General features: G+C 40.9%; 3 protein-coding genes and 1 long non-coding RNA gene across 4 annotated transcripts; 2 read left to right on the top strand and 2 right to left on the bottom strand.

Annotated features, from left to right (window-relative positions):
* Positions 1-13,239: 13,239 nt before the first annotated feature.
* tpbgb (trophoblast glycoprotein b) lies at positions 13,240-15,577 on the bottom strand. Its single transcript, XM_056762693.1, has one exon. The coding sequence runs from the start codon at positions 14,702-14,704 to the stop codon at positions 13,622-13,624; it is 1,083 nt and encodes a 360-aa protein (XP_056618671.1). The 5' UTR covers positions 14,705-15,577; the 3' UTR covers positions 13,240-13,621.
* Positions 15,578-16,660: 1,083 nt separating this feature from the next.
* Positions 16,661-86,108, top strand: ibtk (inhibitor of Bruton agammaglobulinemia tyrosine kinase). The gene is made up of 28 exons (XM_056762623.1): positions 16,661-16,813; positions 17,879-18,265; positions 18,449-18,545; positions 19,178-19,302; positions 21,063-21,173; positions 21,480-21,650; positions 21,733-21,850; positions 22,355-22,535; positions 22,730-22,853; positions 25,002-25,179; positions 25,252-25,402; positions 38,225-38,839; positions 39,033-39,119; positions 39,192-39,274; positions 45,768-45,805; positions 45,903-45,999; positions 46,101-46,202; positions 46,843-46,960; positions 47,217-47,277; positions 47,354-47,478; positions 48,354-48,490; positions 49,302-49,441; positions 51,349-51,461; positions 51,621-51,707; positions 51,965-52,117; positions 53,001-53,177; positions 80,114-80,246; positions 85,328-86,108. Exons 2-28 carry the CDS (start codon positions 17,942-17,944, stop codon positions 85,451-85,453), a joined length of 3,972 nt encoding a protein of 1,323 aa, XP_056618601.1. The 5' UTR covers positions 16,661-16,813; positions 17,879-17,941; the 3' UTR covers positions 85,454-86,108.
* LOC130432992 (uncharacterized) lies at positions 77,984-88,634 on the bottom strand. Its single transcript, XR_008908514.1, has 3 exons — positions 88,502-88,634; positions 79,363-79,535; positions 77,984-79,176 (listed from the first exon to the last, which is right to left on the bottom strand). It is a non-coding gene; the product is annotated as an uncharacterized LOC130432992 (long non-coding RNA).
* Positions 88,635-95,100: 6,466 nt separating this feature from the next.
* tent5aa (terminal nucleotidyltransferase 5Aa) lies at positions 95,101-97,096 on the top strand. Its single transcript, XM_056762219.1, is given in 2 exon segments — positions 95,101-95,511; positions 96,320-97,096. Coding segments are annotated over 2 exon segments (1,188 nt in total).
* Positions 97,097-103,321: the final 6,225 nt, after the last annotated feature.

The raw sequence follows: 103,321 nt of genomic DNA, 5'->3' as shown, positions 1-103,321 counted from the left end.
AAAGCCAGTGATGGTCATCTTTTGCCTGCAATAAGATATATATAGTTATCCAAGGGCAGCAATAGTGCTCTTTGTTAAAAATTGTGTTTTAGCATTTACTCTGAAGTTTCTTTTGAAGCGACTCAATCTCTAGTGCCAGTTTCTTCTTTAAGGTGTCAAGTTCAATTTCTCCCCTCAATTTTTGTTTTTGAATAGCAAAATACTCAATTTTATGTTGAATATTCTGTTTATATAGGGTACGGATATGCCCCTGTGCCATTAAAAAAAAAAACTCAACACAAGCCTCATGCAACAGAAAAAGGAAAAGTAGACTGCCCACCTCTGTATATCTTTGTGCTGTAGGCGTTTTCTCCTGCAACTCATATTGCAGTCAGAAATAATGTGTCCACACCTATAGATTACATAAAGTTATTTGTGCACTTACAAGTACTTCCTCCAAAGGACAGTCATCTGAGAGAAGAATGGATATTACAAAGTTTTGCACTTTCTTTCCTTTTGATGTAAAGTTAGAAATGTCCACTTACTGCACATATTTCAGACACCACTTTCTTGGGAACAGGTAAAAGTGTTGGTGTATTATGTAAAACTACACAAAAGAGGAGAACTCAATGGGATTACAATACACTAGGAAAAAATATGATCAATAACATATTGCAAAATATTTTTACATTTGTTATGCAGTTTTCACCTTCACAAGTCAAAGCAATTGACTAAATATGTATCTGTTGAAATGACTATACAAGCCATTTGGATTATATACATAATTTAATGCAGCAACAAATTATTTAGTGTAGCAAGATGATTTAAAACCTGTAATTAAGGTGTTTCTGTTACTGGTCACTGGCTTTAGGTCTAAGGAAGAGCTGCCCCCAGGGATGCCCTTTACAATGGGTCGGTTCTCATTTAGACCAAGGGCCTGCTCTTCTGCCGGGGTATAATGTGGGGGTGCAGAACCACCACCTGTTTTTTTCTGCTCCGCCTTTTTCTTGATTGCTGATTATAAACAGACAAACACATCATTTAAAATGTTTTTGAAAACAGATACTAAACAGTAGAAGTAGAAATGATTTGAAGAATATTCTTGTACTTCACTTTTACTTGTTCCCATGTTCTAGTGGGCCCTGAGCTGGATCTGACATTAAGCAATTATGAAATTATTAAAATAAGAATATATACTGTAATAATAAGTGATATAACCATAACATGGAACACTAACGCATTTAATTTGTGTGCTACTTTTGCCAGCCCTCTCTCCTGTCTTTTGCACACTTCGAAGTGTTCCCTGACGTTTTAATTATTTTGTTCAAACTCAGCAAACCCTTCCAGTAATAATTATTGCTCTGCTGCGTTGAAAAACTGAGCGCGCTCTTTTGCCATGGTGAGCGCCAATAGCAGCGTTGCTGATCAATGTTTCTACTATCGATACATATCCCCTTTTAAACAAGCGCATGAACGCGCAATTATCTCAGATAACTCAATCCAGCGATACTAATCATAAGCGGCAGGTGTGTTCGAAGAACCCAATTAGCCGGATCATGATTAGCACGATGATATCATCTTGGATGTGTCATTTGATCTCGGATGTAATAAGCGACGTACGAAGAAAGGGCCCCAGGACAGAGAATACAAGGGCATTAAATAGGGAGACAAACAAAGGATAATTACCAAAAGCAGGTGTGGGTAATGAAACACTGAAGGGAAGCTAACGAGGAAATGAGAGGGGCAGGGCCATAGACGAGACACGAGAAAGCACATGCCATGTCAATATATATACACAACCATGTCTTTCTCACACTAAACATGTGATAGTATCATGGTTCTACCCCAAGGCTGGAAAAGCCAGAACAGAAATGGCAGAACCATGACAATACCCTCCACTCAAAAGGACGCCTCTCGGCGTCCATTTAAGGGAACCCAACTAACAAGACACAACAGACTGAGATACAGACAAGAAACAACAGAACATTGAAAACAGGATTACGGGGCAGAAAGGCAATAATCACACTTGGGTTAGGGTGGCATAATAAAAATAACAGACAAGGGAGGGGGGGTGGGGCAGTCCAAAAGGGTAGGGATAGAGTGCGACAGTCTTAGGGGGAGTTATAGTCCGGGGTGGCGCTCGGGAGAGCGAAGCCCCGGGGGGATTGACAGGGGAAGTCCAGTGGGGAACAGGGGCAGGCTTGGCATCCGGCTGGAAGGCCGGCTGGGCGGGGCTTGACGCCGGCTGGAAGACCAGCAGGAACACGGACTAGATTGCCGGCTGGCAAATGGACTGGATTGCCGGCTGGGCAGCGCTCTCTGGCTTCTGGGCCGGACTCGGGACCACCAGACTTGGGACCCCCTGGGTCTGAGCCACATTCCGTTGCCTCTTCTTCTTCAGCCGAGCCACCCGTCTGGTGGTCGGCTGAAGGAACGAGGTGAATGGGGTGGGCGGCTCGGGTTTGGTGGTCTAGGACGAGGACCCTCAGGATTCCCGTCTCCCCCGCTTGCCAGTGAGACCGGCTGGTTGTGGAGAGGCTGCAGAGGCTGAGGGGGGGTTGTGGCGATGCCCACAACCTCGATCTGCAGAGGACCACCCTCGGGTATCGTGACCAGCGGAGATGAGCAGCTGGTGCTAGATGAGGTCGAGGACTCCGTTCGAGCTACGGCGGTTAGCCACACGGCGTCGAAATCCCAATGCCTCATCACTCTCATCACCGATCGGTAGAGTGGGTCATTGAGACCGGTGTTGAACAGCACCGCCAGCTCCTCCTCCCCGAAGATGCCTTGTCTCACTCCCTTGGCGAAGACTGCGGAGGTGACGGCAAGGCTAGACCGGCCCGTGTTCATGGCTGCTTGGTGGGTTCTGTTTTGGCTTGTATGTTCTGTCACGGGACGTGAAGTGAGAGAACCTAATTGCAAGCAGACACGGGGATGAAGGGGTTAACAAATGAATTTATTATACTAAAAACATAAAACAACAACCTACGAGGAGGTAAAACAATAATACAAGGGATAAAATAAGAGCAGGCAAACAGGATTGCAGACAAACTGACACTAAACTAGAACTGGGACAACTCACTGACAGAAAACACGACACAATATCTAAGGAATAGGATGAGAGTATTGGAACACAGCACTCCAACATGGAATCCACAACGAGACTTTAAACAGCCGGTACAGAATGAACAAGATACAAGAACAAACGAGCCCAGGACAGAGAATACAAGGGCATAGGGAGACAAACAAAGGATAATTGACAACAGGCAGGTGTGGGTAATGAAACATCGAAGGGAAGCTAACGAGGAAAGGAGAGAGGCAGGGCCATAGACGAGACACGAGAAAGCACATGCCATGTCAATATATATACACAGCCATGTCTTTCTCACACTTAACACGTGATACTATCATGGTTCTACCCCAAGGCTGGAAAACCCTGAACAGAAATAGCAGAACCATGACAGTGCCATTCAACTCGAGCAGTGGCCACTTCTTTGGCGGCATTGCGGTGCGTGCCCATTTCGAAAATATGTGCAGCAGCTACTTGGGCATCACCTTGCACATTCACAAGGTTTTGCAGACTTACTGTGACTTCTGTCCCTTCTATTGGCTTGGCAGGCTTGCCTGTTGACTTTCATGCTGCGGCATCCTCGTGACTTGGTTGTATTTGTCTTCCACTATGTTCTACTATCTCTGGCGGTCTGGAACTATGAAATAGAACGCTAGTTACTCCCGTAACCGTGGTTCTATGAATAATGGAAGACAGCCAGTCTTTTTTCACTCGGTTTGAGAATGACAAAGAGACCGACCGTGACGTAGTCGGGGGTTTATATTGCTTCCGACGCGTCATCGGTTTCACGCGTCAAGATTCTCGATGTATGCTCGAGACGCAATTCTTCCACTATGTTCTTCCGTCTCTGCCGGCCTTCCACTATTCATAAAACCATGGTTACAGGAGTAACCGGCATTTTTAATGCGTAAATGACTTACAATGAAGTTAAAATCAGCCTTGTTTGAACACGAAAGGAAAACATTTGTGGTTCTGACTTATCGGTCTCTTTCTGTCAACACTGTTAGTGTGCATGTGCATTCTTGTGTGTGTGTGTGTCTGTGTGCATTCTTTAAAGAAACGTATTCAGGATCAGCGTCGCCTAGGAAACAGCCCGGCAGCTAATGGTGATCGCCTACACCTGAGGCTGATTAGCTGCCGGGCATATAAACCCCGTGCACTCACCACTCTGGGTCTGGTATCTCACCCGATCTAACCCTTTTGTCTTTGTACCAGCAGATACGAGTGACCAGGAGAATTAGGACCAGATTTGCACGAGCACGGAGGACCAATATACAACACTAGCACCCCGGGATATCACTGTTTGGACACTTTTCACTGTGTGTGTGAATAAACTCCCCTCCGGGGTTTGTTATATCTGCCGTCTTGTGTCTGTCGTGTCTCTTACCCTGCGACGAGTGGTGGAGAATGCGGGCAGATTGGTGAGAGACCGGCTCAGTAATTGTTTTTTTTTTTCCCCCTCCTAACAATATCGTTCTGTCGATCATAGGGATGACGGACACCCTCTCTCTCTCCACGGTCAAGCAAATGGAGGAACTACTGCGCCGACTTACAGACGTCTCCGTCCGCCAGCAGCAGTGCTTTGACCAGACGAGGGATCGACAGGAAAGGGCCGATCAAGCGATCGATCAGCTGCAAACAAACATGGCGCGATCTGCACCTCAACATCCCGCGGCCTCGCTGCTGACCAAAATGACGGCACAGGACGACGTCGAAGCATATCTACATACCTTCGAAGTGATCGCTGGTAGAGAGGGTTTGAGAAACGACTTATGGGCGCGCACGCTAGCGCCCTTCTTAACGGGGGAAGCGCAGCGCGCCTATTTCGCCCTACCGACCGACCAGGTGGATAACTATCTCATGCTGAAGGCAGAAATTCTCGCACGGGAAGGATTATCGTCTCCGTGTGCTGCTCAACAATTTCAGAAATGGACTTACGATGAACGCGTTCCAGTACGACAGCAGGTAGCTCAACTGACGAGTCTGGTGCATCTATGGCTGCTGGCGGATGACCCCACAGCCTCACAAGTTGCCGAGAAAGTTATGATCGACCGGCTTCTTCGTACTCTACCCCGGCATCTTCGAAGGTCAGTTAGTATGAAGAATCCGAGGACGACGAAAGAATTGGTTGAGGCTGTGGAGCTGGCTGAAGCCTCGTCAGCCAGAGACACGGGAGAGAGAGAGAGGACGGCTACCCGGAGGGGAGGATTCGACAGGCCACGGCCGGAGGGTACTATGCGACCAGTGAGTAGGCCGGCGGCCCCTGAACCCGTGGACGAGCCCATGCCCACTGAACCCCCGTCACCCGGTGTCCGGGCCTGGATGGCAGGATGTGCAGTACATCGGACCCTTCCCCAGGGAGCACCTACTAGGATTGTCAATGTGGGAAAAGAATCGTACCGGGCCCTTCTCGATACAGGTAGTGCCATTACTCTGGTGCAACCGGCGGTGATCCGGCCACTTCCTGCAAGCAAAGCCATGGTTCCCATTACCTGCATTCACGGCGACACACAACATGTACCGACACGCCGGGTGACCATTACAGCAGAACCCGGGTCATGGCAGATCGAGGTGGGCATCGTTCAGGATCTCCCGGTACCGGTAATATTGGGTCGAGATTGGCCGGGATTTGACAGGCTGATGGCCGCCACGTTCCGGGGAAGACCCGCTAACGGGGGCCGCCAACGGCGACGGGCACCAAGGGCTAAAACCAACCAACCAGCCTTCCTGGCCACGGGCAGTGAAAGAGAGGGTGAGTGTAATAACCCGAATGTCTATATGGATGTCTTTCACCAGGTTACCAGGGGAGGGGCCTTCGGTCGCGAACAACGAGAGGATGAACGTTTGAAGCACTGTTGGAAGCAGATTCGGGTGCTGGAAGGACAAGATCGACTTCCCGCGCCTCACCCTCTCCCCCACTTTGTGGTCAGGAATGGTCTACTCTACTGCGTCGCATCACGGCGGGGGGAGATTAAACACCTCCTGGTGGTGCCGAGGACCAAGACGGAGGCGGTTTTGGAGTTGGCCCATTCGCACCCGATGGCAGGACATCTGGGAACACAGAACACCCTACAGAGGATTCGCGACCGGTTCCACTGGCCCGGGATTGATGCGGAAGTAAACCGGTTTTGCCAGAGCTGCCCTACTTGCCAGCGGAAATCCCCTCGGCACCCACCCCCCAGCCCGTTGATACCGATGCCCATCATCAAGGTACCCTTCGGCCGGATTGGCATGGATCTGATAGGGCCGTTGCCGAAGTCCGCCCGGGGCCATGAACACATCCTGGTCATCGTGGACTACGCAACCCGATACCCCGAAGCTATTCCCCTTCGCAAAGCTACCGCGAAGAACATTGCCAAGGAACTGTTCTTGATGTTCAGCCGAGTGGGTATCCCCAGCGCCGTTTTGACGGACCAGGGCACTCCCTTCATGTCCCGGCTGATGGCGGACCTCTGCCAACTCTTCAGGATTAAGCAACTACGAACATCAGTCTACCATCCCCAGACGGATGGATTGGTGGAGAGGTTTAATCAGACCCTAAAACGGATGCTACGAAGAGTGATTGCTGAAGATGGGCGTGACTGGGACCTCCTGCTGCCATATGTCCTGTTTGGGGTTCGGGAAGTTCCCCAGGCCTCCACCGGATTCACTCCGTTTGAGCTGTTGTTCGGACGCCAACCTAGAGGATTACTGGATATCGCCCGGGAAGCGTGGGAGCAACAGCCGGCGCCACATCGGACGGTGATCGAACACGTCAAAGAGATGCGGGAACGGATTGACCGGGTGATGCCTATTGTGAAACAACATCTGGCAGAGGCCCAGCGCGCCCAGCAGAGGGTATATGACCGGCCCACCCAGGCACGAGAATTCCAGCCTGGCGAGCGAGTGCTCGTCCTCGTGCCTACGGCAACTTCCAAGTTTCTGGCGTCCTGGCAGGGGCCGTATTCCATCGTCGAGAAGGTGGGGCCGGTCACGTATCGGATACGTCAGCCGGCTATTATCTGTTGGGTAGAAGCTTCACTTTGGTTACAGACCATGCCCCCCTACAATGGATGGCCCGAGCGAAGGACACTAACGCCCGTGTGACCCGCTGGTTCCTGGCACTCCAGGACTTCCACTTCACGGTACGACATCGGGCCGGGGTCGCGAACGGCAATGCGGACGGGTTGTCAAGGATGTGGTCCGGCTGGGCAGGTCTGTCAGGTGACACTACCCTTCCCCCCTTACTAGTTCCCCAAAGACCCAGGATACAGGGTCGACGCTTGGGGGGGGGAGTGTGGCGGGGCGGGTACAGATCCAGGATCAGCGTCGCCTAGGAAACAGCCCGGGCATATAAACCCCGTGCACTCACCACTCTGGGTCTGGTATCTCACCCGATCTAACCCTTTTGTCTTTGTACCAGCAGATACGAGTGACCAGGAGAATTAGGACCAGATTTGCACGAGCACGGAGGACCAATATACAACACTAGCACCCCGGGATATCACTGTTTGGACACTTTTCACTGTGCGTGTGAATAAACTCCCCTCCGGGGTTTGTTATATCTGCCATCTTGTGTCTGTCGTGTCTCTTACCCTGCCACAGTACATTGCATCTATTGTAATGTCTTTAGCATAATTATGCCGTTTCTGGGATTTTTGATATATTCATAATTGTTATAGAAGTTATATGAAATTCTCCTCAATTTAATGATTTAATAATAATTTACTCATAATAATATGGGTGGTTCCATACCAATATGATTTTCATTTTTCTTTTCTTAAACGACTGAATAGAGCATTCATTAGGCATCATATGCAAAACAACTGACACAAAAGTGTTGACAAAAGCAAGTTAGAGAGATGGGAAAAGGAAGACATGGAAGAATATGGCTTGTAATAGTTTATGAGCTTTACTTTGGGCAATGTCACAGAAGCTGACACAACTGGAAAAGTTTCTGTTAGGGAAGATGCTTAAAAAAGTGAAAGTGACCTACTAGTCAGATATGGTGAACCATTCCCGAAATGTGACCTCTGCTTTTAACCCATCCAGAGAGTAGTAAACACACGCACAAGCAAGTGGTGAACACACGTACACCCGGAGCAGTGGACAGCTTTCACTGCAGCGCCCAGGGAGCAGGTAGGGATAAGGTGCCTTGCTCAAGGGCACCTCAGTTGTTACCTGCCGGCCCTGAGAATCAAATCGGCAACCTTCTGGTCATGAGTCTGACTCTCTAACCATTAGGTCATGACTGCCCTTAAGTGCTGGTTTAGGCTATTTGTAGTCCAGGTTTAATAGGCACAAGGGGTTGTTAAAAGGTCTCAATGGTAAAGTTCCCTTTCTTTAAAATGTGCTCTTATACACCAGCATTTATTGATCCATTCAAATTACACATCTGTAATCAACACAACAACACAGCTCAGTCTCCCTAATAAAGGTCTGCTGAGAGCCACCCGCTGCACAGCAATCGCTTGAGATCGTCACCGTGGAAACGTAACCTGTTCCTCCCCCGGAGAGGGACGACCGAGACCTCTCCTCTAGGGAGGGTGGCATGTCCTTGGGGTGTCATCAGCGGCCAAATTACACAGAATACAGGGCCATAATTTCATTTAGCTATATGCCGAACTAATGGTTTTCAAAGAAAAGAAAAAATGACCTTCATTTTAAAAACTGTTGGGAAAACTTGATTGGTATGTCAATAACATACACAAATATTGAACCGAGCTTGACCAAACCACCAACCAAACTGCAAATGTACAAAACATAAATCTGTCTTCGATGTCAGAATGGTAACAATGTAACAGGAGTCAGAGTAAACCAGACAGTGATTACTTTAATAAGGAGTATTCTAACGTATAACACATTCCAATATCTTCGTCTCAACCTAACTTTATTAATGGATGATCTTAAAGGCATTTTCAATGACCAATTCTTCTTGATTAGCATGTTCAGTATTCAAGCTATCCTGGATGGTACAGATGTTTCCGCAAGGACTGATGATCTTTTTTCCCAGCATAGTGGGAGCAAAGAGATCCGACCTTTTGTGTTAAAGCGGGCATATGTACCTATAGAGAAGTATTTTATACTTCATATCTTCGAAGAGTATTTTGTTTGCTCACATTTATAAAAGATACATACAGCTTTTTGATTGTTTTTGAAAACATACGGCAAGTGGGGTAGGCTGAAGCAAAGCACGTGCGCACCCATTGTCAACAAAACAGAGTCATCAGTTTCACTCACCGCATGTGGTTCATGTCCGGCATCTTTTAGCGCGGGGACAGCTCCATTTATCAGTTTCAAACAATCTCCAAATCCAGTGTTATATCCACCGTTTATTTAACATTCATCACACAAATGCATTGAACAAACAAACACTTGAACTTCACGAACGTACGCTCTCTCTCTCCTGCTTACAAGTGAAAGTGACATCTGCGCATGCTTCTTCTTCTGCTCTCATGTGGCCGTGCCGCATGCTTTTCCGGGAGAATTGGCCATGAAGGGACTAAGAAAAGTTGTTGCGAAACAGTTTTATTTACATTTACATTTACATTTAGTCATTTAGCAGACGCTTTTATCCAAAGCGACTTACAAGTGGGGTAGATAATGGAAGCAATCGGGACAGCATAAGTACAACAAAAGCATAAGTGCAATCAAAAAGAAGACTAGTCTCATATAGCCTAACACAGTATACGGAACCATTCATTCATACATTTTTTTTTTTTTTTTTTTTTGAGTAGAGTAGAGTAGAGTAGAGTAGAGAAGAAAAGAGTCAGAACAGATCAGTCAGATGTTGGCGGAAGAGATGTGTTTTCAGGCATTTCTTAAAGATGGCTACAGAATCTGCAGATCTTGTAGCAGTGGGAAGATCATTCCACATAGGTGGAACAGATCCGGAGAAGGTGCGCGAGAGAGATTTTTTACCTTTATGGGATGGCACCACAAGACGTCGTTCGTTTGCAGAGCGTAGGGATCTGGCGGGTACATATGTCCGCATTAGCAATTTAAGATAAGGTGGTGCCGAACCAGTAGTGGTCTTGTAGGCCAGGAGCAGAGTCTTGAATTTGATGCGAGCGACTACGGGAAGCCAATGTAGCTTAATGAGTAGAGGAGTGACGTGTGCTCTCTTTGGTTCATTAAAGATAACTCTTGCCGCAGCATTCTGGATCATCTGTAGAGGTTTGGTTGTGCAAGCTGGAAGTCCTCCCAGTAGTGTATTGCAGTAGTCCAGTCTGGCCAGGACAAGAGCCTGGACAAGGATTTGTGTAGCATGCTCTGATAGGAAGGGTCTAATTTTCCTGATATTGTAGAGGATGAATCTACAGGAGCGGGCGGTGCTGGCAACTTGATCCGTGAAGTTGAGCTGATCATCGATCACCACTCCCAGGTTTCTTGCTTTTCTGGAAGGTGTGATGGTTGATGAGCCCAGTTGAATGGAAAGGTTGTGATGAGTCTTCGTGTCAGCCGGGATTACAAGCAGTTCTGTTTTTGGAAGGTTCAGCTGCAGGTGATGGGCGTTCATCCAGAGCGAGATGTCGGCTAGGCAAGCTGAGATGCGTGCAGAGACAGTCAGATCGTCAGGGCGAAAAGACATGTAGAGTTGAGTATCATCCGCATAGCAGTGATAGGAAAAGCCATGTTTCCTAATGACAGAGCCAAGGGATGTCATGTATACAGAGAATAGCAACGGACCAAGCACTGAGCCCTGAGGCACACCTGTGTCGAGATGATGGGACTCCGACACCTCACCTCTCCAAGATACTCTAAAGGACCTACCCGAGAGGTAAGACCTGAACCATTCCAAAGACCCCCATTGCCTTGAGGGTGGACAGGAGGATGTGATGGTTAAGGACAGGAGGATGTGATGGTTAAGTTTTATATGTTCGAAAAAATCTATCTGAAACTTGTACGATCGCTGGGGGAGTGTATCTAGCACAAAAAATACTACATAATACACTCAACCTGTTTTTTGACAAGTTGTTAAGCATGAGAAGACAGCACGTTTAACTTTGTAAAGAAGTCAGAATGCATGACACTTCGTTGTAGGACCACTTTAAGGAGTTAAAAGGATAGTTGATCCAAAAGTAAAATTTCTGTCATCATTTATTTATTCACGCTTACATCATTCAAGACCTGTACATGACTGACTTTCTGTAAAACAAAAAAGATATGCGAGATATGCCAATAAAAGGTTTTGTGTCTATACAAAAAAGTAAATGGGGTTCAATGTTGTTTGGTTACCAACGTTCTTCAAAATATTGTCTTTCATGTTCTGAAGAAAGTCATACAGGTTTGGAACGACATGAGGGTGAGTGAAAAACAAACAAATTTATCCCTTGAACACGGTCAACATTTTCAATTTGCTCAAATTTGATTAGTAAAATTGAAATGTAAATTTAATGTTTGAGGTAACATGTGAATAAAAATCCCAGATTTTCAATGTGACCAATTTGCATGAATGTTTTTCAATATTCATATTTTCAATTGTCTGCTGGAAACCGCAGAGCTTTATTTGGTAGATGTATCTGCATGTTATTCGAATACTTGCAGCTTCGGCACCTTGAGTATTCTATTCAAAGATTCTGCTTTGAATAGAATACATCTACATGATAAACAGTTTTGAAACGAGAGTGTAATGAGTGCTGATGTCTCCCCAAATTGTTCTCAGTGTCGTAAATAATGTACGTGTATAAGCTTCCCTGTAGGCAGCGCAATACACGTAAATGTATTTACTAAGCTGATGAAACCGGCGAATGCAGAAATGTCATTTGGAAAACATGTCTCACTCTTCTCACTCTTCTGCAATCCGAGTGCAGGGTGGTGGGGCTGTGTGTATCCGACCCGAAAAAAGGACTTACAGTGTTGTTGTTGCTGCTATGAGGCTTCTTTGGTAGCAGCTTCAGTAGAATTCGTCCAGTTAAGAGTTGTTCTACCAGTGAAATAATTTTAGAGACATTATTTTAAGGTCGAAAAACAACAAAATGTTGCTTTAAGGTCTGACTTTGGTTTATGGAGTGTCCAACAACAAGTTTACATACATACAAGGTGTAAAACACTTTCATTTTCAAATAATTGGCAATTATTACCTTCCTTCATGACTCTACAATGATTTGTTTGGCGAATCATCTGTCTAATCCCCTCCTTTCTGTCAGCCCACGCTGATCTGATTGGTCAGATGGTCCAGTCTGCTGCGATTGGTCTACCGCAGGGGTCTCCAACTTCTTTTCTTTGAGGGCCAGATTCCAAAAGTATAAATAGGATGTAGGAATTTATTTTGTATTTCCGTTATTTATTGCATTTTGTTCGGATGTACTGTTTTTGTTGCTGTTACTTACAGGTCATAGATTAAAGCATGTAGGCCTACTCAAATATTGCATCCAGTATATACCTATTCATAAACGGGATATTGTATTTTTAATTGTATTTTATATTCCCTACTAAGCTGAATGAAATTGCTGGAACGCGACCTATTGCGTGTGCAAACCGACTGCTTGTGTCTGTGGATTGCCGATTATAACATTACAGATAACATTAAGTTTCTTTGACACACCGATCGCATCGTTTTATATGACGTTAATCGAGCCACGGGAATTACTTTCGTATTGAATGGTGCAGCGTTCTGGAATTTCAAAGGCTTAGGACACGCATTTCTTAAAAGAACACCATTCTTAAAGTCTCTATACTTCATTTGAAATGTTAAGGTGGGCCAGGTAAAGATGATTGACTAGCCCTGGTCTACCATGTACAGCTTCACAGTCTAGCAAATGGAACAAAGGCAGGCATTATACCGAGTGACGTAAATCTAACCAAGAGATGAAATTAGAATGAAAGAACAGTTCGCGAAAAAACTATTTTTTCCACAAGCAAATAACTTTGTTAATTGTACACTTTCAGCTTTACAACTTGGCAGACTGCTTACATTCACAAATAGTAAAATAACACATTGCAGGAAATGTAGTTTTAAGGATTTTGTAGTATTAATTCTTTATACTATTAAATACTATACTATATTAAATAACAAAAAATTTACAGTGTGCCGTGTGCCCATCTGATTAGCTTCACGCTCCTCTCTGAAGTTTAAATCACTGGACCGATGATTCAGTTAAAACAAATCAGTGCCATACCTTTTATTTAACTAGGCATCTCGAGAGAAGAGTTGATCTATGTGCAGACAACAAATGTAAACCGTCAAACCAGAAACTGATTATAAAAACTAGCTTTACTATTTTATTATACATTGATGAAAAATACTAAACACATGCATGGCAGTTTGAATAGTAAAAAATTCAATTTAAGGAAAAAAAAAACGTAAAATGAATAATAGTTTGTGTTATGCATGCATTTTGTCAGATTATGAGATAACCTCCACAGTCCAATTCAGTCCTTTCCTTATAAAAATTGGTTCTCGATTCATGCACCACTGGACAACATTATGGCAACACATCAGCATGTATCAATTAGATTTAGCGAGCATAACAGGGTTGACCCTGCAAAATCCAGTTAAATCTGTCTGATGAGAAAGAATGCATGTCACAGCAAACTCTACACATATATGTGTATATTCATACAAAGCTACTTAAATAATTTCATGTCTCCTCACACATCTGAATTGAGGCTGAGGTTGGCTAGCCGTGTGTCTGAGTTGATGTCATATCTGTAATGGTACCCCTCCATATGGTCTCTGCAGGCATCCCGGATATTGTAGATCCACCGCTTGATGCCTTTTCTGTTGAGGTAAAGGACAAGCAGGAAGATGACTCCAATGAGGGCAAGAACCATCCCCAGGAAGACATAGGAGGTCTCCAGAACACCCTTTAAATCACCAGTGTAGGTGCATGGAAGTTGTGATTGTTTTAGCTGTAAAAGTGAGACATTTTTCAACCCTGCCGGAGCAGAACAGGTCATTTTTAATTTGTCAACTACAAAATCATATCTCTTCAACCAAATCAACATGTCCTCAATATTACAATCACAACGCCAGGGGTTTCCTGCAAGCCTCACTCTCAAATCAGGAATTAAACAGAGGTCTGCAAGAGTACCATTTGGCAGGTCTTTAAATGCATTGTCACGTAAGTCCAACTTTTTAAGTGCGCGGTTCTGAAACGTGCCATTAGTTATTGAAACAAGGGAGTTGTTCCTCAAATCTAAAACAGTGAGGTTCAACAAACCTATGAATGTGCCTTCTGGAAGGAGAACCAGTTTGTTGTTGGATAAATCAAGATTGGAAACTTTAGGTAAGCTCTGTTTGAAAAGATTTGCAAAAACACCTACATACGAATAATTGTATAAGGATCTGCTGAGGTTCAGAACCTCTACCTTATTGTCTTGAGAAAAAGCCTCAGCACTAAAATGTACAATTGAATTGTTGCTGAGGTCAAGGAAACGAAGACTTGGCAAGTTAGCAAACACCATAGTGTTGAACTGCTCCACTTGGCTTCCAGACACATTAAGGCTTGTTAAATGCTCTAGAGGGCTTGGGAATGATTCATTGTTTAGATTCCTTATATTGTTTCCATTGATGTTAAGTGTGGTGATGTCTTCAGGAAGAGGTTGTGGGATGGATCTCAAGCCTTGGTTTACACAGTTCACTATTGTGGTTTCACACACGCAATGGACAGGGCAGGAAGATGAGCTTGAAGCCGTGAGGAAGAGCAAAAGGCAGAGAGTCAAATTACACATGTTTATTTGCTTTATTTCCAGTTCAAGCAAATCAAACTAATCCGAGCTCGCGCGTTTTGCGGAGGTAGCAGGAATGTGTCTCTCCTTCTACGGCGGTGTAAGGAAAGTTAGCGCTCTTCAGACGATTCTCCCATATGAAGTAAGCTATCACATCTTTCGTTGTCTTTTGTTCTACATTCTTGTGTGGTATATCTTCCTGGACCTTGAAGTTTTTACTTAAAGTCGAAATCCAAAACGGCGAACAAGAGTTTTTCTCGTGTGCGTCAAAGCCGTACGTTTATCGTCGCTTAAATCTTAAACACAAATATTTCTTATTCACGAGTTTCGCCAAAAGTGTCCGATCCTGTTATTGACATCCACATGTTCAGTTCTTGGTATGCTGAAAAGATGAAGTAGATCCAGAAACACATAAGAGTGATAATGTCCGCGTTTTCTTTTGTCAATCCACAAGTCTCATCATGTCACTCACCATCCCGCTCCGTCTGCGCCGCTGCTCAGACGTGATTCTACCCCTGCCGCTCCCTGATCTTACAATGAGCGCTATTCACTGGAACGTACCATTCAGCTGTTAACAGGGGCGTCAGGACCACATGTTACAACAAGAACCATTTCTAAGTTGTTAAGTTTTACAGGTGGTACATTCTTGTACAGGATTTTAATTCGTAAAAAGAACGACTGGAAAATATTTACTCAAATACGCCTGAACACTTATTTCCCTCAAGATACTTGGGGTAGTAACTCAAATACACCTGAACACTTATAATTTCCCTCAAGGTATTTGGGGTAAAATAGTCAGACAAAATGTATAGCATCACAAAACAAATTTTGTACATACATACACTGCACTCTTATTTAGTTAGCCTACATAATAGAAGAAAGAGAGCATAGAGTAATGAAAGATATAAAACTAGTCTATGCAGACAGCGAGTTACCTTGCACAATTGCCAATACATTTTAGCAGTGATGAGTTATAACATTATAATAAAGATACATTATAAATTGTTCATTAAACAGAAAATTTTAAATAAAATAAATTGAGAAAATGTTACTATGGATGCATTTGCTTCAGTAAGAATATTATAGTTTTTTTGGTCAATAAAAATATACATAAGATAATGGTCTTAAAGTGACCTTATTAAAAATTGTAAAACTTAGTTGTTAGTGATTAAGGTGCCATGTAGTTATATTGTACATGAAACTCCAATCCATATAATATTAATAAATGCATAAAAATACACAGAAAAAATACAACGAGAAACATTTAAGTATTAAATGTTTGTTTCTCATTTATAAACCTACCCATTGTGGTAATTTACTAAGGCTATGGAAAATTAAATATTCAACATAAAAGAGTTATGTCAGTCATGTGACGTATGTGTAATGTATCAGAGCCATTGAGAGAGTCGCGTCTTCTTCGTTGTCTCAAATGGAACAGTTTTTTCACATTTTCAATAGTCGCGGCAGTTACAGTAACGTAACATAACGTACAGTGTTTTTACCCATTTAAAGACGAAAGCAATTTAATGAATAAAACATTTAAGAAATAAAGCATTTAAAGAGAAAACATAACTTCCTGGTACTATCTGAAGACTCCACGAATCAAGAGACGCTCCAGCGTTTCGGACTTCCGTTGGCAGAAATCTCTCTCAAAGGCTCTTTAAGGTATGCCCATTAGCCACGCCCCTACGTTTCTGACGCAAAAGCAGGGACTCTCTTGCCAGTTCAGGAATACCGCAAAAGGTGGGGATCTATTCTGTCCTAGAAGCCCTCTCTGCACATCACAAATACACCGAATGAATCCAATAAATAAAAAAGTTAAAAACTCACGAGACCTTTTAAATTGTTAAGAACACTAAGAGCAGAATCGTCCAACCAAAAGCAACTATGCAAGACCGTACGTTCAATCGCCCAATAAACTATAAGCATGCAGATCTGCCTGACCAATCACAAAATGTTTTACTGCTATACCGTCCATCTAAACTATTACTTAACCTAACTTTGCTGCAACATATCTACTAAAAAACATCGAGCTTTCATCTAAAGATGCCTTGCATGATCTGCTGCGTCAGGGAAAAGACGATATTGTATTTTTCTTTCATCTAGCGTCAGGTACGTCAAGAGAGGAAAATAGTCGCAGTGTATTTCAATGGTTGGTACATAGTTTAGCCCAATATTGTTCATTATTATAATGATAAATGATTATGTGTTTTTCACTCAGAGACTTACAAATCTGATTCTGTGTGATATAACAGACACGACCAACTTATTAATACATCGGCTATTTCCTTTCACTAGACACCAGAGCTCCTTTTAAAGCGATATAACGTTAAATGAATGTAGCCTGATGTACTGTAACTGATTGTGTGTAACATTACATTGCATTAGTGAGACATTGCACATATGTTTCAGATTCTGAGGGCAATAAGTAAAATAAGTATAAAACTGTAGCCGTATTTGGCAGAGGGGGGCATTCTCAAACTACCAAGTGAGCTGTTATGAAAATAACATTTGTTATGCCAGTGTTTTTATTTTGTTGAAGCAGGTTGAGCAACAAAGGTCACTTAAACTGCTTTACTATACATCCAGCTACTTTTAAATTATTCTATTTTATAAAATTATTTTATTTTATAAATTTGCTATGTGATTTAGGATGTCCCGGAAAAAGTAATTTCCATATAACACTTGTTGCATTTAGACAAATTTATGAAAACTTTTTTTTCAAGAGCCTTTTGCAATTATGGAAGATTAAATTGTGAAGTGTTTTGATGGACATTTTGGATGGACATTTCGGAGATTTGAAGAAGTTGCCTTTTACAAAAAAAGATAGACAGTTTAAGCACATTCGTCTTATTTTTTAGACGACTGGAATATATTTATATGCTTTTGTAAAGATTACTTTTTTATATTCTTCAATGCCTGTGATTTGTTTCAAAGGTTTTGTTGAATGTCTGTGTGACATGGTTGACTAAGATGAGGTAGATCCTCCCTCTAGGGTTGCTAGGGTGCAGTGGAACCTCAACACTTGCACAATTCTAGCACAGTAAATTAATCTGGCAAGAAGAAGAGAGAAGTTGAATGTGTTTTCTGCTTTGTTCTGTTTTTCATAGCTTAATTTCTTGCAGTCACTATTTTAAGCACAGTCTTATTAAGATTTCTTGTATATTTTGGGCAAAGGTTGGGCGTGTTTGGGATTGAAGAATAACTGGGGGGTTGTAGCTTAGCCTGTGAGAAGCTAAAATGAGTCTGGGAACCCCAGACTGCACACCAAAGTGCCGTTCTCTGGAGCATGCAGAGGAGGTCATCGCTGCTTTGACTAGTGGCTCGGAGGGCCGTCTGCGGACCTACCTGTCTGCACATTGTCACAACGCTGCTACTCTGCGGGATTCATATGGACGCACGGCTCTCCACCTCGCAGCTTCCCTGGGTAAGCGTGACTTGCTTCAGTGGCTCCTGGACAGCAAGCACGCCGACCTGTTGGTGAAGGACAGAGAGTCGGGGTGGACCGCCCTGCATCGCAGCGCCTTCTATGGGCAGATTCACTGCCTCATGACCCTCATCAAGGTGAGATCCAGTGGTTGGCCGATGTTTTTTAAATGCAGAGTGACCTATGTAATGGCAATACATATGTATGTATTCTTTACGTAATTATACATTTTTTTACCCTTCATTTTCCTACTATGAGAATAACGTGACGCTGTATATTTGTACTATTCATATGTCCTTCATTGTGTATTTGTGTTGAAGCATGGAGGGCAGCTGTCCATCCAGGACAAAGAAGGGCTTTCTGTTTTAGATCTTACCATGAAAGACCGCCCAACTCATGTTGTTTTCCGAAACACCGGTAATTTAATAGAGATTCCTTATTATCTTAAATTATCTCCGCTTTAATAATTTTATAAAGAAATAGTTTATATAACAAAATTAAAACTTTTTTCCTTACATCCTTTCGGACCTGTTTATTATATTCCTCTATATTGTACTCTAAATTTATCGACATCTTCTGTTCGGCACTTAAGACCAGACTGTGCTTTTACATGCAGTGGGAGCCTGCAGTTACCAATGGCTGCCCCTAGAAAACTAATTAAAAGCTCCATCAAAGTACAATGATTGCTGTTTAGTTTTCTAGAATACAATTGAATAAAACTTATTATTATATAACTCAATGAATTCTATATTTGGAGTAGACCTGCTTTAAACAATGATGTCACCACCTTGTTTTTAAACCTAACATGATGCATCTTAGTGACATAGTTCCCATATGTGAAGGTGTAAATTATATTTCAGAATCTTATGTTGCTTTATTTGTGTTTTTTGAAGCCTCACGGCCACTAGTTAAGAAATACTTTTGCTCCGTCGATAGGAGCAGCTTGAACATTTTCTTAAACAAATCCTGAAGGAAAGAAGATTGATTTGGATGGATTCAGTACAGTTATATATAAGTTTGTCATACGTTGTCATCTGACTGTCTTTCAGATCCTACTGAGGTGTACACTTGGGGAAGCAACACAAATTTCAGTCTTGGACATGGAAACCAGGAAAGTAGGCATCATCCTGAGATTGTCGACTTGTTTTCCAGGTCTGGTGTTTATGTGAAACAGGCAAGTGTGGTCACTCCTAAACTTCATTTCAATACAATGATAAGTTGTATTACTTTTAAGGTCAGGTTCTGTCTCGATTAAGTTCTGCTGATGAGATCTACTATGATATTTTCACCCCAGGGTTTGTGCAAGGTTGCATGGTCTAAAATTCCCAACGGGAGTGGCAACAAGAAAGGGTGATAAAGACAGGAGACTTACTAGTGTTGCCTTGATAACAGGCTCCTCGCAGGGGAACTCCTTCAAAACAAAGATCTCAAAGGACCTCCACAAATCAACTGAGGAAAATTGTCAGCATCTTTGCCTGTAAATTGTTCTTGAAAATGCCCTTGAGGATGAGGATGATGTTTTTGCAGATTCATTTTGGGCAACTCGCAAGGGTTATGCGTAGCAAAAGGCTGTGAGGCTTTACACTGAAAAATACAAATTATTTGTTTCTTTTTTACATTAAATTGGTGTGTGTACTTAAATAGAAAGCATACAAATCCCGGAAGTGCTGGGCAGTCTTTAAATTTTATGTTGTGGGGATCCGATTTCCTGACTCTTTCATCTTCCTTATGATGTCCTCTTACATGGAAAGAGAGTACATTGTGACCTGCTACGCTGTTCTGCAGATGCTCTCAGTTAAATATTAAAATGTTAATTCCGCGATAACGGGACCAGATTAAATACGCGCCGCGAAAGTGTGTGGCAGTCAGCTCTATTGCAGAATGGTTTGGATGCGTTGCAAAGCATCTCTTGTTTCTCTTTAGGACTTGAGAAGTGTATTAAATTAGTGATGATTTTCACCTTGTCTTCCCTCCCCTGCTGTACTCGACTCCAAGCCAGTCTGAAGAGAAAGGGCAATGTTGTCATGGCAAAAGTCAACACAGATGTTTTTTTATGCTCTGCTATTTTTCATTTACAGATCTCAGTTCCTAATTGGTCAATAATGTTGTTGCCATAAGGTATTTGCAGCAGTCTCAAAGGGGTAGTTCACACAAAAGTGAAAATTGACTCATTTTTTATTCATCTTGTCATTTCAAACATGCATGAATTTCTTACTTCTGCAGAACACCAAAGAAGATATTTTGAAGAATGTTGGAAACCAAACAACATTGCACCACATTGACTTGCATTGTAGTGGGGGAAGTCACTGAAACATTTCTCATGTGACAAAATTGTGAAGACAGAAGTTTTATTTTTGTATGAAATGTTCCTTTAAGCTCTGTTGTCATTTTTCCTTTTACTGTTTGACGGTCTTACTTCACAATTCAGGACTATGTGGTTCACGGTCCTTGTAAAGTGTTTCAGCAATACTTTTCTAATATTTAAATATGTGTTCTGAGTGTGTTGCTCCATAGCCCAACAAAATCTGAGTGATAAAAAGTAAGTTATCAAAATCTTGTAAAAAAAAAATTGTACTACTGTCTACCCGAAAATGCTGGGGGTGTGTCCGCTGTTGGCACTGAAACCATGCCAGTGATCCCCCTCTTTCTGTTCTGAGACTTGATTTTAGACATGCACAAAAAATCCTGAACATGAAAATAGTGAAAAACTGTTTAATGGCCTAACTTCTCAAGTACAGACTACATGGTTCACAGTCTTTGTTATTACATGAATACATTTCTAACATTTATAGTATGTTTAGAAACAATTATTGGAATTCTCTTTACTCTGACTTTAAGATAAATACAACCTGGTTTGATATTTTTGTCCAAAAACCATTTGAGGCAAAAAGTCAAATGGTTCTTGACGACAATGCCATTGTTTTGACCTTTCAGGTGGTGTTGTGCAAGTTCCACTCTGTCTTCCTGTCCCAGACGGGTCAGATCTACACATGTGGACATGGACAGGGGGGGCGACTGGGGCATGGTGATGAACAGACTTATCTGGTGAGACCCTTTGGTGTTCCTCATGTGGGGTTGAAATTCATTTCTACATATGCATTCTTTGTAAGACCTGGGGTGAGTTGCAGAAAAATAGCTGCAAAATATAGAACGTGTCTTTAAGTATTGTCACTGACTAGCAGTTAGTTAGGACTAATGAGTCGTACATTTAAGATTTCAATTAGACCACTCTACCTTTTATTTTACTGACTTTGCTACAGAAGTTATGACCAGTCTTGAGGAAAAATCGAGATGACATGTTAGACTAGTCTTTTTTGTTTATGCAACCAGCCCTTGATGTTTATGTCTCAGGTTCCACGGATAGTAGATGGCCTGCTGTCTCATCAGTGCTCTCAGATTGCTGCGGCCCGAGATCACACAGTGGTTCTGACAGAGGAAGGGTACGTCTACACGTTTGGGCTCAACACCCATCATCAGCTTGGTCTCTCAACTCCACTTGCCTCCAGCCAAATACCCAAACAGGTCAGCGTAATGTAGCTTGATCCTATGGACATTGTGTCCTTAACTCTGTTTATATTCAAGAATCATTTCCTGTTGATAACAGGTGTCATCTAAGGCTCTAAAAGGCAGAATAGTGATTGGTGTTGCAGCTGGCAGGTTCCACACGGTTCTTTGGACTCGAGATGCATTGTATACCATAGGATTAAATGGTGGCCAGCTAGGTAAGCGTCTTAAACTCATAGATTTATTTATCACGGACAACAAACAGACCTGCATATGACCCCTCCTTCGGTAAGACAGAAAATAAGATATTTTGGGAAATGTCTTTGTGGTTTTGTGTCCATACAAAGGAAGTCAATGGGTGTCAGTTTTGTGTTTACTAACATTCTTCAAAATATATTTTTTTGTGTTCTGCAGAAGAGAGTCATACAGGTTTGAAATGACATGGTCAAATGATCAAACATTTGTTTGGGTGAACTTATCTCCTTAAAGATAAAGTAGCTGACCTTACAAAAAGCATAAGAGTGTGATGAAAAATTAAGTAAATTCCTGTAACAAAATATACTTAAAAAAAAAAGACTTATTTTGCTGCTGCAAGAATGTCTTTTTTTTCAAAATTCATCATCTTCCAATTTCATTGTTTCATAGAACTTTGAAATAAAAGTGGTTGCTTAATTTACATTTTCCCATATGAAAAGTTGAGGTCCTACTATTGTTACATTCAGGTTACCTGCTGGAGCCCAATGGTGAGAAGTGTGTGACCGCCCCCCGGCAGGTGTCCGCTCTGCACCACAAGTATGTGAACATCGCTATGGCCGCAGCCAGTAATGGTGCCACCGTGTGCGTGACAGAAAAGGGAGATGTGTACCTGCTGGTGGATTATCAGTGCAAGAAACTGGCCTCCAAGTAAGTGATTTAGAAGTTTGGAGGCCGGCTTTCATTCGAGTTATTGAACTTAAGATGAGTTGCCTGTAATTGCTATGACATGCAATCTAATGGCCAAGGTTTCTATTGAGGTTATGTTGTTCAACAGACACATTGTTTATCCTGTTGCTTATAGTGTCACAATGTCCAGCTGGTTGTTCTTGTTTATTTTTCAGACAGCTGAATCTGAAAAAGGTTCTTGTGACTGGTGGTAGTTTGGACCATCGTGTTGACCCTCAGGTCCTGCATGATGGTGGAGGAGAGAAGCTGGTGATTTTGGGCCTAGATGAAGCTGGAAGGGTGAGAAAAAACTAGGTTTTTGGTCCCAAGGAAGTACATAGCTGTGTATTTGCGTAATGAATGCTATTGTCATGTTTCTTAATATTAGTCAAAGTCAACATGGACAGAAATAGCAAAGACTTGTGGCACCTTATTCTTTCCCACAATTAGGTCAGACAGGTCTAAAACAGTTTATTTTCTCTAGCATTGTAGTAATTTGTTACTGTTGTTAAGGTGATAGTTCACCCCCCCACAAAAAAATCTGTCACCGTTTACTCACTCCCTTGCATTTCAAACCTGAAACGACTTTCTTCCGCAAAACACAATTTTTTTTTTTTTGGAAGAATGTTGTTAACCTGCCCCCATTCACTTGCATTGGTTTTGTGTCCATACAAATAGAATTGAATGGTTGCCCATTCCTTAAGGTTACCAACTTCATTCAAAATCTCTTTTGTGTTCTGCAGAAGAAAGAAAGTTGTTCAGGTTTGATGACAGAATTTTTATTTTTGAACGATCACTTTAACACCAGAAACAAATGACTATAATACTAGAGAAATTAAACTGTTTCAGATATTTGCTGTTCAATAGGCATCTAATTTGGAGCTCCGCCTTTTATTTTGTGACATCAGGTTATCTTCTTTTAACGTCTGTTTTGCCAAGATGTTGAGTTTAGTGGGTAAGTAGTCTTCTGATAAAAACTATCAGCCATGGCAGACCTTTAAGCTAAAGCTCCTAGGTTTGATTGGGCATGTTTAATGATTTAGCATTTTTACTGTTTAAGAGAAGTATTAAAAACGATGTGAATTCTTGTTTTAGAAGAAAATTATACCTGTGTTACAAGCTTGTACAAGCTTCTGAAGATGATTGTTACTAACTGTGACAGGAATTGTGTCCTCTGTATCATTATATTTGTGAACTTCGCTTAAATTGAAAGCAGTTTCTATAACTTTGTAGTTATAGAGAATGTGAAGCTACATCACGGCATGCACCATCTTGGGAGGATCGCTGCTTGTGCGTTCAATGCAATGTTTTGTTTTTTTGTTTGATTAGGAAATATAACTATGGTAAGTCAATTTTGCTGTGTTAAAAACTGCAATGGCATTACGCAGTCGTTCAGGAATATCCCCTGGTTCTTTAACTTTCAATCTTTTTCGATATATCAAACAAAACAAGTAATGGTACGTAAGCTGTGGAGTATGGTCCTCCCAAGATCGTCGGGCCCACTGCAACAATCAATGTGTCAGCTCGCATTCTCTGTTCTTTGTGTAAACTGTCCTTAAATCTGGTAGGTATTCTGAATGAATTCTGCAACCTTTAATTGTGCAGCTTGAAATGTGGAAAAAAATTATTGTTGTCGTTAGTGATCGACCGATATTGTTTTTTTAAAACAGATACCGATTATTTGCATGTTTATGTACCCGGTATCCAGAACAGATATTTATTTACTGTTATACTTATAAGTATAACTTAGGTTTAAACAAGTAAATCTTGTTAAAAAGTTAGACAGTTACATGCGGAGGCCATGCTAAAACTTTCTGAGCATCTACCCGGTGAGTGAACAGCAATATGAATGATGAGCATAGACCACAAAAATAATAAAACTAAGCTCTTTTATTCCAACATGAATTAATTCATGGCTGTTTCATTTAATTCATGTAAAGTTACATCTTTATTGGGGGAGAAATTAATAGCTTAGGCAATGTGACTGTGAGTTTGTCTCTATCAGCGAAGATGCATAAACTACATATCAGGCATTAAATGTAACATCTCATTGTTGCATTATTTGTTATGTTAAATAGAAGTGAATTAATAAAGCAAGTGAGTATCATAACTTGTGCACACTTTCGTTTCCTTTCGCCTGTCCCCTCAGAGGCTCTGCTGCAGTGACAGTCCGGCACGCAATTCTCTAAACGGCCACAAGATGGCGGAGCTTATCGGTGAATACGATAAAAGAACACAGATTACATTTAGTCATTTAGCAGACGCTTTACATTTGCTGATTCCCGATGCTGGGAAATTGATTAAATATTTGGAAAATTATCTGGAAAACGATGTATCAGTCGATCTCTAGTTGTCATTACATGTCTTCGTGGTTTATGCGTTCTACGCAGTTGCAACAGTGTATCAATTTTTTGCCTTTCCTCCATCTCGGTTTTCTCGTTCTTATAGGTGTTTTGCTGGCGTTCTACGGGCATGGCAGCAAAGCAGTGTCGCTGGGCATATGGGCGACAAGTCTTCATGTCAGACATCGCCCTAAGTAAAACCAGCATGATGTTTGTCACTCAAGATGGGGAAGGCTTCAGTGGAGAGTGGCTGGGCCAATACAAGAAAGCTGGGGATAAGAAAGGTACATAAAATAACAATGTAATTGCTTTTGGATGCTGTTTGGCTTGTTTGTTTGACTAGTCTGTTGTTTCAGATGGTTTGGAGGTGTCTAGTCACTCAGAAAGCGGGGCTGTTTATGAACGGATTCGTCTGGAGAAGCTCCATTACGTCCACAGAGCTGTCTCCATCACCATGGATTCTAAGGGACGGAATTTTGGGCTCCTGCAGGCTGATCCCAAAACAAGGTACAGATGAATATTACGCAAAAAATTACAGCAAAAAAAAGAAAGATTTCCATACATTTTCATGGTGACCTTTTTGTGTCCAAACCATTTTTGGAAAATAGACGGCTACAATTAATGTTAGATGGGAAATTTAGAATAAAATATTATTAGAAAATTGAATAATGCAGATTTGATTTTTGACCGATATTGGTATTGTGATTTAATTAGCAATTTTAATGTAGTAAATTCAAGCTTTAGCTCAAAATTCTCAATAGTCTGCAGCACATTTGGGAAGAGTATCATTAAGATTTTAACATTATTCAGTGTTTCCCACAGGATTTTGACAGACTTGTGGCGTCACAGATGAAATTAGCATTCTTTTGTGACGTCATCACGTAGCGTTAGTGTTAGCACTGGTTCTTACTAGTAGGCATAGAGCTACCTCCACTGGGCATTCGCAATTCAATACCGCATAATTGTTGTCATGCTGAAAACTAGGGGTGTAATGGTACGTGTATTTGTGACGACCCGTCACAGGCAGCATTCCAAATATAGTCATCAATCCTGTTCCCTACTCCCTTCGAAGGTCAGAGCCCTCGGAGTGAAGACTTTGGAGTGAACAAGGCATTTGCATGCATTATATACAGTTGAAAGAAAAAGTATGTGAACCCTTTGGGCTTACTTGGATTTCTTCATAAATTGGTCATAAAATGTGTTCTGATCTTCATCTAAGTCACAACAATAGAGAAACACAGTCTGCTAACGTGCTTATCATGTTTTTATTGAACACAACATGTAAACATTCATAGTGCAGGGTGGAAAAAGTATGTGAACCTTTGGGTTTAATAACTGGTTGACCCTCCTTTGGCAGCAATAACCTCAACCAAACGTTTCCTATAGTTGCAGATCAGACCTGCACAACGGTCAGGAGAAATTTTGGACCATTCCTCTTTACAAAAGTGTTTCAGTTCAGCAATATCCTTGGGATGTCTGGTGTGAATCGCTCTCTTGAGGTCATGCCACAGCATCTCAATCGGGTTGAGGTCAGGACTCTGACTGGGCCACTCCAGAAGACGTATTTTCTTCTGTCGAAGCCATTCTGTTGTTGATTTACTTCTATGCTTTGGGTCGTTGTCCTGTTGCATCGTCCATCCTCTGTTAAGCTTCAGTTGGCGGACAGATGGTCTTAAGTTTTCCTGCAAAATGTCTTGATAAACTTTGGAATTCATTTTTCCATCGATGACAGTAATCCGTCCAGGGCCTGAGGCAGCAAAGCAGCCACAAACCATGATGCCCCCTCCACCATATTTCACAGTTGGGATGAGGTTTTGATGTTGGTGTGCTGTGCCTTTTGTTCTCCACACATAGCGTTGTGTGTTCTTTCCAAACAACTCAATTTTGGTTTCAAACGTGCTGCAATGTTTTTTTTGGACAGCAGTGGCTTACTCTGTGGTGTCCACCCATGAAGTCCATTCTTGTTTAATGTTTTCCTTATTGTAGATTTGTCAACAAAAATGTTAGCATGTGCCAGAGATTTCTGTAAGTGTTTAGCTGACACTCTAGGATTCTTCTTCACCTCATTGAGCATTCTGCGCTGTGCTCTTGCAGTCATCTTTACAGGACGACCACGCCTAGGGAGTGTAGCAACAGTGCTGAACTTTCTCCATTTGTAGACAATCTGTCTTACCGTGGACACATGGACATCAAGGCTTTTAGAAATACTTTTGTAGCCCTTTCCAGCTTTATGTAAGTCAACAATTCTTGATCGTAGGTCTTCTGAGAGCTCTTTTGTGCGATGCATGGTTCACATCAGACAACGCTTCTTCAGAACAGCAAACTCAAAACTGGTGTGTTTTTTATTGGACAGGCCAGCTTTAATCAACACATCCAATCTCTTCACATTGATTGGACCCCAGGTTGGCTAACTTCTGGCTCCAATTAGCTCTTGGAGAAGTCATTAGCCTAGAGTTTCACATACTTTTTTCACCCTGCACTATGAATGTTTAGATGTTGTGTTCAATAAAAACATGAAAACGTATAATGTTTGTGCGGTATTAGTTTAAGTAGACTGTGTTTCTCTATTGTTGTGACTTAGATGAAGATCAGAACACATTTTATGACCAATTTATGAAGAAATCAAAGTAAGCCCAAAGACATACTTTTTCTTTCAACTGTAGATGTTTGGAATGCACTTGGCAAAGGAAACAACGCAATTTTTTTAATAGTTTTATATATATTTTATATATATATAACATATATATGTATGTGTGTGTGTGTATATATATATATATGTGTGTGTGTATATGTATATATGTATATATATATATATATATATGTATATGTGTTTATATATTATATAGCATATATTTTAAAAAATAAAATGTATGTTTATTTGCAAACAGTTATGTTTTATTGCTTAAGTTATGCCAACAGCGACATATGCTTACAGACACAAGGCTTCATTGTCACAGGAACATGCCAGCTGAAGATAATGAGGAAATTACGTTGCTTCCTTTGCTAAGTGCATTCCAAACGTCTACATAATGGCACACAAATGCCTTGTTCACACCACAGTCTAAACTACAAGGGCTCTGCCCTTCGAAGGGAGTAGGCCACAGGAATGATAACTTCATTTGGGAATTTTCCCCTCGACAGCTTGTGACAGTTCGATACGAATACGCGTAAATTGGACAGTTCATCCAGATTCGATTCAATATTAATGTTTTTTTTTATTTACCAGCGATGAGATATTTGCCGATACACCTGAAATTTTTGAGATTCGATTAATTTAATCCATATTTTGACATTACTAGGCAAGTTTACATTTACATTTAGGCATTTGGCAGACGCTTTTATCCAAAGCTTTATCCTATACATTTTACATAGGTATTTGCAATCCCTGATGACACTCTGATTGGTTTATTTCACGTTACGCCCAAACCACATCTATGAATAATGAAGCTACTTCAGACCAACCCGTTTTAGATTTGAGCCGGGCGCAAGAGCCATTTATCCCACCTGGAAAATAGCAAGAGCGCCGAGACCCGCCCACAGAGTTACTTGCGCTTCGCGCTTTGACACTTGCGTTTCAGATCGTTAAAATAGGGCCCATTATCACGGATGGATAACAAATTACAAAATGTGACGCCAAATATACTTGGGCGGCCATTAATATACCTGGGCGGAAGTCTCAATTATTACAATATTAAATACAATGCTGACAGTTTTCTTTTTTAAAAACTGTTAGAAAATGTGTTGGATGCACCATGTCGTTCCTTTCGAAAGAAATTAACAAACTAGTTAAATCAAATGTATTTTGGCTTTAATGCAGAGCCAGGTGTGAGTAAAAAAGGTGTTTATGATTTTTGCCATTGATTTGTATTTTACTCTTAAACATCATAATTAATCACGTTGTTTGTTCTTTGTTTAGGACTAATCCAGTACAAATTAGGCCGGTTACTTCCGTAACTGTGGTACTATGAATGGTGGAAGACTGTCGGATACGGTCAGTACAGGGTGGAAGAATCAAGTCTTGCGCATCAAATCGAGAATCCCGAATTAACTCCGTCACACGACACCGATGATGCGTCGGAAGCTATAACAACCCCCGACTATGTCATAGTCGGTCTTAAAGTCATTCTCAATCCGAGTGACAAGAGACTCTGGCGGTCTTCCACAATTCATAGAACGAAAGGAATAGAAGCCACATTAAATCTATAAAACCTTGTGAATGTGCAAGGTGATGCCCAAGTAGCTGTTACAGTTATTTCTGATAGGGATACGCCACGCAACGCAGCCTAAGACGTGGCCACCGCTGAGTTGAATGACACCTTACAGATGCAGGCATTGTATAGCCTGTTGAACGATACACCTCAATTATAGTGTCCTATGCCCAATGAGTGAGCCTATTCTTCAATAAGGCCCTTCGTTGCGGGGCTAAAACAGACAAACAACTGGTCTGTGGTACGCCATGAAGCAGTCCTTGACACATGCAGGAATGGGAAGACCTCCTGAAAGGTCTTGCTTCCTGCCTAAATGCTGCTAACTAAATAGGCTGATTTGTACACCATTGTCAGGAAAGCTGGGTTTGGCCGGAGCGTAACCTGATTGCCATCTGGCCCCCACCTGAGACATTCTGGGCTCACTGACAGCACATGCAACTCGCCAACACTTCTAGTTGATGTTTAGGGGTGCTCCGATCAGGATTTGGAGCCGATCACCGATTCTCGATCACTGAAAGCTGTATCGGCCGATACCGATATCGATGACCTATTACAGGAGCTATTTGAAGCTTTCTCAGTACCAGAAGAGAAATTCTCATGAATTAACAAATGAATATTAGTAAGTAACATATTTGGTAACACTTTCCTTAAAGCATGTATGTATAATGCATTATAAAGAGTTATTAAAGGGTAAAATGCATTATTAATATTCATAATGTGTGTTGTAAAGAATTATAACCAATTTAAAATGTGTAGTGTAACAATGAATTGCTTAGTGTTATAATGTATGAACTGTAATAACAATTATCTACAGTCGTGTTCAAAATTATTCAACCCCCACTGAAATTGATTGTTTTGGTCGGTTTGACATTGATTATGATCATTCAGTCATCCTGCTTACAATTAAATCAAAGAGGCACTTGTAGGTCAGACAAATATAAATAGAACATTTATAATGAAATAACCACAAATGTCTTTTCTGAGCTCACATCATTATCAGTTTTATTCAACCCCCAAGTGACATTCAATCTTAGTACTTGGTACAACATCCTTTTACAGTTATAACAGCTTTTAAACGTGAAGCATAGCTTGACACAAGTGTCTTGCAGCGATCTACTGGTATCTTCGCCCATTCATCATGGGCAAAAGCCTCCAGTTCAGTCACATTCTTAGGCTTGCGCACTGCAACTGCTTTCTTTAAGTCCCACCAGAGGTTCTCAATCGGATTTAAGTCTGGTGACTGCGATGGCCACTTCAAAATGTTCCAGCCTTTAATCGGCAACCATGCTCTAGTGGACTTGGAGGTATGCTTGGGATCATTGTCCTGTTGAAAGGTCCAACGTCTTCCAAGCCTCAGGTTTGTGACGGACTGCATCACATTGTCATCCAATATCTCCTGGTACTGAAAAGAATTCATGGTACCTTGCACAGGCTGAAGCTTCCCTGTACCTGCAGAAGCAAAACAGCCCCAAAGCATGATTGACCCCCCGCCATGCTTCACAGTAGGCAAGGTGTTCTTTTCTTCATAGGCCTTGTTCTTCCTCCTCCAAACATAGCGTTGATCCATGGGCCCAAACAGTTCTAATTTTGTTTCATCAGTCCACAGAACACTATCCCAAAACTTCTGTGGTTTGTCCACATGACTTTTGGCATACTGCAGTCGACTCTTCTTATTCTTTGGGGACAGCAAGGGGGTGCGCCTGGGAGTACTGGCATGGAGGCCTTCATTACGCAGGGTGGGCCGTATTGTCTGAGCACAAACTTCAGTACCCACATCTGACAAATCTTTTCTCAGTTCCTCAGCAGTCACACAGGGACTTTTCTCCACTCTACGCTTCAGGTAGCGCACAGCAGTCGAAGTCAGCATCTTCTTTCTGCCACGACCAGGTAGCGTTTCAACAGTGCCCTTTGCCTTGAATTTGCGAATGATGCTTCCTATGGTGTCTCTTGGTATGTTCAACATCTTTGCAATCTTCTTATAGCCATTGCCCTTCCTGTGAAGAGTAATCACCTGTTCTCTTGTCTTCCTGGACCATTTTCTTGACCTCACCATGTTTGTAACCACACCAGTAAATGTCTAGAAGGAGCTGAGTATCACAGTCATTTTAAAGCTGCCTAATTGGTTGCCTTATTAGGCTTTATTGCTGCTCCCTGATATCCACAGGTGTTTTCAATACCTGATTGAAAACACTTCATTGAACCTCTGTTCTTCAGAGTGGTAGTCTTTAAGGGGTTGAATAATTATGTCAATGAAGAATTCACAAAAGAAACATTTACTACTGTATTACAAAACTAATTGATGTCATTTTAGTTGCATATGGTTCTCTAAGAAGTCCTTGTCGGATTTCATTCTGAATACAATTACAAATGTACACTAAATTCCCTAAAACCATTTACAGCATTGGGGGCTGAATAATTTTGAACACAACTGTATAAGACATTACAATGCATTAAAATGTGTATTACAATGCTTTAAAACCACTTTTATAATAAAATAAATTTAAAGAAAGTGTTACCACATATTTTCATAAAACATAGCAGCCTGTGACATGAGTCCCAGAAACCCTTTGTCTTCCACAATATAAAGTGGCCGTGATCAAAGCAAATTTATTACATTATTTTATCTGATAATCTGATATTTCTTTATGCTTCTTACTGTCCTTGCAGTAGGGTTGATGCTTTTAAAAATGTCTCTGTTACAGTGGAGATGATGGTTTAGAGGGTTAAATCACTCAACTGGTAAATCAAAAGGTTGCTGGTTCGATCCCAGCAGCCACCACCAGTGTGTCCTTGAGCAAGACACTTTACTCAATGTTGCTCCAGGGGGATTGTCCTTGTAATAAGTGCACTGTAAGTGGCTTTGGATAAAAGCGTCTGCCAAATGACTAAATGTAAATGTACTGACAACTGAGGATGTTGCGGGGTTGCGAGGTCTAGCTTTAGACTTTTCATTTATTATTCAATGTTTCTGTTGTCGGACATAAAATACTAATTTAATCACAAGCTGTAATAAGTTTCAGACATGGAAGGAAGGAGGCGGGAACCGGCAAACATTTAAACATTTAATAACAGAAATAATAAAAGCCGGCGGCTCCTCCTTTATCTGAGAGTCGGGGCAAGTTCCCCGTCCCCTGCTCCTCTCACTTGGGCGGACGGACACAGGCTCCGGCCTCTGGCAGGCGGTGGCCGCACTCGGCACTTCCGCCCCCTGCTCCTCCCCCTCGGGAGACGGACGCAGGCTCCGGCCTCTGGCGGACGGCGGCAACTCCCGCTTGGACGAAAGCCACCCCACCTCGACCCAGGGGCGCGGCAGCAAAGTTAGCCGTTCCACCGAAGCTTTGACGGTGGCCGCACTGTGCACTTCCGTTTCCCCAGAGCCACCGCTTCGGGCAGCCACTGGCGGACGCCCTTCGTCCGTGCTGCCCGAACTCTCCGGCACCACAAGGCCACTCGGCGGGCGAGGACTCTCCGACAGCATGTCTCTCCTTCCTCCCAGGTTTCGGCACCAATGTAATAAGATTCAGACATGGAAGGAAGGAGGCGAGAACCAGCAAACATTTAAACATTTAATAACAGAAATAATAAAAGCCGGCGGCCCCTCACGGACGACCGCCGGCGAACAAAACATAAATTCAAAACACAAGAACATAAATATAAACTTAACATAAGTTCGGGCCCGGTCCTCTCTCTTTGACAGTCCGGTCGCTCGTTCCTTTTATATGCTCCCTATCTCCTACGTGATTCGAGCCCGGTGTGCACCCAGCTGGCTCTCATTCACAATTACTCACCGGACTCGAACCACGGTCTCGCCCCGCCTACTCTACTACACAAGCAAATGTTTATGTTCATATGTCCATTCAGTAACAATGACATATACATGTAAAAGGTGTTTTGTACTCACAAGAAAGCTGTGATTTGGTCATATATGTGCTGCTTCACTGAACAGAGAAAACGCAGTGCGAGGCATTTGCCACTTACTGAAAGCTATTATTTATCCAAAAATACGCTATTTTATGAGGTAAAAACTCTGTAAAGACGGCACCACAGCACGCCTGTGTGTATTCGTGCATGGCACGCGGGGAGTGTTGGATGCTTATACACCTCGAGTCTCTGTTGACCACATGTGTGTTTAGCAAAACTGAGCAGGCATTTGAGAGTAAGCTAATGAATAGGCAACACACGTCCCTTTGCCATGGCCTACCTCCTTCCGCTCACAATCACGTTCAGTCCATTCACGATCACGTTCTAATGACACGAAAAGAGAAATAGGGAAATTACAAATCGCCTTTATTGTTGTCCATCAAAATGACAGATTGCCTTCAGATTTTTCCATCACTGGTAGAAGAAATGAATTTTCGGTTGACGCGATCTCTGAAGCTGAGTGGCGCTCGAGCTGCTGAACTGCCTGCTCACTCTGCGCTAGCTAGCTTTGAAAACTACTCGCACTCCTTTACGTGACTTACCCTCAAATGTCTAAAGAGGTTGCTGGTGTAAAAATATTTTGGGTGCTTCCCGCATCGTGGAATTCACATAGTACACGTTTCAGATTGATAATGCATTGTCTATTTCACACACCTTGTAGAACTGCCAGACCGGTGAAGCCATTTTCATAGCGGGTAAAATAAATGTCTCTCAATTTTGCGTCATCTGATCGGCTTTTCTGGATCGGCCTTTTAGAGACCGCCGATCATACTTCCCAAAGTGATTATCGGCCGATGATCGGCCACCGATCAATCGGAGCACCTATATTGATGTTATTGCCAAAACAAAGGCAGTCTTCATAGAAATATTCCTAATATCTGCTTGCTCCAGTGGTTTGTAGAGAGCTGGGCTGAGGCTGTCCAACACAACTCACAAATCCCTCTGGTTACATGTTACCTATGCTGGTGGCCCTTTAAGAAAAACGAAAACTAATCTATCTGCACCCACTGACACCTGCCCCACAGTATCCCAATGGGCTGGCAGGGTGCAACAAACACTCTTAAGAGTGAGAGCAACCTGAATCCAATAAGTGCTGCAGAAAATCCATTATCACGCTAATAGAACAATCTATTCGAATGATAACCTGCTGTTCGCAACAACAAACAAACAAGCAAGCCCTAGCACTCAAGACAATGTCCCTTACCCCAGCTGAACACTGAGGAGCCACGCGTAGTTTCAACCTGCTTGGGAAAGGATGCCATAGCGACCCGCCCATCTGCGACAGCAATTCTCTCCGAACGGGCAGTTTCTGAAGTGGGCCGGGCCGAGTCATCAGGAGACTGAACCAAGGCATCCCCAGCCAGCAGGTGGCCACTAGAATTGAATAAACACTGAATAAAGGGATGGGGGGGGAAAGCGTAGAGAAGGAGGTTCGGCCATTCGTGGACTAAAGCATCCTGGCCTAACGAGCCCTGTGCTGAGAGCCACAGCAGTCAATGTGTTGTTGCCCTGCTGGCAAAGAGGTCTACGGCCGCCGTTCCATAGATTTTCCATAATGACTTAACAACCACCTTGTGCAGACACCACTCCCTGAGTATTAACTTTAGGACTGAGTATTAACTGGACGCCGCATGAGGTTCAAGGGGCCAAGCGCAGGTATGGTGGGTCCAAATTTAACCTACCAAGAGCCAACTTACAAATTCCTGGTGTATTTAATAAATGTAAAGATTTACACTGGCAGCTAACAGAAGTTTTTGGTTTACTGTTCATCAACATACAAGTAAAATAAGCTTCTTGAAGAGGTTTTTCAAATCAGAGTAATTAAAATGACGTAATGCAAAACTTGAGATTGCTGTAATCAAAGTTAACATGCGCTCTATGGGAAAGGCCAAAGATAATATATTAACATGGTGCGCCACTACCATTGCAATAAATTGTAAGAAATGCAATGCTTAAATAGCTGCTTGGGGGCGCTCTTGCTATGATGTCCGAGTTGCATGACTTTCGTTTAACAGATTACACATTAGTCAAGCAGTGTTGGGTAAGTTACTCTGAAAAAGTAATTAATTACTAGTTACTCATTACATATTCAATAGTGTCATTAGATTACTGTCCAAATTACTCTGTCCAAAAAGTATTTAGTTACTCATTACTAATTACTTTTTATATCCTACATCAACCTTGATTAGTTAAGTGATTCAAGGATAGACATGAAACGGCTTATTTAATTCATTCAAATAAATAATATTATTAACTGACCAAAGTATTACATATGTTAGAATTATACATTAAAGCACAGATTTTAAAGTAAGACTTTGAATTATGATGTCAATTACACTATTGCACACGCATATATTTAACAAAGTATTTAGTTTAATTACATCAAAAGTAACTGTAATTAAATTACAGAAAACACATGAGTAATCCCTCACTTTACTTTTTCAAGGGAAAAGTAATTAAATTACAGTAACTAATTACTTAGTAACTAGTTAAACCCAACACTGTAGTCAAGTCAGGTATGAGGCTCAGTTCGTCAGTGGTTGTTGAACTACTGTAAGAAGGTTTTTTTATTCAGTTTAAATGAAGTGATTCTCTTTAATGTAGTTAATGATGATTCGTTAATAAATTAGTTCAGTCAAAAATGCTGATTATCGATGTATTTTTTCTTGAATCTGCTATGTTATCGATTAAAACGTTACTTGGCTAGTTAACGTTAGTTTGTTGACGTCACGCACTGCAACTAACATGCCGAAGCCGTTTCCCATGCATTGTTTTATATGTGGCGACCTGGCATGATGTTAACATTAACGGCCACAATTAGCTAGCGATCCCTGCCATTCAGGTCCCGTGTCACACACAGTCGCTAGCATACCGGTGACAATTTTGTGACGTTGGCACTATATTTAGCGAATTTCAGACCCCTTTGGTCCACAAACGGTGCACAGCTTTCATTCAGTTGGGAAAAGGCTGTTTTCTCTGCATCTATTTTTTGCAGTTTGTGAATGAGGTATAAGGTAAACATTCAGTTGACTGAAACTCAGGCGATTCATCAACGAGTACAACACAGAATTTAAGCATCTGACAATGCATGGGAAACGAGTCCTGTGCAACAAGCTGTCTGTTTGGGTCCTTGAACATGAACAATGTTTGTTGGCTTAGGCAGTGCACTTTATTGGAAAATAGCCACCACTCTTAAATGGAGATGTATGGTGACTTTGTCAGACGATGTCGAAGTATACATCAGGATATAATTTTAAGTGTTTAAAAAGTGACTCATTGTTAACATGTAGGATAATCATGGGTAGTGTGTTTTTAAATTTGTTTCCTATATTGACAACTGAGACAAAAAAGATATTTAAATGGAAACGTCTATGAGGTGTTCACTTGTATTACAGTATGTGACAGTTCAGTTCTGCATGATAAACCTATGAACCTAATGCATATTGTCGCTTTGTGTCGTAGTTAGTACAATTAGGACTGTATTATTTGTGTCCCCTTTAAAAATTGCTCTTGAGAATTTTTTTTAAATTTATTTACCCCCCTACTGGTACATGAGATTGACGCCCATGGATTGATGTTCCAAATTTGGACATGTATGGGATTCAATGAGGAACAAAATTATTTAAACACTATTCTTCACCAAATGTGTAAGAATTATCATGAGTTTTGATCATGATTATAAGTAATATAATCTCCGCCACCCTTTGTAAAGGAAACCAATATAAACCCAAATTGGGATTAACTCAATTCATTATGATCAATTATACTTATCTGGATCAAAATTCATGATTTGGGGAAATCAATTAGTATTAAGAGCGGGTAGCAAGAATCTGCATGTTAAGGGACTCCGGATTATGAGCATGAACTATAAACAACGTCACGTGTGAATTAAAAACAGGTCTTTATTACCTAGACTAGAAACAAAATAATCCAACATACATATACATACAGTTTAACATTATAAGAAGGTTGAAGTTGAAGAAGAGAGATGAACAGGACATGAATTTATGGCAGTATTTAATATTCAGAAGATCAATAGCCTGATCAAACATCAGTTTCTTACTTTAAACGCACCTTTGTTAAAGCGGCTCTGCAACAATGTTTCATGCATCCTGACTTCTTTACAATGTAAAACGTGCTGTCTTCTCATGCTTAACATGGTCAACTTGTCAAAAAACAAGTTGGGTGTATTGCATAGTATTTCTGTGTTCAATACACTGCCCCAGCGATCGTACAGGTTCCGGAAAGTTTTCTTCGAACATATAAAACTGTTTCGTAACAGCTTTTCTTAGTCCCTTATTGAACAATTCTCTAACCACTGAGTTCCAATGCAGTACTCGCCTAATTCAAAATAATCCAATGTATCCAATATATGTTGCAAATGCAGTTTAAATGAAAGAGACACAATTATACCGGGGGCAAACGACCACCAATAGAGCTGTGCACACTTGAACGAGATCCTATGCGAGAATTACAAAAGAGACCGACCGTGACGTAGTCGGGGGTTGATGTAGCTTCCAACACGTCAAGGTCACGTGTGACTGAATTAATACGGGATTGTCAATGTGATGCGCGAGATGCGATTCTTCTACCATGAACTGACCGAATGAAATGGAATATAGCTTCCTAATCAAAATACTTTTCCCCGTACTTATTGTTATCGTAATGGGTATTGTGTCCTTTGTATCGTTATAGTTCACTCCTCAACTGTCACTGCTAAACTGTAATTATTTTGTTATGTAAATGCTGTATTCAATTCATACAAATTTGCCTTATGGTTGCTCTGACACTGGAGACACTATAATCCCACTCCACCACACTTCCCTGTTTGTTTTTAAATGATGGCCGTTTTATGTATTTGGCTAGGGCAGTGGTGATTGAGAACAGAGGTGCGTTCACAGGATTGGTTAGTGAGACTGCCGCACAGAGAGGACAGTTATGCTTTGCTCTGGGACAGACTGGCTGCATGATATAAATATTGCATCTACGTCGCAGTCTTTTATAAAGAGCTAATCACAACTTTTTAAATGGTCGTATAAATAGCCTCTTAGAGAAAAATTTATGTGGTCTCAGCGTTGGTCATAGTGTTGTCACGATACCAAACTTCGGTACCAGTTTGGTATCGTGACAAACATGACCGAAGTTTGGTATCTTGACTACACTTAGTCATGTATTCTGACTGTTTGTTAACTTTCTCCAGCCTGTTCGAAGTGCCTAGTGTCTCCCGGTCCATGTTCTCCCAGGACTTCCAGCATCTCCTGGCTGAAGCCGATGAGACTGACAGTATCCATGATGTGACGCTGCAGGCTGGAGAACGCACTTTCCCAGCACACAAATACATCCTCTCCTTGAGATCCGACTTCTTCCAAAGAGCCTTCCTGCCGGAGGGCTGTAAAGAATATTCTGGAGATGGTGAGGTGAAGAAAGGAGAAGATGCAGTGGGCTGTGACCTGCTGGTGATGGAGAAGGTTCCACCTGAAATCTTGGAGCATGCGCTGTACTTCATCTACACAGACTCCTGTGAAATGCTAGTGCATGGTGCTAGGCCCAGCATCCCTCGCTCCGATCAGAGCACCGACCCTGAACCCCAGCCTCATCTAATCCATAGTTTGCAAGCATTAGGGCTGGAGAAGCGCTCTGCTCTGGACGTCTGCTGTTCCATTACTGCTAAGGCCTGTGAGGAAGCAGATAAGCCTAAAAGCAGGAAAGCAAAGTCTGGAAAAAAGGGCAAGAATGGTGTGGAAGTTGGACAAAACCCTGTCAAGATGCTGCAGGTTGTTGCCAAAAAACTGGGCTTGTGGAGTCTCTCAGCACGGTAAGATCTCAAGAAGGTTCATTTAACAAACTTTTATTTTAGGTGATAAAGTCAGATGCTTAATCATCCCTCACTTTATACAATCAGCATTTCTCTTGCTTTGTCTACTATCTCGTTTATGCTTTTATGGAGCTTGTCACATTGCACAGTGTGGTTGTTGCTGCCTATGAATTTACATTTTCTAAATATTTAGGCTTGATGGAGTCAAATATGAAAATGGGCAGATCATTTTGGTGCAGAAGGCGGCAGGCAACAAGCCAAGATTCAACTGGAAGAAGAGGTTTGTGTTATTTTATTGTGAATCATCAGTCAACTCGTTTTGTACTCCTTTGATTAAAATCTCTGTCATCAGCTCCTACCTCTGTAACGTCACGCTGAGGTCTGAGGATGGGAAAGAGTTTCCTTGTCACAAATGTGTTCTCTGTGCTCGGCTGGGTGAGATGAACTGTTTTTTTAATCATGCTTGTCTATTGTCCAGTAGAATAAAAGTAGTCTTATTCAGTGTTATCTTTTTATGTGCCTGCCTCATTCAGACACTTTATTAAAAACAATAATAGCAAAAATTGACACAGTAATTGAATACAAGAATAATTTCCCACAATACCAATACAAACACTGCACTAAAACATGGGTCAGTTGCATAAGCTTCTTCTACAAGTTTGTCATCGAAATTGCTGGTCATTACCTTATAAATTCTGTTACATAAAAAGGTAGAATGGTGTAATTGAAATCAAAAAATGGAAACGTATTATTCCTAACTAATTGCTAGTAAGTAACCATGTTTCCATCCATTACTTTTTTGCGAAAAAATTTTTAATCTTTAAAATGCCTTTTGTCGATTACAACGATCAACGTATTTTGCGTCCCATTAAGCACCCTGTTCACGCAGACACCGTTCATCATCAGCCTGGTCACACACGCAGTGCAGACACAGCGGGAGAATGGCCGTTAAACAGCTGGAACCTAACTTTCCCCTTGTTAAATGTTTGCAAGTGCTGTCAAATCAGCAAAGAGGTGAAAGCAGAATTCCATTCGCGAATGCAATCCGGTCTGTTTTTCGATTTTGTTCCGGAGGTCTCAATAGGAGATGGGTGTGAAAAACCCTGTCCAAAACGGGAGTGTTGACTGGTATGATTATAATCAGCGTTGATATTCCACGCTGGGAGCAACTACGGCGGGCAAGGGTTTCAAAGATGATGCCATGGTACCTTCTGGACAGGTAGGTACATGTTTTGATTCGATTTTGATGGGTTTTGATTATGTTGCTCATGTAGTTTGTGGACCTTTATGTATAACATCGTTACCCAGGGTCTATGCTGCATCTAATCCCGTTTTAAAGCTGTTTTTTACGTTAGCCGTTTTTGCTATTGTAGGAACCTTATTACATTTACATTTATTCAATTCAATTCAAGTTTATTTATATAGCGCTTTTCACAATGTGTATTGTTTCAAAGCAGCTTTACAGGGGCAAACAGGAAAAACAGAAAAGTTAAAACACAGCACAGTGCATGGTATTTATACAACGAGTAAGATCATTCTAATAAATAATATCTAATTTCTAATTAAATAAATAAATGAATGAATGCAGTCTCCCGGTGAGCAGGCCAACACTGCCCTGCTGTGGTGAGGAACCCAAACTCCAATGATTAATTTGAACATTTATGCATTTGGCAGACGCTTTTATCAAAAGCGACTTTCATTTTATTATCCTATACATTTTTACATAGGTATGAACAATCCCCTGGGATTGAACCCAATGAACCCTTGTTAACGCAATGCTCTTACCACTGATCTACAGGAAAGCTCAGTGGTATTATTAACTTTGATCCAAGAGCTTCTGGTTTGTGCAAGTTCATGTGTTTTTTTGAGGAGGCATGGGTTTGTAGATCACTTCGCATGGATGGTGGGATCATGATTTCAGTGCTAACTGGCTAAATTTTACCAAATAATCTGTTCCGCCTTTAATGGGACTGAAATTCCAACGCTGACAAGAAGAAAGGTGAAATAAAATACATATGTTAATAATTAAGAGCATTGTCATAAAATCGTGAGTCTACTTAGATTTCATGATCAGAGGTGGTTAGGCTGCATTATCCATTAAAATTACAAACATGACACCTGTAAATGAAATTTTTAAAAGTGCAGTTTATTAATATAGAATTTTATATCAAACAATTTAGTTAAATGAAGTGGTTGCATGTTCAATCGTTTATAGACTGCAGTATGCAAAGAATATTTCAATGTACCAGTCTTTTTATGGTATCTAAAAAATGGTTGCATAAAGGACATATGAGCTACTCTTTGTCTAAACCTGCGTTCATCAAATAAAGACAGTTAAAAGACAGTTAAAGTGGTAATATTTGAAATGCAAAAGATTTTTATCATTGAAAGGACTATTAGAGGCAAAACATCTGGAGACAGCAAAATCTGCATATTTGCTTTGTCGATTAGAAAACGGTGCCAATACTGGATGGAAACATGGCTAGTGAGAATCAACAAACAACAATACGAAAGTAAAATGCCGGCAGCTCCCACACGGTCGACTGCCGGCCACACAAACATAAAACATCTAGGCCTGGTCCTCTCTCGTCGTACACTCCGGTCACTCGTCCTTTTATGCTTCCGATCTCCTCCAAAGAGATGTAAGTAGAAGTAAGGTAAGAATAATTACCTATTATTACGACATACTAGTGTTTTTACACCTTCTATGTACATAAACTTGTTGTTGGACACTCCATAAACCAAAGTAGGACCTTAAAAATCATATGCTACTTAGTCTTTAAAGTAATCCTCAATGATGAAATATTTAGGGGAAAAAGTCATTTATACACCTTAAAAACACAAAAAGCAAAACAATTAGGCGTTATAAAGTAATCTTGATCTTTATGAGATAAATTAAACTTATATTTTAATTAATTATATTATGCAGGAATAAACAAAAAATCCATCACAAACTCAAATGACAGCCAGTACAAATATTGCACGAATTTTATGCTTTGTTTTCTTAACAGGCGCAGCTTTTAGTAAAGAGCTGTGGTTGTTTTCTCTATTTGCTTTTGCATAGTGCTCGAGTTAGCAATGGTGGTGATCATATCACACTGTCAATCATTCATCCTCCACTGACTGAACCCTCATATCCTTCAGATAAACAGTAAACACTTGTGGTTAATGTTCTGAAACCTATACGTCTAGCGTCTGTTTACTGTACATAGAGAAACTGTGGGGAGTCACTGTAGCTCACAGCAGCATGCACATATTTTTATGCAGTTATTAGAGTGTTCTGTACAGTAATGAAAACAGGTTGCACCACAACAAAATGTGCACTCACACAATTGCACATGTTAAACTTAGGGAGCATATGAGACTAAAACCAGCCCAGCACTCCATCATGCCAATTAGGTGACAGATATTGTGTTCTCGCGAGACTAATCGGGTATCACAACACCAATGGGGTATCGCAAGATCTCATTCTACATTCAAGTTTTTCAATTCAAGTTTGTTTATATAGCGCTTTTCACAATGTGTATTGTTTCAAAGCAGCTTTACAGGGGCAAACAGGAAAAACAGAAAAGTTAAAACACAGCACAGTGCATGGTATTTATACAACGAGTAAGATCATTCTAATAAATAATATCTAATTTCTAATTAAATAAATAAATGAATGAATGCATTCTCCCGGTGAGCAGACCAACACTGCCCTACTGTGGCGGGGAACCCAAACTCCAATGATTGATTAATAGAGAAAAAAACCTCGGGAGAAACCAGGCTCAACCGGGAGGGCCAGACCCCCTCTGATGTGTCATAGCTGCACTCAAACTGGTGACATGTGATTTAAGTTTAGCATTTAATACCAAATATTGTAACTTCAGCATTAATAAGACAAATAGTCTGTCTTTGCTCTTGGTTGGGGATGTAGTGGTTTGGGCTTGGATGGTCCGATGGTCATATTTCTCTTGGCTGGTGGTGGAATTGCCTTAGATGGAGCTGGGATGGTCAGTCAGTCTGAGAATAAAGAGAATACTTAGCGTACCTGCTGTTTATTAACTATGCATTAAGTGAAAGCTTGGCTGAAAAGATGTGTCTTTAATCTAGATTTAAATTGGGAGAGTGTGTCTGACCCTCGAATAGTATCAGGAAGGCTATTCCAGAGTTTAGGTGCTACGTATGAGAAAGCTCGTCCCCCTTTGGTGGATTTTGAGATCTTAGAGAGCGTGATGGGTTGTAACGTGATAAAAGCTCGGTTAAGTAAGTAGTTGCTAAACCGTTCAGGGCTTTGTAAGTAATTAAAAGAATTTTAAAATCAATACGATACTTAATGGGTAGCCAGTGAAGCGATGATAAAACTGGGGTTATGTGATCGTATTTTCTTGACCTAGTAAGAACTCTGGCAGCTGCATTCTGAACTAACTGTAGTTTGTTTATCGATGATACAGGACAACCACTAAGTAGAGCATTACAATAGTCAAGCCGTGAGGTCACTATTGCATGAATAAGCTTTTCTGCGTCTGCAACACACAAACTATTTCGTAATTTGGCAACATTTCTAAGGTGGAAGAAGGCTGTTTTTGTGATATTGGAGATGTGATTTTTAAATGACAGGTTGCCGTCTAATATAACGCCTAGGTCTTTAACTGTATTTGTTGGAGTAACAGTGCAGCTTTCAATTTGCAGGCTGTAATCGGAGATATTTCTGTTTACTTGATTTTGATTTTTTACTTGAATTGATTTTGGTGCTTTAAGTAATATTTCTGTTAAAAAGGAGGAAATTACTAGTCATCCAATGTTTTATGTCCTCGATGCACTCTGCCAGTTTGGATAGCTTAAAGGAATCATCTGGTCTTGATGAGATATATAGCTGAGTATCATCTGCATAACAGTGGAAGCTAATTCCATGTTTTCTAATAATGTTGCCGAGGGGCAGCATGTATATGGAGAAAAGCAGGGTCCTAAAACCGATCCCTGAGCTAATCCATAATTTACTTGCGTAAGATTTGACGATTTCCCATTTAAATGGACGTATTGATATCTATCTGTTAAGTAAGATCTGAACCATTGCAGTGCCTGTCCCTGAATACAGATATAATTGTGTAAACCATCTAGTAGTATTTTATGGTCTACAGTATCGAAAGCAGCACTAAGGTCAAGCAGGACTAAGAGTGAGATGTTACCTTTACCTGATGCAATAAGGAGGTCATTTGTAATTCTAACGAGCACAGTTTCAGTGCTGTCATGCGGTCTAAAGCCAGACTGAAACTTTTCGTTCATGTCATTATTTTGTAGGAAGGTACACAGTTGAGTTGACACTACTTTTTCTAGTATTTTAGACAAGTACGGGAGATTTGAAATCGGTCTATAGCTTCCAAGTTCATTGGGGTCTAAGTTTGTTTTTTTGATAAGAGGCATAATTACAGCCATCTTAAAGGGCCCTGGGACATGTCCTAGATTAATTGACGAGTTGATTATGTTACAAATGGGCTCAATTACAGCAGGTAGTAACTCTTTTAATAAAGTAGTCGGAATGGGGTCCAATAAGCATGTCGTCGGTTTGGATGTTGCAATAATTTTAATTAAATCTTCCTGATTTATAGGAGAAAAACACTCTAGCTTTTCTTTTTGGGTGACGGTTGAAACTAATTCTTCCGACACACTTGGAGGTTTGGTTTTAGCTATGTTATTTCGTATTATTTCGATTTTCTCATTTCATGAATTCATTGCTACCAAGGTGCGGCGGAATACCCAGGTCAGGTGGAGTCTGTTTGTTTGTTAGTTTAGCAATTGTACTAAATAAAAACCTTGGATTGTTTTTGTTATTTTCTATGAGGTTACGGAAGTGCTCGGCTTTTGCTGCTTTTAGTGCCTTTTTGTAACAGCTTGCACTCTCTTTCCATACATGATCTCGTCACACCCCTAAAAAGCAACTATTATTATAATTTAATTTATAATTTACACAAAGTAATATTTTACACATGCTGTTTCGAACCAGTTTTCTTAGTGAAAACAAAAGAGTATATTTTGCAGAATGGCATATTTTTTTCGATGCATTTTTGGGGACTGGAGCTAAGTTCCTAAGTGACAAAAATAGATTATGAAAGTAGTTTGAAACCTTTTATTATACTTAGTGAGAAACATAACAAAAGTTATGTTGTAAGTCACTCGAATCCTATTTTTTATATTTACTGTTTAGTTTTAGGAGTTTTCTGCCGATCTCATACTAATCTTGAGTACCCATACAGTGGTATTGCATACATAACATCTTTAAAGAGTATTTAATTTGATCAAATTTATATAAGAGATACAGCTGTACGATTATTTCCAGAAAAAGATGAGCTGTTGGAGGCAGGCGGGGGGACGGAACTGCGAGCTGAGCACACAATACATCATCGCATTATCTCTTCATGTTGTTTACATAATGCACTTACGTGCTGATTGCCAACAAAACACAGACATATGACTTCGTTTGACTTACCGTGTGCAGTTCATGTCCTGCATGTTTTAACACTGGGACTGTGCCATCTATCAGTTTCAAACGATTTCCAAAACCAGAATAATAACCACCGTTTATATACCATCCATCACTGAAATGCCGTGAACCAACAAACACACCTCAACTTCTCTCACTATCACAAGAGTAACGAGCTGGAGCTGCAGGCCTACAGCGCAGCAAATTTTGGTTGGCGCGTGGTTGGGCTATTTTTTACTCCTTGCCATGGAGAATTGCCCAATAAAAGGAACAGGATCCCATTTACGAAACAGAGATCCAGACTTATAAAAACTTTCTGAAACAAGTTGAGGTGGTGGGGGAGTTATCTCGCCTTTAAAAACATAAGTCACATGGGATTTTAATTGACATTCCTAACTGATCAATACATCAATCAGTGTTATCATATATACCGTATGGTGTTTCAAAAATGAATGTCTTTTTTTGCAGAGTACTTTAACAGTATGCTGGGCAATCCCTGGATAGAGGTATCAAGGCAAATATGAGAATTGATCTCCCTGAACCATTTTGTTTTTGTCAGTTATGTTATTTGTGATGTAATTTATGTGTGGATGCCCCCTTCAGGCCACCAGCTGCACTGCACTAGACATGCAAATCCCCTCCGAGATCCTACAGGTTATTCTGGAGTACATCTACACTGATGAGTCCACAACTGTCAAAGGTTTTTATCTTTGTGAAAGTTTTCAACCTTATTGATGCATTAACATAATGTCCTGTGTATTCAACACAACTGTGTCATCAATGTCTCTGTCTCTTTCCCAGAGTCTTTAAGTGTGGAGTTTGTCTGTAATGTCCTTGTGGTGGCTGATCAGTTGTTGATCACTAGACTAAAGGAGATCTGTGAGGTCACCATTACTGAGAACTGTAAGTTTACTTTATCTCCCTGCCTTAGATAAACTGCCTCTACTGGCGTAAAAAATAAATTTACCCATATGGAAAATTATGTGGTCATGTGATCACCTTTCCAAATATGCATGCACGTTTTCAAGGAACCTAAAATGAAGGCAGAATATTTACAGGGCTCTCTATATAGCAAAGAAGCTGTCATGTTCCAAAAAAAACACAACACACCATTACATTGCTGTTCATGTGAAGGAGTTGTTCACCATAAATTTTTATTTTTCATGATAATTCAATCACCCATGTCATCCAGTACGTTTGTTTATTTCATTTTTGAGGAAAGGTTTCCAGAATTCTCAGCCATATAATTCACTTAAATGGGGGGCTGTTTGTTAAGGTCCAAATTTCTGTTTCTTTGCAGCTTCAAATGGCTCTAAACGACAGCCGATAAATAAGGGTGTTGTCTAGCAAAACGAATGGTAATTTTCCAAGAAAAACTAAAAAATTATATACTTTTTAAACTTAAATATATAACTTGAAATAAACGCATGAACGGCTTATATGGCAGGTGGGTGAGTGAACTATCAAGAAATTAAAATTTTATATTGAACCACTCATTTAATGGTGCGTATGAAATGTTTATTGGATGGTGTTTTGTGTGCAGTGACACTGAAAAATGCATCTGAATTGCTGGAGTTTGCCACAGTGTACAATGCCCAGCAGCTCAAACTGTCCTGCCTGCAGTTCATTGTCCTTAACATGGCAGCACTACTGGAATCCAAGTGAGATCAAACCCATCTTGCACAAATGCTTCACACCTTACATCTAAGTATCCTATGTGTTTATCATGTAAAATATGTAATATGTTTATTGTAAATCTTATCATTGCTAAAAATGTCAGGCACGACATACAGCAGCAGCAAACCACCCAGTTTTATTAAATATTTTATTACGTTAAATTTAGCCTGTTACTAAGTTCTGATCCGAAATGATCAGTCTGTCCAGTGTCTCATTCATCTGTCTGTCTGTCCTTTTTAGAGCTTTGGAGATTTTGAGCGATTATGTTTTGCTTGGGCTGACCGCAGCTTACAGGAAAATGGTGAGTAGAAATAATTGCTCTCTGGTTCTGTATAGCACTGAAGCTCAGTGTATCTGACAGCGGCATCTTCCGACAGATCCCAGCTATGCAGAGACGTGTCATCACACCATACTCCAACGCCCCCGATCTCAGCACCTTTGAGGACAGAGAGTGGGACTCAGCTGTGGACTGTAAAAGCGGCTCTAATATGGATCACTCCAGGTGTAAATTCAGTGATGATGAACCGAAATGAAATTGTTAGCCGAAAATAGATATTGAAAATTCAGGTTGGACTTGGCTAAAAATTTAACCTGAAAATTAATTTTATAAATACTTATTAAAACAATTATGCAAAAAAAATATTTTAAATACTACCCCTTTAACACACTTAAAGGTCCAGTGTGTAATTTTTTTGAAAGGAAAGATTTTACAGTCAGTTGTGTGCAACAGAATGAAATTAAACTTTTTTTACCAGTTATTCAAATGTAACGCTTTAGAAACCTATTATATGCATTGGAATAGTAAGGTGACTCACAAAAAACTCAGCACCTCTTGGTTTAAAGTTTATTTTTTGCTACAAAATCATTTTGATGAAAACCACACAAAATGGAAATGGATCTCTATTCTGTTTATTTACTGAAAACTACATAATAATTTACTGTCAGAGTCACTGATCATTCACAATGACATTCAAAACAACTATATGTGAAGAGTTAAAAACATGCGTGAGTTGATGCATGTGAAAAAGAAACATTAAGCTGTGATCACGCGTTACACAAGGCTTGCGAACCATTTTTTGACTGATGGTTTTGACCTTTTCTGCTGTTTTATTTATTCGTTTATTCATTGGCATGCATGATCGTCCTTTGACAATGGCTAGTGTGAGAGGGAAATAATGAGATATCATGAGTGGAGAGTTGGGGCGCCAGAATTGTTCAGCCCTTTTCTCTTTTGGCAAAAAAGGGTAATGTCAATTTTGATTGAAAAATGTTGGTACATCCCTAGAATTCAGTGCCACGCTGAATATATAAATATCTGAAATGTGGATAAGTAAAGATTGTCTAGCTGAAGTAGAGTTCTCACTGTCTTTACTATAGTGATAATCTGCTGAAGAAGGCCAAAATGAGGGCAAAGAGGAAACCACGGCGACGCTCTGACAGTACCGGTGGATACAACTTGTCTGATGTTATACAGAGCTCACCTGTTGATGTCACCCAGAGCCCGCCTATTCCAGGTTAATCTGCTAACCTTACGACCCTGCTATGGCAACATCACCGTCACTATTAAATTATGATTTTATTTATTCAATTATTATTTTTATTGTTTGAGCTTAAGTATTAAAGTTCGACATTGAACTAATTCATCTGTGTATTATTTTTAGAATTTACTTATAATGGGGTATATTCACACGGGACGATGATGTACTTCTGCTCAAATCTCAGCCAGTTAGGTCACTTCTGCTCTCATAGCATTAAGGGGATTTTTCACCAAGTGATAAAGATGTATTTCGTTAGAAAACGTAACATTTCGGTGAACAAACTACACTACGGTTTAACATTGTAAAGTGCCTCTATGATCATGCTTCGAGTGAGTGCAAAAGTTCACTTTAGTTTTTTTTCATATTTGTTGATATATCTTGTAACGGATAACGTGAAGTGCTTCTCCTTTTCGGTATGTATGGCGAAGTGTTTGAATAATTTGACTCATGTTATTGACCGTAATCCTGTGTGCATCCTGAAGCGAAACTCATTGGTCCCTATGGACTCTACGTCCACCGGATGTAACGGCCTGACTGAGATCAACCTGTATGCATGTACCCCATTTCCAACTAACGGAAATTAAAATGGGTAAAAATCCCTTGAACTAACCTTAAAGGAAGGACCTGAGCTATATGTAGGAACTGGATTCTTATAAAGTATTTGACCGGGCAATATGCCCTACAACCACTCCATACACCTTAGAAACAGACAGAACATGGCTCAGCCTTTAAGAGAAAAGCAACAGTACGTTTGAAATGGCTGTTATTAAATTAACATATCTAACAGGTTTGAGATATTCAGTGAAGGCAAGTTCAGTGGAGTCTCTGCAGGAGCTCATCACATCTGACTCAGAGGGCAGTTATATGGGAGTTGGTAGCCCTAGAGACCTGCAGTCCCCCATCTTCCTGGATAGACCTGACACACAGGTAACACCTGGATACTCTTATAGAATAGACGTGGATTTGATACAGTTAGTGATGTACACTAATGGTCAAAGGTTTTTGAACATTTGAGTGAAATGTTTCTCGTTATTTAAAAAACGTTTGATCCGAAAGTGTATGCTTAAATGTCTGAACTTAGTTTAGTAGACTTAAATATAATTTTGCAAACAAACATTCTTTATCATGACAAAATTAACATTTTATTTAATACATTTATTTTGAAATGGATGACTTTGACTGAACCAATGAAGAAAGAGCAGCCAATAAGAGCACAGAATAGATATGAACTCCTTTATTATTGTTTAAAAAGCATCTCAGGGTAAGACCTCAAGAAGCTGCTTGATGAAATGACAAGAAAACATTTCTGCAAATTCTAGTCAAAAGGTGAAGATGATAAAATATTAAATACAAGTGTAATTGTTTTTTTTTAGTTACAACTAGTGGTGGGCCGTTAACGGCGTTAACACCGTTAACGCAGTGAGACTCTTATCGCGCGATAAAAAAAATGTCGCCGTTAATCTATTCTCAAAGTTGGGTTTGGAGCTGGGTCTATACTACGCAAGCTATGATGACTTTCACCTTGATATTTTAGCGCGGATGTATACCAGCTTAACTGCACTGTACGGGGCGAGAACGAGATTTTTCAACTCGCGTGATTCACGTCATTCGCGGAAGCAGAAGCCGCCTCATCATCTCATAACCAGGGCTTCATTCGCGCGATTCGCGCAGCAAGTAGGTCTATTGGCTCTTTGCATTAACATATAAATCACTCGCGCTTGACACGCCATTCGCGTTTGGTCTGAACACAACATAACGTTACTGTGAAATTACCGCATCAAACGTGACGTGCTAACGTGGATGCAGCTATGAAGCCGCCGGGTTTGCTTCAGGGAAAATTTATTTTTAAGAAGCTTCCCAATAGAAACATCGACAAGACTAAGGTTGTTTGCACCTTGTGCAATGCGGAATTGGTTTAAAAAAAACACTGTCTCTCAACAGGTAGTTGTCTAGCTTTAGTTGAAACCAGTAACTTTGTGTTGAGATCTAATGTATTATGGCTCCTGTATGACATATCGCTTGTTGCTCCCTCACTCTTTGTAAGTCGCTTTGGATAAAAGCGTCTGCTAAATGACTAAATGTAAATGTACTGTAGGAGCTCTTCCAGTCTCAAGTACCACCTAAACGCAAATCATCCCTTAGCTAATGCGGAAGTAAACACAAGTTCATCTTATTGAACATAATTTAATTTTCATCACCAATTATCATAGTAGAACAGCTTTCTCAAGCAGTTTGTGATGCATTTTGGAAACAGGAGATGAGCCCCTGGTCTAATGCGCCACCTGGCTTGAGAAACCCGTTCTCAAAGACTTACTTTTAGTCATTATTTGGGTAGCACACATATTCTGAATCCCTTCGGCAGAATTCAAATCAGCCATTTTAATCTAGATTAATCTAGATTAATCTTGGAATTAATCTAGATTAATTTAGATTAAAAAAAATTAATCTATGCCCACCACTAGTTACAGCATAATTCCCGTAATTCCCTTTTTATTGTATAATTTTGATGAGCTCATTATTATTCTAAAATATGAAAAACAAAGACAGTATGTGAGTAAGACCGTGTCTACAAAGGACAACCTGCTTGTTCTTAATGGGTTTGCGGCATCTCGCCGCTCTGCATGTGGACAATATTTGAAATTATAATGAATTCTAATGTGTTTCTAATCTCTTTTGTCGTGACGTGTCACGCCTCTCGCGTCTGGTGTAGAGATGTTGTAAGTGTCCAAAAACTTTTGACCGGTAGTGTAAAATACTGGTTTAAATGGGTTCTGGTTAAATTATTGGTTAAGATTAATTTATAGTTGATGTATACATTCAATTGGTGCATGCAGGATAATCGACATGGACCAATAGGATTAAAATCACCGCCTGGGATTCCTGTTTTGGAAAATGGCCAAATGCCTCAAGTTTCCACCCCTGAATCCCTCCATACGGTCATAGCAAGGTAACTGAATTTATTCTTAGAGGGTAAAGTAATTTATCCATTCTCAGCACATGAAATTCACGTAGTTGTTCACTTGGAGATGCTTTGGATAATTTAGATTGATTAAGGCTTAAAATCTGAAAGGATTTATTGTTACTGAATTGTGTTTAATCTGTTTAGACCAGCTCCGATACTAGACCTAAGGGCCATCATGGAGATGGAAGCCAATTCATTAAATCGAGGCGCCACACCCAAAAGTCCTGGCTCGTAAGTTTTCCAGTTTTGTACTCCACTTATGAAACATACATTTTCAATCAGTATGCCTTATTTCATCTCGGTTTACAACCGGTTTGTTGACCCAAAGAGTGTTGGTCTTGGGTTGCAGCAGGGAGGGGTTCAAGCAGACCAATTAAAGTTCATGTGGTCTGTGTCGATTTGACACATTGTTAAAAATTTTTTAGAGGTGTGCATCTGGCTACGCAGAGCTACCAATCCATTTAATATTTATTATGTGTGTATTATAGATTGGGTGGCAGCAGTAAACTCCCAGTCACCTCCAGTAAGCTGTCTCAGAAGCAGAGAAAGATGATGGCTTTGGCCTCCAGAGAAGGCAGCACAGAGAACATCTCTCCTAAATCGCCCCCATCTGTTACCCCAGTCAAACCTGTGAAGACCTGGTGAGAGCCATGGACTTGAAAACTAATATGAAAATGGTGGTATTAGAAATGTGTCACCATTGTGGGACCATTGGGGTATACAAGTTGATACGAATGCTCTTTTTAAGTTTTATTTGACGTTATTTTTATATGTGTTGTGAACATTATGAAAGTGTCCATAGTACACAATAAAATCATCGTAAGAACGTAATAACACAAGATCTTTTATTTTGCTTTGATGTGTAACACTGTAAACAATTAAATAAATCATTTTTGACAACCACAATTTCTGTTGGTTCAAATGAAGTCCGATTACAGTGCCTATATTTAGCACAAATCAATCACAAAGCTTCTCTGATGGCTCTTTTTAAATAAACAGAACCAAATCTGCTGTCATCATGTAGCTTATTTGTCAGCATCAGTAAAACAGTTATTTTGGGGGAAAATGTGTATAATTACATTGCAGGCTAATTTAAGGTTAGCCCCTAATTTTTTTTCCGTCAGGGGCTATAGTGCTGCCAGTAAAAGAATTGTCTGGAGCCCTGTAGGAATTTGTTTTATTGTGATATGAATGATAAAGCCTAGTTGATTATGTATTTCTGTGCAAGACCCATTCACAGCCACAACATTTAGTTTGCTTCAGTCTTTATTCAGACATTCGGTAGATGTTATGTGCGGGCATGCTTTCAATTAATTGTTTAATATGGTTTATTGCCTATTTCTTACTTTATGCTAGCGCACACAGCACTGCTGCCTTTACATTTGCTGGAATACACATTTTTGTACTGGATGTAGTTATATTTATATGGTCATTGCTATCACGCCACAGATATATTGTCATATAGTTTTTAGACCACGTTGCCCACCCCTAAATGCAGCAATTTTTTTTTCTTGCTGTTTTCAGGTCGACAGCAGTACAGTCTTTTTCCTCTTCCTTTTCCTTCCGGGATCTTTTGGTCGATGAGGAGCGGCGTGGTAAACCCTCTTCAGTTTCCCAAGTGGCTGCTGCTGGACCTACCATCTGTGCCAAAAGAGTGACTTTTAAATGTGCAGAGACTAGCGACCAAGAGAAATCATCAGGGTGAGAAACACATTGTTTTCTATGAAGTTGTAGGCACATAATTTCATAATTCCATGAGTGTTTATATTGGAGTGGTATTATCGTCTAAAATAAATGTGGTTACTTCATAGTTTATTCTTATTGACTATTTGCACGGGTACTTTCAGATTTTCGATATGCCAGCTAAGGCGTTCTGGTGAACTGACAGCTATAAATTTGAAGTGATTGTTGATTTGAGAATTCTCGAATAAAAAACACTGAAAAATTAGTTCTATTGTTCTCTCCTCATGATAAATGTCTTTTCATTTCGTTTTACGTTTAAACAGAGTTGGGTAGAAACGTGCAACATTTACTTGGTTGCGTTTACTTGAGTTAATTTTTGGTTGGGAAAGTTGGTACTTTTACTCTTTCTTTATTATATTTCTAATAATACTGTACTTTCACTTCATTACACTGCGTGTTGTTCCTTGTTTTTAAAAGAATGTAGTCTCTTTTTATGGGAATTCCTGAGTGATTGATTATTTTGAGTCGGTCCTTTTGAAAGCTTTAATTGAACAATGGGCAAAACCGTCTGAATATGTCTGAAATCAGTTCAAATGATTTGTTCAATTCGCAGCTAGATCTGAATCGTCTAAAGTGGCGAGTTACCCAACCTTCGTTGCGGGAAACTTAAAAGTGCCATAGAATGGAAACTGTATTTACCTCGGCTTAGATGAATAATAAGAGGTCTTCACATGGAAGTGATGTATCGTGAGCCTCAAACACTATTGTTTTCTCCTTCGTGTGTAAATCGTATGCATGCAGGAGACCACAGAAAATTGGCCAATCCCCACATAACAGTTACTGTGAGGTTACAGTCGGGATGTAAACCCCCAACGTTGCATATACCCGCCCATGTTCTAGTCCAGAGAAGGGTTGCGCGATTTCTACCAAGTTGGCATCAGACGATGTCTACAGGGAAACCTTGCAATGGAGAATGACATTGCTTTCTTCTTTAAACAAGCCGCAACGTTATGAAATAAGGCGTGTCTAGGCACGAGCTGCGCAGAGACACGTCTTCTTTATACAGCCGGGGCTGGGCAGTAATCAAGTCAGGCGTGTGTCATCTGTACAGTGCAAGCTTCTCAATTGTAAACTCATGCTCGTCATCTCTATACAATTCAAGCTGCGCAGACACGCATCTTCTTTATACAGTTATAAAGTCAGGGGGGTCTGCACAAGCTTAGAGTCGTCTTTAAACGGAGCAAGCTGCACAGTTATTAGGTTAGACGCATCTGAACTGTACCGTGCAAGTTTATATGCCCCTTAACTCTTTCCCCGCCAAAGACAAGTTTTTACGGCAATCAGTGTTTGTACTGTTGTTCAGCAGATAGCGCTGTTACACACCTTTGGGGAAAAGTACAGAATCTCTGAACCTTGAACATATATCTTATCTGATTTAATCATTGTTCGGAGTGTAATTTGGGCGGAAAAAAATTATTATCTCCGCTTTTTAGTCAAAGTGATGTATTTTTGAAGAAACCTACCCACATCTAAGGAGTGAAAAAAAAGAACAAAGGAAGATAGAAGAAAACAGTATCTTTAGTTTAAAATCAGAGACTCTTCTTTCATTGGACATATTGTTTGTCCATATATTCGTTACAGAAAATGTATTTCAAGCCATAAAAATTTGGTGAAAATGTAAAAAAATGCTGGAGCTGGCTGGCAGGCAACCATTAAAAAAAAGGCTGGCGGAGAAAGAGTTAAGCCTTGTTTATATTTGTTTACAAATGCAAGTTGCAGCACAGAACAGCGAGAGTCACGTGATGAAAGTGAAAGGGACAGTTTTTAGAACCTCATCTTTTAATACTGATTTAAGAACGGGGCCATTCCGACTATATTGCGATTAGAACTCCTGCTGCAAGCAGTAAGCAGTGATCGTATCCACTTCTTTCATTTCACGCCTGACAGTAGCGATCTGGTTGCTGCGTGAGCTAGTGGCATGAGTCGGTGCAGCGAAACAGCCAATCAGAGCAGAGCTTAACATTAATATTTATGACCCTTCCAAATTAGGTAATAACAGACCTTTTCATTTCATCCTTTTCTCTGGAGTAAATGGCCATGTAAAACTGTTTCTTGGTCATTTTGGCACTTAATAAAGCCACATACTTTGTAGATATCAGTGAACACTTAACATATTGTATCAATGAATTCTTTGGAACCTTTAAGAACATAGAACACAAAGAGTCTATATCTATCAAACCAAAATTGCAAATACGTCATATTGTTTGCCAGCAAAGATAAATGCCCGCCACATGTACCTGTTCGTCGGACATAGCAACATGCGCGCGACCTTTTAGACATAGAGACTTGGGCTTGCAGAAATATACATTTGAAGAACAGAAGGAATGAATCTTGTAGTAATTTTCTAAATAGTAACTTAAGGATTCTGGATACTCACCCACCTCTGAGTTTAAACAACTAAATTAATGTTAGGCATAACTATTTATGTGACAAGGTTATACTATTGAAGCTGTTAAAGCTACGTTCAGCAGAAAATTGACAGTTTCCCTACACCAATGAGTGATATTTCACTGGAGGTTTTCCAGCTGATTTATATTATTGCAGAAGTTTTGTGCAAAGTGAATGGTCAATTGCTATTTGAAAACGTAAAAATGATTCTTGGCAGTTTAAAAAAAGGAGGAAAGAGAAAGTTCAGTTTTATTTCTGGTTCATTTAACTAAAAATGGAAGGGTGAGTCAAGACTCAAGTGCATTGCATTATGGGATATAACGGTTCAATAATTATGATGTTTTGGGGGATTTGTCTACTTAACCGGTCAATGGCGGAGAAAGAGTTATCTCTTCATTTAAAATCCAACAGTTCCCCGCCAAAGACCAGTTATTATGGCAATGGTGTTTGTACTGTTGTACAGCAGGTGGCGCTGTTACACATCTTTGGAAAGAACAAATATTTATTATATGTTTTTGGGGTAAATATTTTATGTTTTTAATAATATTTTTTATCTAATCTGGGCAGAGTCTTTGAAAAAACCTCATTATCTCAGCTGTATAATCAAAATTATGCATTTTTGAAGAAACTAGGGCTGGGCAATGAGACGATGTTATCATATATCGCTGATGTCTCGCAAATATCCTGATGTCGATTACAACAGACAGATACGAGAGGATAATTTATAGTAATGGAAAAAATGCGTTATAACATTATCATGCAATGTAGGCTTTAGCGTGAACGTTAATGTTCATATATCCAGGCAGTCAGTAACAGTGACAGAATTTTGGAAACACTGTTTTGTTCGGTCAGTTGAATGTGCTGCTGTTTTCTGCCGATCGCTGTGCAGATAGACCAAGAGAAAGACGAGCTGCGTCGGCAAAGCAAAACCTCACGCTTGCTGGGCTGTACCGCTGTTCGAATTGTCCTACCCTATCAGATGTCCTATTGCAAGGCAAAATGTAATATAATCTAACTCGCATCGATAAAATAGGAATTTTACAATGCAAAATAACCTGTCAGATAGTCCTACCGTCTTAAAATAAACACACAAAATAAATGGACACTGTAAATACCTTGTCAGATTATCCTACAGCATAAAAAAACAATTGGGATTAATTTTCAGTGCAACACCCAATCCAATTGTAGTATAGGTGTTAAATAATATGTAGAATGATTTAACAATGAAAATACACTATCATATTAAATAAAAATTACATAACATTGTTGTGTGCATGCCTGGTAAAATAATCTGACGTGTAGGTTAAAATTTCAGGACACCTGCAACAATTTTCTACTGCATAAAAGCTATGGTTTGTCTACTGCAACAAAGTTTGTGTTCTGTGTATGTGATTGAGTGCATGCGTACCTAGGTGCGTGTTGTTTGGCACTTGACGGGTTCGGAACAAATTTCCCGGTCAGCATCTCCAGATTGATCCCGGTCAGTATCTCCAGATCAACGACTTCAATGTTGCATGAAGTCAAACACACCTGATATTATCCGATATCGGGATGATTTTAAACTCGATTATCGCTTTTTTTTTTTAAACGCATCACTCAGCCCTTGAAGAAACCTACCCACATATGAGAGGCGATTAAAAAAAGAACAAATGAAGATACGAAAATATTGTTTCTATTGTTTAAAAGCAGACACTCTGTTCTTTCATTTGATATATTATTTGTCCATACATTCTTTACACAAATGTACTGTGAGCATCACCTTTAAGTGAATATGTTCAAAAATGCTATCACTGACTGGCAACATAAAAAAAAAAGGCTGTCGAGGAAAGAGACTGACCCCCTGATCTGTTGTATTGTCCACTAGATGGCGTTTTAAGACTTCTATCATAAGTAAAGGTTATTTTTTATCATATAAAACACTGATCTTAAAGGAGTCTGCATCTTCATCTTTCTCTGTCTGCGTGTGTACAGAAAGTAATTTGGCCGCATGTATCAAGTGATCCAATTCTGATTTGTCCTCCAATGTGGCACAGATCGGATATGACACATGACCGTGTAAGCAGGAAAAAAAACTCATGGACTCCGATATTTTCAGATCGATTTCCGGCCTCAATCATATGTGGAAATAAATTGGATATGAATCGGATACGTGCTGTTGCGTCTGCCATGTAAGCAGAGAGATCGGATATTCACACGTCATTGTGAGTTGTTAATTCCTTTCAAACAGAGCGATGATCCCAGAAAATTGTTATACAATTGCCAGAGTTAAGCCCGTTTGTCAATTAAGCGAAAACAAAAAAAAACTAGGCTAGGTAGGCTAAATCATGTAGGCTATATCCTAATCATCAAACTGAATCTCAAGGCGAGAGAATAGTGTTACCTGCTTAAATTCATAAATGCTAAATTAATCCAATTAAAATTGATCACAATTTCAAAAAATTATTAACACAAATATACAAATCGCTTTAATAAAATGAATCGCTCCACAACCTTTATACAAATTATCTGTTCCACGCAACGTAGAAGCTCAAGTTTCTCTGCAGACACCCGCTTCACTTGACCTAGCATTTACTGATTTTTTCCCTCAACAAAACTATTATAAACAACATGAACATTATGATGATACACAGACAGTGTCTATGTATTGTCTTAGTTATGTTATATGCAGTCTGCTTTATTAAGTGTTTTTTTGTTCGGTCTGCGTGAGCCTGTTACAAAAAATCTACAAAAAAACGGATTCATTTATTTGAGCTCACTCCTTTTGCACGTGATATAAATGAAAAAATGCGCTGCTGCAATACCCTGGGCCTTTTATATTGCAGTTGCAAAAATACCATCCATCCATCAATTTTCTTCCTCTTATCCGGGGCCGGGTCCTGGGGGCAGCAGTCTAAGCAGGGATGCCCAGACTTCCCTCTCCATAGACACTTCCTCCAGCTCTTCCGGGGGACACCGAGGCGTTCCCAGGCCAGCCGGGAGACATAGTCCTAGGTCTTCCCCGGGGTCTTCTCCCGGTGGGACATGCCCGGAACACCTTCCCGGGAAGGCGTCCAGGTGGCATCCGGAAAAGATGCCCGAGCCACCTCAGCTGGCCCCTCTCGATGTGGAGGAGCAGCGGATCTACTCTGAGCTCCTCCCGAGTGACCGAGCTTCTCACCTTATCTCTAAGGGATCGCCCGGCAACCCTGCGGTGAAAGCTCATTTCGGCCACCTGTATCCGGGATCTTGTCCTTTCGGTCATGACCCACAGCTCATGACCATAGGTGAGAGTAGGAACGTAGATTGACCGGTAAATCGAGAGCTTCGCCTTGCGGCTCAGCTCCTTCTTCACCATGACAGACCGGTACAGCGACCACATTACTTCAGAAGCTGCAGCAATACGTTTGTCAATCTCCCGTTCCATTCTTCCCTCACTCTTGAACAAGACCCCCAGATACTTGAACTCCTCCACTTGAGGCAGGAACTATCCCCCTACCTGAAGTGAGCAAGCCACCCTTTTCTGACTGAGAACCATGGCCTCAGATTTGGAGGTGCTAATTCTCATCCCAGCCGCTTCACACTCGGCTGCAAACCGTCCCAGTGCATGCTGAAGGTCCTGGTCTGATGGGGCCAGCACGATGACATCATCCGCAAAGAGCAGAGATGAAATCGTTTGGTCCCCAAACCCGACGCCCTCCGGCCCCAGGCTGCCCCTAGAAATTCTGTCCATAAAAATTATGAACAGAACCGGCGACAAAGGGCAGCCCTGCCGGAGTCCAACATGCACCGGGAACAAGTCTGACTTACTGCCGGCAATGCGAACCAAGCTCCTGCTCCGGTCGTACAGGGACCGGATAGCCCTTAGCAAAGGGTCCCGAATCCCATGCTCCCGGAGCACCCTCCACAAGATGCCACGAGGGACACAGTCGAATGCCTTCTCCAAATCCACAAAACACATGTGGACTGGTTGGGCAAACTCCCATGAACCCTCCAGCACCCTGGAGAGGGTATAGAGCTGGTCCAGTGTTCCACGACCGGGACGGAAACCACACTGTTCCTCCTGAATCCGAGGTTCTACCATCGGCCGGATTCTCCTCTCCAGTACCCTGGCATAGACTTTCCCGTTCATTTTTACTTTAAGACTCATACTGCTTTCTTTTATAATCGGTAGTGAGACTCTGTAAAAATGCTTTTCAGACTCCACACCTGAGTTTGCTGTTATTTTCATTTGACAGTTCATATAATATCATCATAAAGTGGCTAAGCTTAATCCTTCACTCGGAACCTTTCATTCTTTTCGTTCTTAATGTCATTGTTCTGCATTTTCCAATACATATATAAGTAAAGGGTATTTAACTTAAATAAAAAAAATATATATATATATGATAAATAATAATATCCCAAACAATATAGCTTATTGACAGCCCTACATTCACATTTCAAAAATATGCACATGACATTACATTATCTTTATGTGTGAAGGTACACTGGGGGACAAATCCTGGTACACTTTACACATTCATTTTCCGAGATCTCTGTATGAAAAGGCTATTAAATAAATGGCGGTGGCAAAAGACTTTTTAACTTTTTTTGGTCCGTACGTCTACCTCTGGTTGTTTCGCCATGTGCAGTAAAAATGCAGATATCGGATATATATGTCACTTTTAAAAGATGTAAGCAGGTCGTCAAAAAATCGGATGTAGTCAAAAGAACAGAATTGAGCATCAAGAACTGCAGTGTAAATGCGACATTTGTCTCTCCCTGTCTTTGTGTCTCTCTCTCTCGGTCACATTAGCTGCCTGCTGTTCTTTGTGTTTATTAGTGCAGTTTTTTTATTAGAGGACTGATTATTAATAAACTGCCACTTTGCTGCCTGCCTGTCTTACTATATAATCTATACTATATAATCTATATTGATATGGGCAATCTTCACTGTGCTTTATGTCATTTGTGTTTATGAGTGCATGCTGAGAGCACCATGTATTGCGGCTCTCAGATCCGAATGCTGTCAGAGTTGATAGCAGAGTAATTTTTTGTATGTACTTTATTGCGTCGCTTAATGAAAAGTTACACACCATCTTCTCTAGTATGGGAGAACATAAAATTTGAAGTTACAGATAGGGCTGCAACTAACGATTATTTTAATAATCGATTAATCTGTAAATATTTTTTTTCGATTAATCGATGAATCGGATAAAAAAAAAAAAAGCATTCATTTCCAACCCTTTATTCAAAAACAGAACTAAAATCGTTAGAAAGTGCACAAGCATGTTGCTCCTTGAACATCCCTGAGCTGTTATAAAAATAATAAAATCAAATAAAAATGGACTAACACAAAAAACATACACATGTATGCTTTACATCTGCCAAATATATAGACTTTTTTTTTAAATAAGTGCCACCTGAGCTGCCAGAACAATAAATAATTTATAAAAACTAAAGAACAATACAAATCAGAAAACTTAACAGGATTTGTTTGAATGTAAGAACTTGTTCTCTACCCTACACTGCAGACAGACACTCGCAGATGCACACACTCGCAAACGCACACACTTTTGCAGACGCACACACTGACAAACACTGACACACACACACACTCTCTCTCAATTTCACTTGAAGCTTATTCATTCAATTACTACCATCATTGTAGTAAGTGGAAGCTTCATTTATACACCACATTTTAACAAAGCTTAAGATGACCAAGAGCTATAAAAGAAGTTTAAAATTAAATTAAAAAGTACAACAGACACAAATATATTTGTCAATAATAACCTATATGGGAGAAAGCACAGAATATACACTGCAAAAATTGCTTTTCTAACTTAGTAGTTTTGTCCCGTTGTCAGTCCAAATTTAAAAAAAAATCTTATGTCAAGAAACATGTACTAGACACATGAAAAAGCATAAGAAATTATGTCTTGTTTTCTGAAAAAACACCTCAAATTAAGTGATTGTTTGCTTAAAGCAAGAAAAATTATCTGCCAATGGGGTACAAAAATAATCTTAATGAGATATAATTTCAAACAGAAGTTTTAAGCATCAATTAATTTTCTTGTCTAGTAATCTTGATTTAAGATTTTTTAGATATTTGGACTGGAAATTAGACAAAATTACTAAGGAAGTTTTGCAGTGTAGCTATACATGACAACAGATTGATAAATGAATGGTCCAAAAAAGGCGAGTGAATAAAAACGTGTCTTTAGTCTTACAATGCAAAGTGCAAAGTAACTATACCAGCCCTGATTATACTGTTATTAACGAGCTAATGCTAACTTGTGATGCTTGTCAATCTGGATAACGAGTAAACATCCGCACCAGGGACATTACGTTCTTCACTTCGAAACGGAACAAAAGTAGGATTCTGTAGTGACTTAACCTGCTGTTGAACTCCCTTCCTCCTCATCACAGACTCAAACATGTTTGCGTTTCAGGTGCTGGATCATTGCCGCGTTGCTCCCGCCATGTCGCGTTTGCATATTTTGTAGTTAACACAGTTTTTCTGTTTATTTAGTGTGAAATGCTCCCGCACCTATGATGACTTGGGTCGTGGGGATTTCTCTGCCTCCGTCATGTATCTTTCCTCCGCTCGTTTTTTTATTTTTGCTCCGCCCTGTATATGAGGCGCCGAACTCTGCTAGCATCAGTGCGCGAGAGAGACCGAGTGTGTTCACTTCGCTCCGCGCTCAAATAAAGTTTTTTTTTAATAACCAAACGTCTCCGCGTCGCGCGACACAACGAATCGATAATGAAATTCGTTGACAACTTTTTTACTAATCGATTTTTATCGATTTTATCGATTCGTTGTTGCAGCCCTAGTTACAGACCTGTCATGATATTTAAATTGAGTGGTATATCTTTGTTTTCATTGCAGTTTTGCTAAATAAGCTTAAAATAATAATGGACTCTCAATCATATTGCTTTGCTTCAGATGAAGTTTATTATCCCACATATGGATTACTGGAAGGATGTTAATGGATCTACAGGTGTAGTCAAAAGCTAACATACACCTTGCACCTTAATTAGCCTTTAATGGCTGTCATGACAACATAAGTGAAACTGAAAGTGACCTATTTGTCAGATATGTTGACCCATACCCGAAATGTGACATCTGCATTTAACCCATCCAGAGAGTAATGAACACACGCACAGCAAGTGGTGAACACGCGTACACCCGAAGCAGTGGGCAGCTATCACTACAGCGACCGGAGAGCAAGTAGGGATAAGGTGCCTTGCTCAAGGGCACTTCAGTCGTTACCCGCTGGCCCTGAGAAATGAACCGGCAACCTTCTGGTCACGAGTCCGACTTTCTAACCATTAGGCCACCACTGCCCCGGTTTCATGAGCTGATTCTTGATGTTTATTTATTATAAAAACATTGATCACCCCACTGTGCATACATGGTAAGGCACGATATTAAGTCAGACAGTGACAAAACACCTGTACTGTACCTCTGTCTAGTTGATAATAAACTAGAACGCAAACGCCTTCTGCAAGCTAAGGTTCCCTTTCTGTCAAACCAACAGATTGGGTTTGTTTTGAGAACCTATCAACTTCTGATTAGTTTAGAAAAGGCCAATGAAATTTGCATGTCGGACTCCTCCCAAGGATATCCAGGTATAAAAGGGAGACGGCGTGCTGCATTCATTCACCTTTTGTTCTTCGGAGCCTTCGCTTCTGATTGACTTCAGAACTACTCTTCACTACTACTTTCTGCCGGAATCTTACGACGTGGTGCAGCAGACTGTCCCTTCCTGCTGCCACTTCCACTGGGCTTCTCAGCAGTTCCAGGCGTGTTTGTTTCTAAAAGAGTTAATTTCTCCAGCGTGGCATGTCCCGCTGTTCTCGTGGGTGTGGCAAGGGAGGCGTGGCCTAGCGAAGTCTGGAGAGAGAGAGACATGAAACCGGCGGGAAATGGTAGATCAAAGGCCGATTGTAAAAACCTGTCTCTGGTCACAGTGATTGGTGAGAGGGATACAAAAGCCAGCACGAGGAGAGGACCGAGAGAGAGAGAGAGAGTGGGTGAGAGGACAAGGAGACACGAGGACATATGCTGGAGCGAGAGCAAGATTGAGGAAAAGATCCTTCAAAGACCCCCTTGAGAGGTCCGTGGATGTATTTGACTGCCCGCAAGAGCTGGGCTGCCCGACTTATTCGACTTCTGTCGGGGGAGGCGCAACTCGCGGCTCAACAGCTGCCAGTACAGAACCTCCTGAACTACACGGACCTTCAAAAGGCAGACCTCCAGCGGATCAGATGAACCCCGGAGCAGCAGGGGACAGACGCTGTGATGATGGCGACGGTGGTCAGAAGAGAGGATGATCTCGGGTCAGAAGTGAGAGGTAAGACTTAACCGAGCACTCAGGTCCAAGGGGATCACCTCTCACCGTCCCAGATCACTGACGTTGCCAGGTTGCAGGCTCGTTTTTCAGATGTGTTCTCGCCTCTGCCTGGCCGGACTACACACATTGAGCACCATATTGAGACCATTATCTCCTGGGGCAAAAGTTCACCCTTAGTTCAGACCAGGCACCCCTCCAATGGCTCCACCGCATGAAGGATACAAATGCGTGAATCACCCATTGGTATCTGGCTCTAAAACCCTTTAAGTTTCAGGTGATCCACAGACCGGGGACCCAGATGGTGGTAGCCGACTTTCTCTCCAGGAGGGGGGGGGGAGGCTGGAGGACGGGCGGTGGGGCTATGTGGCTGGGGAGGCATGGCCTAGTGAAGTCTGGAGAGAGAGAGACAGGAAACCGGCAGGAAATAAGTAGGTCAAAGACCGATTGTAAACACCTGTCTCTGGTTACAGTGATTGGTGAGAAGGATACAAAACCCAGGACAAGGAGATGACTCTCTCTCTCTCACAAGGAGAGAGAGTGGGTGAATGGAAAAGACTGAGGAAACTGAATGTGCCGGGAGGCCATATTTAAATATTATTTACTTGTGATTTGCAATTTGTGTTTTTAAAAAAGAATAAAAGAATCTCCTCAGCCACGCAAACCCTTTCAAAACCTTATTATTGAACCTAACCACAGTGTGATACTCTCATCCAGGAGTGGGACAGAGAGATTGTCTGCCTCAAGTGTTTGGTTCTCCAGCATGCTGAGGCTGGAGGTTTTTCGTGGATATATCCTGCCCGCACTGCGGGTGGATGGCGATCCAGACTCTGCGGCCACAGGTGGCTGTGCTCTTCCAGAATCCGGCCACCACCTCATTTGCTTCCCGTTCTGTAACAGTAGTGGCTACGGCCTTGCCGTCTTCTACCTCGAGTTACGAGGGTGATATGGGGATTACTTTGAGCTTATATCCCACAGCCAATTGTTTGCGGACCGCTCTCATCCCGTCTCGCTCGTCTGACTGTTCCCCAGGAGACGGTCCAATCCCCTCAGCAACTTATTTGGAAATGGTGCATGATGATATGTCCCTCGCAGCATCGCAGGGTGACCTACAGGCATCCGACCCTTACGATTTCTCGGAGGTCCCTCCTTCGGGGGTAAATTCCAGGAAGAGGCGATATTGAGATGTCAGCAATGCTTTCCCGAGCCTCCGTGAACATTGGGCAGCAGTCCACCGCACCTCCCCTTCCCCAACGCTCACAGCTGGACACATGGTACCTGGGGTCGAAGAGCGACTCCAAGCCGCGACCGACCCGGTTCTATTCTTTCCGGAGGTGCATGAGGAACTTAGTAAGACCTGGAACGCCCCATTTTGGGCTCGTTCACGTCGGACAAGTTCCGTCGCTATGACATCCCTCAATGGTGGAGCTAGAGGCTACGTCGATGTGCCCCATGTGGGACTTGCAGTCGCGGTGCACCTGCTGCCACCAGGAGATATTGACCTAGACGTTTTCGGCATTCTGGTGTCAAAGGCTTACACTGCTGGGGGTCAAGCTGCATCCTCTCTCTCTCTACCATGGCCATCCTGCAGCTCCATCAGGCCAAAGCGTTGAAAGAGCTCCACGAGGGTAAGACCGACCCACCACTTTGGCCACCAAGGTGACTTGAGGTCCAGGAGAGGCACCTCTGGCTCAACCTTGCGCAGATGCGTGATGCCGAGAAAGCCCGCTTTTATCGACTCGCCCATCAAGCCGATTATGCTGTTTGGTTTCACCATTGAGTTCTTCTCGCCATCTAGTAACTCCTAACAGTTCTCGACAGTGAAGAAGACGAAGGCAATCAACCACATTCTACCCCGCCACAACTGTGCCACCCACCAGCCTTTGAGATCCCGTGTGGCTTCTCCCCAGAAGCCCCGGCCCTCCTCGACACCGGCTCCGCTCCCCGGAAGAGGACGTCGAGGTGGAGACTACCGTCTGTCAGCAGCCATCGCCAAAGCGGAAGATTGACACCATCGGGCCTGACCCCAGCCAATACATTGCTGGTCGGTCGATCCGGGACGGTCCCTGCCCCGTCCCAACATCACACTTTCTGTTGAAAATAGTATAATTCTCTCTGGGTGTTTTTCACAGCGGCGCTCACCCTCTGCACAACGGTGTTCTGCAACCCAACGTTGCGTCATGGCTTTACGCAAATGTTGAGCATGCTCTGCAGCACTCACAAATCGAAAGTGTGTTGAGCTGCATCGCCGGGCAGGTAAGTCAGCAGAGCCAATCTCTTCCCCGGGGGCCTTCTTCTGGCGAAGTAAGCGATCGAGCTCTTCCCTCTAGTCGAGATCTTCAACGGGTTTTACAGCCCGTACTTTATCGTCCCCAAAAAAGTTGGGGGTTTGCGCCAATTTCTAGATAGTGTACCCTGAACAAGCACCTAAACAAGCTGCCGTTTAGGATGCTCACGCAGAAGTCAGATGCCAGGATTGGTTCATGTCAATCGACCTGAAGGATGTGTCTTTCATATCTCGATTCTTCCTCGTCATGGCCTGATCCTACGGTTCGCTTTCATATCCGTGTCCCCACACACATATCCCTGGCGGCCTGAAAAAGACAGCCAACGCATTCTCTCATCAGTTGACACCTCGCAGAGAGTGACGACTCCACACCCACCGCAGTCCAGCTCATTTGGGTACAGTTTCAGGCAGGGTCTGGTAGACCTGTTCGCCTCCCTGGACGCTCTCTTCGGCACAGATCCAGGAGTGAGCATCATTGCACCGGTCCTATGCAGGGTCACGGAAGAGGAGCTACAAGTGCTATACTGGCCCAACTGGACTTGGTTCTTGGAACTAATGCTTTTGACGTTATGCAAGTTATGGCATCACAGACCTCTGGAACCTCCATGTCTGGCGCCTGGACGGGACGAGGAGATCCTGAGTGGCCCTGTGGTGGTGGAGACAATCATTCAGGCTAGGGCCCCGGCCACTAGGCGACTATACAAGTATAAGTGGCGCCTCTTCTCGTCCCGGTGCTCTTTGCCTCGTCCGTGCTACATACCCTCTTGGAACCTTGATGTGGTCCTGGAGGGCCTCCAGATGTCCCCCTTAGAGCCCCTCAGAGATGCCGCTCTTTCTCACCTCACGGTGAAGACCGCTCACCTGATGGCGCTCGGATCCATCAAGAGGGTTGGGGACCTACAAGCATTCTCCGTGTCCACAAATTGCCTAGAATTCGGGCCCAGTGATTCTCACTTTATCCTCAGACCCCGGCCCGACTATGTGCCCAAAGTTCCCACCACTCCCTTTCGGGATGAGGTGGCTAACTTGCAGGCGTTCCCCACCCAAGACCCAACAGGACCCTCAGGAGCTCTGAGCAGCTTTTTGTCTGTTTTGGGTGTCAGCAGAAGGGCAGGGCTGTCTCCACACAGAGATTTGCGCACTGGATTGTGGATGCCGCCACTATTGCTTACAGGTCCCAAGATAGGCAGTGCCCACTGGCAGTGAGAGCTCACTCCCCCCGGGGTATAGCCTCCTCGTGTGCACTGGCACAGGGCGCCCCTCATTAACAATTTTGGCTTAGCGCTCACGTCTGACACACCCAGGCTCCTCAGCCCAAAGGTGAATGAATGCAGCACGCACGTCTCCCTTATCTACCCGCATATATGGGGGTGGAGTCCGGAATGCAAATTTCATTCGCCAATTTCATTCGCCTTTTCATAACTAGTCAGAAGTTGATTCTCAAGAAAAAAACCATCTGTCCGACACAACATGGAGAGACCGACAGAAAGGGAACTGAGGTAACATCTGTAACCAAAAATGCAAAAAAAAATGCAGATATCGGATATATATGTCACTTTTAAAAGATGTAAGCAGGTCGTCAAAAAATCGGATGTAGTCAAAAGAACAGAATTGAGCATCAAGAACTGCAGTGTAAATGCGACATTTGTCTCTCCCTGTCTTTGTGTCTCTCTCTCTCTGTCACATTAGCTGCCTGCTGTTCTTTGTGTTTATTAGTGCAGTTTTTTTATTAGAGGACTGATTATTAATAAACTGCCACTTTGCTGCCTGCCTGTCTTACTATATAATCTATACTATATAATCTATATTGATATGGGCAATCTTCACTGTGCTTTATGTCATTTGTGTTTATGAGTGCATGCTGAGAGCACCATGTATTGCGGCTCTCAGATCCGAATGCTGTCAGAGTTGATAGCAGAGTAATTTTTTGTATGTACTTTATTGCGTCGCTTAATGAAAAGTTACACACCATCTTCTCTAGTATGGGAGAACATAAAATTTGAAGTTACAGATAGGGCTGCAACTAACGATTATTTTAATAATCGATTAATCTGTAAATATTTTTTTTCGATTAATCGATGAATCGGATAAAAAAAAAAAGCATTCATTTCCAACCCTTTATTCAAAAACAGAACTAAAATCGTTAGAAAGTGCACAAGCATGTTGCTCCTTGAACATCCCTGAGCTGTTATAAAAATAATAAAATCAAATAAAAATGGACTAACACAAAAAACATACACATGTATGCTTTACATCTGCCAAATATATAGACTTTTTTTTTAAATAAGTGCCACCTGAGCTGCCAGAACAATAAATAATTTATAAAAACTAAAGAACAATACAAATCAGAAAACTTAACAGGATTTGTTTGAATGTAAGAACTTGTTCTCTACCCTACACTGCAGACAGACACTCGCAGATGCACACACTCGCAAACGCACACACTTTTGCAGACGCACACACTGACAAACACTGACACACACACACACTCTCTCTCAATTTCACTTGAAGCTTATTCATTCAATTACTACCATCATTGTAGTAAGTGGAAGCTTCATTTATACACCACATTTTAACAAAGCTTAAGATGACCAAGAGCTATAAAAGAAGTTTAAAATTAAATTAAAAAGTACAACAGACACAAATATATTTGTCAATAATAACCTATATGGGAGAAAGCACAGAATATACACTGCAAAAATTGCTTTTCTAACTTAGTAGTTTTGTCCCGTTGTCAGTCCAAATTTAAAAAAAAATCTTATGTCAAGAAACATGTACTAGACACATGAAAAAGCATAAGAAATTATGTCTTGTTTTCTGAAAAAACACCTCAAATTAAGTGATTGTTTGCTTAAAGCAAGAAAAATTATCTGCCAATGGGGTACAAAAATAATCTTAATGAGATATAATTTCAAACAGAAGTTTTAAGCATCAATTAATTTTCTTGTCTAGTAATCTTGATTTAAGATTTTTTAGATATTTGGACTGGAAATTAGACAAAATTACTAAGGAAGTTTTGCAGTGTAGCTATACATGACAACAGATTGATAAATGAATGGTCCAAAAAAGGCGAGTGAATAAAAACGTGTCTTTAGTCTTACAATGCAAAGTGCAAAGTAACTATACCAGCCCTGATTATACTGTTATTAACGAGCTAATGCTAACTTGTGATGCTTGTCAATCTGGATAACGAGTAAACATCCGCACCAGGGACATTACGTTCTTCACTTCGAAACGGAACAAAAGTAGGATTCTGTAGTGACTTAACCTGCTGTTGAACTCCCTTCCTCCTCATCACAGACTCAAACATGTTTGCGTTTCAGGTGCTGGATCATTGCCGCGTTGCTCCCGCCATGTCGCGTTTGCATATTTTGTAGTTAACACAGTTTTTCTGTTTATTTAGTGTGAAATGCTCCCGCACCTATGATGACTTGGGTCGTGGGGATTTCTCTGCCTCCGTCATGTATCTTTCCTCCGCTCGTTTTTTTATTTTTGCTCCGCCCTGTATATGAGGCGCCGAACTCTGCTAGCATCAGTGCGCGAGAGAGACCGAGTGTGTTCACTTCGCTCCGCGCTCAAATAAAGTTTTTTTTTAATAACCAAACGTCTCCGCGTCGCGCGACACAACGAATCGATAATGAAATTCGTTGACAACTTTTTTACTAATCGATTTTTATCGATTTTATCGATTCGTTGTTGCAGCCCTAGTTACAGACCTGTCATGATATTTAAATTGAGTGGTATATCTTTGTTTTCATTGCAGTTTTGCTAAATAAGCTTAAAATAATAATGGACTCTCAATCATATTGCTTTGCTTCAGATGAAGTTTATTATCCCACATATGGATTACTGGAAGGATGTTAATGGATCTACAGGTGTAGTCAAAAGCTAACATACACCTTGCACCTTAATTAGCCTTTAATGGCTGTCATGACAACATAAGTGAAACTGAAAGTGACCTATTTGTCAGATATGTTGACCCATACCCGAAATGTGACATCTGCATTTAACCCATCCAGAGAGTAATGAACACACGCACAGCAAGTGGTGAACACGCGTACACCCGAAGCAGTGGGCAGCTATCACTACAGCGACCGGAGAGCAAGTAGGGATAAGGTGCCTTGCTCAAGGGCACTTCAGTCGTTACCCGCTGGCCCTGAGAAATGAACCGGCAACCTTCTGGTCACGAGTCCGACTTTCTAACCATTAGGCCACCACTGCCCCGGTTTCATGAGCTGATTCTTGATGTTTATTTATTATAAAAACATTGATCACCCCACTGTGCATACATGGTAAGGCACGATATTAAGTCAGACAGTGACAAAACACCTGTACTGTACCTCTGTCTAGTTGATAATAAACTAGAACGCAAACGCCTTCTGCAAGCTAAGGTTCCCTTTCTGTCAAACCAACAGATTGGGTTTGTTTTGAGAACCTATCAACTTCTGATTAGTTTAGAAAAGGCCAATGAAATTTGCATGTCGGACTCCTCCCAAGGATATCCAGGTATAAAAGGGAGACGGCGTGCTGCATTCATTCACCTTTTGTTCTTCGGAGCCTTCGCTTATGATTGACTTCAGAACTACTCTTCACTACTACTTTCTGCCGGAATCTTACGACGTGGTGCAGCAGACTGTCCCTTCCTGCTGCCACTTCCACTGGGCTTCTCAGCAGTTCCAGGCGTGTTTGTTTCTAAAAGAGTTAATTTCTCCAGCGTGGCATGTCCCGCTGTTCTCGTGGGTGTGGCAAGGGAGGCGTGGCCTAGCGAAGTCTGGAGAGAGAGAGACATGAAACCGGCGGGAAATGGTAGATCAAAGGCCGATTGTAAAAACCTGTCTCTGGTCACAGTGATTGGTGAGAGGGATACAAAAGCCAGCACGAGGAGAGGACCGAGAGAGAGAGAGAGAGTGGGTGAGAGGACAAGGAGACACGAGGACATATGCTGGAGCGAGAGCAAGATTGAGGAAAAGATCCTTCAAAGACCCCCTTGAGAGGTCCGTGGATGTATTTGACTGCCCGCAAGAGCTGGGCTGCCCGACTTATTCGACTTCTGTCGGGGGAGGCGCAACTCGCGGCTCAACAGCTGCCAGTACAGAACCTCCTGAACTACACGGACCTTCAAAAGGCAGACCTCCAGCGGATCAGATGAACCCCGGAGCAGCAGGGGACAGACGCTGTGATGATGGCGACGGTGGTCAGAAGAGAGGATGATCTCGGGTCAGAAGTGAGAGGTAAGACTTAACCGAGCACTCAGGTCCAAGGGGATCACCTCTCACCGTCCCAGATCACTGACGTTGCCAGGTTGCAGGCTCGTTTTTCAGATGTGTTCTCGCCTCTGCCTGGCCGGACTACACACATTGAGCACCATATTGAGACCATTATCTCCTGGGGCAAAAGTTCACCCTTAGTTCAGACCAGGCACCCCTCCAATGGCTCCACCGCATGAAGGATACAAATGCGTGAATCACCCATTGGTATCTGGCTCTAAAACCCTTTAAGTTTCAGGTGATCCACAGACCGGGGACCCAGATGGTGGTAGCCGACTTTCTCTCCAGGAGGGGGGGGGGAGGCTGGAGGACGGGCGGTGGGGCTATGTGGCTGGGGAGGCATGGCCTAGTGAAGTCTGGAGAGAGAGAGACAGGAAACCGGCAGGAAATAAGTAGGTCAAAGACCGATTGTAAACACCTGTCTCTGGTTACAGTGATTGGTGAGAAGGATACAAAACCCAGGACAAGGAGATGACTCTCTCTCTCTCACAAGGAGAGAGAGTGGGTGAATGGAAAAGACTGAGGAAACTGAATGTGCCGGGAGGCCATATTTAAATATTATTTACTTGTGATTTGCAATTTGTGTTTTTAAAAAAGAATAAAAGAATCTCCTCAGCCACGCAAACCCTTTCAAAACCTTATTATTGAACCTAACCACAGTGTGATACTCTCATCCAGGAGTGGGACAGAGAGATTGTCTGCCTCAAGTGTTTGGTTCTCCAGCATGCTGAGGCTGGAGGTTTTTCGTGGATATATCCTGCCCGCACTGCGGGTGGATGGCGATCCAGACTCTGCGGCCACAGGTGGCTGTGCTCTTCCAGAATCCGGCCACCACCTCATTTGCTTCCCGTTCTGTAACAGTAGTGGCTACGGCCTTGCCGTCTTCTACCTCGAGTTACGAGGGTGATATGGGGATTACTTTGAGCTTATATCCCACAGCCAATTGTTTGCGGACCGCTCTCATCCCGTCTCGCTCGTCTGACTGTTCCCCAGGAGACGGTCCAATCCCCTCAGCAACTTATTTGGAAATGGTGCATGATGATATGTCCCTCGCAGCATCGCAGGGTGACCTACAGGCATCCGACCCTTACGATTTCTCGGAGGTCCCTCCTTCGGGGGTAAATTCCAGGAAGAGGCGATATTGAGATGTCAGCAATGCTTTCCCGAGCCTCCGTGAACATTGGGCAGCAGTCCACCGCACCTCCCCTTCCCCAACGCTCACAGCTGGACACATGGTACCTGGGGTCGAAGAGCGACTCCAAGCCGCGACCGACCCGGTTCTATTCTTTCCGGAGGTGCATGAGGAACTTAGTAAGACCTGGAACGCCCCATTTTGGGCTCGTTCACGTCGGACAAGTTCCGTCGCTATGACATCCCTCAATGGTGGAGCTAGAGGCTACGTCGATGTGCCCCATGTGGGACTTGCAGTCGCGGTGCACCTGCTGCCACCAGGAGATATTGACCTAGACGTTTTCGGCATTCTGGTGTCAAAGGCTTACACTGCTGGGGGTCAAGCTGCATCCTCTCTCTCTCTACCATGGCCATCCTGCAGCTCCATCAGGCCAAAGCGTTGAAAGAGCTCCACGAGGGTAAGACCGACCCACCACTTTGGCCACCAAGGTGACTTGAGGTCCAGGAGAGGCACCTCTGGCTCAACCTTGCGCAGATGCGTGATGCCGAGAAAGCCCGCTTTTATCGACTCGCCCATCAAGCCGAATATGCTGTTTGGTTTCACCATTGAGTTCTTCTCGCCATCTAGTAACTCCTAACAGTTCTCGACAGTGAAGAAGACGAAGGCAATCAACCACATTCTACCCCGCCACAACTGTGCCACCCACCAGCCTTTGAGATCCCGTGTGGCTTCTCCCCAGAAGCCCCGGCCCTCCTCGACACCGGCTCCGCTCCCCGGAAGAGGACGTCGAGGTGGAGACTACCGTCTGTCAGCAGCCATCGCCAAAGCGGAAGATTGACACCATCGGGCCTGACCCCAGCCAATACATTGCTGGTCGGTCGATCCGGGACGGTCCCTGCCCCGTCCCAACATCACACTTTCTGTTGAAAATAGTATAATTCTCTCTGGGTGTTTTTCACAGCGGCGCTCACCCTCTGCACAACGGTGTTCTGCAACCCAACGTTGCGTCATGGCTTTACGCAAATGTTGAGCATGCTCTGCAGCACTCACAAATCGAAAGTGTGTTGAGCTGCATCGCCGGGCAGGTAAGTCAGCAGAGCCAATCTCTTCCCCGGGGGCCTTCTTCTGGCGAAGTAAGCGATCGAGCTCTTCCCTCTAGTCGAGATCTTCAACGGGTTTTACAGCCCGTACTTTATCGTCCCCAAAAAAGTTGGGGGTTTGCGCCAATTTCTAGATAGTGTACCCTGAACAAGCACCTAAACAAGCTGCCGTTTAGGATGCTCACGCAGAAGTCAGATGCCAGGATTGGTTCATGTCAATCGACCTGAAGGATGTGTCTTTCATATCTCGATTCTTCCTCGTCATGGCCTGATCCTACGGTTCGCTTTCATATCCGTGTCCCCACACACATATCCCTGGCGGCCTGAAAAAGACAGCCAACGCATTCTCTCATCAGTTGACACCTCGCAGAGAGTGACGACTCCACACCCACCGCAGTCCAGCTCATTTGGGTACAGTTTCAGGCAGGGTCTGGTAGACCTGTTCGCCTCCCTGGACGCTCTCTTCGGCACAGATCCAGGAGTGAGCATCATTGCACCGGTCCTATGCAGGGTCACGGAAGAGGAGCTACAAGTGCTATACTGGCCCAACTGGACTTGGTTCTTGGAACTAATGCTTTTGACGTTATGCAAGTTATGGCATCACAGACCTCTGGAACCTCCATGTCTGGCGCCTGGACGGGACGAGGAGATCCTGAGTGGCCCTGTGGTGGTGGAGACAATCATTCAGGCTAGGGCCCCGGCCACTAGGCGACTATACAAGTATAAGTGGCGCCTCTTCTCGTCCCGGTGCTCTTTGCCTCGTCCGTGCTACATACCCTCTTGGAACCTTGATGTGGTCCTGGAGGGCCTCCAGATGTCCCCCTTAGAGCCCCTCAGAGATGCCGCTCTTTCTCACCTCACGGTGAAGACCGCTCACCTGATGGCGCTCGGATCCATCAAGAGGGTTGGGGACCTACAAGCATTCTCCGTGTCCACAAATTGCCTAGAATTCGGGCCCAGTGATTCTCACTTTATCCTCAGACCCCGGCCCGACTATGTGCCCAAAGTTCCCACCACTCCCTTTCGGGATGAGGTGGCTAACTTGCAGGCGTTCCCCACCCAAGACCCAACAGGACCCTCAGGAGCTCTGAGCAGCTTTTTGTCTGTTTTGGGTGTCAGCAGAAGGGCAGGGCTGTCTCCACACAGAGATTTGCGCACTGGATTGTGGATGCCGCCACTATTGCTTACAGGTCCCAAGATAGGCAGTGCCCACTGGCAGTGAGAGCTCACTCCCCCCGGGGTATAGCCTCCTCGTGTGCACTGGCACAGGGCGCCCCTCATTAACAATTTTGGCTTAGCGCTCACGTCTGACACACCCAGGCTCCTCAGCCCAAAGGTGAATGAATGCAGCACGCACGTCTCCCTTATCTACCCGCATATATGGGGGTGGAGTCCGGAATGCAAATTTCATTCGCCAATTTCATTCGCCTTTTCATAACTAGTCAGAAGTTGATTCTCAAGAAAAAAACCATCTGTCCGACACAACATGGAGAGACCGACAGAAAGGGAACTGAGGTAACATCTGTAACCAAGACGTTTCCCTACTAAATCAGTTTTGTCATGAACTCAACTCAATTTTATTTATATAGCGCTTTTTACAATTTTCATTGTTACAAATCAGCTGTACATGAGACACATTGAATACAAGTATGAATTCTAAATTCTAAAGCAGCCCCCCCGGCCAGGCAGATAGTGCAAAACAATATGCAAACGGTGGTGAGGAACCCAAAACTCCCATCGAGAAAAAAAACCTCAGGGGAACCCAGGCCCAACCAGGGGATTCCAGTTCCCCTCTGGCAAAAGCTGCTGCCTCTGCACAGGCTCAACAGTGCTTGCACAACATGGCTTAATAGAAATATAAAAATTAAAGATTTGTTGGATGTGTTCCTGGTTCCAAGTGATCTAAATAATGCAGCCTATATCCTCTGAGGATTACTTTTATGGAAGTGTAGTGTATGCGAGATTAAAAAGATGCGTCTTTAGTCTAGATTTAAACTGACAGAGTGTGTCTGCCTCCCGGACAGTGCAGGGAAGAATATTCCAAAGTTTAGGCGCTAGATAAGAAAAGGATCTACCACCTGCACTTGATTTTGAAATTCTAGGTATTTCTAACTGACAGGACGCCTGAGAGCGTAATGCACGTGGAGGATTGTAATACAATAGAAGTTCATTCAAATACTGCGGCGCTAGACCATGTAGGGCTTTATATGTAATAAGCAAGATCTTAAAGTTAATGCGATGCTTTATAGGTTACCAGTGCAAGGTTGACAGAACCGGGGTTATATGCTCATACTTTTTTGTACGTGTAAGAACTCGAGCTGCCTCGTTTTGAACCAGTTGCAGTTTTTGTAATAGGCCCGCAGGGCAACCACCTAGAAGTGCATTACAGGAATCTAGTCTTGATGTCATGAATGCATGAATTAATTTCTCTGCATCTGACAGTGACAGCATATGACGTAATTTGGATATATTCTTAAAATGGAAAAATGCAATTTTACAGGTGTTGGCAACATGGCTTTCAAATGACAGAGTACTGTCGAATACAACCTCAGCCTCACGAATTGGATGAATTAAAATGTTAGAATATTTTTTGTATATTTATTTTTTAAATATATGATGTTGATGAGAAATTGATACAGGCAAGTGGCAGGCACATTTCTATATTAAGCAACAGCTTTTTCAAGAACCTGAGTGTTTTCAAGTTTGTGCGCACACATTCTGTCTGTGAAGAACACCTCTGTGTTATCAAATGCTACAAATGTGAAAGTCTTTGCAATTTGTTAAGACATTAATGGAAGCTGTATAGTTTTGTTTAGATTGTCTAAGTTTATGTCAACAGGCGGGACAAAAATGTGGATGTTTATTATTTGAAGTTTGGATGTGATTAATATGATAAAGAGAAAATCATCCACTGCTTATTTCTTTAATAGGTTTAATAAGTTCTAAATCAGTAACACATGGTTAAATCTATAAGAACAAAACTGCACACCTGATTTCATTTAAAGTCCTGTGTGACAGTCAATCTGCAACCTAATAATCATTCTGTAATCTAATTAGGGTTGGTATCGTCAGATAACAAACAAAAACCTGCACTAGTCTACATAAGAACTGAGCTGCTCATGGTCAAAAAAGTTAAAGTTCCATACTTGTTGGCTGCATCTAAATAAAGTGTATTGGACTTGTTTTTAAGAGCGCAAGGGCTTGTAGGGGTGGCTACAGAGAGTGTAGGCTTCGTTCTTTACAAAATGTAGCCACACTTTTGAGCGCTTCCTGCGGTCCAACTTTAAACGGATATTTAGATTATGCGTAAGGTCCTGGCAATTTGCCAGCACAGAAGATGAAAAAAATAAAAAGTGTGCACAGGAATCGATAATAGGAATTGAAATTTTAATTTATAACAAGTATTCGATTCTTAATCTTATGTATCAGATTCCAGAATTGGAATCGAATTGAAATCTAATAATTATGCATATCTAACAATCATTAAAGTCCTTTTATTTCATATTTACTGACTTTTATAGTTTCAGGTTGTTTATTTGATTTTGCTCTCAGATTTCTTAAACTATTTAGTCATTCTCACATAATTTTTTTATTAAAATATACTTAGTTAATGTCTTATGTTTGATCAAAAAACTTCCGTAAGCAAGCATCACGGCTTCTCTTAAAAACTCATTTTATGGGATTGACAGTCTTAAATAGCTGTGTTAATGGATTTTTTTAAAGCCTTTTTATATACAAAGTAAAAAGAACTGTCAGTAATAGTTTGAAATTAATGTTCTAAAGCATGTCATACCTGTGTTTTTAACAAATTTATAGGAAATTTGTTGATATTAATGTTTTTAAGAAAATTATGTTTGACATCTTGAAACCAAAATTTCTTGAATTTTTAATAGCGTTGCTATTTACTGTTAGCTAGGTCTGACCTCAAACATTAAAATAACCTCAAGCTTTATCATAGCTTGGACCATGCATTTAATAATGCAAAGGAATAAAATAAAGTAAGCAAAGACTACACGAGTATATACAAGCGGCACACTGGTTCCAGATAAACAACGATGCTCAAAACTGGTATGTTACACAGCTAATATTTCAACAACAACATATCTTGGTTCTGACAAACAGAAAAAACAATGTTACTCACATACTGATCTGGATCAAAGCAACCTCCTAGGGTCTATTTTTAGAAGATCTTTCTCTGCAAAGTATCTTCATAGATATCTATAAGAATCTCTGCTAAAAGCCTTAGTACCGCGGGTACTAACGCATCTCTGCTGGAAAGTCTTTACAAATATTAATGCAGGTCCTAGCTTCCACAGTCTTTATATTTTCTTCCAAAACGGAGGTCTGGACAATATGTTTTTTTAAAATAAATAAATATTGAATCAATTAAGCCCAGTTGGATTTACTGATGATCTTTATCAGACCATTTATTTTATATTTTGATATATGTATGTTTAAGGCTCTCTTGCTTTAGGGGAATGCCCTCTTAATAGAAGTCTGATAATTAATATTGTGAAATAAAATAAAAACTACTGACAACATGCAAATGTAATGTAACAATTAAAATGCTATATAACAATTAAAATCATAAACCGAAAACAAAATTACTTACTAAATTAGCCTTTCTATGCCATTTTCATACCAGAACTATTCTATCTTTAAATAATTTTACAATTAAAACGATGTTCATTACATAATGTGAACCTGCTTGTGAAAACCCAGCAAATGTCCTTCATAAAGAATAGTGGATGTTTATTATTTGTAGTTTGGATGTTTATCCAGTGTTAACGCAACCATTGTGTTCTTAATATTAATATGATAAAGAGAAAATCATCCACTGCTTATTTCTTTAATAGGTTTAATAAGTTCTAAATCAGTAACACATGGTTAAATCTATAAGAACAAAGCTGTACACCTGATTTCATTTAAAGTCCTGTGTGACAGTCAATCTGCGACCTAATAATCATTCTGTAATCTAATTAGGGTTGGTATTGTCAGATAACAAACAAAAACCTGCACTAGTCTACATAAAAACTGAGCTGCTCATGGTCAAAAAAGTTAAAGTTCCATACTTGTTGGCTGCATCTCAATAAATTGTATAGGACTTGTTTTTAAGAGTGCAAGGGCTTGTAGGGGTTTGCTACAGTTGTCACCGGTGCTTAACAATTTTTATTCAGAAAAATCGACATATCAGCCTTTTCTGGGAATATATGAGTCTTTTAGGGCAAATAATGTCTCCAGCAGTTAAAAAAACCTTTTCACTTGGGGTTGAAGAGGCCTGCACACATAAATATGAAAAGGCAAGATCTGACAGGAAAGGATATGCATTTTTCTGATTCCACCACCTGCCTGGTCATCAGATGTCATTGTAGGTGGAATGTCTTGGTACATCTTTGTCCATTGACAACCAAGTGGGTGCAGAGATAATGTTGAGCTCTCCGTGGATTTCATTTTCAATTCATCATCTGCTGCAAAAATATCACAATGGGGATATTATGGCTCTTTTGCAGGGAGGTGGCTACAGAGAGTGTAGGCCTATTACTTATAACCAATAAGAGGTTTTCATAGAAAGAAAATCATAAATGCACGGTTAAATTAATGTTAAGATTTTAGTTAATAAATATAATTTTAGCAATTTTTTTCTATATACTTACAATATCATCCTCTTCCTCACTCTCCCCTCTGTCTGTGATGTCATTCTCTCTTGTTTTCTTCTCTCCTCATTTGACTTAACATATCAGCCTTTTCTGGGAATATATATTAATCCTTTTGGGCAAATGGTGTCTCCAGCATTGGAAAAAACCCTTGCACTTGGGGTTGAAGAGGCCTGCACACATAAATATGAAGAGGCAACGTAGTTCATTACAAAATGTTAACCTGCTTGTGAAAACACAGCAAATGTCGTTCATAAAATACAGAATATTCTGTGAAAAATCAATATTTTCAATAATGACTGAATAATATCAAAATTTTAGTGAAATTATAGCTTGAAATTAATCTTTGATGCTTGTTGTCTAATAAACGCTTCGATTATGAGACTTTATCCTAGGTTTTCACGGGTTTACAAATGTTTACATGCTAACATAATGTTATGGTTAGTAAAATATCACAAATCTGGTTGAAAGGTAGGAGACATACAGAAAACAGTTAACAGACTGACAGATACAAATGCTTAAATATTTTCTTCATTTTGTTTACTGTTTCTGTCCATTTACCTGCTCTGTGTGTCTGCACTACTGTAACTGTTTACAAACTTTAGACAATAAATGTTATAGTAAGTACAATTAATACACATCAAATGAAGAAATTTGTTATGCACCCCGGTAGTTAATAATATGAATAGTAAGTTTGGATGTTTATTGTAAAATATAAAAAAAAAGAAAATGTTGTATTTTCTCCCATCAGTCCTTGGGTACTGCCGGCGTTGGGCAGCCCCTCCTCCATCTCTACGGTCACATTCACCACTATTGTGGAGGAGGAGAGAAAACAGGAAGCCGCACTTATTCGAAGCCGTGAGAAACCTCTAGCGCTCATTCAGGTATGTAGAGGGTCTCTATGCTGACAACCACATGCAAACATGTTCTGAACTGGTTTTATTTTAGCCAAGTGTGTGTACTTAAGTGAATGTAAGAGATGCTGTAAGAGTTTTCTTCATGTTGCTTATTGATGAAAAGTTAAATGCTTGTACATAAATGGGTCAGTGACGTGACACTTAATTTTTTGAATACCTATGGTTTAATCACATTAAAAAGGGTTAAATTTTCAAAATAAATTTGCAAATTACTTTCTATTTTCTAAGAACCAGTTGCCGTATTAACCAAACTGTTCGTAAGACAAAATCTAAGATCGTTCTTAAGATCAATTATAGGAAGTTCGTAAGAATGTTCTTGAGAGCAATTCTCAAACATTTCTTAAAATGTTCTCAAATATTTTCTTAAGATGAATTATAATTTAATCTTCGAATTAAGTGTATTAAAATGTTTTTTAGCTATTTTTTACATAATAAAGATTATTAAGTAAACTGGTGTTTTCAGCATATGTTCCAATAAATGTTACAAAAACGCATTAAAATGTATATTTAGAGAGAACTCCATATTAAAATTTCACATATAAATAATTTTATAAAATCTATTTTCATGAGTATGTTTACATTCCATCTAGTTGGATAAAATATATAATATTTCTCATTTTTTGCCAGTTACGTTTTTTTTTATTACACAGAATCAACGTAAATGTACAAAATGTACACTAAGTGTATTTACGTTGATTCTAATATACCTGATGCATGCTTGTAAAACCAGTTTTTGCCAACCTTTTTAGTCACTGACCCAAAATACTGGGCTTTTCTAAACCCAAATGTATACTGGGCTTTCCTAAACTTTAGAATGTACATTTTGTTTTAGCAGAGGGGATGATTGACAGATGAGTAGGCTGTTCTTTGGTGTAATGCAACCTTATTTTTCAGTGGTGCGACTAAAAATAATCAGAGGTCGCACCGGTGCCACCAGCCGTTTGAGGGGAAAAAAACTCTCCGCAATTCTGAAAGTTGTGATTCAACAACAGACACACATTACGCCTATATCGTGGTCCAAACCAATCAATGATAGTGAAGGGCGGACCCCCCTCTGATTGGCCGTGGTCCAGATATTCCTGTACGTGTTGTACCAGAGGTCACGTTAACCAAAAATTCTCTGACATTGACAGATTTTTTTACCAGTGATGGAAAAATCTGAAAGCCCTCCGTCTTTTCGGCATCACATTGAGCGGAATTTGTAAATCCCCGTTTCCCTTCAGCATGATGTGCTCGCGAAGTGACCTGCGTGTTGAGATCTAGGAACCCCGTCGGATGTCGCGCTTGGACACGGGAAAGACAGTTCACCTATCAAAGTACACCACATAACATGAAGATTGAAGAAGTATTGATGCACATTTTCCCCCAGTCCTGTGTAAACTATGGCATGCACAGTTCTTTTATACAATGTTTTATTGAGTTGACAGAGCTCCCAGTCTGCAGCACCGGGAGTTATCCCCGTTCCGCTGCTCATGCGAGCCAGTACGCGATCGCAAAACATACAAGGAATGATCAAAAGTCCAGACACAATGCACAATAATAAACAACGTCAAACTTGCTTCACTGCTTATTAGTTGTTGTCCTAAATGTTTGTCAAGTTCCTTGTGTAGTGATAATGGCAGAGCTCTCGTTCTTTATGTGTGCCCTGCACCATTTTCCTTACTTTCGTTTTATTTAAACGTTTTTTAGCCAGCTAAAATAATAATATTTGTTGCTCTTCTGAAAACGACCAACTGTTGGCGCTTGAGAACTCTTTGGAGGCACTGCAAGTTATTCCGGAGATGCGTTTGTTGCTTTGTTTTAGAATATCCGCAACGGTTAACCTACTTGTTACTAGTATTTTATTTCGAAGAATATTGCTTAATATGAAAATGCAGTAACCATATAATTAATAGTTAGAAGTTAATATTAACTTCTCGACTGTTGTGTATGATGCACTGTAGTGTTTGTCCCGCCTCTTCTCTACTGGGATTGGACGTCTGTGTAAAAAAGGACAGTGATGAGCAGCTCTGCCTTATACCCAAAGTTAAAAAGTTTTAAAGACAGGGCAAAAGAAAGTGTGGAATAATATTATGATACACAGTGCATCAAAATGCAGTGTCATCAGTTTGTCTAAAAGAATACAGAACATTACGTGCGGTTTTACGCTCTATTTACACATGGTATGGAGCAGGTGTACATTTCTTTTGGACCAACTAACATTTTAAAATTACAAACATTTTCAAAAATACATAAAAATTTACGTCAAGTCGACTTTACGAACGATTTACAAAAAAATCTTTCTGCTCGTGTTTCATAAATGAGGCCTATTGTCTTAAACAGAATTCGCTTTTCAAGGACTACACAGAACTTCTGGATCAGATTACAGCCCTCTACTTCCCGGGTACATGATGGAATAAATCCAGCCGTGATGTGAGAAGAGAGACTGCAGTGGACGATAGACTTGAAATATGTGAAATATAAAGGTTTTTTGAAACTAGAAACATGAACATCCATTGTTAAACATAAAAAAAACACAATCAAAGCTTTGAAAACTGGGAAAAAAAATGGGGCCTCGTAAATTGTCTTAAATCTCAAAAGATAAGATGTTCAATACATATATTTGGTTGTTTCACATAGAGGTGGAAAGTAACCAATTACATTTACTCGCGTTACTGTATGGAGTTCATTTTTTTGTGTACTTTAAAGTAGGTTTTAAAATCGGTATTTTTACTTGTACTTAAGTACAATGTTTAAAATCACATCCGTTACTGAGTAAAAAAGATAAGGAAAACATTGCAAGGAAAAAATCGCCACCGGACATTACTCCAGTGAATAATGGGCACGAGTTTGCGCCGATACCAGAAGAGCGATGGAGACAGAGAAGTTAGACATCGGTATGGTGCACCTGTCCTAAGGTGAAACCCTATCGAACTCTATAACTGCCGAAGACAATGAATTTAACCCCTGGCCATATTTAAGCAACCATTTCAGCTTCAAGACAGGATTATGGACCCTGTGCAAACTAGCATCTTATAAAAAGCCTAATGTGCAAGAATTTAACAAAAAAATACTATTTGTTTAAATACTGCTCGTACCCTTGTTGCATTGGTAACTAATAAGAAGTTTGAACTGTATAGTAAAAGTCAAAACGACATTGGTGCATAATGCTTTGTTGTAAGTATTTAATCTCGTTTTGTAGATGCACGTTTCACTAATATGTCTGCAACACATTTACGCAGTGTGAATGGAACCGACCTGAACAACTTCTGCTATAAAAGGCAAATTTAAACGTGCATCATAAGTCTCTTCTGTAAGCGCGGACAGCGGTGCAAGAAAGTCATATGAAAATGTGCTTGCTATTTCATGCATTTTGAAAAGCCTCGCAGCCCTGCGCCAGATCATATTTGAGAAGAGCAGGAAACACTAGACACATTTAATAAGGCAAAAAAACACTATGCGCGAGTGTTCACTTTATTAGCTATATAATGTATCTGCAGACAACAAACGCGAAGCTCTTAAAGAGCAGGTTTAAAGGTTTTTGTAAGTGTCCGAATGTTGTATTATAGTCCCCAACAACATGTTAAAATGCATCAAAGGTAAAAAACGGTGCTATTTTCTTAAAATATGAAGAAAACAGATACGTATCAGGCATATTAAACTCTTGGGATTCATGTTTCTTGTTAACTGCGATCAACGGCAGACATGTTGCCATGGTAACGATCAGGTTACACCGGTAAATCATCAAATTGCATGAAACTTAGCAGTGTATACCATTGATTATTTAATAAGAAAATAAGGCTTACAATATTTTCTAAGGCTTAATTTTGCTTCTGAATTGTTTCGTTAATATTTCTGCCATTGATTCTGGATATTTCTGCAAAACAAGGCAAAACATTTTTTTTTTGCATTGCACTTGTAAGGTACAGGTACATAAAACATGAAAAAGGTCAAAAAATGTTGTCACTCAGAAAGTGAAACCCACATATATTATTTAGATTCATTACACATAGAGTGAAATATTTCAAGCCTTTATTTATTATATACCAAGTCCTGCTGGAATATGAAATCAGCATCTCCATAAAGCTTATCAGCAGAAGGAAGCATGAAGTGCTCTAAAATTTGCTTGACTGGTAACTTTACTCGTAATCAAGTACAATTATATCAAAGAAGTAGTCCTTGTAATTGAGTATAATATTATGTACTTTTTCCACCTCATGTTTCACATGTGACGGAGCATGTGAGCGGAGCTGAGCGGTGAGAATTTCGGCTGCCTGTTCAAAGTCGCACCAGACCACTCTGTTCAATTCCGCTTCCCGCTCACCTACAATTTCATCCCGCTCCGGTGAAATCTCTCCACACTCGGTCAAATAAAAAATTCCCCTGCATGCCAAACATGCTCTGACAAGTGATGTGTATGGTTTTAGTCAGAATGATAATTTTGACGTTTACTTGCCATTAAGGAATATTTATTTTGATATAATAATGATAAGATCTAGCTCCCTCACTTTAGCTTTAATTATTAAAGTGCTTTTTACATTATTCTGGGACAAAGTGACTCGAAACGGAGAGGGTCACAAGTATTATGCTGTAGTAAAATACAAAAAGTATTGTAATAAGTATATTTTTTTAACGCTTGCTAACATGCGATAACAAATGACGTTTAATGCGAATAAATATGCAATATAAAAATGCGAGGTGCTTGTTGTTACACCCATAAAGTTTGTTAGATGAACATCTACAGTTACCACATGAGCAAGCAAGTGTAATCATATTTTATTCTTACAACAAAAATTAAGATGTTCTTAAGATCTCAAAAATACATTCCAAACGCAGGTATAAGATTTAGTGTTAGGCGGGACAGATGTTTTGAAAGATTGGATTGACACCAACATTGTTAATATCCATAACTTGTGTGGCTCTTGATTTAGAGTAAAGCCAAAGTGTGTCTGCTCTCATCCAGCTTCAATGCTGCATGCGGTGATTGTATTTTCTCAATGGCTGGTGGGATTTTTCCTTATGGACCTACATATTCAACTGTTATGTTCTGGTTCTTCCATCTGATTTAGATTGAAGAGCGAGCAATTCAAGACCTGTTACTCCATTACCATGCCTCCAATAATCCGGAGGAGCTGATAGTGGTGGAGAGATCACCCCAAGGTCCAATTGCCACTCCCACCTGGAACAAACACTGATGCCAACACACCCCTGACATCACGCTCCGTTTAAAGCCATTTTACGGTGTAATGCAAGCCAAGTCCTGTTTTTCCTCGCCTATTTCTGTAGTATGCAAGCTCATTTTCATTTACTGCTTCCTGATGTAATTCTGTCTGCATTTTTTCCATGGGTTATTCTGATCTCTTAGATGGGAAATACAGAAAAGACTGTGCTATGAAGTGGACTTAATCATGCTAATCAGAGAATACTTGCCAAATAATATTTTTGTTTTCTTTACTATGTAATGTGATGTTGAAATTATATGCGTCTCACATGTTGTGTTTGTGTCTGTATGAGGTTCCTTATAGAGACCAGGCAGAGAAATATAAATTCAACAATTTCCTCTCACACATTGTAAAAGTATGACGAAAATTTAATTAGCTTTAAAAAGCCTTTAAAGTTTGAAGGAGCTGGTTGTTTTATTCCTATGCACAACAAAAAAACTTGACAGTGCCATCTTTATAAAACATGCTTATTTTGGGTTTGAATATAGGGGTAGATTTTTTCTCTTCATTGCCAAACTATGATTGGTACTACATGCAATATTATCAATACATTTTTGGAGTTCTTCTGTTCTTCATTTTTTGCTGAATGTGGATCTTCTCAGTTGCATGCAATAAAGAATTGAATGTGTATCAGTGCCTAAGTTCTTTGTGATGAGCCATCAATTATCCCTTAAGGATGTGAACTGGGGACAGATGTTCAGGAACACTGCTTAAGAATAATCATGATTTGTTGCACAGTGTGCAGATGCTAGTGGCCGATTTAGTAGTTAAGTTTTCTCAACCCTCCCTACATCTGCTATTGATGGTACATAATTAACTAAGAAAGAATTTTAAATGGTACCTATTACACATTTCACCTTTAATTGCCAGATTCTCTGGCCTACATCAAACATCCCAGAAGGTCCTAATTTTTAGCCCTGGCTGGGACGGGAAGGCTTTTTGTGTGGAGTTTGCATGTTCTCCAGTGTGTGTTTACTCTGGTTGCTCCGGTTTTCTCCCACAGCCCAAAGACATGCAGGTTAAATTGATTGAGGATTCAAAATTGTCACTCCCCCAACTTGTGTATGGATCCACTTGTGTATAGAACCGATTTGTGTATAGATTGACTTCTCGCCATAAATATAGCCTTGGATGCTGGAATGGCGTTAAGTATGAAACCATGAATAACAAATGTCTTCTTTTTAAATTCTATGCGCTGGTTTAAACATTGGCAGCTCAAGTTTGCTGTTGTGCCACAGAACTTTGCCTTATCACCATACCCCCTCTCCTCTCACCCTAAGCTTGAGGCCAGAGCAGCCATAAAACCCATCAGGACCTCCAGATGTGGCATGTAATAAACTGGCCATGCGGCAGCACTGGCTAAAATAAAGAACATATCTTTGCATTCTTTTACACACATGGACAAATTATCGATCAGTTATTAACATATAAATTAATGCATGCATGATGTTTAACATTCTGATGTCATGTTTTGTACTCTAAAGGGGTTTGGGAAGTAAAATATGCATAGGTTAACCACAAAAGTCACGTTTTAATGTCATACTTCATCCTAAGCAAATTAGTTCCATACAAAGGAGGAATGGAGAGTGAGCCCCCTCTGACATTAACAGCCGATCAAAGCATTGGAATGGAGGAGTGCCAAATGCAATCTCCTTTCTTATCTAAACAAGTTATAAAAGTACCTTTTCAGCAAAAACTCTTTGTTTTGAGTCTCTCTTTTGCGAATGCATAACAGACCAGCAAACTTGTGAGTCTCTGCTTCAGAGATACTGTAACGGTAATACCAACGTTCTTAGTTTCCATTCTTTGTGCCAGGAAACATTAATAGATATTCAAAGTTCTAAATCTCCGGTCCAGATAAACTAACAGATCACAAGGTTCTGAGTCTCCCCTAGAGACTGAAACAGATAACCCAAGTTCTCAGTGTTCTTTCCTAGGGACTGTAACAGATCAACAGAGTTCCAAGTCTCCGTACCAGAGAGACAATAACAGTATTGATCAAGTAACTGCAACCAGTAAGTCTACTGTCCAGTAAGGCAGCAACAAACGTCTGCAACAAGGTTGAGCTCAGGAGTGCAAACCTTTACTTCGAGGTACCTTCATCTGCATGTTCCATATTGTTAGGACCTTTCTGCACCAGCTTCCAGGCCTTGCCTGCATGTTCCAGATTGGTAGGACCCTCTTGGTGCTTAAGGGGATCATCATCCCACAGCGCTTTGTGTTCAAGCTGTTAAACAGAATCGGACTTCTTCCCCAGACCTTAACGGCTCATTATGCTTTAAAATCTCCCTTGCATACTTTATTATCCTAAAGCTGATCGTTACACACAGTGTTGCATTGTGTTTGACAAACCTAATATTTGGAGTAGTTTTTCCCTTCACGTAATAGGGCTGTGAACAAATATGTTTTTTGTGTGGCAGCTGAATCCTAAGGAGGAATATAAAACGTTGCAAAATGAACATTATAAGTTGCCTTTAATATTGCATACTTGGTTAGCAGATGTGTACCAAATAGTTCTTTACCATCCGCACCCAAGCATCGTAGAACCACCCCTCAAGAGACAAGATCATCACTACTGTAGCAACTTATTTAGCAGCAAACTACAGCAGCCCTGAATCTGAAAGAAATTTTTGGGGCAGGTTCAGCAAGGAAGAGGAGCTCTTGGTTTGTAAACAAGCAAAAAAACCTGGTGAAAGGCTACAACATCAGACTGAGAATGATAGTGGTTGAGGAGGTGCGTCTACAAGAGGAGGCTCTGATGAAAGCAAAAGCTGTCACTCTTTACAAGCAGGGCCAACGTATTCCAAATTATGACAGGTTGTAGACCAGCCTACTGCACATTTGATTAAACTGTTTCATTGTTTCACGAAGCCTCGCTTTGCCCATCACTAAAAATCGCCAAGGACAAAGTAATTCCACTTTCAAAGTGAGTTTAATCCAGACAGTGTACAAAAATCCACAGCAAACACAGCAAAAAGGTGCAAAAACGACATTTTACAAAAAGTAAATAAAAATATTTACTTATCCATACTGGAAGGAAGCATTCACAGGCTGTTACTATCAGTTGCAAATAAGCATGGAGGCAATCGTTCCTCCTATACGCTCAAACACTGTGAGTTCTGACTAATGCTGCGTCCAAATACCCCCACTTGCGGTCATGGCCACTTGAGAGCGTGTGCACGCGACAGGAAGTTAGAGCACAAGTCTGTCCAATCTCTCAAAAACGCCAAAGTGCAGTGCTCTTAACCCACACTATCTTGAATACCGCTTCCGATCGGTATTCAGGGCTAACTGTATCCCATCATGCATCACGTTCTGGATATATCATGAGACGTTTTGCTCGGGTCTCGCAAGATGTTGTGGACTTGCTAAGTGTGTCCAAATGGGTTAGAAACACTACATGCTCACTTGATCTTCACACCCACTAGAACACTTGGGCCATGAAAATAGTCAAGTGGTCAAGTGCAAAGACCGCAAGTGGGGGTATTAGGATGCATCCAATGGCTTGATATGAATCAAGTTAGAGTAAAAGTCACTATTAAAAAAATTACTTAAGTAAAAATAAAAATGTATGCATTGATAAAACGACTCAAGTAGACAGTAACTTAGTTACTTTGTATCTGATTATATAGGCCTACTATTCATACAATTTATCTTTACGCCAATATTTTAATATTACATTTTAATGAATATTTTTAATTATCATAAGCAGATATCTTTGCAATATACACACATAGATTGATGAATAGACAAACACAGAAGAGACAAGCATTTCTATAAATTTCATCTTATTCCGCCCTGTCAGCAAATGTGTGGAGTTTTTTTTTGTGTGTGATGTGTCATGGAGGCAGCAGCTGAGAGTATTAACTTAATTAGTCCATCAGCTGCAATATGATAATCAGCAGCTTAGAGATGAGTTGAACAGCAGACCTGTGAATGGTGTTAATATTGGGCATGTTAATTCTATTGCTGCTGATGATCAGGATTCTCAACCTACTACATCGGTTACTGTTTCTGGGAGGTATATATACTGTATGTTCTCCGAGAAAGGCAATGTCCCAGGTTTTCGAGTAAGAGGTCCCATGATGATATATCTGTAGAAGATTGTGCAGTCATTGAGGTCGTTGAGAAGAACGTGCCCCGAGTGACGATGTTACTGTAGTGAAGTTATCACCTTTTCATTTGTCAAATTCATGCTCATGCAGTCATCTCGAGCCCATTCTAATGAATTTGATGTTTGGTGTGATTTATTAAAGAAGCAATTCTTTTTCTATCTCTCTTTGCATATGTTAGCATCATTAAGGCATTAAAAAAAAGCCGGTAGAGAAGTACATCAGATGACTTCTCTGAAAATACGTTCAGGATGGTTAAGGGTTCTTATGTTCAGTAATAACTGCAATATTTCAGTTCAAGCATTTGGCAGTGAGATGAATGATAATCACCTGTTTGGATGAGTTAGTCAGCAACGGGAAAATAATAAAAACTTCTTGACATCCATGTTTAGAAAACAGTGAAGCAAAGTTGTCACTTTTTCCTGAGAAAAGGAATATGTCCTATGTCCTGTCCATATGTATTTTGTGACATTAAATACTAATGAATGAGATTAAAAATAAATTACTGAAACAGAAAAACTATAAACTACAGTCAAACACAAAAATATTCAGAAACTGTAAATATTTTTCACACAAATACTGTACGTATCTTGGGCATTTTACCATTTTTGGTGACTGCCATTTTTTTTTTGCCCTGAGCTCTGCTTAATTCTCTGGTTAATTTTTGTCCTTGCTGGGTGTTTCGCCACTATGATATGAAATGCCTGTTCACCACACCTGCTTTTCTGCATGATAAAACTTAACCTGTTTACGTCATAAGGTGGGAAAAATAATTGATGTTGAAAAATAATTGCGCCGCAGGGTGTCCTTGTTACACTTTCAGTAATGAAAGGAGAAATGCTTGGTACCTGCATTTTACAGAATTCTTCAACACAGATTGTGTTTGCATGAATGTCTTTTGATTTTGAGCACAAGGCCTTAAGGTATGATGATCCACTGTGGAATACTTTAAATTAACAAGTCAAAAAATTATATCCTGTCCATTGGGCAAAATTTACATTTATTAATTTGTCAGACACTTTTATCCAAAGGGACCAACAGTTGAAGGCAAATCACGATTATGCCGATTTAGACTGTTATTACAAAATAAACCTTGGTCTGTTTGAATGCTGGATTCTGATTGGCTGGAAGGTGTGCATTAAAAGCTTTTAACGGACGATTAGCTCCAGTCAGTTTGATAACATTTAAAATTAACTGACAAAATAACCGTCATTTTCACCTGAGGCCTGTTGCACGAAAGTAGAATTAAGACATCCGGGATAAATGACACAGCTGAGCTCAATGAAGCCAAAACATGTGCGTCCAGGCTTAATTGGTTGCACAAAGACCAAGCCAGGATGAGCAGACACGGATTCATTAAGCCAGGTGAAACCAATCCTGGATAGGTGCGCGCTCACGGCTCACTCAAATAGACCCCGCCACAGATCACAGATTAACTGATTTACCATGGCAACTAGAGCCGCGTACTTTTCCCCTTCGGAAGCACAAATCCTCATGGAGGCATACGAGGAGGTAAAAGATATAATTAAGAAGAAAGGCAACACCGCCACAGTGATAAAGCAAAGAGAAAAAGCGTGGCAAAGTATTGCAGACCGCCTGAATGCGTAAATAGTGCACAATTACACACTCACCGCTCCGCTGAAACATCACAATTACAATTCAAATATTTAATTCACATCTCCAAAAACGCAGTTGTACTGTAATTATGAAACGGTTACATTTTTAATTGAAATGCACTGCAGATATGAGTGAAATTGTGTAAAGTAACTCCATCAGACTGTATAAAGCTATGATAAATTATTACTAAAGCCTTACATTATTATTTAACGTTACCACGCTCAGTACGGTTTAATCTTAGCCGTTGTACTCTGTTTCTTATGTTTTTGTGTTTCTCCTGCTTTTATTAATGTAAAGCTGCTTTGACAGAATGAAACAAGTGTGAAAAGTGCTATATAAATAAAATGTAATTGATTAAATAGATGATCTATAATAATAATCACTTTAATTTATATAGTGCCTTTCAAAGGACCCAAGGTCGGTTGCTCACTGCACTGCAAAAATGTCTTTCTTACTTAGTATTTTTGTCTTGTTTTCAGTTAAAAAAAAAATATCTAAAAAAAAAATCTTAAATATTTTCTTGAGCAAAATTACCTAGGAAAATAAGCAAAAAAATCTGCCAGTGAAACAAGAGAACTTTTCTAAAATTAAGTGTTTATGGAAAAAGTAAACTTATTTCAAAATAATTTTTCTTATTATATTGACAGATTTTTTTTGCTTGTTTTAAGCACACATTTACTTTAAGTTTATATTTTTTGTCTAAACTATACTTATTTTGCTAGGTCATTTAGGTGAATTCTCTGGTGTGTTGCTGCCAGCCTTTTCTCCTGACACCTTTCACAGACCCCCAGGAAGCACAGCAGGCCTACAACCATGCCCATGCCAGGACCAGGGCCAGAGTTGAAATGACCTTTGGCCTCCTGAAGGCACGCTCTCACTGCCTTCACAAATCAAGGGTCAGCCCTGTTAGGGCATGTGATATTACTGTGGCTTGTGCGGTCCTCCCCAATGTGGCCTGCCTGAGGAAGGAGAGGGCCCCCAGAGTGCCACCAGCCATGGAATGGGACAATCCGGCAATCTTCCCTGATGACGACAGTGGTCGGCTGCTGAGGGACCAATATGTGTTGAATTATTTTAGTTAGTATGTGTGCTTTCAATTTTGGTTAAATATGTCCTGCGGTGGCAGAGGAATTTGGGTTTTTTTGGGTTCGTTTTTTTAAGAATTTGGCCTCTTATGATGTGTGTGCGGTATACTGTGTGTAATACAAGGCTGCAGGGAGGCTACTGCATCCATTCATTTGTCTGTTCAGTTGATGTGTATGGATTTGTCCTGCATTTATTTTAGTGTGCAGACATGCAGGGTGTGTTATATACAGACCTTTGAATGTATATGTATCATTTTGTATAATATGCTTTGATTCTGTGCTTTCCATCTTGTAGAGTCACTGTGACTTTAGTTTCAAAAGGAGCTGATGGTTTACCTGCTTTGTTTTGTCCTTATTCAATAAAGGAACATAATGTTACACATTGTGTTTTTATGTTTATATGGAATGTGTATTTGTTTATATGACAGAGTACTAGGGCCACACTGAGGAAAAAGGATAAAGTCATAAATTTATGAGGCTGGTTCTTTCTGCAGAAAAGCTACATATTCTTTTTACAGTTTTGATACTTATGACAATGTGATACTTAATATTCTGGCACATCAGCATGTCTTTCTTTATGAAACCATACTGAAGTACAATTTTACGAAATGCCCCACATCTGTCATTTTAACAACTGTCCTCCTTTAAAACAACTGGTTACAATATTATGACTTGTCTTTTTTTTCCCCTATGTGGCCGTAATATTCTATAATTTTATATATAGCCTTATAGTCTATGGGAAACTGTAAATTATCTAATGATAGCAACATCATCTAAAAATCATTATTTATCCAAAATGATTGAAATTAATGATCACAAACGTTTAAATAATGACAGTGGGTCTAGTTATATGTGATAACAATGTATAGTGAGCAGTGAAATAACTATTGGTTTCCATTTGTGGTGACTGCTGACTGACATTAGGGATGAGATTAAATAGATCCTGGAATTTAGCCTGGTCTGGAGCAGGCTAGCTCCACAGAATAAATCTCCATGGTAATTTATACCATAACATATCCTCCTGCCCCCTATCCAGCTTTTGTGCAACCGGATTACGGATCAATTGAGCCAGGATCACCAAGATATCCTGGCTTAATCCCTTATCCTAGTTTTGTGCAACAGGCCCCTGATCTAAAAATGAGACTGTTTACAGTGTTATGTAAACATAAACCACTTGATTACCCAGTAAAGGTTTATTACAACTGTACATTATCACTTATTCAATTCAGTCTATTTGAAGACACACATTCACTAGTCTTCCTGATCTTTTGATCTCAGTGGTCACTGTGTGGATTACAAGACTCTTATTTTTAAAGTGCTCTGAAAAAATCTGAGTGTATTGTGAGCATGCCCAGAAGCCCATCAGTCACTTTTAACCTCACAGGGCCTTTGCCACGTTTAACTCTGTCGTCTTTTGAGATTCCAGATTGGATTCTGCAAGAAGCTGCTTTAGTATATAGCGAGAAGGAGACTTCTGAGAAAACTAGCACTGGGTGGAGACTGGTCTTTTGATAATCATAGGTGGAGTGCTGGCAGAAAGTCTTCACTTTTCACTAAAAGTAAAATAGGATTATATGGAGTTGACTCAGTCGTTCTCATGTTGTTTTACATAACAATTGACAATACTTTGCTAAACAGCATATATGGTCTTCTCTTTTCATTTCACACATTCTTACACTTGGTAATATAAGCTGTTAATTATATAAAATATTTAGGCATTTATAACAATAATTCATGAAGTACTTAATACATATAGAGCTTTTCAGAAATATATGATACAAACCATTCAAAATAACGAGGAAATACTCTTTAAATAACTATAATGAAAATGATTTTGATATATATATTGAATTCCCTTTATTCCACTTCGAACAATTCTCAATATATTCACCTTTCTTTAGCCATCCAACCAATTACCACTAAATTAACAGCATTCAACATTTAATAAAATATGCAAGCATTCAACACTCTACATGTGGCACAGCTGTCACGATCTGCCGCGGATTCATCTGCAGCGTGGGGAAATTTCCGCGGCCATGAATCGGGATAATCTCGTTCAGGATGACGTCTAGACGCTGGACCTGCTCCCAGTTTAATAAGCTAAACTTACAGTCTGAAACTCCACTGATCCAGTTGTCCTCTTCAACCATCGTGTAGGCTTGTGAATAAACAGGAACTTGCGCTGTTAATCCTGTAATTTTACAGTAATAGGGGGTGCTATAATTTAAGAAAATTCATGCATGTAGCCACTGCCACGAAAACCGTTTTTAGAAATGTGGCTATTGTGGTTAATTTGTCAAAATGATTACAGAATCTATATTGGAATCATGACAAGTCAATAAATTGAACCAAAAAAGTATGCCTTCATCTTCAGAAATTATTATGATATTTCATGAAAGTATTTTTCTTTTAGCAGGGACTTGCATGAAGATGAGTATGAATATGGCTTGTTGCCAGTATTCTTACACTTGTTTCTTCTACTGTATGTATCCAATACCGGTATCCAAAGAAATTTACTTGGCATTGCATGAACCCTGCTCTAACAGCTAATCAAGAGAAAAGCTAAACTAATTTTCCTAGCACAGGCTTTAGCCGATGTTAACCTACATGGGATCAAACAGATTTAAAGGGCGGGGCGACAGTCGTAACGCATGGCTTTGAGTTTATTCGTCTGAGTTTATTGCTCTTATTTGATGCGGTGATTAAACATGCGTCTCATCTCCAAGGCATCTTTGTGGCACTTCAACTCCGTCTGTAGCGTTTAGGATCAACAGCGCAAGTTCCTGTTTATTCGCAAGCCTACACGATGGCTGAAGAGGACAACTGGATCAGTGGAGTTTCAGACTGTAAGTTTAGCGTATTAAACTGGGAGCAGGTCCAGCGTCTAGACGTCATCCTGAACGAGAGCATCCCGATTCATGGCCGCGGAAATTTCCCCACGCTGCAGAAGAATCCGCGGCAGATCGTGACAGCTGTGCGGAGTCGCATGCGGGATCAGCGCATCCATTTGCGGGATGTGCGGCTCAACGGATCCGCCGCCAGCCACGTACTGCACGAGGACAGCGGGCTCGGTTATAAAGACCTGGACATCATATTCTGCGCGGACCTTAAGGCAGAGAACCAGTTTCAGATGGTCAAGAATATTGTCCTAGACTGTCTTTTTGACTTTTTACCCGAGGGGGTCAATCAGGAGAAAATTACCCCACTGACACTGAAGGTGTGTGTTTATGTTGTGTTCAAGTGGAATTGGCAAGTGGATGTAAAATGTCTTTTTAAGTTGTTAAGGGAAGTGTCTATTAAAGCAATTAAAAAAGTGAAAAGATTCAAGATCCTAAAAATGCATGGGTATAGCCTGTAGGCTATTTACTGTAGTAAACTTTAGTGTTGATTTACTCACAATGTGCTGTTTAATAACAAAGTTCAGTAATTCCTACAATATACTACTGGAAAATTAAATTTGACTAGTTTTCTTTACTTAATTATACAAGTATGTTTTTTAAAAGTTTTTTACTTTTAGGCTCTGATTCATCACCAACTTTTACACTTTTTTTCATAGCATTTAGCTTTTTTAGTTCACATAAATAGACCTGTGTCTACAATATTGCACATTTATGGAAGGACATATAAGCTAAATTGAATTAGAAGAATTAGAAAGACAGAAGCCACTGCATTAGAAGAATTAGAAAGACAGAAGCCACAGAATCACATGTCCGTCAAAACTTGCCAGCATTCAATTTTGTGATTTGTTTCATGTAATATGCTATTTCAGATTGTCTACATGCTATTTTATCCATTGACAGAGTAGAAAAGCAATTTGAGTAGTTAACCGATAGGCTGGTAAAATATTGCTTTTCTGTCGCTAATAGGATTGTAGTAAAGCAGGTTAAAGCCGATCTCAGCATTTTAGATTTCCTGTGAAATTTGTGAATCCTGTGAATGACCTTACACATTTTTCTTCTTCATGCAATGAAAGCAACTTTTAGTTGAAATAATTTAAATAGTAATAATTATTCCTTTTTTTGTAGGAAGCATATGTACAGAAGATGGTGAAGGTGTGTAATGATTCAGATCGCTGGAGTCTGATCTCCCTCTCCAACAACAGGGGCAAAAACGTAGAGCTAAAGTTTGTGGACTCCTTGCGTCGACACTTCGAGTTCAGCGTTGATTCTTTCCAGATTAAGCTAGACTCTTTGCTTCTTTTCTACGAGTGCTCAGAGAACCTGATGGCCAAGAACTTTCATCCCACCATAATTGGCGAGAGCGTGTACGGAGATTTTGCTGCTGCCTTGGACCACCTGCGCAACAAGGTGATCTGCACTAGAAACCCAGAGGAGATCCGGGGAGGATGTCTCCTGAAGTACTGCCACCTTCTGGTTAGAGGATTCCGAGCCGCTTCGGAGTCAGATATAAAGGCTCTCCAGCGCTACATGTGTTCTCGCTTCTTCATTGACTTTTCGGGTATCAGTGAGCAGCAGTGGAAACTTTAGTCATACCTCCAGAACCACTTTGTAGGACTGGAGGACTGCAAGTATGATTATCTTATGAGATTGCATGGGGTGGTGAACGAAAGTACGGTGTGTCTGATGGGACAAGAGAGGCGTCAGGCGCTAGGGTTGACAGTGTTGGCAGTCCATGTGCTGTCCGAGCAGAACGTCATACCCAATGTGGTAAACGTCACCTGCTACTATCAGCCTGCCCCCTATGTAGCAGACATTAACTTTAAAAATTAATACATTGCCCAGGTTCAGCCCTTATTTACCTGCCATCACAAATCCTTCTCTTCATGGTTACCGTGCAACTGAGCGCGTAGAGGAAGCAAAATAAATCGTTGTCTCATTTTGAGATGTATCATTGCATTGTCATAAAGGAGCTGAACTCGTTTTGCAATATACAGTGCAACGAAAGACTGTCTGCTTCCTAACTCCATTGATTGGAAATAATCTGGGGTCAATGTTAACCAACTCCGGCAAGGTTTGTCGATGATGTGGCAGCCGTTAAAGACAGCCTTTCCAACAGAACTTTCAAAAGGGTGCTTTTGCATTGCCATGCCTAACTCTTGTCTGATTGTGTAGCGTTAAACAGCTGTGAAGTGGCAGTTCTAATGGCTGACACTGACACAGAGATTTAATGTAAGATTATCAAATGCAATAGAAAGGAAGTGTTGGCTTTCTCATCTCAGTCCGAATGGTACCAGATGTGTTAGAAATTACACAAAAAAAGTGTGTCTTAATCCTTTCGGTATAAATGAGGGGGAAAGTCATAAAACACTACAGAGACAGTTTTTACAAACCGAAGATTTAGAGATTATATTTTTATATACAGATTTATTTGTACATGTGAATGCATTCTAAGTGCCTGATGTTTGATGCAGTACAGTGATGTAATTAAAAACAATCGTGATACAAGACAAATTGACTAACAGCTTGTGAATGTGTATGATTATGTCCTGTTTAGCGGCGCAACGCGACAAAAGAGAAGAGAGCCCATTAGAGTCCGTTATAATAAAAAAATTGTCCACACTGGATGCGTCGCGATACGACAAACCCATTAAGAAAAAGCAGCTTGTTGTGTCGCATCGGTCACATCCGATGTCATCTTATAGGTCTCTGAATTGTGGAAGGAAATTATTTATTTTGCTTGTAAAATTCTATCTTATTTATTGTTATTGTGCGGAACTCTTTGAGTAGCACTGTAGGCCTACAATAAGAAACTTGCAGTCCGTGAAAGGCTTTAATGTGCGAGGCAGGGGGAGTCCTCTAAGTATTGCAAGTCATTTTGCTTGGCCACGGTTGTCAGTACAACAACATTCGACAGACAACACACAGTGTCAGGTAAGAGATGAGAGCTGTTGGCACATGCCAACATATGATGAGAAAAAAATGCTGATCTTGCCGTTCAAAAAATTGCTCAGACAAAGAAGGTCCAGGTGTCAAAGACTTAACTTTATTTGTTCAAGTCAAACAAAGTGAGATGTTTTCCAAAAGCATCTGAAAATCGGGTGTTTTCCAACCTCTAGTTATAGTGAAACTACTCAGAGGTGTTTCCTTTCGAAACCAATCAGGTAAATTCCCGCTATCTCTTATTTTTATTTTCCAATTGTCCTTGTCTGCCACCATTGTTTCTGGGCATCAAAGTCTGTGGTTTAATGGTGGAATTTCAACCTTGACTTAATTTTTAAAATAAGAAATAAGTTATGCATCATATGTTTGACTCAATTGGGTCGGGCCTCTAACACATCACTGGATTTTGCTATAATGTATTGTAAGTTTGACCCAACTAGGTCAGGCCTCTTAACACATCACTGGATTTTGTATTGCTGAAACAGATTAAAATGTTTTATGAAAGCAATTACTGCATAAGTTCATATATATTCAAACAATCTTGATTCTAACACTCATCCAAGTTAATATGATTTCTGTCACACAATCTTGATTCTAATACTCATCTAAGTTAATGATTTCTGATGTACTAACACAACTATGCTACAAACATTCCTATGAATACTTCTTCATAACCGTGGTGAATAACAAACCCCATATTATACAGGATATTGATCAAAATTATACACAATATATTCCCCCCTTTGGGGCGCCATAAGAGTCCCACATTTGATTAAGGCTAACAGAAGAGGAATATCTACTTCAAAGTGAATATTTCAGCGTGAGCAAAATGAATCAATATAAACTATTATACTCATTATTCCATATAGATGCGTATAAGCCATAAAAGAAAAAATCCATCTGACTCGACTAGGTTGTATCGTAACACGGACAACTCCTGCTTATAACCATTTAAAACTTGATTTCTATATTAGATTGCAAATAGTTGATCATCCCTGACCGAATACACCACCATTTGATTGTGAGGAGCAGATCTAGTAATTCGCTTAACTGCCTGCATGAAGCAAGGCCAAAAACACAGTAATATCAGGATTGGTGTCACAATGCAGATTATCAGCATCAATATGTTATGCATATTGGGAAATATGTTGCCAAGCCAGTCCCATACTGAAGTATCTGAATCTACTTCACCCTTCGCTATCGCAGTAGATAGCATCGAAATGTTGTGTATTCCTTGTTCGATGAGATGTCCATCTGCGTCGTTGTCTGGTATGTATGTGCAACAGGTCTCTACAACCATAGCACAAACACCTCCTTGTACGGCAGTAAGTTGATCCAGTACCAAGCGATTCTGAAGAGCAGTAAGACGTAATCCTTGTAGTTCTTCCTTGATTCCTTCCATCATGAGCTTCGTTGTGTTGATAAATGAAGACAACTCATATCTAGTGATCTCTACGTCGTGCATCAGTGATTCTACTCCCAATGCTGGAGCAAAAGTAACTGCAATCTTTTCTGCAACTGTCCATATATGATGATTTTTTGGTACAGGGCTATCTTGTAGGAAGTTGAATAATCCTCTTCTCACTCGCCGTTGACTGTCCATTGATCGATGAGGCAAAATAATAGCTCCTCCATGTAGCTGGACCAAAGCACACTGTCCTGTCCAACTCTTTGGTAATGATAAATATACTTGATAGCCACACAGCCAGTAGTAGCCTTCAACAACTCCCGTTCCCTCTTGATCAGGAACATGCACCGTTGAGCACGATGGACATTTTGATTGTCCTCTATAGGAAGTAAGTATGTACTAGTAAGTAACAATTCGCTGTGGTACTTCATGAGTAACAGTAACCATCGTAGCTGGGGGATTCTCGTAGTCTGCATAATCGAGACAGGCCATACAGCTTCGTCTCACCGATTCATTAACAGGTTTATAGATGTCTGAACATTTCCACTTTGGTATTGTCCCCAGAGAGTAATTCCCTGTCTTTCTCTCATAACAGACTAGATTGTTAGGTACATGTTTAACAGTCGCTATCTGAGCAAAGAGTCTGCCAGGAAGAGGGTGTGGAATCCAAGTATCGTGCATCATAGTTTGCTCATTTGGGGTTAGCTTTAGTCCTTCTGCAAATATAGTATCTATTGATTTCCAAAATATGGGATCAAGGCCCTTGCTTGGTCCAGCAGCGGCTACTGCTGCCTTGGCTGCTCCAAATGTGTTGTTGGGATTCTGATGTGGCCACCAATCTCCTCCGGTGGTGCTGTGAGGAAAGTGAGCACAAACATAACAGTCTCTGGCATTATTCATTCTTACGGTATGATTTGTTAATCTCCACCACATGTTAGTAGCATAAGGATGAGGGGGATTGGGGTGATCCATCCATGCATCGGAGAGTGCTCCCCTCTTTTTGTTGATACTCTGTCTTCTCTGCCGGTGTTTAGATTCAAACGCTGGAACCAGTAGACCTCGGAATAAATGATCAGATGGTGTTTCATTTACCTCAAAGTCCACCTGTCCCGAGGTAGTGTTCAAGGAGTCCATGTCACTGTGATCCACATCCATGCCATTTCTCATAATGATCGGTATTATGATCACAAACGTTAAAATAAACATCATGGAAGCTATGTCCCGCTCTCCACACAGTCCCCGAAACCTCCTTGGATGCCACCATGGGTGTCTTCTCCCTTCCATTGTGATGGTTACTAAGGTTCAATTTAACTCGTATCCTTCGGTGCGATAATTGAAAATCATCCACTGGCCTGGTCTCAATCTTGATCCCGCTTTGAATCGTGTATGACAATTATGTGGTTTTAATGTCAAAGCCCCCGTATGTAGGTTAATTGAGGGCCAATGCAAATATTGAGTGTACACAGTTAAAGTCCAGCTTGGTTTTCTCTCAGTCCACGTATCTTCCTGTTGAAGTAAATCCTACGGCCAAAATGGCACTATCATGGGTTAGTAATCTCAAAGTGTCTGTTCGTGGCTCTGGTTGTCTATGTTCAGAAAATACAGATGCATAACCGGAGATCACCAAGTCGTAATAGCACTGTTCCTCAGTACATTCACTTCTAGATGGAAAATAGAGCGATGTCCCTCTTATTCGGTCTGAAGGCAGTTGGCGGTGTGGAGAATTATTCGTATGATAAGGTCTGAACTTCTCTGCAAACTGTTCAAAGGCTGATGTCATTACTTATGTACTTCGTCGAGACTGGGTGAGGTCACCAAAGGAGTTCTATCAAGGGTAACTGATATTTTTAAACTAACTATGTTCGTCCAGTGGGTTACCCCCACCTTCACTAAAAGAGGTGGTTCTTCCACTGGCCCTTTGCCCTTGTACTCCTACTCACAGTTCTAATTTCTTGGGTAATGCGCACACTGGTATTCCCATTCCGTGATTGGTAAATTATGACTTGTAGTTTTCAAAGTGCTCCTTCCTCGGTCCACAACTGGTCGGTGTCCAGGTTTTGTGAAGAAAAAGACAAAAGTTATCCCGACCAAGTTGTCGTAGTAAGCTGGAACAGCAACTGACTGTCCTACTGCCAGAACCGCTGGATCCTGTTCCAGTATTTGCCGTGCTGCTGGGCCTAAGTGTCGTCTGGGGTACCCCGGTCGTGCAGGATGTAGCACTACTCTCTCACTCCAGTATCGGTACTCTTGTGAATACTCGTCCTCTCGCAGCGGAAGACGTCGTTTCCATCCTATTTTAACCTCCTGCTCCTTTCTGAACCTCTCTGCGGACGTCAGTTTGCCGATCACTCAAAACTCTCTCTGGAACCCCCAGTCTTGGCCTATATTTGTGGTGATAGTAGCAAGAAACAAAGAAAGAAAGAAAGAAAGAAAGAAAGAAACCACATAATGCATATCCTTTCCATTCACATCTTTTGGGACCTTCGTATGGGCAAACTAAAAGAAAGGGAAAGGGGTTTTTGCCAAAAAATAACAAACAAAACATCAACTATCTTCCTGCCTATTTATATCTAAAAGTATCCTACTAATACTACATACCCCAAAATGAAATACAATTATAGACTTTCTCCCTTTTTTACACAAAAACAGAGTTATAACAGCAAAATTGGCACCCCTTTTTTCTGTTGTGGTTTTGTGGCAAGCTAAGGTGTCTCATGCTCTTCACATTTGTCCATTGCCGTGATCATGGTTAACATAAATGCCTCAGAGTCATGCTGTACATACAACTCTGTGTGCAGTAACATTTGTCTAGCTGTGGCCTTAACCAACAAAGATCTTAGTATAGGGAAAACACAACAGAACAACATTGCAAACATGATTGACACAACAACAATCATTATTCCCACTTTGGTTAGCCATCCTCCCCAGAACCCAAATATTGACTCAAACCATGTCCCCAATGCTTTATCTCTTCCTGCATTAGCTGTTATTTCGTCTCTAAGGTTTTTTAACTTTTCCATAGCCTGGGTAAAAGACCCATCAGGGGCAGTATTATTAGGAATGTAAGTACAGCAAACATTACATCTTCTCCAAACATTACACAGACTCCTCCTTTTTCTGCTAACAACCAATTCAGAGCTTGTCTGTTTTGCCAGGCCATTTTACTTGTTGGGGCTTGTTGTTCTCCAAGAGCTTTAAGTGCATCATTTGAGTAGTTAATAAACCTCTGCTGATTGTAATACAGATAATTTATCCATTCTGTGTTCTTATTCGGGGTAATCCATACAAAAATAGACTCAAATCCAGATTTAACTGTCATGATTCCACTATCATGCCATGTTTATTCTTGTTGTTTGAGTGGAATCATGGCATAACCTATGGTTTTGTGGGAGATTGAGTGATCTTTCTCGTGCCTCGTCATTGTTCCCTACATCTCGTCCCTCGTCAGCCTCTCCTTAGTGCCAATCCCCAGCACCTGTTGCTCGTTAACGATCCTTTGTCTGTCTCCCCTATAAAGAGTCCTCATGTTTCATTGTCCTGTGCTCGTGCATTGTACCTGTACCTGTTTGTAATACCTGGTCCTCGTCTGAGCTGTTTCCCATACCTTGTCTTATGCTGCTGTTCCCTCTGTGTTTAGTAAGTTCAGTTTTTGTAGTGTTTATATCAAGTGTTTGTTTTCTTAGTTAAGTTAGTCAGTGTCCTTGTTTATTGTTAAAGCTATTTATATATCCCTGTCCTGTTTTACCCCATCGTGGGCTTTTGTTTTATTTATTGTTAAT

The sequence above is a fragment of the Triplophysa dalaica genome, chromosome 12, assembly GCF_015846415.1.
Source record: "Triplophysa dalaica isolate WHDGS20190420 chromosome 12, ASM1584641v1, whole genome shotgun sequence".
Classification (NCBI taxonomy): domain Eukaryota; kingdom Metazoa; phylum Chordata; class Actinopteri; order Cypriniformes; family Nemacheilidae; genus Triplophysa; species Triplophysa dalaica.
Note: the sequence above shows the minus strand (reverse complement) of the source record. Positions and strands in the feature narration are given on the sequence as shown.

What these genes read in the sequence shown, in the direction of transcription:
- tpbgb (XM_056762693.1), bottom strand. Translation starts at nt 14,704, where the DNA reads ATGTGTAATTTGACTCTCTGCCTTTTGCTCTTCCTCACGGCTTCAAGC.
- ibtk (XM_056762623.1), top strand. Translation starts at nt 17,942, where the DNA reads ATGAGTCTGGGAACCCCAGACTGCACACCAAAGTGCCGTTCTCTGGAG. An exon ending in GCCTAGATGAAGCTGGAAGG is followed by an intron (nt 22,854 to 25,001) that starts GTGAGAAAAAAC and finishes TCGTTCTTATAG; the next exon opens with GTGTTTTGCTGGCGTTCTAC. An exon ending in GTCAAACCTGTGAAGACCTG is followed by an intron (nt 52,118 to 53,000) that starts GTGAGAGCCATG and finishes TGCTGTTTTCAG; the next exon opens with GTCGACAGCAGTACAGTCTT.